The 143,188-nt window shown below is 49.3% G+C and overlaps 1 protein-coding gene across 20 annotated transcripts; it reads right to left on the bottom strand.

The window, feature by feature from the left end:
* Window positions 1-40,971: 40,971 nt before the first annotated feature.
* On the bottom strand, window positions 40,972-109,262 carry LOC133370426 (leucine-rich repeat and fibronectin type III domain-containing protein 1-like protein). Of its 20 annotated transcripts, XM_061596736.1 has the most exons (8): window positions 108,992-109,262; window positions 67,222-67,361; window positions 65,364-65,461; window positions 61,764-61,854; window positions 61,191-61,275; window positions 55,677-55,866; window positions 49,098-50,492; window positions 40,972-41,652 (listed from the first exon to the last, which is right to left on the bottom strand). In XM_061596736.1, exons 6-8 carry the CDS (start codon window positions 55,697-55,699, stop codon window positions 41,148-41,150), a joined length of 1,923 nt encoding a protein of 640 aa, XP_061452720.1. In that variant the 5' UTR covers window positions 55,700-55,866; window positions 61,191-61,275; window positions 61,764-61,854; window positions 65,364-65,461; window positions 67,222-67,361; window positions 108,992-109,262; the 3' UTR covers window positions 40,972-41,147. The 20 variants fall into 20 exon arrangements, with proteins under 20 accessions (XP_061452720.1, XP_061452708.1, XP_061452719.1 ...); XM_061596724.1 differs by lacking the exons at window positions 55,677-55,866; window positions 61,191-61,275 and adding an exon at window positions 61,006-61,159; XM_061596735.1 differs by lacking the exon at window positions 61,191-61,275.
* Window positions 109,263-143,188: the final 33,926 nt, after the last annotated feature.

Below are 143,188 nucleotides of genomic sequence, written 5' to 3'. Positions count from 1 at the left end.
AGAATGTGGTTTTCGGGGGTGGTTGGGGCCTTACGGCGTGCCTCGCGTTCCGTCGTGTGTGTCTGGTGACATTGGTGGGCCTGGCTGGCCGGGAAGTCGCCATTCCGGGCTGTTTTACGTTGAAGAGTATTAGAGCCCGGAACGGGTAGCGGGACGTGGTTTTCCGGGGCGGTTGCGGCCTTACGGCGTACCCCGTATTCCATCGTGTGGTACTGGTGAATTTGGTGGGCCTGGCTCACCGGGAAGTCACCATTCCGGGCTGTTTTATGTTGAAGAGTATTAGAGCCCGGAACGGGTAACGGGACGTGGTCTTCGGGGGTGGTTGGGGCCTTATGGCGTGCCCCACCTTCTGTCATGTGGAACTGGTGAATTTGGTGGGCCTGGCTGGCCGGGAAGTCACCGTTCTGAGTTCTTTTACGTTGAAGAGTATTAGTGCCCGGAACGGGTAGCGGGACGTGGTTTTCGGGGGCGGTTGGGAACTTACGGCGTGTCCCGCGATCCATCATGTGGGACTGGTGAATTTGGTGGACCTGTCTCACTGGGAAGTCGCCGTTCCAGGCTGTTTTACGTTGAAGAGTATTAGAGCCCGGAACGGGTAGCGGGACGTGGTTTTCGGGGGCGGTTGGGGCCTTTCGGCGTGTCTCGCCTACAGTTCTGTGTGACTGGTGAAATTGGTGTGCCTGGTTGGCCGGGAAGTCGCCGTTCCGTGCTGTTTTACATTGAAGAGTATTAGAGCCCGAAACGGATAGCGGGACGTGGTTTTCTGGGGTGCTTGGGGCCTTACGGCGTGCCCCGCGATGTGTCGTGTGGGACTGGTGAATTTGGTGGGCCTTGCTCACCGGGAAGTCGCCATTCCCGGCTGTTTTACCTTGAAGAGTATTAGAGCCCGGAACGTGTAGCGGGATTTGGTTTTCTGGAGCGGTTGGGGCCTTACGGCGTACCCCTTATTCCATCGTGTGGAACTGGTGAATTTGGTGGGCCTGACTCACCGGGAAGTCACCATTCCGGGCTATTTTACGTTGAAAAGTATTAGAGCCCGGAACGGGTAGCGGGACGTGGTCTTCGGGGGCGGTTGGGGCCTTTCGTCGTGCCCCGCATTCTGTCATGTGGATCTGGTGAATTTGGTTGGCCTGGCTGGACGGGAAGTCGCCGTTCCGAGTTGTTTTACGTTGAATTGTATTAGAGCCCAGAACGGATAGCGGGACGTGGATTTTGGGGGCGCTTGGGGCCTTACGGCGTTTACGGCGCTGTGTCATGTGGGACAGGTGAATTTGGTGGGCCTGGCTCATCGGGAAGTCACCGTTCCGGGCTGTTTTAAGTTGAAGAGTATTGGAGCCTGGAACGGATAGCGGTACGTGGTTTTCGGGGGCGGTTGGGGCCTTACGGAGTGCCCGGCATTCCGTCGTGTGAGACTGGTGAATTTGGTGGGACTGGCTGGCCGGGAAGTCACTATTCCGGGCTGTTTTACATTGAAGAGTATTAGAGCCCGGAACGGGTAGCGGGACATGGTCTTCGGGGGCGGTTGGGGCCTTACGGCGTGCCCCGCATTCTGTCGTGTGGACCTGCTGAATTTGGTGGGCCTGGCTGGCCGGGAAGTCGCCGTTCCGAGTTGTTTTACGTTGAATTGTATTAGAGCCCAGAACGGATAGCGGGACGTGGATTTTGGGGGCGCTTGGGGCCTTACGGCGTTTACGGCGCTGTGTCATGTGGGACAGGTGAATTTGGTGGGCCTGGCTCATCGGGAAGTCACCGTTCCGGGCTGTTTTAAGTTGAAGAGTATTGGAGCCTGGAACGGATAGCGGTACGTGGTTTTCGGGGGCAGTTGGGGCCTTACGGAGTGCCCGGCATTCCGTCGTGTGAGACTGGTGAATTTGGTGGGACTGGCTGGCCGGGAAGTCACTATTCCGGGCTGTTTTACATTGAAGAGTATTAGAGCCCGGAACGGGTAGCGGGACATGGTCTTCGGGGGCGCTTGGGGCCTTACGGCGTGCCCCGCATTCTGTCGTGTGGAACTGCTGAATTTGGTGGGCCTGGCTGGCCGGGAAGTCGCCGTTCCAGGCTGTTTTACGTTGAAGAGTATTAGAGCCCGGAATGGGTAGCGGGACGTGGTTTTCGTCGGTGGTTGGGAACTTATGGCGTGTCCCGTGATCCGTCATGTGGGACTGGTGAATTTGGTGGGCCTCTCTCACTGGGAAGTCGCCGTTCCAGGCTGTTTTACATTGAAGAGTATTAGAGCCCGGAACGGGTAGCGGGACGTGGTTTTCGGGGGCGGTTGGGGCCTTTCGGCGTGTCTCGCCTACCGTTCTGTGTGACTGGTGAAATTGGTGGGTCTGGCTGGCCGGGAAGTCGCCGTTCCGTGCTGTTTTACCATGAAGAGTATTAGAGCCCGGAACGGATAGCGGGACGTGATTTTCGGGTTGCGCTTGGGGCCTTACGGCGTGCCCCGCGATGTGTCGTGTGGGACTGGTGAATTTGGTGGGCCTGGCTCACCGGGAAGTCGCCATTCCGGGCTGTTTTACCTTGAAGAGTATTAGAGCCGGAACGTGAAGCGGGATTTGGTTTTCTGGAGCGGTTGGGTCCTTACGGCGTACCCCGTATTCCATCGTGCGGAACTGGTGAATTTGGTGGGCCTGGCTCACCGGGAAGTCACCATTCCCGGCTGTTTTACGTTGAAGAGTATTAGAGCCCGGAACGGGTAGCGGGACGTGGTCTTCGGGGGCGGTTGGGGCCTTTCGTCATGACCCGCATTATGTCATGTGGATCTGGTGAATTTGGTGGGCCTGGCTGGACGGGAAGTCGCCGTTCCAAGTTGTTTTAGGTTGAAGAGTATTAGAGCCCGTAACGGGTAGCGGGACGTGGTCTTCGGGGGCGGTTGGGGCCTTTCGTCATGACCCGCATTATGTCATGTGGATCTGGTGAATTTGGTGGGCCTGGCTGGACGGGAAGTCGCCGTTCCAAGTTGTTTTAGGTTGAAGAGTATTAGAGCCCGGAACGGATAGCGGGACGTGGTTTTCGGGGGCGGTTGGGGCCTTACGGCGTGCCCCGCGTTCCGCCGTGTGGGACTGGTGAAATTGGTGGGCATGGCTGGCCGGGAAGTCGCCATTCCGGGCTGTTTTACCTTGAAGAGTATTAGAGCCCGGAACATGTAGCGGGACGTGGTTTTCGGAAGCGGTTGGGGCCTTACGGCGTGTCTCGCCTACCGTCGTGTGGGACTGGTGAATTTGGTGGGCCTGGCTAGCCGGGAAGTCGCCATTCCGGGCTGTTTTACATTGAAGAGTATTAGAGCCCGGAACGGGTAGCGGGATGTGGTTTTTGGGGGCAGTTGGGGCCTTACGGCGTGCCCCGCGTTCTGTCGTGTGAAACTGATGAATTTGGTGAGCCTGGCTCACCAGGAAGTCGCCGTTCCGAGTTGTTCTACGTTGAAGAGTATTAGAGCCCGGAACGGGTAGCGGGATGTGGTTTTCGGTGGCGGTTGGGGCCTTACGGCATGCCCCGCGATCCGTCATGTGGGACTGGTGAATTTGGTGGGCCTGGCTCACCGGGAAGTCGCCATTCCGGGCTGTTTTACCTTGAAGAGTATTAGAGCCCGGAACATGTAGCGGGACATGGTTTTCGGGGGCGGTTGGGGCCTTACGGCGTACCCCGCATTCCATCGTGTGGAACTGGTGAATTTGGTGGGCCTGGCTCACCGGGAAGTCACAGTTCCGGGTTGTTTTACATTGAAGAGTATTAGAGCCATGAACGGGTAGCGGAACGTGGTTTTCGGGGGCAGTTGGGGCCTTACGGCGTGCCCCGCGTTCTGTCGTGCGAAACTGATGAATTTGGTGGGCCTGCCTGACCAGGAAGTCGCCGTTCCGAGTTGTTTTACGTTAAAGAGTATTAGAGCTCGGAACGGGTAGCGGGACGTGGTCTTCGGGGGCTGTTGGGGCCTTATGGCGTGTCTCGCCTACCGTCGTGTGGGCCTGGTGAATTTGGTGGGCCTGGCTGGCCGGGAAGTCGCTGTTCCGGGCTGTTTTAAATTGAAGAGTATTAGAGCCCGGAACGGGTAGCGGGACGTGGTCTTCGGGGGCTGTGGGGGCCTTATGGCATGTCTCGCCTAATGTCGTGTGGGCCTGGAGAATTTGGTGGGCCTGGCTCACTGGGAAGTCGCCGTTCCGGGCTGTTTTACCTTGAAGAGTATTAGAGCCCGGAACGGGTAGCGGGACGTGGTTTTCGGGGGCGGTTGGGGCCTTACGGCGTACCCCGCATTCCATCGTGTGGGACTGGTGAATTTGGTGGGCCTGGCTCACCGGGAAGTCGCCATTCCATGCTGTTTTACCATGAAGAGTATTAGAGCCCGGAACGTGTAGCGGGACGTGGTTTTCGGGGGCGGTTGGGGCCTTACGGCGTGCCCCATGATGTCGTGTGTGAATGGTGAAATTGGTGGGCCTAGCTGGCCAGGAAGTCACCGTTCCGGGCTGTTTTACGTTGAAGAGTATTAGAGCCCGGAACGGTTAGCGGGACGTGGTTTTCGGGGGCGGTTGGGGCCTTACGGCGTGCCCCGCGATCTGTCGTGTGGGACTGGTGATTTTGGTGGGCCTGGCTCACCGGGAAGTCACTGTTCCGGGCTGTTTTATGTTGAAGAGTATTAGAGCCCGGAACGGGTAGCGGGACGTGGTTTTCGGGGGCGGTTGGGGCCTTTCGGCGTGTCTCGCCTACAGTTCTGTGTGACTGGTGAAATTGGTGTGCCTGGTTGGCCGGGAAGTCGCCGTTCCGTGCTGTTTTACATTGAAGAGTATTAGAGCCCGGAACGGATAGCGGGACGTGGTTTTCTGGGGTGCTTGGGGCCTTACGGCGTGCCCCGCGATGTGTCGTGTGGGACTGGTGAATTTGGTGGGCCTTGCTCACCGGGAAGTCGCCATTCCGGGCTGTTTTACCTTGAAGAGTATTAGAGCCCGGAACGGGTAGCAGAATGTGGTTTTCGGGGGTGGTTGGGGCCTTACGGCGTGCCTCGCGTTCCGTCGTGTGTGTCTGGTGACATTGGTGGGCCTGGCTGGCCGGGAAGTCGCCATTCCGGGCTGTTTTACGTTGAAGAGTATTAGAGCCCGGAACGGGTAGCGGGACGTGGTTTTCCGGGGCGGTTGCGGCCTTACGGCGTACCCCGTATTCCATCGTGTGGTACTGGTGAATTTGGTGGGCCTGGCTCACCGGGAAGTCACCATTCCGGGCTGTTTTATGTTGAAGAGTATTAGAGCCCGGAACGGGTAACGGGACGTGGTCTTCGGGGGTGGTTGGGGCCTTATGGCGTGCCCCACCTTCTGTCATGTGGAACTGGTGAATTTGGTGGGCCTGGCTGGCCGGGAAGTCACCGTTCTGAGTTCTTTTACGTTGAAGAGTATTAGTGCCCGGAACGGGTAGCGGGACGTGGTTTTCGGGGGCGGTTGGGAACTTACGGCGTGTCCCGCGATCCATCATGTGGGACTGGTGAATTTGGTGGACCTGTCTCACTGGGAAGTCGCCGTTCCAGGCTGTTTTACGTTGAAGAGTATTAGAGCCCGGAACGGGTAGCGGGACGTGGTTTTCGGGGGCGGTTGGGGCCTTTCGGCGTGTCTCGCCTACAGTTCTGTGTGACTGGTGAAATTGGTGTGCCTGGTTGGCCGGGAAGTCGCCGTTCCGTGCTGTTTTACATTGAAGAGTATTAGAGCCCGAAACGGATAGCGGGACGTGGTTTTCTGGGGTGCTTGGGGCCTTACGGCGTGCCCCGCGATGTGTCGTGTGGGACTGGTGAATTTGGTGGGCCTTGCTCACCGGGAAGTCGCCATTCCCGGCTGTTTTACCTTGAAGAGTATTAGAGCCCGGAACGTGTAGCGGGATTTGGTTTTCTGGAGCGGTTGGGGCCTTACGGCGTACCCCTTATTCCATCGTGTGGAACTGGTGAATTTGGTGGGCCTGACTCACCGGGAAGTCACCATTCCGGGCTATTTTACGTTGAAAAGTATTAGAGCCCGGAACGGGTAGCGGGACGTGGTCTTCGGGGGCGGTTGGGGCCTTTCGTCGTGCCCCGCATTCTGTCATGTGGATCTGGTGAATTTGGTTGGCCTGGCTGGACGGGAAGTCGCCGTTCCGAGTTGTTTTACGTTGAATTGTATTAGAGCCCAGAACGGATAGCGGGACGTGGATTTTGGGGGCGCTTGGGGCCTTACGGCGTTTACGGCGCTGTGTCATGTGGGACAGGTGAATTTGGTGGGCCTGGCTCATCGGGAAGTCACCGTTCCGGGCTGTTTTAAGTTGAAGAGTATTGGAGCCTGGAACGGATAGCGGTACGTGGTTTTCGGGGGCGGTTGGGGCCTTACGGAGTGCCCGGCATTGCGTCGTGTGAGACTGGTGAATTTGGTGGGACTGGCTGGCCGGGAAGTCACTATTCCGGGCTGTTTTACATTGAAGAGTATTAGAGCCCGGAACGGGTAGCGGGACATGGTCTTCGGGGGCGGTTGGGGCCTTACGGCGTGCCCCGCATTCTGTCGTGTGGAACTGCTGAATTTGGTGGGCCTGGCTGGCCGGGAAGTCGCCGTTCCAGGCTGTTTTACGTTGAAGAGTATTAGAGCCCGGAATGGGTAGCGGGACGTGGTTTTCGTCGGTGGTTGGGAACTTATGGCGTGTCCCGTGATCCGTCATGTGGGACTGGTGAATTTGGTGGGCCTCTCTCACTGGGAAGTCGCCGTTCCAGGCTGTTTTACATTGAAGAGTATTAGAGCCCGGAACGGGTAGCGGGACGTGGTTTTCGGGGGCGGTTGGGGCCTTTCGGCGTGTCTCGCCTACCGTTCTGTGTGACTGGTGAAATTGGTGGGTCTGGCTGGCCGGGAAGTCGCCGTTCCGTGCTGTTTTACCATGAAGAGTATTAGAGCCCGGAACGGATAGCGGGACGTGATTTTCGGGTTGCGCTTGGGGCCTTACGGCGTGCCCCGCGATGTGTCGTGTGGGACTGGTGAATTTGGTGGGCCTGGCTCACCGGGAAGTCGCCATTCCGGGCTGTTTTACCTTGAAGAGTATTAGAGCCGGAACGTGAAGCGGGATTTGGTTTTCTGGAGCGGTTGGGTCCTTACGGCGTACCCCGTATTCCATCGTGCGGAACTGGTGAATTTGGTGGGCCTGGCTCACCGGGAAGTCACCATTCCCGGCTGTTTTACGTTGAAGAGTATTAGAGCCCGGAACGGGTAGCGGGACGTGGTCTTCGGGGGCGGTTGGGGCCTTTCGTCATGACCCGCATTATGTCATGTGGATCTGGTGAATTTGGTGGGCCTGGCTGGATGGGAAGTCGCCGTTCCAAGTTGTTTTAGGTTGAAGAGTATTAGAGCCCGTAACGGGTAGCGGGACGTGGTCTTCGGGGGCGGTTGGGGCCTTTCGTCATGACCCGCATTATGTCATGTGGATCTGGTGAATTTGGTGGGCCTGGCTGGACGGGAAGTCGCCGTTCCAAGTTGTTTTAGGTTGAAGAGTATTAGAGCCCGGAACGGATAGCGGGACGTGGTTTTCGGGGGCGGTTGGGGCCTTACGGCGTGCCCCGCGTTCCGCCGTGTGGGACTGGTGAAATTGGTGGGCATGGCTGGCCGGGAAGTCGCCATTCCGGGCTGTTTTACCTTGAAGAGTATTAGAGCCCGGAACATGTAGCGGGACGTGGTTTTCGGAAGCGGTTGGGGCCTTACGGCGTGTCTCGCCTACCGTCGTGTGGGACTGGTGAATTTGGTGGGCCTGGCTAGCCGGGAAGTCGCCATTCCGGGCTGTTTTACATTGAAGAGTATTAGAGCCCGGAACGGGTAGCGGGATGTGGTTTTTGGGGGCAGTTGGGGCCTTACGGCGTGCCCCGCGTTCTGTCGTGTGAAACTGATGAATTTGGTGAGCCTGGCTCACCAGGAAGTCGCCGTTCCGAGTTGTTCTACGTTGAAGAGTATTAGAGCCCGGAACGGGTAGCGGGATGTGGTTTTCGGTGGCGGTTGGGGCCTTACGGCATGCCCCGCGATCCGTCATGTGGGACTGGTGAATTTGGTGGGCCTGGCTCACCGGGAAGTCGCCATTCCGGGCTGTTTTACCTTGAAGAGTATTAGAGCCCGGAACATGTAGCGGGACATGGTTTTCGGGGGCGGTTGGGGCCTTACGGCGTACCCCGCATTCCATCGTGTGGAACTGGTGAATTTGGTGGGCCTGGCTCACCGGGAAGTCACAGTTCCGGGTTGTTTTACATTGAAGAGTATTAGAGCCATGAACGGGTAGCGGAACGTGGTTTTCGGGGGCAGTTGGGGCCTTACGGCGTGCCCCGCGTTCTGTCGTGCGAAACTGATGAATTTGGTGGGCCTGCCTGACCAGGAAGTCGCCGTTCCGAGTTGTTTTACGTTAAAGAGTATTAGAGCTCGGAACGGGTAGCGGGACGTGGTCTTCGGGGGCTGTTGGGGCCTTATGGCGTGTCTCGCCTACCGTCGTGTGGGCCTGGTGAATTTGGTGGGCCTGGCTGGCCGGGAAGTCGCTGTTCCGGGCTGTTTTAAATTGAAGAGTATTAGAGCCCGGAACGGGTAGCGGGACGTGGTCTTCGGGGGCTGTGGGGGCCTTATGGCATGTCTCGCCTAATGTCGTGTGGGCCTGGAGAATTTGGTGGGCCTGGCTCACTGGGAAGTCGCCGTTCCGGGCTGTTTTACCTTGAAGAGTATTAGAGCCCGGAACGGGTAGCGGGACGTGGTTTTCGGGGGCGGTTGGGGCCTTACGGCGTACCCCGCATTCCATCGTGTGGGACTGGTGAATTTGGTGGGCCTGGCTCACCGGGAAGTCGCCATTCCATGCTGTTTTACCATGAAGAGTATTAGAGCCCGGAACGTGTAGCGGGACGTGGTTTTCGGGGGCGGTTGGGGCCTTACGGCGTGCCCCATGATGTCGTGTGTGAATGGTGAAATTGGTGGGCCTAGCTGGCCAGGAAGTCACCGTTCCGGGCTGTTTTACGTTGAAGAGTATTAGAGCCCGGAACGGTTAGCGGGACGTGGTTTTCGGGGGCGGTTGGGGCCTTACGGCGTGCCCCGCGATCTGTCGTGTGGGACTGGTGATTTTGGTGGGCCTGGCTCACCGGGAAGTCACTGTTCCGGGCTGTTTTATGTTGAAGAGTATTAGAGCCCGGAACGGGTAGCGGGACGTGGTTTTCGGGGGCGGTTGGGGCCTTTCGGCGTGTCTCGCCTACAGTTCTGTGTGACTGGTGAAATTGGTGTGCCTGGTTGGCCGGGAAGTCGCCGTTCCGTGCTGTTTTACATTGAAGAGTATTAGAGCCCGGAACGGATAGCGGGACGTGGTTTTCTGGGGTGCTTGGGGCCTTACGGCGTGCCCCGCGATGTGTCGTGTGGGACTGGTGAATTTGGTGGGCCTTGCTCACCGGGAAGTCGCCATTCCGGGCTGTTTTACCTTGAAGAGTATTAGAGCCCGGAACGGGTAGCAGAATGTGGTTTTCGGGGGTGGTTGGGGCCTTACGGCGTGCCTCGCGTTCCGTCGTGTGTGTCTGGTGACATTGGTGGGCCTGGCTGGCCGGGAAGTCGCCATTCCGGGCTGTTTTACGTTGAAGAGTATTAGAGCCCGGAACGGGTAGCGGGACGTGGTTTTCCGGGGCGGTTGCGGCCTTACGGCGTACCCCGTATTCCATCGTGTGGTACTGGTGAATTTGGTGGGCCTGGCTCACCGGGAAGTCACCATTCCGGGCTGTTTTATGTTGAAGAGTATTAGAGCCCGGAACGGGTAACGGGACGTGGTCTTCGGGGGTGGTTGGGGCCTTATGGCGTGCCCCACCTTCTGTCATGTGGAACTGGTGAATTTGGTGGGCCTGGCTGGCCGGGAAGTCACCGTTCTGAGTTCTTTTACGTTGAAGAGTATTAGTGCCCGGAACGGGTAGCGGGACGTGGTTTTCGGGGGCGGTTGGGAACTTACGGCGTGTCCCGCGATCCATCATGTGGGACTGGTGAATTTGGTGGACCTGTCTCACTGGGAAGTCGCCGTTCCAGGCTGTTTTACGTTGAAGAGTATTAGAGCCCGGAACGGGTAGCGGGACGTGGTTTTCGGGGGCGGTTGGGGCCTTTCGGCGTGTCTCGCCTACAGTTCTGTGTGACTGGTGAAATTGGTGTGCCTGGTTGGCCGGGAAGTCGCCGTTCCGTGCTGTTTTACATTGAAGAGTATTAGAGCCCGAAACGGATAGCGGGACGTGGTTTTCTGGGGTGCTTGGGGCCTTACGGCGTGCCCCGCGATGTGTCGTGTGGGACTGGTGAATTTGGTGGGCCTTGCTCACCGGGAAGTCGCCATTCCCGGCTGTTTTACCTTGAAGAGTATTAGAGCCCGGAACGTGTAGCGGGATTTGGTTTTCTGGAGCGGTTGGGGCCTTACGGCGTACCCCTTATTCCATCGTGTGGAACTGGTGAATTTGGTGGGCCTGACTCACCGGGAAGTCACCATTCCGGGCTATTTTACGTTGAAAAGTATTAGAGCCCGGAACGGGTAGCGGGACGTGGTCTTCGGGGGCGGTTGGGGCCTTTCGTCGTGCCCCGCATTCTGTCATGTGGATCTGGTGAATTTGGTTGGCCTGGCTGGACGGGAAGTCGCCGTTCCGAGTTGTTTTACGTTGAATTGTATTAGAGCCCAGAACGGATAGCGGGACGTGGATTTTGGGGGCGCTTGGGGCCTTACGGCGTTTACGGCGCTGTGTCATGTGGGACAGGTGAATTTGGTGGGCCTGGCTCATCGGGAAGTCACCGTTCCGGGCTGTTTTAAGTTGAAGAGTATTGGAGCCTGGAACGGATAGCGGTACGTGGTTTTCGGGGGCGGTTGGGGCCTTACGGAGTGCCCGGCATTGCGTCGTGTGAGACTGGTGAATTTGGTGGGACTGGCTGGCCGGGAAGTCACTATTCCGGGCTGTTTTACATTGAAGAGTATTAGAGCCCGGAACGGGTAGCGGGACATGGTCTTCGGGGGCGGTTGGGGCCTTACGGCGTGCCCCGCATTCTGTCGTGTGGAACTGCTGAATTTGGTGGGCCTGGCTGGCCGGGAAGTCGCCGTTCCAGGCTGTTTTACGTTGAAGAGTATTAGAGCCCGGAATGGGTAGCGGGACGTGGTTTTCGTCGGTGGTTGGGAACTTATGGCGTGTCCCGTGATCCGTCATGTGGGACTGGTGAATTTGGTGGGCCTGTCTCACTGGGAAGTCGCCGTTCCAGGCTGTTTTACATTGAAGAGTATTAGAGCCCGGAACGGGTAGCGGGACGTGGTTTTCGGGGGCGGTTGGGGCCTTTCGGCGTGTCTCGCCTACCGTTCTGTGTGACTGGTGAAATTGGTGGGTCTGGCTGGCCGGGAAGTCGCCGTTCCGTGCTGTTTTACCATGAAGAGTATTAGAGCCCGGAACGGATAGCGGGACGTGATTTTCGGGTTGCGCTTGGGGCCTTACGGCGTGCCCCGCGATGTGTCGTGTGGGACTGGTGAATTTGGTGGGCCTGGCTCACCGGGAAGTCGCCATTCCGGGCTGTTTTACCTTGAAGAGTATTAGAGCCGGAACGTGAAGCGGGATTTGGTTTTCTGGAGCGGTTGGGTCCTTACGGCGTACCCCGTATTCCATCGTGCGGAACTGGTGAATTTGGTGGGCCTGGCTCACCGGGAAGTCACCATTCCCGGCTGTTTTACGTTGAAGAGTATTAGAGCCCGTAACGGGTAGCGGGACGTGGTCTTCGGGGGCGGTTGGGGCCTTTCGTCATGACCCGCATTATGTCATGTGGATCTGGTGAATTTGGTGGGCCTGGCTGGACGGGAAGTCGCCGTTCCAAGTTGTTTTAGGTTGAAGAGTATTAGAGCCCGTAACGGGTAGCGGGACGTGGTCTTCGGGGGCGGTTGGGGCCTTTCGTCATGACCCGCATTATGTCATGTGGATCTGGTGAATTTGGTGGGCCTGGCTGGACGGGAAGTCGCCGTTCCAAGTTGTTTTAGGTTGAAGAGTATTAGAGCCCGGAACGGATAGCGGGACGTGGTTTTCGGGGGCGGTTGGGGCCTTACGGCGTGCCCCGCGTTCCGCCGTGTGGGACTGGTGAAATTGGTGGGCATGGCTGGCCGGGAAGTCGCCATTCCGGGCTGTTTTACATTGAAGAGTATTAGAGCCCGGATCAGGTAGCAGGACGTGGTTTTCGGGGGCGGTTGGGGACTTACGGCGTGTCTCGCCTACCGTCGTGTGGGACCGGTGAATTTTATGGGCCTGGCTGGCCGGGAAGTTGCCGTTCCGGGCTGTTTTACGTTGAAGAGTATTAGAGCCCGGAACGGGTAGCGGGACGTGGTCTTCGGGGGCGGTTGGTGCCTTACGGCGTTTACCGTGTTGTGTCAAGTGGGACAGGTGAATTTGGTGGGCCTGGCTCATCGGGAAGTCACCGTTCTGGGCTGTTTTATGTTGAAGAGTATTAGAGCCTGGAACGGATAGCGGTACGTGGTTTTCGGGGGCGGTTGGGGCCTTATGGCGTGCCCGGCATTCCGTCGTGTGAGACTGGTGAATTTGGTGGGACTGGCTGGCTGGGAAGTCACTATTCCGGGCTGTTTTACATTGAAGAGTATTAGAGCCCGGAACGGGTAGCGGGACATGGTCTTCGGGGGCGGTTGGGGCCTTACGGCGTGCCCCGCATTCTGTCGTGTGGAACTGCTGAATTTGGTGGGCCTGGCTGGCCGGGAAGTCGCCGTTCCAGGCTGTTTTACGTTGAAGAGTATTAGAGCCCGGAATGGGTAGCGGGACATGGTTTTCGGGGGTGGTTGGGAACTTATGGCGTGTCCCGCGATCCGTCATGTGGGACTGGTGAATTTGGTGGGCCTGTCTCACTGGGAAGTCGCCGTTCCAGGCTGTTTTATGTTGAAGAGTATTTGAGCCCGGAACGGGTAGCGGGACGTGGTTTTCGGGGGCGGTTGGGGCCTTACGGCGTGTCTTGCCTACCGTTGTGTGTGGCTGGTGAATTTGGTGGGCCTGGCTGGCCGGGAAGTCACCGTTCTGTGCTGTTTTATGTTGAAGAGTATTAGAACCCGGAACGGATAGCGGGACGTGGTTTTCGGGGGCGCTTGGGGCCTTACAGCGTGCCCCACGATGTGTCGTGTGGGACTGGTGAATTTGGTGGGCCTGGCTGGCCGGGAAGTCGCCGTTCCATGCTGTTTTACATTGAAGAGTATTAGAGCCCGGAATGGGTAGCGGGACGTGGTTTTCGGGGGTGGTTGGGAACTTATGGCGTGTCCCGCGATCCGTCATGTGGGACTGGTGAATTTGGTGGGCCTGTCTCACTGGGAAGTCGCCGTTCCAGGCTGTTTTATGTTGAAGAGTATTTGAGCCCGGAACGGGTAGCGGGACGTGGTTTTCGGGGGCGGTTGGGGCCTTACGGCGTGTCTTGCCTACCGTTGTGTGTGGCTGGTGAATTTGGTGGGCCTGGCTGGCCGGGAAGTCGCCGTTCTGTGCTGTTTTACGTTGAAGAGTATTAGAACCCGGAATGGATAGCGGGATGTGGTTTTCGGGGGCGCTTGGGGCCTTACAGCGTGCCCCGCGATGTGTCGTGTGGGACTGGTGAATTTGGTGGGCCTGGCTCACCGGGAAGTCACCATTCGGGGCTGTTTTACGTTGAAGAATATTAGAGCCCGGAACGGGTAGCGGGACGTGGTCTTCGGGGGCGGTTGGGGCCTTACGTCATGCCCCGCATTCTGTCATGTGGATCTGGTGAATTTGGTGGGCCTGGCTGGCCGGGAAGTCGCCGTTCCGAGTTGTTTTACGCTGAAGAGTATTAGAGCCCGGAATGGGTTGCGGGACGTGGTTTTCGGGGGCGGTTGGCGCCTTACGGCGTGCCCCGCATTCCGCCGTGTGGGACTGGTGAAATTGGTGGGCATGGCTGGCCGGAAAGTCGCCGTTCCGGGCTGTTTTACATTGAAGAGTATTAGAGCCCGGAACATGTAGCGGAACGTGGTTTTCGGGGGCGGTTGGGGCCTTACGGCGTGTCTCGCCTACCGTCGTGTGGGACTGGTGAATTTGGTGGGCCTGGCTGGCCGGGAAGTCGCTGTTTTAAGTTGAAGAGTATTAGAGCCCGGAACGGGTAGCAGAATGTGGTTTTCGGAGGTGGTTGGGGCCTTACAGCGTGCCCTGCGTTCCATCGTGTGTGACTGGTGACATTGGTTTGCCTGGCTGGCCGGGAAGTCGCCGTTCCGGGCTGTTTTACCTTGAAGAGTATTAGAGCCCGGAACGGGTAGCGGGACGTAGTTTTCGGGGGCGGTTGCGGCCTTACGGCGTACCCCGTATTCCATCGTGTGGTACTGGTGAATTTGGTGGGCCTGGCTCACCGGGAAGTCACCATTCCTGGCTGTTTTATGTTGAAGAGTATTAGAGCCTGGAACGGGTAGCGGGACGTGGTCTTCGGGGGCGGTTGGGGCCTTTCGGCGTGTCTCGCCTACCGTTCTGTGTGACTGGTGAAATTGGTGGGTCTGGCTGGCCGGGAAGTCGCCGTTCCGTGCTGTTTTACCATGAAGAGTATTAGAGCCCGGAACGGATAGCGGGACGTGATTTTCGGGTTGCGCTTGGGGACTTACGGCGTGCCCCGCGATGTGTCGTGTGGGACTGGTGAATTTGGTGGGCCTGGCTCACCGGGAAGTCACCATTCCGGGCTGTTTTACCTTGAAGAGTATTAGAGCCGGAACGTGAAGCAGGATTTGGTTTTCTGGAGCGGTTGGGGCCTTACGGCGTACCCCGTATTCCATCGTGCGGAACTGGTGAATTTGGTGGGCCTGGCTCACCGGGAAGTCACCATTCCGGGCTGTTTTACGTTGAAGAGTATTAGAGCCCGGAACGGGTAGCGGGACGTGGTCTTCGGGGGCGGTTGGGGCCTTTCGTCATGACCCGCATTATGTCATGTGGATCTGGTGAATTTGGTGGGCTTGGCTGGCCGGGAAGTCGCCGTTCCAAGTTGTTTTAGGTTGAAGAGTATTAGAGCCCGGAACGGATAGCGGGACGTGGTTTTTGGGGGCGGTTGGGGCCTTACGGCGTACCCCGCGTTCCGCCGTGTGGGACTGGTGAAATTGGTGGGCATGGCTGGCCGGGAAGTCGCCATTCCGGGCTGTTTTACATTGAAGAGTATTAGAGCCCGGAACAGGTAGCGGGACGTGGTTTTCGGGGGCGGTTGGGGACTTACGGCGTGTCTCGCCTACCGTCGTGTGGGACCGGTGAATTTGATGGGCCTGGCTGGCCGGGAAGTTGCCGTTCCGGGCTGTTTTACGTTGAAGAGTATTAGAGCCCGGAACGGGTAGTGGGACGTGGTTTTCGGGGGCGGTTGGGGCCTTACGGCATGCCCCACGTTCCGTCGTGTGGGACTGGTGAATTTGGTGGGCCTGGCTCACCGTGAACTCGCCGTTCTGGGCTGTTTTACATTGAATAGTATTAGATCCCGGAATGGGTAGCGGGATGTGGTTTTTGGGGGCAGTTGGGGCCTTATGGCGTGCTCCGCATTCCATCGTGTGGGACTTGTGAATTTGGTGGGCCTGGCTCACCGGGAAGTCACCATTCCGGGCTGTTTTATGTTGAAGAGTATTAGAGCCCGGAATAGGTAGCGGGACGTGCTTTTTGGGGGCGGTTTGGGCCTTACGGCATGCCCCGTGTTCCGTTGTGTTGGACTGGTGAATTTGGTGGGCCTGACTCACCGGGAAGTCACCGTTCCGGGCTGTTTTACTTTGAAGAGTATTACAGCCCGGAATGGGTAGTGGGATGTGGTTTTGGGGGCGGTTGGGGCCTTTCAGTGTGCCCCGCATTCTGTCGTGTTGGACTGGAGAATTTGGTGGGCCTGGCTCGCCAGGAAGTCGCCGTTCCGGTCTGTTTTACGTTGAAGTGTATTTGAGCCCGGAACGTGTAGTGGGACGTGGTTTTCGGGGACGGTTAGCTCCTTACGGCGTGCCCCGTATTCCGTCGTGTGGGACTGGTGAATTTGGTGGGCCTGGCTCACCGGGAAGTCGCCGTTCCGGGCTGTTTTACCTTGAAGAGTATTAGAGCCCGGAATGGGTAGCGGGACGTGATTTTCGGGGGCGGTTGGGGCCTTACGGCGTACCCCGCGTTCCGTCGTGTGGGACTGGTGAATTTGGTGGGCTTGGCTCACCGGGAAGTCGCCGTTCCGGGCTGTTTTACATTGAAGAGTATTAGATCCCGGAATGGGTAGCGGGATGTGGTTTTCGCTAGTTGTTGGGGCCTTACGGCTTGCCCCGCGTTCCGTCGTATGGGACTGGTGAATTTGGTGGGCCTGGCTCACCGGGAATTCACCGTTTCGGGCTGTTTTATGTTGAAGAGTATTAGATCCCGGAACGCCTAGCGGGACGTGGTTTTCGGGGGCGGTTGGGGCCTTACGGCGTACCCCGCATTCCATCGTGTGGAACTGGTGAATTTTGTGGGCCTGTCTCACTGGGAAGTCGCAGTTCTGGGCTGTTTTACGTTGAAGAGTATTAGAGCCCGGAACGGATAGCGAGACGTGGTTTTTGGTGGTGGTTGGGGCCTTATGGCGTGCCCCGTGTTCCATCGTGTGGGACTGGTGAATTTGGTGGGCCTGGCTCACCGGGAAGTCACCGTTCCGGGCTGTTTTATGTTGAAGAGTATTAGAGCCCGGAATAGGTAGCGGGACGTGGTTTTCAGGGGCGGTTGGGGCCTTACGGCATGCCCCACGTTCCGTCGTGTGGGACTGGTGAATTTGGTGGGCCTGGCTCACCGGGAACTCGCCGTTCTGGGCTGTTTTACATTGAATAGTATTAGATCCCGGAATGGGTAGCGGGATGTGGTTTTTGGGGGCAGTTGGGGCCTTATGGCGTGCTCCGCATTCCATCGTGTGGGACTTGTGAATTTGGTGGGCCTGGCTCACCGGGAAGTCACCATTCCGGGCTGTTTTATGTTGAAGAGTATTAGAGCCCGGAATAGGTAGCGGGACGTGCTTTTTGGGGGCGGTTTGGGCCTTACGGCATGCCCCGTGTTCCGTTGTGTTGGACTGGTGAATTTGGTGGGCCTGATTCACCGGGAAGTCGCCGTTCCTGGCTGTTTTACTTTGAAGAGTATTACAGCCCGGAATGGGTAGTGGGAGGTGGTTTTGGGGGCGGTTGGGGCCTTTCAGTGTGCCCCGCATTCTGTCGTGTTGGACTGGTGAATTTGGTGGGCCTGGCTCACCAGGAAGTCACCGTTCCGGTCTGTTTTACGTTGAAGTGTATTTGAGCCCGGAACGTGTAGTGGGACGTGGTTTTCGGGGACGGTTAGCTCCTTACGGCGTGCCCCGTATTCCGTCATGTGGGACTGGTGAATTTGGTGGGCCTGGCTCACCGGGAAGTCGCCGTTCTGGGCTGTTTTACCTTGAAGAGTATTAGAGCCCGGAATGGGTAGCGGGACGTGATTTTCGGGGGCGGTTGGGGCCTTACGGCGTACCCCGCGTTCCGTCGTGTGGGACTGGTGAATTTGGTGGGCCTGGCTCTCCGGGAAGTCGCCGTTCCGGGCTGTTTTACATTGAAGAGTATTAGATCCCGGAATGGGTAGCGGGATGTGGTTTTCGGGGGTTGTTGGGGCCTTATGGCTTGCCCCGCGTTCCGTCGTATGGGACTGGTGAATTTGGTGGGCCTGGCTCACCGGGAAGTCACCGTTTCGGGCTGTTTTATGTTGAAGAGTATTAGATCCCGGAACGCCTAGCGGGACGTGGTTTTCGGGGGCGGTTGGGGCCTTACGGCGTACCCCGCATTCCATCGTGTGGAACTGGTGAATTTTGTGGGCCTGTCTCACTGGGAAGTCGCGGTTCTGGGCTGTTTTACGTTGAAGAGTATTAGAGCCCGGAACGGACAGCGAGACGTGGTTTTTGGTGGTGGTTGGGGCCTTATGGCGTGCCCCGTGTTCCATCGTGTGGGACTGGTGAATTTGGTGGGCCTGGCTCACCGGGAAGTCACCGTTCCGGGCTGTTTTATGTTGAAGAGTATTAGAGCCCGGAATAGGTAGCGGGACGTGGTTTTTGGGGGCGGTTTGGGCCTTACGGCATGCCCCGTTTTCCGTTGTGTTGGAATGGTGAATTTGGTGGGCCTGGCTCACCGTGAAGTCACCGTTTCGGGCTGTTTTACGTTGTAGAGTATTAGAGCCAGTAACGGGTAGCGGGACGTGGTTTTCAGGGGTGGTTGGGGCCTTATGGTGTGCCCCGCGTAGCGTAGTGTGGGACTCGTGAATTTGGTGGGACTGGCTGGCCGGGAAATCGCTGTTCCGGGCTGTTTTACGTTGAAGATTATTAGCGTCTGGAACGGGTAGCGGGACATCGTTTTCGGGGGCGGTTGGGGACTTACGGCGTGCCCCGCGTTCCGTCATGTGTGACTGGTGAATTTGGTGGGCCTGGCTCACCAGGAAGTCACCGTTCTGGGCTGTTTTACATTGAAGAGTATTAGAGCCCGGAATGGGTAGCGGGATGTGGTTTTCGGGGGGAGTTGGGGCCTTATGGCGTGCCCCGCGTTCCATCGTGTGGGACTGGTGAATTTGGTGGGCCTGGCTCACCGGGAAGTCACCATTCCGGGCTGTTTTACGTTGAAGAGTATTAGAGCCCGGAATAGGTAGCGGGATGTGGTTTTTGGGGGCTGTTTCGGCCTTACAGCGTGCCCCGTTTTCCGTTGTGTTGGACTGGTGAATTTGGTGGGCCTGACTCACTGGAAAGTCGCCGTTCTGGGCTGTTTTAAATTGAAGAGTATTAGAGCCAGTAACGGGTAGCGGGACTTGGTTTTCGGGGGCGGTTGGGGACTTACAGTGTGTCGCGAGTTCCGTCATGTGGGACTGGTGAATTTGGTGGGCCTGGCTCGCTGGGAAGTCACCGTTCCGTGCTGTTTTACATTGAAGAGTATTAGAGCCCGGAATGGATAACGGGACGTGGTTTTTGGGGGCGGTTGGGGCCTTACGGCGTGCCCCGCATTCCGTCGTGTGGGACTGGTGAATTTGGTGGGCCTGGCTCACCGGGAAGTCGCCGTTCCGGGCTGTTTTACATTGAAGATTATTAGAGCCAGTAACGGGTAGCGGGACGTGGATTTCCGGGGTGGTTGGGGCCTTACGGTGTGCCCCGCGTTGTGTAGTGTGGGACTCGTGAATTTGGTGGGACTGGCTGGCCGGGAAATCACTGTTCCGGGCTGTTTTACGTTGAAGATTATTAGAGTCTGGAACGGGTAGCGGGACATGGTTTTGGGGGTTGCTTGGCGGCTTACGGCATGCTCCGCGTTCCGTCGTGTGGGACTCGTGAATTTGATGGGCCTGGCTCAACGGACAGTCGCCGTTCCGGGCTGTTTTACGTTGAAGAGTATTAGAGCCCGGAACGGGTAGTGAGCCATAGTTTTCGGGGGCGGTTGAGGCCTTACGGTGTGCCCCGCGTTCCGTTGTGTGGGACTGGTGAATTTGGTGGGCCTGGCTCACCGGGAAGTCACCGTTCCGGCCTGTTTTACATTGAAGAGTATTAGATCCCGGAATGGGTAGCGTGATGTGGTTTTTGGGGTGGGGTTGGGCCTTAAGGCGTGCCCCGTGTTCCGTTGTGTTGGTGGGCCTGACTCACCGGGAAGTCGCCGTTCCGGGCTGTTTTACATTGAAGAGTATTAGAGCCCGGAACGGGTAGCGGGAGGTGGTTTGGGGGGGCAGTTGGGCCCTTACAGCGTGCCTCGCGTTCCGTCGTGTTGGACTGGTGAATTTGGTGGGCCTGGCTCGCCAGGAAGTCGCCGTTCCGGTCTGTTTTATGTTGTAGTGTATTTGAGCCCGGAACGTGTAGCGGGACGTGGTTTTCGGGGATGGTTAGCTCCTTACGGCGTACCCCGCATTCCGCCGTGTGGGACTGGTGAATTTGATGGGCCTGGCTCACTGGGCAGTCGCCGTTCTGGGCTGTTTTACGTTGAAGAGTATTAGAGCCCGGAACAGGTAGTGAGACATCGTTTTCGGGGGCGGTTGGGGCCTTACGGCGTGCCCCGCGTTCTGTCGTGTGGGACTGGTGAATTTGGTGGGCCTGGCTCACCGGGAAGTCGCCGTTCCGGGCTGTTTTACATTGAAGAGTATTAGATCCCGGAATGGGTAGCGGGATGTGGTTTCGGGGGGGCGGTTTGGGCCTTACGGCGTGCCCCGTGTTCCGTTGTGTTGGACTGGTGAATTTGGTGGGCCTGACTCACCGGGAAGTCGCCGTTCCGGGCTGTTTTACATTGAAGAGTATTAGAGCCCGGAACGGGTAGCGAGAGGTGGTTTTGGGGGGCAGTTGGTCCCTTACAGAGTGCCCCGCATCCCGTCGTGTTGGACTGGTGAATTTGGTGGGCCTGGCTCGCCAGGAAGTCGCCGTTCCGGTCTGTTTTACGTTGTAGTGTATTTGAGCACGGAACGTGTAGCGGGACGTGGTTTTCGGGGACAGTTAGCTCCTTTCGGTGTGCCCCGCACTCCATCGTGTGGGACTGGTGAATTTGGTGGGCCTGGCTCACCGGGAAGTCGCCGTTCCGGCCTGTTTTACATTGAAGAGTATTAGATCCCGGAACGGGTAGCGGGATGTGGTTTTCGGGGGTGGTTGGGGCCTTTCGGCTTGCCTCGCGTTCCGTCGTATGGAACTGGTGAATTTCCTGGGCCTGGCTCACCGTGAAGTCACCGTTTCGGCCTGTTTTAACGTTGAAGAGTATTAGAGCCAGTAACGGGTAGCGGGACGTGGTTTTCAGGGGTGGTTGGGGCCTTACGGTGTGCCCCGCGTTGCGTAGTGTGGGATTCGTGAATTTGGTGGGCCTGGCTGGCTGGGAAATCGCTGTTCCGGGCTGTTTTACCTTGAAGATTATTAGAGTCTGGAACGGGTAGCGGGACGTGGTTTTCGGGGTTGGTTGGGGGCTTATGGCGTGCTCCGCGTTCCGTCGTGTGGGACTGGTGAATTTGATGGGCCTGGCTCACCAGGAAGTCGCGGTTCTGGGCTGTTTTATGTTGAAGAGTATTAGAGCCCGGAATGGGTAGCGGGATGTGTTTTTCTGGGGCGGTTGGGGCCTTACGGCGTGCAGCGCGTTCAGTCATGTGGGACTGGTGAAATTGGTGGGCCTGGCTGGCCGGGAGGTCGCCGTTCCGGGCTGTTTTATGTTGAAGAGTATTAGAGCCCGGAACGGGTAGCGGGACGTGGTTTTTGGGGGCGGTTGGGGCCTTACGGCGTGTCTCGCCTACCGTCGTGTGGGACTGGTGAATTTTTTGGTCCTGGCTGGCCGGGAAGTCGCCGTTCCGGGCTGTTTTACTTTGAAGAGTATTAGAGCCCGGAACAGGTAGCGGAACGTGGTTTTCGGGGGCGGTTGGGGCCTTATGGCGTGTCTCACCTACCGTCGGGTGGGACTGGTGAATTTGGTGGGCCTGGCTCGCCGGGAAGTCGCCGTTCCGGGCTGTTTTATGTTGAAGAGTATTAGAGCCTGAAACGGGTAGCGGGATGTGGTTTTTGGTGGTGGTTGGGGCCTTATGGCATGCCCCGCGTTCCGTCGTGTGGGACTGGTGAATTTGGTGGGCCTGGCTCACCGGGAAGTCGCCGTTCCGAGTTGTTTTACATTGAAGAGTATTAGATCCCGGAATGGGTAGCGGGATGTGGTTTTGGGGGGCAGTTGGGGCCTTATGGCGTGCTCCGCGTTCCATCATGTGGGACTGGTGAATTTGGTGTGCCTGGCTCACCGGGAAGTCACCATTCCGGGCTGTTTTACATTGAAGAGTATTAGAGCCCGGAACGGGTAGCGGGACGTGGTCTTCGGGGGCGGTTGGGGCCTTTCGTCGTGCCCCTCATTCTGTCATGTGGATCTGGTGAATTTGGTGGGCCTGGCTGGCCGGGAAGTCACCGTTCCGTGTTGTTTTACGTTGAAGAGTATTAGAGCCCGGAACGGATAGCGGGACGTGGTTTTCGGGGGCGGTTGGGGCCTTACGGCGTGTCCCGCATTCCGCCGTGTGGGACTGGTGAAATTGGTGGGCTTGGCTGGCCGGAAAGTCGCCGTTCCGGGCTGTTTTACTTTGAAGAGTATTAGAGCCCGGAACAGGTAGTGGAACGTGGTTTTCGGGGGCGGTTGGGGCCTTACAGCGTGTCTCGCCTACCGTCGTGTGGGACTGGTGAATTTGGTGGGCCTGGCTGGCCGGGAAGTCGCTGTTCCGGGCTGTTTTACATTGAAGAGTATTAGAGCCCAGAACGGGTAGCAGAATGTGGTTTTTGGGGGTGGTTGGGGCCTTACGGTGTACCCCGCGTTCCGTCATATGTGACTGGTGACATTGGTGGGCCTGGCTGGCCGGGAAGTCGCCGTTCCGGGCTGTTTTACGTTGAAGAGTATTAGAGCCCGGAACGGGTAGCGGGACGTGGTTTTCTGGGGCGGTTGCGGCCTTACGGCGTACCCCGTATTCCATCGTGTGGTACTGGTGAATTTGGTGGGCCTGGCTCACCGGGAAGTCACCATTCCGGGCTGTTTTACGTTGAAGAGTATTAGAGCCCGGAACAGGTAGCGGGACGTGGTCTTCGGGGGCGGTTGGGGCCTTACGGCGTGCCCCACATTCCGTCATGTGGAACTGGTGAATTTGGTGGGCCTGGCTGTCCGGGAAGTCGCCGTTCTAATTTGTTTTACGTTGAAGAGTATTAGTGCCCGGAACGGGTAGCGGGACGTGGTTTTCGGGGGCGGTTGGGGACATACGGCGCGTCCCGCGATCCGTCATGTGGGACTGGTGAAATTGGTGGGCATGGCTGGCCGGAAAATCGCCATTCCGGGCTGTTTTACCTTGAAGAGTATTAGAGCCCGGAACGGGTAGCGGGACGTGTTTTTCGGGGGCGGTTGGGGCCTTACAGCATACCCTGCATTCCATCTTGTGGAACTGGTGAATTTGGTGGGCCTGGCTCACCGAGATGTCACTGTTCCGGGTTGTTATACGTTGAAGAGTATTAGAGCCCGGAACGGGTAGCGGAACGTGGTTTTCGGGGGCGGTTGGGGCCTTACGGTGTGCCCCATATTCTGTCGTGTGGAACTGGTGAATTTGGTGGGCCTGCCTGACCGGGAAGTCGCCATTCCGAGTTGTTTTACATTGAAGAGTATTAGAGCCCGGAACGGGTAGTGGAACATGGTTTTCGGGGGCGGTTGGTTCTTACGGCGTACCCCGTATTCCATCGTGTGGTACTGGTGAATTTGGTGGGCCTGGCTCACCGGGAAGTCACCATTCTGGGCTGTTTTACGTTGAAGAGTATTAGAGCCCAGAAAAGGTAGCAGGATGTGGTTTTCGGGGGCGCTTGGGGCCTTACAGTGTGCCCCGTGATCTGTCTTGTGGGACTGGTGAATTTGGTGGGCCTGGCTCACCGGGAAGTCGCCATTGCAGGCTGTTTTACCTTGAAGAGTATTAGAGCCCAGAACGTGTAGCGGGACGTGGTTTTCGGAGGCGGTTGGGGCCTTACAGCGTACCCCGCATTCCATCGTGTGGAACTGGTGAATTTGGTGGGCCTGGCTCACCGGGAAGTCACTGCTCCGGGCTGTTTTACGTTGAAGAGTATTAGAGCCTGGAACGGGTAGTGGGACGTGATCTTCGGGGCGGTTGGGGCCTTACGGCGTGTCTCGCCTACCATCGTGTGTGACTGGTGAAATTGGTGGGCCTGACTGTCCGGGAAGTCGCCGTTCCGGGCTGTTTTACGTTGAAGAGTATTAGAGCCCGGAACGGGTAGCGGGACGTGGTTTTCGGGGGCGGTTGGGAACTTACGGCGTGTCCCGCGATCCGTCATGTGGGACTGGTGAATTTGGTGGGCCTGTCTCACTGGGAAGTCGCCGTTCCAGGCTGTTTTATGTTGAAGAGTATTAGAGCCCGGAACGGGTAGCGGGACATGGTTTTCGGGGGCGGTTGGGGCCTTACGGCGTGTCTTGCCTACCGTTGTGTCTGACTGGTGAATTTGGTGGGCCTGGCTGGCCGGGAAGTCGCCGTTCCGTGCTGTTTTACGCTGAAGAGTATTAGAACCCGGAACGGATAGCGGGATGTGGTTTTCGGGGGCGCTTGGCGCCTTACAGCGTGCCCCGCGATGTGTCCTGTGGGACTGGTGAATTTGGTGGGCCTGGCTCACCGGGAAGTCACCATTCCGGGCTGTTTTACCTTGAAGACTATTAGAGCCCGGAACATGTAGCGGGATTTGGTTTTCTGGAGCGGTTGGGGCCTTACGGCGTACCCCGTATTCCATCGTGTGGAACTGGTGAATTTGGTGGGCCTGGCTCACCGGGAAGTCACCATTCCAGGTTGTTTTACGTTGAAGAGTATTAGAGCCCGGAACGTGTAGCGGGACGTGGTCTTCGGGGGCGGTTGGGGCCTTACGTCGTGCCCCGCATTCTGTCATGTGGATCTGGTGAATTTGGTGGGCCTGGCTGGCCGGGAAGTCGCCGTTCCGAGTTGTTTTACGTTGAAGAGTATTAGAGCCCGGAATGGGTAGCGGGACGTGGTTTTCAGGGGCGGTTGGGGACTTAGGCGTGCCCCGCATTCCGCCGTGTGGGACTGGTGAAATTGGTGGGCATGGCTGGCCGGAAAGTCGCCGTTCCGGGCTGTTTTACATTGATGAGTATTAGAGCCCGGAACAGGTAGCGGGAGGTGGTTTTGGGGGGCAGTTGGGGCCTTACAGCGTGCCCCGCATTCTGTCGTGTGAGACTGGTGAATTTGGTGGGCCTGGCTTGCCAGGAAGTCGCCGTTCCGGTCTGTTTTACGTTGAAGTGTATTTGAGCCCGGAACGTGTAGGAGGACGTGGTTTTCGGGGACGGTTAGCTCCTTATGGCGTGCCCCGTATTCCGTCATGTGGGACTGGTGAATTTGGTGGGACTGGCTCACCGGGAAGTCGCCTTTCCGGGCTGTTTTACCTTGAAGAGTATTAGAGCCCGGAACGGGTAGCAGGACGTGGTTTTCAGGGGCGGTTGGGGCCTTACGGCTTACCCTGCGTTCCATCGTGTTGGACTGGTGAATTTGGTGGGCCTGGCTCACCGGGAAGTCGCAGTTCCGGGCTGTTTTACATTGAAGAGTATTGGAGCCCGGAATAGGTAGCGGGACGTGGTTTTGGGGGGCGGTTTCGGCCTTACAGCGTGCCCCGTTTTCCGTTGTGTTGGACTGGTGAATTTGGTGGGCCTGATTCACCAGAAAGTCGCCGTTCCGGGCTGTTTTACATTGAAGAGTATTAGAGCCCGGAACGGGTAGCGGGACGTGGTTTTCGAGGCGGTTGGGGACTTACAGCGTGTCTCGAGTTCCGTCATGTGGGACTGGTGAATTTGGTGGGCCTGGCTCGCCGGGAAGTCACCGTTCCGGGCTGTTTTACATTGAAGAGTATTAGAGCCCGGAATGGATAGCGGGATGTGGTTTTCAGTGTCGGTTGGGGCCTTACGGCGTGCCCCGCGTTCCATCGTGTGAGACTGGTGAATTTGGTGAGCCTGGCTCGCCGGGAAGTCACAGTTCTGGGCTGTTTTACGTTGAAGAGTATTAGAGCCCGGAACGGATAGCGAGACGTGGTTTTTGGTGGTGGTTGGGGCCTTACGGCGTGCCCAGCGTTCCATCGTGTGAGACTGGTGAATTTGGTGGGACTGACTGGCCGGGAAGTTGATGTTCCGGGCTGTTTTACGTTGAAGAGTATTAGAGCCCGGAACGGGTAGCGGGACGTGGTTTTCGATGGCGGTTGGGGACTTACGGCGTGTCCCGCGTTCCGTCATGTGGGACTGGTGAATTTGGTGGGCCTGGCTCACCGGGAATTCACCATTCCGGGCTGTTTTATGTTGAAGAGTATTAGAACCCGGAATAGGTAGCGGGACGTGGTTTTTGGGGGCGGTTTGGGCCTTACGGCGTGCCCCGTGTTCCGTTGTGTTGGACTGCTGAATTTGGTGGGCCTGACTCACCGGGAAGTCAACGTTCCGGGCTGTTTTACATTGAAGAGTATTAGAGCCCGGAACGGGTAGCGGGAGGTGGTTTTGGGGGGCGGTTGGGGCCTTACGTCGTGCCCCGCATTCTGTCATGTGGATCTGGTGAATTTGGTGGGCCTGGCTGGCCGGGAAGTCGCCGTTCCGAGTTGTTTTACGTTGAAGAGTATTAGAGCCCGGAATGGGTAGCGGGACGTGGTTTTCAGGGGCGGTTGGGGACTTAGGCGTGCCCCGCATTCCGCCGTGTGGGACTGGTGAAATTGGTGGGCATGGCTGGCCGGAAAGTCGCCGTTCCGGGCTGTTTTACATTGATGAGTATTAGAGCCCGGAACAGGTAGCGGGAGGTGGTTTTGGGGGGCAGTTGGGGCCTTACAGCGTGCCCCGCATTCTGTCGTGTGAGACTGGTGAATTTGGTGGGCCTGGCTTGCCAGGAAGTCGCCGTTCCGGTCTGTTTTACGTTGAAGTGTATTTGAGCCCGGAACGTGTAGGAGGACGTGGTTTTCGGGGACGGTTAGCTCCTTATGGCGTGCCCCGTATTCCGTCATGTGGGACTGGTGAATTTGGTGGGACTGGCTCACCGGGAAGTCGCCTTTCCGGGCTGTTTTACCTTGAAGAGTATTAGAGCCCGGAACGGGTAGCAGGACGTGGTTTTCAGGGGCGGTTGGGGCCTTACGGCTTACCCTGCGTTCCATCGTGTTGGACTGGTGAATTTGGTGGGCCTGGCTCACCGGGAAGTCGCAGTTCCGGGCTGTTTTACATTGAAGAGTATTGGAGCCCGGAATAGGTAGCGGGACGTGGTTTTGGGGGGCGGTTTCGGCCTTACAGCGTGCCCCGTTTTCCGTTGTGTTGGACTGGTGAATTTGGTGGGCCTGATTCACCAGAAAGTCGCCGTTCCGGGCTGTTTTACATTGAAGAGTATTAGAGCCCGGAACGGGTAGCGGGACGTGGTTTTCGAGGCGGTTGGGGACTTACAGCGTGTCTCGAGTTCCGTCATGTGGGACTGGTGAATTTGGTGGGCCTGGCTCGCCGGGAAGTCACCGTTCCGGGCTGTTTTACATTGAAGAGTATTAGAGCCCGGAATGGATAGCGGGATGTGGTTTTCAGTGTCGGTTGGGGCCTTACGGCGTGCCCCGCGTTCCATCGTGTGAGACTGGTGAATTTGGTGAGCCTGGCTCGCCGGGAAGTCACAGTTCTGGGCTGTTTTACGTTGAAGAGTATTAGAGCCCGGAACGGATAGCGAGACGTGGTTTTTGGTGGTGGTTGGGGCCTTACGGCGTGCCCAGCGTTCCATCGTGTGAGACTGGTGAATTTGGTGGGACTGACTGGCCGGGAAGTTGATGTTCCGGGCTGTTTTACGTTGAAGAGTATTAGAGCCCGGAACGGGTAGCGGGACGTGGTTTTCGGGGGCGGTTGGGGACTTACGGCGTGTCCCGCGTTCCGTCATGTGGGACTGGTGAATTTGGTGGGCCTGGCTCACCGGGAATTCACCATTCCGGGCTGTTTTATGTTGAAGAGTATTAGAACCCGGAATAGGTAGCGGGACGTGGTTTTTGGGGGCGGTTTGGGCCTTACGGCGTGCCCCGTGTTCCGTTGTGTTGGACTGCTGAATTTGGTGGGCCTGACTCACCGGGAAGTCAACGTTCCGGGCTGTTTTACATTGAAGAGTATTAGAGCCTGGAACGGGTAGCGGGAGGTGGTTTTGGGGGGCGGTTGGGGCCTTACAACGTGCCCCGCATTCCGTCGTGTTGTACTGGTGAATTTGGTGGGCCTGGCTCACCAGGAAGTTGCCGTTCCGGTCTGTTTTACGTTGAAGTGTATTTGAGCCCGGAACGTGTAGCTGGACGTGGTTTTCGGGGACGGTTAGCTCCTTACGGCGTGCCCCACATTCCGTCGTGTGGGACTGGTGAATTTGGTGGGCCTGGCTCACCGGGAAGTCGCCGTTCCGGGCTGTTTTACATTGAAGATTATTAGAGCCAGTAACGGGTAGCGGGACGTGGATTTCCGGGGTGGTTGGGGCCTTACGGTGTGCCCCGCGTTGCGTAGTGTGGGACTCGTGAATTTGGTGTGCCTGGCTGGCCGGGAAATCACTGTTCCGGGCTGTTTTACGTTGAAGATTATTAGAGTCTGGAACGGGTAGCGGGACGTGGTTTTGGGGGTTGGTTGGCGGCTTACGGCATGCTCCGCGTTCCGTCGTGTGGGACTGGTGAATTTGATGGGCCTGGATCAACGGACAGTCGCCGTTCCGGGCTGTTTTACGTTGAAGAGTATTAGAGCCCGGAACGGGTAGTGAGACATCGTTTTCGGGGGCGGTTGGGGCCTTACGGCGTGCCCCGCATTCCGTCGTGTGGGACTGGTGAATTTGGTGGGTCTGGCTCACCGTGAAGTCGCCGTTCCGGGCTGTTTTACATTGAAGAGTATTAGATCCCGGAATGGGTAGCGGGATGTGGTTTTTGGGTCAGTTGGGGCCTTATGGCGTGCCCCGCGTTCCATCGTGTGGAACTGGTGAATTTGGTGGGCCTGGCTCACCGGGAAGTCACCATTCCGGGCTGTTTTATGTTGAAGAGTATTAGAGCCCGGAATATGCAGCGGGATGTGGTTTTTGGGGCCGGTTTGGGCCTTACGGTGTGCCCCGTGTTCCGTTGTGTTGGACTGGTGAATTTGATGGGCCTGTCTCACTGGGAAGTCGCCGTTCCGGGCTGTTTTACGTTGAAGAGTATAAGAGCCCGGAACGGATAGCGAGACGTGGTTTTTGGTGGTGGTTGGGGCCTTATGGCGTGCCCCGCATTCCGTCGTGTGGGACTGGTGAATTTGGTGGGCCTGGCTCACCGGGAAGTCGCCGTTCCGGCCTGTTTTACATTGAAGAGTATTAGATCCCGGAATGGGTAGCGGGATGTGGTTTTTGGGGGCAGTTGGGGCCTTATGGCATGCTCCGCTTTCCATCGTGTGGGACTTGTGAATTTGGTGGGCCTGGCTCACTGGGAAGTCACCATTCCGGGCTGTTTTATGTTGAAGAGTATTAGAGCCCGGACTAGGTAGCGGGACGTGGTTTTCGGGGGCGGTTTGGGCCTTACAGCATGCCCCGTGTTCCGTTATGTTGGACTGGTGAATTTGGTGGGCCTGACTCACCGGGAAGTCGCCGTTCCGGGCTGTTTTACTTTGAAGAGTATTACAGCTTGGAACGGGTAGCGGGAGGTGGTTTTGGGGGGCGGTTGGGGCCTTACAGCGTGCCCCGCATTCTGTCGTGTTGGACTGGTGAATTTGGTGGGCCTGGCTTGCCAGGAAGTCGCCGTTCCGGTCTGTTTTACGTTGAAGTGTATTTGAGCCCGGAACGTGTAGCGGGACGTGGTTTTCGGGGACGGTTAGCTCCTTACGGCGTGCCCCGTATTCCGTCATGTGGGACTGGTGAATTTGGTGGGCCTGGCTCACCGGGAAGTCGCCTTTCCGGGCTGTTTTACCTTGAAGAGTATTAGAGCCCGGAATGGGTAGCGGGACGTGGTTTTCAGGGGCGGTTGGGGCCTTACGGCTTACCCCGCGTTCTGTCGTGTTGGACTGGTGAATTTGGTGGGCCTGGCTCACCGGGAAGTCGCCGTTCCGGGCTGTTTTACATTGAAGAGTATTAGATCCCGGAATGGGTAGCGGGATGTGGTTTTCGGGGGTGATTGGGGCCTTACGGTTTGCCCCGCGTTCCGTCGTATGGGACTGGTGAATTTGGTGGGCCTGGCTCACCGTGAAGTCACCGTTTCGGGCTGTTTTACGTTATAGAGTATTAGAGCCAGTAACGGGTAGCGGTACGTGGTTTTCAGGGGTGGTTGGGGCCTTACAGTGTGCCCCGCGTAGCGTAGTGTGGAATTTGGTGGCACTGGCTGGCCGGGAAATCGCTGTTCCGGGCTGTTTTACGTTGAAGATTATTAGAGTCTGGAACGGGTAGCGGGACATGGTTTTCGGGGTTGGTTGGGGGCTTACGGCGTGCTGCGCGTTCCGTCATGTGGGACTGGTGAATTTGATGGGCCTGGTTCACCGGGCAGTCGCCGTTCCGGGCTGTTTTACGTTGAAGAGTATTAGAGCCCGGAACGGGTAGTGAGACATCGTTTTCGGGGGCGGTTGGGGACTTACGGCGTGCCCCGTTTTCCGTTGTGTTGGACTGGTGAATTTGGTGGGCCTGACTCACCGGAAAGTCGTCTTCCGGGCTGTTTTACATTGAAGAGTATTAGAGCCCGGAATGGGTAGCGGGACGTGGTTTTCGGGGGCGGTTGGGGACTTACAGCGTGTCCCGAGTTCCGTCATGTGGGACTGGTGAATTTGGTGAGCCTGGCTCGCCGGGAAGTCACAGTTCCGGGCTGTTTTACGTTGAAGAGTATTAGATCCCGGAATGGGTAGCGGGATGTGGTTTTGGGGGCAGTTGGGGCCTTATGGCGTGCCCCGCGTTCCATCATGTGGGACTGGTGAATTTGATGGGCCTGGTTCAACGGACAGTCGCCGTTCCGGGCTGTTTTACGTTGAAGAGTATTAGAGCCCGGAACGGGTAGTGAGACATCGTTTTCGGGGGCGGTTGGGGCCTTACGGCGTGCCCCGCGTTCCGTCGTGTGGGACTGGTGAATTTGGTGGGCCTGGCTCACCGGGAAGTCGCCGTTCCGGGCTGTTTTACATTGAAGAGTATTAGATCCCGGAATGGGTAGCGGGATGTGGTTTTGGGGGCAGTTGGGGCCTTATGGCGTGCCCCGCGTTCCATCATGTGGGACTGGTGAATTTGGTGGGCCTGGCTCACCGGGAAGTCACCATTCCGGGTTGTTTTATGTTGAAGAGTATTAGATCCCGGAATATGTAGCGGGACGTGGTTTTTTGGGGGGGGTTGGGCCTTAAGGCGTGCCCCGTGTTCCGTTGTGTTGGTGGGCCTGACTCACCGGGAAGTCGCCATTCCGGGCTGTTTTACATTGAAGAGTATTAGAGCCCGGAACGGGTAGCGGGAGGTGGTTTGGGGGGGCAGTTGGGCCCTTACAGCGTGCCTCGCATTCCGTCGTGTTGGACTGGTGAATTTGTTGGGCCTGGCTCGCCAGGAAGTCGCCGTTCCGGTCTGTTTTATGTTGTAGTGTATTTGAGCCCGGAACGTGTAGCGGGACGTGGTTTTCGGGGACGGTTATCTCCTTACGGCATGCCCCGCATTCCGTCGTGTGGGACTGGTGAATTTGATGGGCCTGGCTCACTGGGCAGTCGCCGTTCTGGGCTGTTTTACGTTGAAGAGTATTAGAGCCCGGAACAGGTAGTGAAACATCGTTTTCGGGGGCGGTTGGGGCCTTACGGCGTGCCCCGCGTTCTGTCGTGTGGGACTGGTGAATTTGGTGGGCCTGGCTCACCGGGAAGTCGCCGTTCCGGGCTGTTTTACATTGAAGAGTATTAGATCCCGGAATGGGTAGCGGGATGTGGTTTTTGGGGGCGGTTTGGGCCTTACGGCGTGCCCCGTGTTCCGTTGTGTTGGACTGGTGAATTTGGTGGGCCTGACTCACCGGGGAGTCGCCGTTCTGGGCTGTTTTACATTGAAGAGTATTAGATCCCGGAACGGGTAGCGAGAGGTGGTTTTGGGGGGCAGTTGGGCCCTTACAGAGTGCCCCGCATTCTGTCGTGTTGGACTGGTGAATTTGGTGGGCCTGGCTAGCCAGGAAGTCGCCATTCCAGTCTGTTTTACGTTGAAGTGTATTTGAGCACGGAACGTGTAGCGGGACGTGGTTTTCGGGGACGGTTAGCTCCTTACGGCGTGCCCCGCATTCCGTCGTGTGGGACTGGTGAATTTGGTGGGCCTGGCTCACCGGGAAGTCGCCGTTCCGGGCTGTTTTACATTGAAGAGTATTAGATCCTGGAATGGGTAGCGGGATGTGGTTTTCGGGGGTGGTTGGGGCCTTTCGGCTTGCCTCGCGTTCCGTCGTATGGGACTGGTGAATTTGGTGGGCCTGGCTCACCGGGAAGTCACTGTTTCGGCCTGTTTTACGTTGTAGAGTATTAGAGCCAGTAACGGGTAGCGGGACGTGGTTTTCAGGGGTGGTTGGGGCCTTACGGTGTGCCCCGCGTTGCGTAGTGTGGGATTCGTGAATTTGGTGGGCCTGGCTGGCCGGGAAATCGCTGTTCCGGGCTGTTTTACCTTGAAGATTATTAGAGTCTGGAACGGGTAGCGGGACGTGGTTTTCGGGGTTGGTTGGGGGCTTATGGCGTGCTCCGCGTTCCGTCGTGTGGGACTGGTGAATTTGATGGGCCTGGCTCACCGGGCAGTTGCCGTTCCAGGCTGTTTTACGTTGAAGTGTATTAGAGCCCGGAACGGGTAGTGAGACATCGTCTTCGGGGGCGGTTGTGGCCTTACGGTGTGCCCTGCATTCCGTTGTGCGGGACTGGTGAATTTGGTGGGCCTGGCTGGCCGGGAAATCGCTGTTCCGGGCTATTTTACGTTGAAGATTATTAGAGCGCGGAACTGGTAGCGGGATGTAGTATTTGATGGCGGTTGGGGCCTTACAACGTGCCCCGCGTTCCGTCGTGTGTGACTGGTGAATTTGGTGGGCCTCGCTCACCGGGAAGTCACCGTTCCGGGCTGATTTACTTTGAAGAGTCTTAGAGCCTGGAACAGGTAGCAGGAGTTGGTTTTCGGGGGCGTTTGAGTCCTTACGGCGTGCCCCGCGTTCTGTCGTGCGGGACTGGTGAATTTGGTGGGCCTGGCTCGCTGGGAAGTCGCCGTTCCGGGCTGTTTTATGTTAAAGAGTATTAGATCCCGGAACGGGTATCGGAACGCGGTTTTCAGGGACTTTGTGTGCCTTATTGCATGCCCTCCGTGCAGTCTTGTGGGACTGGTGAATTTGGTGGGTCTGGCTCGCTGGGAAGTCACCGTTCCGGGCTGTTTTAAGTTAAAATGTATTAGAGCCCGGAACGGGTATCGGAACGTGGTTTTCAGGGACATTGTGTGCCTTATTGCGTGCCTCCCATGCAGTCGTGTGGGACTGGTGAATTTGGTGGGTCTGGCTCGCTGGGAGGTCGCCATTCCGGGCTGTTTTACGCTAAAGAGTATAAGAGCCTGGAACGGGTATCGGAACGTGGTTTTCGGGGACGTTTTGTGCCTTATTGCGTGCCTCCCATTCAGTCGTGTGGGACTGGTGAATTTGGTGGGTCTGGCTTGCTCAGAAATCGCCGTTCCGGGCTGTTTTATGTTAAAGAGTAATAGAGCCCGGAACGGGTATTGGAATGGAGTTTTTGGGCACGTTTGGGGCCTTATTGTGTGCCTCCCTGCAGTCGTCTTGGACTGGTGAATTTGGTGGGTGTGGCTCGCTGGGAAGTCACCATTCCGGGCTGTTTTAAGTTAAAGAGTATTACAGCCCGGACGTATTTCAGAACATGGTTTTTGGGAATGTTTGGGGCCTTATTGCGTGCCTCCCATGCAGTCGTGTGGGACTAGTGAATTTGGTGGGTTTGGCTCACCGGGAAGTCGCCGTTCCGGGCTGTTTTACATTGGAGCATATTAGAGCCCGGAACGGGTATCGAAACCAGGTTTTCGGGGACGTTTTGTGCCTTATTGCATGCCTCTCCTGCAGTCGTGTGGGACTGGTGAATTTGGTGGGTGTGGCTCGCTGGGAAGTCACTGTTCCGGGCTGTTTTACGTTAAAGAGTATTACAGCTCGGACGTATTTTGGAATGTGGTTTTCGGGAATGTTTGGGGCCTTATTGCATACCTCCCATGCAGTCGTGTGGGACTGCTGAATTTGGTGGGTCTGGCTCACTGGGAAGTCGCCGTTCCAGGCTGTTTTACATTAGAGAGTATTAGAGCGCGGAACGGGTATCGGAACGTGGTTTTCGGGGTCATTTTGTGTCTTATTGCATGCCTCTCCTGCAGTCGTGTGGGACTGGTGAATTTGGTGGGTGTGGCTCGCTGGGAAGTCGCAGTTCCGGGCTGTTTTATGTTAAAGAGTATTAGAGCGCGGAACGGGTATCGGAATGTGGTTTTCGGGGACGTTTGGGTCCTTATTGTGTGCCTCCCCTGCAGTCGTGTGGGACTGGTGAATTTGGTGGGTCTGGATCGCTGGGAAGTCGCCATTCCGGACTGTTTTACGTTAAAGAGTATTAGAGCCCAGAACAGGTATCGGAACGTGGTTTTTGGGGACGTTTGGGGCCTTATTGCGTGCCTCCCGTGCAGTCGTGTGGGACTGGTGAATTTGGTGGCTCTGGATCGCTGGGAAGTCACCGTTCTGGCCTCTTTTATGTTAAAGAGTATTACAGCCCGGACGTATTTCAGAACATGGTTTTTGGGAATGTTTGGGGCCTTATTGCGTGCCTCCCATGCAGTCGTGTGGGACTAGTGAATTTGGTGGGTTTGGCTCACCGGGAAGTCGCCGTTCTGGGCTGTTTTACATTGGAGAGTATTAGAGCCCGGAACGGGTATCAGAACCAGGTTTTCGGGGATGTTTTGTGCCTTATTGCATGCCTCTCCTGCAGTCGTGTGGGACTGGTGAATTTGGTGGGTGTGGCTCGCTGGGAAGTCACTGTTCCGGGCTGTTTTACATTAAAGAGTATTACAGCTCGGACGTATTTCGGAACGAGGTTTTTGGGAATGTTTGGGGCCTTAGTGCGTACCTCCCCTGCAGTCGTGTGGGACTGGTGAATTTGGTGGGTCTGGCTCACTGGGAAGTCGCCGTTCCAGGCTGTTTTACGTTAGAGAGTATTACAGTGCGGAACGGGTATCGGAACGTGGTTTTCGGGGACGTTTTGTGTCTTATTGCATGCCTCTCCTGCAGTCGTGTGGGACTGGTGAATTTGGTGGGTGTGGCTCACTGGAAAGTCGCAGTTCCGGGCTGTTTTATGTTAAAGAGTATTAGAGCCCGGAACGTGTATCGGAATGTGGGTTTTGTGGATGTTTGGGTCCTTATTGCGTGCCTCCCCTGCAGTCGTGTGGGACTGGTGAATTTGGTGGGTCTGGATCGCTGGGAAGTCGCCATTCCGGACTGTTTTACGTTAAAGAGTATTAGAGCCCAGAACGGGTATCGGAACGTGGTTTTTGGGGACGTTTGGGGCCTTATTGCGTGCCTCCCGTGCAGTCGTGTGGGACTGGTGAATTTGGTGGGTCTGGATCGCTGGGAAGTCACCGTTCTGGCCTGTTTTATGTTAAAAAGTATTAGAGCCCAGAATGGGTATCGGAACATATTTTTCGGGGACGTTTTGTGCCTTATTGCATGCCTCCCATGCAGTCGTGTGGGACTGGTGAATTTGGTAGGTCTGGTTCGCTGGGAAGTCACCATTCCGGGCTGTTTTACGTTAACGAGTATTAGAGACCGGAACGGGTATCGGAACGTGGTTTTCGGGCACGTTTGGGGCCTTATTGCGTCCCTCCCTGCAGCCGTCTGGGACTGGTAAATTTGGCGGGTGTGGCTTGCTGGGAACTCACCATTCCGGGCTGTTTTAAGTTAAAGAGTATTACAGCCCGGACATATTTCGGAACGTGGTTTTCAGGAATGTTTGGGGCCTTATTGTGTACCTCCCATGCAGTCGTGTGGGACTGGTGAATTTGGTGGGTTTGGCTTGCTAGGAAGTTGCCGTTCCGGGCTCTTTTACGTTGGAGAGTATTAGAGCCCGGAACGGGTATCGGAACCAGGTTTTCGGGGATGTTTGGGGCCTTATTGCGTGCCTCTCCTGCAGTCATGTGGGACTGGTGAATTTGGTGGGTGTGGCTCGCTGGGAAGTCACTGTTCTGGGCTGTTTTACGTTAAAGAGTATTACAGCCCGGACGTATTTCGGAACGTGGTTTTCGGGAATGTTTGGGGCCTTATTGCGTACCTCCCATGCAGTCGTGTGGGACTGGTGAATTTGGTGGGTCTGGCTCGCTGGGAAGTCGCCGTTCCGGGCTGTTTTATGTTAAAGAGTATTAGAGCCCGGAACGGGTATCGGAACGTGGTTTTCGGGGACGTTGTGTGCCTTATTGCGTGCCTCCCCTGCAGTCGTGTGGGACTGGTGAATTTGGTGGGTCTGGCTTGCTGGGAAGTTGCCGTTCCAGGCTGTTTTACCTTAAAGAGTAATAGAGCCCGGAACGGGTATCGGAACGTGGTTTTTGGGGACGTTGTGTGCCTTATTGCGTGCCTCCCATGCAGTCGTGTGGGACTGGTGAATTTGGTGGGTTTGGCTTGCTGGGAAGTCGCCGTTCTGGGCTGTTTTACGTTAAGTACTATTACAGCCCGGAACGGGTATCGGAAGGTGGCTTTCGGGTACGTTGTGTGCCTTATTGCGTGCCTCCCGTGCAGTCGTGTGGGACTGGTGAATTTGGTGGGTCTGGCTCGCTGGGAAGTCGCCGTTCCGGGCTGTTTTACGCTAAAGAGTATAAGAGCCTGGAACGGGTATCGGAACGTGCTTTTCGTGGACGTTTTTTGCCTTATTGCATGCCTCCCATGCAGTCGTGTGGGACTGGTGAATTTGGTGGGTGTGGCTCGCTGGGAAGTCGCCGTTCCAGGCTGTTTTATGTTAGAGAGTATTAGAGCCCGGAACGGGTATCGGAACGTGGTTTTCATTGACATTTTGTGTCTTATTGCGTGCCTCCCATGCAGTCATGTGGGACTGGTGAATTTGGTGGGTGTGGCTCGCTGGGAAATCACCGTTGCGTGCTGTTTTACGTTAAAGAGTATTAGAGCCCGGAACGGGTATGGAACGTGGTTTTCCTGGACGTTTTGTGCCTTTTTGCGTTTCTCCCATGCAGTTGTGTGGGACTGGTGAATTTGGTGGGTCTGGCTCGCTGGGAAGTCGCCGTTCCGGGCTGTTTTATGTTAAAGAGTATTAGAGCCTGGAATGGGTATCGGAACGTGGTTTTCCTGGACGTTTTCTGTCTTATTGCGTGCCTCCCATGCAGTCGTGTGGGACTGGTGAATTTGGTGGGTCTGGCTCGCTGGGAAGTCACCGTTCCGGGCTGTTTTACGTTAAAGAGTATTAGAGCCCGGAACGGGTATCGGAATGTGGTTTGCATGGACGTTTTGTGTCTTATTGCATGCCACCCACGCAGTCATGTGGGACTGTTGAATTTGGTGGGTCTGGCTCGCTGGGAAGTCACCGTTCCGGGCTGTGTTATGTTAAAGAGTATTAGAGCCTGGAACGGGTATTGGAACGTGGTTATCCTGAACGTTTTGTGTCTTATTGCATGCCTCCCATGCAGTCGTGTGGTACTGGTGAATTTGGTGGGTCTGGCTCGCTGGGAAGTCGCCATTCTGCGCTGTTTTACTTAAAAGCGTATTATAGCCTGGAACGGGTATCGGAACGTGGTTTGAATGGACGTTTTGTGTCTTATTGCATGCATCCCATGTAGTCGTGTTGGACTGGTGAATTTGATGGGTCTGGTTCGCTGGGAAGTCGCCGTTCCAGGCTGTTTTACGTAAAAGCATATTATAGCCCGGAACGGGTATCGGTACGTGGTTTGCGTGGAAGTTTTGTGTCTTATTGCATGCATCCCATGTAGTTGTGTTGGACTGGTGAATTTGGTGGGTCTGGCTTGCTGGGAAGTCGCCATTCCGGGCTGTTTTACGTAAAAGTGTATTATAGCCCGGAACGGGTATCGGAATGTGGTTTGCGTGGAAGTTTTGTGTCTTATTGCATGCATCCCATGTAATCTTGTTGGACTGGTGAATTTGGTGGGTCTGGCTCGCTGGGAAGTTGCTGTTTCGGGCTGTTTTACGTAAAAGCATATTATAGCCCAGAACGGGTATCGGAACGTGGTTTGCGCAGAAATTTTGTGTCTTATTGCATGCATCCCATGTAGTCACTAGAATTCACAGACATCCAATGAAGGTGAATGCTGGAAGATTTAGGACAGACAAAAGAAAGAACTCCCAGGCATTTTAAGCGTTTATGTTATAATTTAAATTTTTTATTTTTTATTTTTTATTTTGTTGCTGCTTGTGTTTATTGTTTGTTGTCTGATTTTATTGTTGATATTTTGTATTTTAACCTTTTTGTACACCGCCCAGAGAGCCACTCGCTATGGGCGGTCTATAAATGAAACAAATAAATGAAATAAATAAAAATTCACACAGAGTAGAGTTAAACTGTGGAATTCATTCCCACAAGAGGCATTGATAGCCATCAACTTGGATGGCTTTAACAAGGATTAGACAAATTCATGGAGGAAAAGGCTATCAATGGTTCCAGGAGGGATGAGGTTGCTATCTCATTCCGTTCCGTTTTTCAATTCTTCATATGGGCTGCGAGTTCCTATTCACTATAAATTGTGTTCTACTAGTCATCGCGATTCCCAGTTCTTCCTTTTCCCCCATTATTTTTTCCAAAAAATTACATAACTTTCTCCATTATGCCTTATACTGCTGTATATTTATATGATACAGCAGATTACATAAATAATTACATATATAATTACATAATTCCCACCACAGGGAGGGGGGAGGGGGAAGGAGAGGGGGGGAGGGAGAGAGAGAGAGAGTGCTCAGGTCTTGCTTGTGGGCTTCCCATGGGCACCTGGTTGACCACTGTGAGAATAGGAAGCTGGTCTAGATGGGCCACTGGCCTCATCCAGCAGGCTGTTACATTCTTAACTGGTGTTCAGAAGCACACTGCCTCTGAGCAGAGGCAGAGCATGTATCCCACATGGCAAATGTTTAAATGCCATCCTCATCTGGCTTTGTAGATCCCTACAGTGCATCATTCAGAGCAACTGCACCACACGATAAAACTACAACCGTTGTAAAATTCTCTGATGCATTGCTCATTCTCCAAAGCTATACATTATAGAAGCCTACTCAGCTTGTAGTGCAACCAGATATAGTATGGGAATTGTACTGTATGTCGTGTTAATTTGATACAGTATAGAATGTGTTAACCTGATATAACATAGAACCAGAAAAACAAAATTCCTAAGGTGCCTGTGGTTGCTAAATGTTCATTTCGTGCTTGATGCTTAAATGTCAGCTTACCCATGTAACGGGATATTATTCAAGTAGATAGTGGTTGGAATGCATTGCGTCAACTGGAGAAAGCAGAGACAGGACGGATGAGCGAAAAACACTGATAACCAAAGCCAGGGCGTTGGCTCAATGCAAGGCAATGGAGAAACCTGGAAAGTTACTGACAAGATGGGAGGGGCTGTGTTAGGAGGGCTTCAGAGCATATATAACTTGTAACTGTGTAATCATGCTTTAGACTGGTTCTCAGGCATGAGCCAAATAACCTAGTCTCCTTTTGCAAAAGCTATTGGTAATCAATAAAGGTGTTGACTTATACTTTGGTCTCCCATCTGGTGTGTGTTTTGGAGCTTCCTCCAGATGCAAAGAACCACTTTTGTGTAACAAGCTGACTGCATTTGGGTGTTTACCTCAGATCAGTATATGAATATCATTCTTTTTCAGGTCTGCAGCTCCAGGCCATGTGTTTCTTCTTGTCCCTTTCCTCCTTGTGGCTTCCACCTCCTCCACCACCCATCCTATTCCAACCCCATCTCTGCCCCTGCCCCGATTGGCTATTCAGACTCCTCCCCATTCCTCTTCTCTGCCCCCAAGTTCTTGCAGCCCTCCTTCTCTAGCCTCTCTTCCTGCCCCGTCCCATTCCTGGGCCAAAGGTTGCAGGAAGAGGCTCTCTTGGTGCTCTAGTTACTTTCTGCATAACAACCTAGGGCATGATTTGTTGTAATGTCTAAATAACATATGTTCACATTAAAACTTCTGCAACTTATATGTGTCTAGTAAGTATCTTTCCATACCTTGTGCTTCCATTTCCAACTGGACATTTTTCATCTATGGGTTTTGGTCACAGAAATTGTTTTAAAGAGTATTTATACTTTCCGCATTAAACTGGGATGTTAAAGCCATTGGTCCCATTGAACAAGCTAAGGAATCATCTGTCCGAGTGTGCTCCCAAGTGAAAATGCTTCCTGGGTCAAAGCAACAGGTAAAGAGGGTGTGGATTCCCATACTCGTGCAATTAGTCCTGCACCAATACCTTCTAAATGCAAGTAAAGTTGGATCAAGACAATATTGTCTGTAGCTGGCATTTATTTGGCCATATCCAACTGCCAATACACTCTTGTTCTTTGTAACTCAAGTGATCTTAGAAACATGGAGAAATGGCAATAAAGTGTGATGTAATTATTTCATGTAAACTAAACTAAAAGGGTGTCCTAAAAACTAATGGGGTTGCAGAGATGGTTCATGATGCAATTCTGACAGTGTACTTTCAACCAGCCAGGCTTCACTATAAAATGGATACAGGAAGGCCGTGGAGAGGAAAGGCATCCGGCGGCTTCTCACTCTCCCTCCCTCCCCCCATCGGACTCCATCTTTGGGACCCTCGTAAGGCAAACCGGAGGCTCCAGGGCCAGAACTGCCATCCCGCCACCATCGTAAGCGGGAGCCCCAGCTTCCGCGGGCTGAGAGGGCCATGCCACACCCAGAACTATGGGGATAGGACTATGACTGAGAGAGTGTGGCTAGCCTTGAAAAGTAGCCCAATGCCTATAATAGCTATTTTGCCAAAGTGAGGGGGGAGGTAGTTTGTGTTAACTTTGAAATGTATTTGTTTATTGTTTATTGTTTTATTTATGTATTATTAATGTTTTATTGATATCGTTTTATTGGTGTATTTTTATACTGGTGCTCTTTTGTAAGCTGCCTTGAGGGCCTTTTGGCCGGAAGGCAGGGTAGAAATATTAAAATCAAATCAAATCAAAATCAAATGAGGTGGCAGGTTCCTGGCCTCCAACACAGAAAGTACTTCTTACTAGCAAGAGCATGTTCTCTCCTGGTGAGCTGCAAAGGAGAAGGAAAGAGGCTCCAATTGGTGATGCAAGAGCAGGCTCAATCTCAGATGACACAGGCAGACAGACAACTAAAGATATTTCCCATCACCACTACTCATGACCAGTCACTTACAGTAGGGAAGTCAGACAGTGTCACAATGCCACCTTCAGCTATAGTCCAATACATAGTAGCTTGAGATAAAATCTCACTGAGTTCAAGGGAACTAATATCTGCTCTGAATAGGATCAGGCTCATACTTAATAATGAGTAAATTGCTCCAAAGGCAGTTTTGTCAGCACTGATTCAGACAGAATGCAAACATATTATGTAAGAACAAGAAAGAACCCTTGTAAATAACACACTTTATTTAATATAGTGCAACAAAAATAGTTAAGAATGCAAGAACTTTTACAGATTAAAAAAATAGTTTTTTAAACCATCTGATCTTAAAAATAGACAATAGTAATGAAGCTTAAAATACAACCACATGAGTTATTGTTTTGTGCTATTCACCTGGGGTCAGTGTGGCTACTGAGACAAGCCGTCACTTCTTAAAATGGTCATGTCTGTAGAAGTTGCTCTTTCACACTCTAGATCTACCACAGTTTTGCCCCTGATAGGCAGTCCTGAGCATTCCTGTTGTAGCCCCTCCGCCAATTTGGAACTGGAGCGAGCCACAGAGCCACTTTGGCTGCCATTGGTCTGAGAACAAACATTGTTCACTTTAGCATGTTTATTTTTGTGATGGTTAGTGTAAACTTTGTACTTCATCAGAAGAATGAAGATGAAAACAAGAACAGATGCCACAATGATGCCTCCAATGATTATAATCATTGTTCCACCCAGGAACTGGGCATGGAGGGACTGGCACTGCCTGTACTCTTCGTCCGTGGTGAACTGCACACATCCAACCACAATGGTCGCCGTCAGAAACGTCACACCATCTTCATAAACAGCAAGGACACAAAGATCATAGTCACGCCCAGCAACCAGATCCGTCAGGAAGAAGGACTTGCTGGCAGCAGGGATCATCCTGCAAAGGGAACACAGTTTCAGTCCAAAGCACAAGCACAACAATCAAGGCACCTTTACTTCCAGGAACTTGTGAATGGCTAAACAAATAAGGAAGTTGGCTGGCCAGCTACTCCGGCAGCAAAAACAGTAGATGCTGGTGATTTGGCTAGGGACTGCAGGAGAACATTGAGATACGCTTCAGAACTCTGCCATGGAACAAACTTCTTCAACATGCACAGCAATGTATTTTGACAGCCCTCAAGACCAACAGGCCTATCCCAAGAAGAGCAAGTGTGCGACTCAGCCTTCCTGTGACTAAACTCCAGAGAAGCACCAGCTGATCTTTCCCAAAAATTAGGAAGCTATTATTGCAACCTGTTCACTCAGGTAGCCTTTGCTGGCTACTAATTCTCAGCTTGGATTAATTTTTATTGATGGGTACAGTGGGTGAAAATTTATAATGGTTTTAATGTTTTAATATTTATTTATTTTATTTGTTATTTGATTTATATCCCGCCCTTCCTCCCAGCAGGAGCCCAGGATGACAAATAGAAGCACTAAAACACATTAAAACATCATAAAAACAGACCTTAAAATACATTAAAACAAAACAACTTTAAAAACTTTTTAAAAAAAGCTTTAAAAACATCTTTTTAAAAAGGGTTAAAACATTATTAAAAAAACGTATTAACAAGCAATTCTAACACAGATGCAGACTGGGATAGGTCTCACCTTAAAAGACTTGTTGAAAGAGGAAAATCTTCAAAAGACGCCGAAACAACTTTTAAAACTTTTTTAAAAAAGCTTTAAAAACATCTTTTTAAAAAGGGTTAAAACATTATTAAAAAAACGTATTAACAAGCAATTCTAACACAGATGCAGACTGGGATAGGTCTCACCTTAAAAGACTTGTTGAAAGAGGAAAATCTTCAAAAGACGCCAAAAAGATAGCAGAGATGGCGCCCGCCTAATATTTAAGGGGAGGGAATTCCACAAGGTAGGTGCCGCCACACTAAAGGTCCGTTTCCTATATTGTGCAGAACAAACCTCCTGATAAGATGGTATCTGCAGGAGGCCCTCACCTGCAGAGCGCAGTGATCGACTGGGTATATAAGGGGTAAGTCAGCCTTTCAGGTATCCTGGTCCTGCACTGTATAGGGCTTTGTACACCAAAACTAAAACCTTGAACTTGGCCCGGTAGCAGAAGCTGGTAAAAGGCACTCCTAGCCACGGAGGTCACCTGGGCCTCTAGTGACAAAGATGGATCCAGGAGCACCCCCAGACTACGGACCTGCTCTTTCAGAGGGAGTACGACCCCATCCAAAGCAGGCAACTGACCAATTATCCGAACTCGGGAACCACCAACCCACAGTGCCTCTGTCTTGCTAGGATTCAGACTCAGTTTATTGGCCTTCATCCAGCCCATCACCAAGTCTAGGCAGCGGTCCAGGGCTTGTGTGGCCTCTCCTGATTCAGATGTTACGGAGAAATAGAGCTGGGTATCATCAGTATACTGCTGACACCTCACCCCAAAGCTCCTGATGACCGCTCCCAAGAGCTTCATATAGATGTTAAACAGCATGGGAGACAAGATGGTACCCTGCGGCACCTCACAGCACAACGGCCAGGAGGCCGAAAGACAGTCACCCAATGCTATTATCTGAGAGCGACCCTGGAGATAGGATCAGAACCACTGTAAAACAGTGTATTTTATCTTGTTTTTGTATCTTGTGAACTGCTATGAGATTATATACAGTGTTCTTTTTTGTTGTTAAAAATGAGGTGTTTTTACTAATACATTGATAAAAGTGCTGTGGGTGCCAGGAAAAATAAAACCAGTGACGGTACTCTGTACCCATGAGAACTGTGGCAAAAAACAGGAAATTTCTTACCCATCCTTCATCGTAAGTTTCCAAGGTGAGTTACAATATAATCACACAATTAAAAACAAGTAAAACAATTCCAAACAATAGCAGCATGGCATAGATTAAACAAAGCAAGAGAGGTGGGACCCACAAAATATGTTAACTATCAAAGGGCCAGGGTAAAGAGGTGCATTTGCCACCCTGGGCTCCTGCTGGGAGGAAGGGCGGCATATAAATCAAATAATAAATAAACAAATAAATTTTCAGCAAACAAAGGAAGCTGTACAATGAAGATGTACTTCTGTGGGGAGGGAGTTCAAAAATTTAGGGGCTGCCATTGAGAATGCCCTCGCCCGGGCTTCCACTCCCCATACTTCTGGGGGTGGTGGAACTACCAAGAGACCCCCCTCTGCTGCTCTTAACTCCGGAGATAGTATGTAGGAAAGGAGGTGGCCTCTCAGATGTTTGGGGCCTAAGTCATTTAGGGCTTTAAACATCAATGTGAGCACCTTAAATTGGGCCTGGAAACAACCTATCACCGAGCTCCAGCTGGAACCCTAGCCAGTAAGTAACCTGCCAGCTGCATTTGGGACCAGGTAAAGTTTCCAAATTGTCTTCAAGGCCAACACCACATAGAACACATTGCAATAGTGCAGTCTGGAGGTCACCACAGCATGGAGTACACTGTTCAAATCATATCTATTCAAGAGAGACTATACTAGTCAGAGAACCAGCTGGAGCTGGAAATAGGCACTCTTAGCCACCACGGCTACCTAAGACTTCAGTGACAGCACTGGATGCAGGACAACTTCCAAGCTATGGATTTGTTTCTTCTAGAGGAATACAACCCCATACAGAACACCTTTTTTTAAGGATTCAGCTTCCATTTATTGAGCTGCATCTAGCCCATCACTGATACCTGAAGCTGGGCCATCAACCTCTCCATCTTGCTCACCATCTTGCCATCACCCTCTCCACCTTGCGGCAAAAGAGGATATTTGCTACTGGGCATTAGTTGTTAAACACATCTGGGACCAGACTTTCTGCTCAGATGCCACCCTGACAGGTTGTGACTTTGCTAGCTCCTGGGCCCATTTTATTTTCATCTGAAAACATCCTGCAATGGAAGCTCTTTCTTTTCATCTTTTCCCCCTTGCCCTGCTTAGTTCTTCTTGTGGGGTTTAGTCTGCTAATTTGGGCTCCTTCTGGGAGGAAGGGTGAGGTATAAATTTAATAAACAAACACACAAATAAATAAAAATAATTTTGGATGAGTTTGGTACAGATCTTGGAAGCTAAGCAGGGTTAGGCCTGGTTAGTACTTGGATGAGAGACCGCCTGGGAATACCACGTGCTGTAGGCTTAGAGGAAGGCAATGGTAAACCACCTCTGAATACCTCTTACCATGAAAACCCTATGAAGATATCCAAAAAAAGATTTGTATGGTCACCATAAGTCGTAATCGATTTGAAAGCGTATAACCTCAAAAGGAGAACAAGAAAATGGCAGCGCCTCTGAGGCTTCCGCCTAATCTGCCTGCTCCTTCCCCTGAGACCTCGCAGGAGGATTTGATGACTTTGCAATGAAGACCTCCTTCTCCGCCCTGCAAGCCTCGGTTCATCAAATCCAGCAGCAGATGGCCACTGTAGAGTCCCACATTTGAGATGAAGAGGATTGTGAGGAAGAGGCTGCATCCACTTTCCTCAAGCCCCTGCAAGCGGAAAATGTTTTGCTGAAAGCTACGTTATGTGACCTGGGGGGGGGAGAGATCTCTAAGAAATAATTTGCATCTTGTTGGCATTGTAGAAAATGTTCAAAAGTAGAAAGTTTTAAAGGCTAGATTTTGGCTAGACAGTTTCATGAAATACATAATTTGGGGGGGGGGGATGAAATTGAAGTATTTGTAAAAACCACCAGATTCCTACCATAAAATATTTGACATCCACTAGATTTCCCACTAGCCACTAGACAGGAAAATTTTACTCCAGACAGGTACCTAAAAATGCTTGATTTTAGTGGGAAAATCACTAAATTGGCCACAGGGAGGGGAGGGAAGATGCTCTACAGTGCATCACAATACTGTCCTTCCCGCCTTGCCTTCCTCCAACTGCAAACAGATTTGCCAACTCCCTCCCCACGCATCAAGACTTGTGTTCGCTTCATTCACACCTGCAACTCTTGTATTTGCTGTGTTTGCATTCCCTTGGTAACTTCGCCCTGCCCCTCTCTTCAGATGCCTAAACTGTATTTCTTAAAGCTCAACAAAACTTCAGTTGAGCTTTTAGTTACTGCAATGCTAGAAATGTGGGGACTGAAGGAAAATTTCATTTTTGGGGGGCAGAATTACCATTTGGGGGGCAATGCTCTCATTTGCCCCCCTGTCGCTACACTCCTGAGACGCCCTCTCTCCTCTTTCCTGACTCCAGCATCCTGACACCTGGATATGCTAAGAAAAAAATCTATGCCAGTGCAAAGGCTGAGGTCCAATGAAGAACTAGAGAAGAACGCCTGGTGGACAAAGAAAGCTCAAGAAATCCAGCATTTTGCCAATGCACATGATATACTGGGCTTTTTTAATGCCACAAAGGCCATCTATGGACAACAAATTATGGTACAAATCCCTTATGCTCAATAGATGGTACCAAACTTAAGGATAAAGAGTCAATTACATTGTATTGGAAAGAGCATTACCACGACCTCCTTAATCGTAACTGTATTGTGGCTGGTGAGGTCTTCTAGCAAATTCCACAACAAACTAGAAACGAGCTTGCAGTATCCTCTAATTTGGATGAAGTCAATAAAGCCATTAATCAAATAAAGAAGAACAAAGCTAGTGGACCTGATGGGATTCCTGCTGAAGTCTTTAAAGAAGGTGGGCCTGAACTTACACAACAGCTTCATAAGCTCATTGAAAAGATCTGGATCCTGGAAGACTTTAGGGACACCATAATCACTTTTTTCAAGAAGGGTGATAGAACAGATTGTGGGAACTACCGAGGCATCTCTCTTCTTGCTACCACAGGTAAAATCCTTGCAAGGATCCTCGCAAATCACCTCCTACTGATCTCAGAAGATATCCTCCCCAAATCCCAAAATGGTCTCCGCCCTTCCAGGGGCACAGACGACATGATCTTCACTGCATGACAGCTTCAAGAAAAATCCTGGGAGCAGAATCCACCTTTATATATGGTGTTTATTGATCTGACTAAGGCCTTTGATACTGTGAATCAAACTGCTCTCTGGACCATCCTTCTGAAAACTGGATGCCCTGATACATTTGTGAATATTTTGCAACTCCTTCATGAGAACATGACGGTGACAATTTTGGATAAAAATGGCTTTCAGAGTCGGATCAGGCATAAAACAGGGATGCATCATTGCTCCGACCTTATTTGCTATTCTCATTGCTATGATTCCACACCTTATTGAGGGGAAACTTCCTACTGGTATGGAAAGCTTTTTAATCTCAGTAGGCTGAAAGCAAAAAGTAATGTAATTACAACCTCTGTTGTAAAACTTCAATATGCTGCTGATAACGTAGTCTCTGCACATTCAAAGAAAGATCTTCAAACTATCTTAAATGTCTTTGCACATGGACAGCTTGGGCTCTTGCTTAATATAAAAAAAACCAAAGTGCTTCATCAGCAAGTGCGAACCAGTCCCTCTGTAACACCATCAGTCCAGCTTAATGGTGCGACGCTGGAGAACGTTGATCACTTTTCCTATCTTGGCAACCATCTCTCTGTAAAAGCTGACATCGATGCTGAAATTCAACATCATCTGAGCTCTGCAAGTGCCGCATTCTCCCAAATGATGTGAAGAGTGTTTGAGGATCGGGATATTAGCAGGGAGACCAAAATGCTTATTTACAAAGCCATTGTACTACCCACCTTACTGTACGCCTGTGAAACATGGAACCTTTATAAACGCCACTCCCAACTTCTTGAAAGATTCCACCAATGCTGCCTCTAGAAAATTCTGCCAATTACTTTGGAAGATAGACGGACTAACGTTAGCATTTTGGAAGAAGCAAAGACCACCAGTGTTGAAACAATGATCCTTCAACATCAACTTCGCTGGACCGGCCATGTTGTTCAAATGCCTGATTATCGTCTTCCAAATCAGCTACTTTACTCCCAACTTAAGGATGGAAAACAGAATATTGGTGGACAGCAAAAGAGGCTTAAAGATGTTCTTAAAGATATTCTAAAAAAATGTAACATGAGCATTGAGAACTGGGAAGCTTTGGCACATGAGCATCCCAATTGGAGGTCAGCTATTATCAAAGGTGCTATGGACTTCGAAGAAGCACGAGTACAGGGCGAAAGGGACAAATGAGCTAAGCAGAAGGCACGTCAAGCAAATCCTCATCACAACTGTCTTCCATCTGGAAACCTATGTCTTCACTGTGGGAGGCTGTGATTGACCTCCACAGTAACTTATGGAACCACCGTTAAAGACCTTATCTTGGAAGACAATTTTACTCAGTCACGAGTGATCACCAATGAAAATGAATGGATTATATGCTCAGCCTGCAAAGAGTTGGAGAGTAGTTCTACTTCCATGCTTCCCTTCCCTGGTTCCTGGTTTGGGGGCTGATCAGTGTGCCATGCACATCCAGATGGTCCATCAACTATTATGACATCTCCTCCAGGCAGTTCAGAACCATGCTTCTCACAGTGGGTGAGCCCTGGCCTTGCCAAGGGTCCTTGCCAAGGGTCCTTGCCAAGGGTCCTTGCCAAGGGTCCTTGCCAAGGGTCCTTGCCAAGGGTCCTTGCCTACCTTCCATGTTCTCGGTTCCACTCCTTCCTAGCCACCATGGGTGTATCTCTTTTTCAATCTATATTGTGTCACTCAAAATTGTTAGCTGGAATGTGAGGGGCTTGAGCTCCCCTAACAACCGGCATCTCCTGCACAATCTTAAAGAACTGGAGCAGACGTTGCTTTCCTGCCAGAAATGCACCTGCCTGTGGAGGAGGGAGACTGGGTTGGGGATGTATACAGTGCTGCAATCTGTTATGTGCAAATGTGCACTGTGAAAAAATGACCCCCGTACATTTCAGAGGCTACGTGTACACAGGCCATTTCCTTTTCCCTCTCTTCGGAACTCAAGATGCTTTTAGGCCTAGGATGGACACTCCTGCTGGCATAGAGGAATATGGGGGGGTGCTCTCCATCTACCAATGGCCCTGATCCTGCTCAGGCACCCCACAACAGCTGTTTACATTTTTTAAAAGTGCACATTAATTGCTTTCACCCAATTAAAAGTCATGTCTCATTTGGCCCTCAATTAAGTATCCCATTTTAAACATAACTTTCAGAAAGACAAAGTTTAAGGTTAAGAAAGATGTTTTTGCCTGCACCTGGGGACTGGTGTCTCCCTCCCCCTTTTCTTTTGGATGGGTCACCCGCCTCATTCTTCATACTCCTTGTTTTGCACATGAGGCTTCCTCCCACCCCTTTCTTTGCAGAAACATCAACCCAAACATGAGAGGAGCACTTGGCTCCTACCTTCTCTCCCAACACAGAGACCAGTTTTCTGCTGCCATCCCCAATTATTTTAAATTTGGTATTTGCCAAGGTAAAATGCACATGTTTACCTGTACACCAGAATGTCATCAGCAGAGCTGTTGTACTGGATCTGGAACATCTGGATTCCTGGGATGTGGTGCTGGGAAGGCCACTGGATGAGGACAGAGGAGGAGCTCAGCTCAGCAACCACAACTTTCCTCTCTTGCCGGGATTTGGTTTCATTGGGGAAGCTTGACTTGGAGGAGATAAGAATGTCCGAAGGGCCTGGATCAGCTTCCTTATCACAGTTTGTGCTGTTAGCAAGGTGAGGGTATGGATTAACCAAGAGTTCAACTGGCGCAGTGGACTCCCCTGCAGCATTGGATGCTATACAAGTAAATGTGCCCTTTTCCTCTGCAGAAGTCACCAAGATATCCAAAGTACCATTCTCAAAAGAAATTGTTCGGGAAGAGTTGGAGACTAATTTTCCCCCAGGTGAAATCCAGCGGACATACGGCTCTGGGTCACCCACAGCTTTACACTTCAAAGAAACACCCTGTCCTTCCATAACAACCTGCTTTGGGGTTCTGTGAGTAATCATGGGAGGCTCACAGACAAACTCCTCCTCCCTAATGGACCAGAAATACTTACCCATCAGCTCTGGAGGGGAGGCACATGTCTCTAGGTCATCTTCCCGAGTCAGGCGTCGTAACCACACGAGTTCACAGTTACAGTGCAAGGGATTCCCACCAAAGCTCATCACCAAAGAGGACAAGGGGGATCCCTTTGGCTTGGCATACACAGGGATGCGGGAGAACAGAGGGTCAGGGGGGATCTTTTTCAGTTTGTTGGAGGTCATGTCCAGCCGAGCCAGCTTGTGAAGGTTTGAGAAGACTCCTTCAGGGATAAAATCTATGAGGTTATGGTCCAAGCTGATGGTGTTGACGTTTGACAGCCTCCCAACTGTTTCCCAAGGTATATTAACAAGATTATTATAGGACAGATCCAGATCCTCAATTGTGTCAATGAAATCATCCAAAGATCCAGGAGAAATATAGTTTAACTGATTGTTACTGAGAATTAAGTGACGAAGATTAATTAACCCTTTGAAGTGATCCTCATTGATATAGGTGAGTCTATTACTATCCAGATGTAATGCATGAAGGCCTTTAAGATCAAAAAACGCATAAGGCATAATCTGACTGATTGTGTTTCGGGACAACGTCAAGTGAATCAGGCTTGTCATGTTGGCAAAATCCTTCCGTCTGAGCGTGGTGATGAAGTTATCCATCAGCCGGAGCTCTGCTGTTCGCCGGTCAATGCTCGGAGGAACAAAGAGCAACCCAGTTTTTGTGCAGAGGATGGTGAAGGATGGGGACAAGCTTTGGCACATGCAGCGCGTGGGACACATCATGGTCTTCACTGCAGTGCTCATAATAAGAAGGGACAGGACCAGCCTTTCCATGGTAAGGTAAACAGCACACCTGGAACAGGAAGAAGGAAAGGATCCATGTTAAGGCCATTAGAACATCAGACCAAAAGGTAACAAAAGAAATAATACGACACAGCATTTGCCTGGGCATCTGTTTTCTCCTGCAAAACAGCTACTTCAGCCAACCCTGGGTTTTGTGTGTGTGTGAGAGAGAGAGTGTGGCTTTTGTGCAAGCAGAGAAAAATCCTGGACAAGTGGCGTCGTTTAGCACAGACCTTAAAGTGTGCGTCTTGATGGGAGGGCGGTGGACCATCCCACTTCTCTCTCTCTCTCTCTCTCTTCCTCACTTTGGGCACCAGCTCAGCATTCTGCAGCTAAAGAGGGGGTGGTGAAATTTCTGAAGCCAGAGGTGGGGGGCTCAGGTGTCTTCCCAGAGGGCCCTGCATGGGTCAGGTGGGGATGGGGAGGTGGGCTTTATGCATTGTCCCTTTCCCATGAACTGCAAAAGCAAAAAGCAGAATGCCGCATTACACAATTTATTTAAAATGTGGAATATTGGGTTGCATCTAACATAATGCTATATCAGTGTCCTGTCAGTGCAAGGATTTCTGCCTGTACAACAGGACTTTTCTCCTCTCCTCCCCCAAGCGCCCCTGATTCTGTTTTGAGGTTCCCCCAACCCTCCAGAGCATATTTGGGGAGGGTGTGAGGTGCACATGGAGACAGGAGAGGAGGGAGTTCCATTGTACTAGTGGTAATCCTTGTGTTGATGGGAAATCTTAGTTGAGTGCCACCCTCAGTGAACAGTGGTGTACAATTTGGGTACAGACTTTGGTATGGATGATGAAGATGAGGATGATGGCGATGATGATTTCTTAGTACAAGAGCAGAGGCAGCCCCAGTAAAAACAATAAGCAGCAACAGGGATGAGGAGGCGGCCCATGACGAAAGCCACAGTAACAGGTGCCTGCCCACAAGGAGCCCTTGCAAATGCTTGCCGTGGGGGGAGCTCCATTCCCTCCCTTCCAGCCTGGGAGTCTTTGGGGTGCCCTCCTTTGCTTTCCCTGCCCAAGCTCACTGTTGGGCTTTGCCTTCAGCACCAGCCCTCACCCCCACAAAGTATACCCTACATTGTTTAAGCCTTGGCCCACCACGGCTTCATTCTGGCCCACACACACTGCATTTCCTCATTGCCCCCCATAGTCCTTTTTCCCCACATCTACATCCCCCAAGTCATCCATGCCTGAATGATGTTTTTGCAGTAACCGCACATGCATCTTCTGATCCCGCAACACTTCTTATGGAAGCACAACAGGTGGGTGCATTTTGGGGAGGGTGGTTAATATGGTTAATTCCCTTGCTTCACATTATAAAAATGTACTGATGATACAAAAACCAGTTAGTCTAACTCTATTCAGATATATATATGCATACACTCACAGACAGCTCATAAATGCAGCTATGCTATTTTAATTAAAATAGATTTCCTATCTGTTTAAGAAAAAAGCTGGTTCTGACTGTTTACCAACTCTGTGCAATCACAGAGGTTCATAATCTAATTATATCAATTAGGCTCCCTTATTATTAACCTTGTCACTGGCAGAAACAAATTGCATCTAATTATAATCACTCCTCTGAATTGTGTCTTATAATTACTTCTTTTTAAAAAGCTTTAAAAATGTATATCAGTAGCCTAAATTGTAGCAGTTACACCCCTGCTTCTCCTGGTGGCTCCTTCTACCTTCACCAGAGTAAAAGAATTGCTGGACTTTCAAAAAGTTTTTCACAAAGTCCCTCACCAAAGACGCCTGAGCAGGCTTAGCACTCATGGAACAAGAGGAGAGGCCCTCTTCTAATGGATCAGTAACTGCTAAAAACAGGAAGCAGAAAGTAAGAATAAATGGACAGGTCTCCCCACAGAGGGATGTAGGAAGCAGAGTCCACCAAGGATTGGTATTGGGACCTGTGCTTTTTAACTTGCTCATAAATGATCTGGAGTTAGAGGTGAGCAGTGAGGTGGCCAAATTTGCTAATTTTATCAAATTGTATAATTTGGTTGAAACAAAGAGGGATTGTAAAGGGTTTCAAAAGAATCTCTCCAAACTGAGAGAATGGGTGATACAATGGCAAATGCAGTTCAATGCAAACAAGCAGAAAGTGATACATGTCAGGAGAAAAAAAATCCTAATATCACAAACGTAGTGATTGGCCCTAAGCTGGCAAAGAGATCTTGAGATAATGGATAGCTCAATGAAAACACTGATCTGGCAGCTATGGAAAAAGTGGATTCCATTTAGGGATCATTAAGAAAGGAATTGAAAATAAAACTGCCACATAATGGTGTGACACCCCCACACACACACACACACACTTGGCATACTGTGTTTGGTTGCCATATCTAAAAAAGGTATATTATAGAGCTGGAGAAAGTGCAGAAAAGGAAACCAAAAATTATTAGGGTTAGACTAGAGAAACTAACCTGCAAGGAAGGTTTACGATGTTTGGGGAGTCTTAGTTTGCAAAAAGAGTGAGTAGCGGGGGACATGCATAAAGTTATACATGGTGTGGAAAACAGAGATTTCCCTCCCTCTCCCCCAATAGCCTGAAGAAGAGATGATTAAGGAGTAACACGATGGCCATCTTCACCTATTTGAAGGGCTGTCACATAGATGACGAAGCAAATTTGTTTTCTGCTGCTCCAGATCACACAACCCGGACCAAGTGGTTCAAATTACAACAAAAAAGGTTCAGACTAAATATTAGGAAGAATATCTTGATGGTATGAGCTGCCCAACAGTGGAAGAGACTGCTTTGGAAAGGGGTGGACTCTCCATTGTTAAGAGTTTTTTAAGCAGAGGCTGGATAGTCACCTATTGGGGTACTACATTTGCAGATTTCCTGCACTGGCAGGGGTTTGGACTAGACGACATCTGAGATCTCTTTCAGCTCTGTGATTCTGCAGTACTAGAATCTGGGGCTAGTATTGTGGGAAATTCTTCACACGTCATATAGTTAAACTGTGTAAATCGCTACCACATGCTGTGGTGATGGCCACCAATTTAGCCAGAAAAGGAGATTAGAGGATAAGGCTATAAATGGTTACTAGACATATAGCTATTATGCCACTTCTAGGACCAGAAGCTTCTGCATTGTAACAGCCTGGGGGACAAACGCAGGAGACGACCATTCCACGCATGTCCTGCCTATGGGCTTCCCAGAGGTATCCAGCTGGCTACTGTGGAAGACAGGATGCTTGGTCTGACCCAGCAAGTTCAGTTACATGCAACTGCCTAACAAGCCATGCAGGTGACATTTAGCTTATGCTGAACAGGGCTGCACCACTCCTTGGAATATCACATCTGCAGCTTGGAGGTATAGCATTGCCCATGAGCACTAAAGTGGCATCCCTGGCACAGATTACCTTTCTGCCACTTGGTGTATCAGCTGCCCCCTCTCTTTCAGAAATATAATCTTGCCACACTTATTCATAGCTTGGTAATGCCCAGAATGAACTACTATGGAACATCATGCTTAACATCTACTTTTGAAAAGACCTTTGGAACTTCCAACAAGGCAGAATACAGCAGCCAGATTTTTAATGGGGGCTGCTATAGATCTGAGTATCATGACACCACCACTCCCATTCACTGGACAAGGCTGTGGATGCAGAGGAAAGTCCCAGATGTTTGTACTACCCCAAAAGCACTGGTGCAAGAGGACCCTATTGTGCCAGAATCTTTCTGACCCAAAGATGCTGCAGCCCAAAAACCCCATAAGAACCATGGGGTCCCCTGCTCCACTGCAGCTCTTATGGAAGGCTAAGGTCCTTTAAACAAAGAGGCTCATCTCACCACAGCCATCAAGATGGACCTGCAGTTTTGTTTCAGGCTCAGTCCAAAGTTGCCTGGTGTTGAAGCAACATTCGCTCTTACCAAGTTGACAGCCTGAGGTCCACACAGTGCTTTCTGAATTCTTAATTCGTGCCTTTCGTACATTGCCTTGCTCTGCTTTTCCAGAGCCAGAACTGCTGCCATGAATCCCCGGTTGGACCAGAACCACCATACAGCCAGGGCCATCACCTGGGACAGGATACTGCACAGGCTCATACTTTGTTCAGTTTGTGCTGTTTCAATCTAGATTTTAATATGTATCTTTGTGGAAGAGATTTTGTTAAAAAACTAGACATCAGTGTAAATTGTTATAATTAGCATTTATTGATGTTTTTAATGGGGTCCACCTATGTCATCTATGCTCTCAAATCTCATGGTACCAAAGGGGTGGGTCCACCTTTCTTGCCAGGGGAAACTGAAGTATCTGGGGCGTAGAAAAAAGGCAACTGAAGAAAGGGGGCAGCAGGTATGCAGAGCTTTACACAATGATGCATGGTGTGGAGAAAGTAGAGAGGCAGAGAAGGAATTATCTGAAAGAAGTGAGGGTTGCTCCCGCTCTCCCTCTTCCCATGCGCACACACAGCCCTTGGTGCACATCCTTGCACAGAAATCCCAGTTCAAAGGAAAACAACTCTTTAATTTAAGGATTCTCAGTTTGGAATAAATAAAAGCACAAATCTCTCTGAAGCACAGCAAGGCAAAAGTAACATAGCTATGTAAAACAGATGGCAAAGCAATTGATGCACACAAGTGCCCTAAAATTAATTCTAGCAAAAGAGTTGCAAGGTGGAGAAGATGGCAGAGCAGCTGAAACCCTTTCATGGCCTGACTGAGATCTAGTCCCAGAGACCCTTCCTCCTCAGAGCCATTGTTTCACATGCCGGCCCTACAGAAATGCCAAAGCAAAATGGACCAGTGGAAAACTTCATGGCCAACAGCAGAGCCGCTGAGCGCTTTTATGATGTGCTCAAAATAAGCTTGTTTCAAGAATGCATTTAGTAAGGGCATAAGGAGGCCCCAAGAATAGGATTGCCATATTGCCCAGTAGGCCAGATTTTATGCGGATCCCAGCCATACTACCCTGTGCCTGCTTAGCCCATGAGGTGGCCTGGATTCCCAGCTTTCATTAAAAAAAAAGCTAATCTCTAGCCCTTGTGGATCCAGAGATACAAGGCAAATGTGGAAGCTGTTTTCTGCCCATTTTGTGAGAAACCAGCCTATTCCTGCCTTCCATTGTACTTAGCCAATGAGGGACACCACAGCTATCCTGGGAAAATCAAGAATTTTAGTTTGCCTGTCTGCTGCATATGTAGAATCCAGCAGTTTACAAAACTGCACATGCTCACTTTATCAACAGTTGCAGTTCCATCCCTTATCCATAGACTTTCTGGTTGAGTCAGCAGGGGAAGCAGCCTTCATCTCAATTGCCTCTGTGTCTCAGGGTAGGTCTCTTAAGTGATGAATGCAATGGGAGGGTCTGCCGGCCATCATGGAGGATGGAATAAAGGGGTATGAGTCCACCAAATGCTCCCTCGCCTGAACAAAAACAAGATATAAAAGCAAACTCTCTGTAGAAAAGGCTGCAGTATTAACATTTGCATTTTTCGGCCCTGCCCCCACCCCAACCCTCTGAAATGGTGCTTACTCCCAAATAAAGTTGTGTGGGAATGCACCCTCTGTCACCCTGCTGCCTGGCAGAGCCTCTGTTCAGCAATTCAGAAAAGGCTAAAAAGTATTTTTATACATATCCTTTTTCAAAATGACTGGCAGGCATCTCCCCACTGAAGATCACCCTATTTCATTTCCTCCCTAAGGATGGAGACACAGTCATTAACCAAAAGGGAGACAATAGTCAAGAAATCAGAAGAAGGCTAGGACTGGGGAGGGCAGCTATGAGAGAACTAGAAAAGGTCCTCAAATGCAAAGATATATCACTGAGCACTAAAGTCAGGATCATTCAGACCATGGTATTCCTGATCTCTATGTATGGATGTGAAAGTTGGACAGTGAAAAAGGTGGATAAGAGAAAAATCAACTCATTTGAAATGTGGTGTTGGAGGAGAGCTTTGTGCATACCATGGACTGCGAAAAAGACAAATAATTGGGTGTTAGAACAAATTAAACCAGAACTATCACTAGAAGCTAAGATGACGAAACTGAGGTTATCATAATTTGGACACATAATGAGAAAACAAGATTCACTAGAAAAGACAATAATGCTGGGGAAAATAGGAGTAGAAAAAGAGGAAGGCCAAACAAGAGATGGATTAATTCCATAAAGGAAGCCACAGACCTGAACTTACAAGATCTGAACAGGGTGGTTCACGACAGATGCTCTTGGAGGTCACTGATTCATAGGGTCACCATAAGTCGTAGTCGACTTGAAGGCACACAGCAACAAGGGGTGGAAGAGGGTGTGGGTGTGCGTGTTCATGTGTGTACATATATACATACACACAGACAGACTGTAATATTGCAGTGGGGGTGTAACCTTTCCCCGTCCTTAAGACCAATAGGAATGGAACACCTGCCCTGCCTAATGCTGTCACGGCTTGCCAGGTTTCTAGAATTCACTGCATTTTTTATTTTTTTATTTTTTTAAAGAAATGTCAGCACTTAAGTCTCCATCAAGTTCCAGCCTTTATCCTAGAAGGCTGCGTTTCCCCTCTCCTTGATCTGGTATGTGAGATCAGTGTAAGACAGACACCTCACATGCTCATACACTACTCTCTTTAGATAAGATGACTGACTGAACTGATAATATTGAAATCTTTATTTCCATCTGTGTTACAAGTTGTGAAGTTGTTCATTTCATATTTCCTAATTGTTGGTACAGACAACCTCTTGGTCACGATATTGCTTTTAATTGGTGCTCAGCTGGCTGTTTGTTCTGTGTGTCTGTTATGTGCCTTCAATTGTTTTTAACAGTGGAAGGGCAGAATATAAATCCTCTTAACAAGTAAATATTCCATAGTGTTGGAAACTGCCACCCTGGGCTTCTGCCGGAAGGGTGGGGTATAAATCAAATAATTAGATTGATAGATGATAGATGATAGATGATAGATGATAGATGATAGATGATAGATGATAGATGATAGATGATAGATGATAGATGATAGATGATAGATGATAGATGATAGATGATAGATGATAGATGATAGATGATAGATAGATGATAGATGATAGATGATAGATGATAGATGATAGATGATAGATGAGTCTAGGCTTTTAAGGCTGAAAATTATTCCTCACATCCTCCCTCAGTTTTTGGTGGCAATTACTAGGCACAAAAACAAAGCACCTGGATAATGCAACCATTAACAAGCTTGAGTTGCATAATTAGCAAATAATTTGCATCATATACAAATTGGCCCACCCAAATTTGTGAAACTGGAATATGGCAACCCTACCCCAGAATTGCCTTTTGTCTTATATGTTTCTGAGTTCCTCTGTCCTCTCTCTGCTTTGATCTATAATTCAGATTCTGAGCTGCTCTGTTCAAAACAAACCTCTGTGTTCCCCACTCACTGTAATGGGAAAACTAAAACAGATAGAGCTTCTTCTCCTTTTGGCCAAAGTAGATGAAATTTATCAGCATATGAGCCCCGCAAGAAAGGACTGAGCCTACCAAAGTGCACAGAAATAGGTCAAGGAGTTTTTCTGGGGAAACAGAAGGGATTTCCAAGAACATAAGAAGAGCCTGCTGGATCACACCAATGACCTCCAGTTCTTGCAGTGGTCAACAGAAACAGCAATCACTTTCCTCCATTCTCCCTCATGAGGGTTTGTCTCTTGCTCTTTTAAATCTTAAAATAATTAAGAGGTAGCCAAGTGGTGCATATCCTTGCTTGTATGTTTTCTTATTGTCAAGGATTATCAATACCTTGGCACAGTCATTAACCAAAATGGGGACAAGAAATCAGAAGAAGGCTAGGACTGGGGGGGGCATCTATGAGAGAACTAGAAAAGGTCCTTAAATGCAAAGATGTATCAATGAACACTAAGGTCAGGATCATTCAGACCATGGTACTCCCGATCTCTATGTATGGATGTGAAAGTTGGACAGTGAAAGAGGCGGATAAGAGAAAAATCAACTCATTTGAAATGAGGTGTTGGAGGAGAGCTTTGCGCATACCATGGACTGCAAAAAAGACAAATAATTGGGTGTTAGAACAAATTAAACCAGAACTGTCACTAGAAGCTAAAATTATGAAACTGAGATTATCATACTTTGGACACATCATGAGAAGACATGATTCACTAGAAAAGACAATAATGCTGGGAAAAACAAGGGAGTAGAAAAAGAGGAAGGCCAAACAAGAGATGGATTGATTCCATAAAGGAAGCCACAGACCCGAACTTACAAGATGTGAACAGGGTGGTTCATGACAGATGCTCTTGGAGGTTGCTGATTCATAGGGTCACCATAAGTCATAATCGACTTGAAGGCACATAACAACAAATAATGTTTTCTTAACAAATATTTACCAGCTTCACCGTGCCTCTCCTTTCTGGGGGTGGCTTGTGTCCTCTGACAGGCTTTAGAACTGTTGCCTGTGGGGTTCTGGGAGACACTGCATTTTATGTTTTGTCAAAGCACAGCAATGTGGGTTTTTTAAAAAAAATAGTGAAGCTTTTAACTTTTTCTGAAAAAGCCTCTGCTGCTGTGCTTGAACAATAATCCCAAAATAACCCAGAACTCTTCAATGCTCCACAACAATCTGGGCAGCCTACAAACTCCATTTCATATATGGGGGATATAGGAAAACACAAAGCTATACGATATAGAAAATAGAGAAACCACATAACAACTTGAGGCTTCGTGGGGGCCCTGATCTGATTTCTGGGATGTTTATTAACATCATGTTTCAACTTGGGAGAGGGAAAGAACTGCCAAAATGAGTGGTTTCCCTTTGTTATTCATGCCCCCACAGAGTCAATGCACACCCTTAGTATTTACCAACATCAGCACTTGAAACGAGCATATTTATGGTAAAATAATGATTTCCCCCATATATGAAACTACGTTGTTTGCGGGTTCTTTCTGGTACATTGGGTGGCAGTAGGAACAATGTCTACAAGGGATTTTGAGGCATGCAGGAAGGTTTGCCACTTCACCGCCAGGTGGCATTAATGGCACCAAAGCAGCATCACCAGAAAGCAGCAGAGAAGAGACATCATCTATGCTGGTGGCTGCTTCTGCCTGCGCTTCCTCCATCCCCAGACAGCTTTGTGTTTCTTCCCATCACAACCCCCAGATTCTCAGCTGTCTTTTTTTTTTTAAGGGTAAGTTCCTAGCATTTGCAGAAGCCAAGACAAGAGGCAAAACATGCAGGCACTACTCTCCTCATTGTTTACTGAGAAACTACCCTGCTCCCACCTTTTAGTATTTTTAGAAATGAATGAAGTCACGGTAATGGCTGACATTTAAGGGGGGAAATCTAGTCAATTAGACAAATAGAAGGCCAGCATAAAACACCCATTGCATGCCTATAGGATCCTAGAAAAGGAAATTCTTGGCATTCTTTAAACCTTTCTTACTGGTGGAGAACTAGCAATTGCTGCTGCTGCTGCTGCACAAAAATCAATTTAGGCACCCAGGATTTTAGCATAGCTATGACTGGGCAGTGAGCTGGCACCTTGAGCCCATTATTCCATGTTCTGTGCTCTGGGACTATTGAGAAGAGATCCTGGCCCTCCTCTGTGTGGCAACCTTTCAAGTACTTGAAGAGTGCTATCATATCTCCCCTCAGTCTTCTCTTCTCCAGGCTAAACATGCCCAGTTCTTTCAGTCTCTCCTCAGAGGGCGTTGCTTCCAGTCCTTTGATCATCTTCACTGCCCTCCTCTGAACCCATTCCAGTTTGTCTGCATCCTTCTTAAAGTGCAGTGTCCAAAACGGGATGCAGTACTCAAGATGAGGCCTAACCAGTGCCAAATAGAGAGCAGCTAATTTTGTCCCATTTCAGTCTCAGCTGGCGCATAATTGTAGGTCTCATTTCCATCCCTTCTTGTGAAGTTATTTTTGAAAGAATGCACAAAAAGACCACATTTAAAGTGTACACATTTTGTACACACTTTTTGTGTAAAATATATACTTTTATTGCAAAAAGAAACCAAATGCATAGTTATAAGATGGGGGATACTTGGCTCAACAAAACAACATGTGAGAAGGATCTTGGAATTGTTGCTGAATATGAGCCAACAGTGCAATGTGGCTGTAAAAAAGGCAAATGCTATATTAGGCTGCATTAACAGAAGTATAGTTTCCAAATCACGTGAAGTATTAGTTCCCCTCTATTCAGCACTGGTTAGGCCTCATCTTGAATACTGTGTCCAGTTCTGGTCTCCGCACTTCAAGAAGGATGCAGGCAAACTGGAACAAGTTCAGAGAAGGACAACAAGGATGATCAGGGGACTGGAAACAAAGTCCTATGAGAAGAGACTGAAAGAAATGGGCATGTTTAGCCTGGAGAAAAGAAAACTGAGGGGAAATATGATAGCACTCTTCAAGTACATGAAAGGTGGTCACACAGAGGAGGGCCGGGATCTCTTCTCGATCATCCCAGAGTGCAGGACACAAAATAATGGGCTCAAGTTGCAGGAGGCCAGATTTCGACTGGACATCAGGAAAAACTTCCTAACTGTTAGAGTCATACGACAATGAAACCAATTACCTAGAGAGGTAGTGGGCTCCCAGACACTGGAGGCCTTCAAGAGGCAGCTGGACAGCCATCTGTCAGGAATGCTTTGATTTGGATTCCTGCATTGAGGAGGGGGTTGAACCTGATAGCCTTATAGGCCCCTTCCAACTCTACTATTCTGATTCTTCTGCAAAAAATAAAATCAGAGTTAGGCTTACCCCTCATGCGGTTTTTGCCTTGTGTGCAAAAAAGATCTATTAGGAGCACAAAACAAGAAGCGGGAGAAGAAAAACAACCACAGACCTGCATGGAAAATGACAGAAGAACTTGTCAGCAGGAAGCTGGGAGGTCCTCTCCTGAACACATCAACACTCTCTCAACACTCATCCACTCCTGCGTGGGAAGCCAAAGTATGAAACTATCAATCAGCCTACAGATATTAGTGTTTGTACTGTTTGAAATTGGGATTATTAAAGTGCATAATGTATGCAGGCTGCCAGCAAGCACAGTAGATACTGCAAGAGACGGCACACTCAGAAAAAAAAGAATATTTATGAGAACCAATTACTCTTGTTTTGTAGCTTGTGTTGAGTTGCACAGACAAGAATGGCAGCCTCTTAGCTGCCTTAGAGAGCCAGTGTGGTGTAGTGGTTAAGGTGTTGGACTAGGACCTGGGAGACCAGGGTTCGAATCCCCACACAGCCACGAAGCTCACTGGGTGACCTTGGGCCAGTCACTGCTTCTCAGCCTCAGAGGAAGTCAATGGTAAACCCACTCTGAATACCGCTTACCACGAAAACCCTATTCGTAGGGTTGCCATAGGTCGGGATCAACTTGAAAGCAGTCCATTTCCATTAGCTGCCTTAAGGAGCTGTCTTAAACCTGAACAGCAAGAACAAGCCAGGATAAAGCCAATGAATCACAGGATAAGGCTATCAAGGCTACTAGCCATGATGGCTATGTGCTGTCTCTAGTATCCAAAGCAGGCTGCCTCTGAATAATAGCAGTTGCTGCTGGGAATTGCAGATGGGGAGAATTGCTGCTCCTGCTTTTGACATTCCCTTTGGGTCATCTGGTTGGCTTCCCTGCACCAAAGCAGGGAGTGGGACTAGACTGGTGTGCAAAGCCCTATACAGCTTGGGACCAGGATACCTGAAAGGCCGTCTTATCCCTTATATACCCAGTTGATCCCTGCGCTCTGCAGGTGAGGGCCTCCTGCAGATACCATCTCATCAGGAGGTCCGTTCCGTGCAACATAGGAAGCAGACCTTTAGTGTGGCAGCACCTACCCTGTGGAACTCCCTCCCCTTAAATATTAGACAAGAGCCATCTTTTTGCCACCTATTGAAGACCTTCCTCTTTCAACAAACTTTTAAAGTTGATACATTATACCAGGCTGTGGCTGTGCTGGAATTGCTTTTGAACATGTTTTTAAACCTGTTGTGTGTGATTGTTTTAAAACATTTTATAAATGTTTTAGGTGGCTTTTACTTGTTTTTACATGTTTTAAATAGATTTGATTTGATTTTAAATTGTACTGCTCTTATGTTTCACTGTTTGCCAACCTGGGCTCCTTTGGGAGGAAGGGCGAGAAAGAAAGAAAGAAAGAAAGAAAGAAAGAAAGAAAGAAAGAAAGAAAGAAAGAAAGAAAGAAAGAAAGAAAGAAAGAAAGAAAGAAAGTTCACAATGCAGTTACCATTTATGATGGCCAGAACGAGACTAAGGCTGCAATCCAATACACATTTACTTGGGAGTAAGTCCCATTGAACTCAATGGAGCTTACTTCTGAGTAGACAGATATTAGATTGCAGTCTAAGAGGTCAAAATTACCACTATTAGCAAGCACGTTTTTATGTCCACATTCAGTTTATATTGATTGAAAAGCTCCACACACACACATGCATTGTGTGTTAATTGCCCCAAATTAACCTAAACAGACAAAGTACATGAATGGTGCCTGCTCAGGACAGATCCCAGATTAAGGCACCTGAGCTTATTTTGGGTACCATGTGCACCTGACACAGAACCATATGTTTCTGGTTAACATCTGTGAAGTCCTGTGAAGGTGAGACAAGACCTTGATGTGGCATGTGCTTTCATCTAAAGAAAGGAGTCAGCAGCTCGCATGCACGATCATAAACCACACAAGCCACTCAGCAGCAGCAACACAACCTGACACCTCCCCTGCTTGCCTCCCTCACGGTCCATCTTCACCATCATCTTTGGCTGCCAACAGAGGCCTTCACCACTTGCACCAGCAACCTTCTCCTGGATTATTTAAATTCTCAGTAGCTACTTATAGGCAGTTATGTTGGCATCTCCTGACTCCAGAATAATGATCTATTAGCAGTGTATAAATAGGAGCATCTAACTCAATCTATTCCTTTAAGCATCTGATGCCAATTAATTTAGCCTGGGTATCTGATAGCCATTTAATATTTCAGTGCTAATTGGAGCCTAAAAAATATATAATCCTTCCATTTCACTGCAATCTCATGTCCTGAGTGCTAGAGACTCCCTTTTGCATGAGGAAGGTAGCAGAACTTTCTTACTTAAGGGCTTGAGGATGAGGAAAAAAACATGCTGCTTCTTCTTTCCACCATGAAGAGCAGCACATACCTATCAAAATAAACAGGAAAAGTGCAGCTCTCAGCACTAGATGTGCTCATTTTCCAGACAAAATGGTTACCCCTGTCCAGGTAGGGGTGTGGCTGGGCCACCAACCAGAGTTGGTAGAAGGCACTCTGTGCCACTGAGGCTACCTGAGCCTCAAGTGACAGAAATGGTTCTAGAAGAACCCCCAAGCTATGAACCTGCTCCTTCAGGGGGAGTACAACTCCATCCAGGACAGGTTGGACATCCACCATCCAGTTAGACGAACCACCCACTAACAGCATCTCAGTCTTGTCTGGACTGAGCCTCAGTTTATTAGTTCTCATCCAGTCCACTGTCGCATCCCTCAACATTCCAACACATGTACTCCTCCCTCTCACTCACTTTACCTACCACATTTACCCTACAAAACCGACACTTACCATAATTACTACATTTACATAAGTACAACGTAAGTACTACATAAATACGACATTTGCAGGGGCATCACAGTCCCCCCTCCAAATACATTCTCAGCCCACTGTCCACAGGCATCTCCACTGGCTGCTTGCTCAGTTGCCTGCAACAACACCTCCACACACACACCCAAAGACAGGGTGAAAGTTAGAAGGCTACAGAGCCAAGGAGGCAAGGTAGGCATTATACCCCTTGGCCCCCACAGATATGGAAGTTCAGAGGAATTAAGCTCTAGGTCCACAAAGCCCTCGGAGATTCTACTTCCCATTTGACTCTTGATGACCCTTGAGAGGAATCTCTGGTGCAAACACAAGGCGGCAGCATCAACTGCTGCAATATGAAGTGTGGGAGTCCCTTCAGGCTCAGGGTCCAAATGAGTGAATTTTAACCCTGGTCTAGCAGGGAGCACCATACACTTTAGCACTGTGGCCTGATTACAGCCACCTGCCCGGTATTCTTTAACTTGGATTCCTGCCTTGAGCAGGGGGTTGGATTCGATGGCCTTATAGGCCCCTCCCAACTCTATGATTCTATGACTCTTAGGTTAATATTGTCTCTTCAGTGTGCTCGTAGGTGTGGTGCAGAATACTGCAGTGACATGATATATGCAGTGTGCAAAACTGAGCATGAACACCTTGCAAAATGCCATCTGAAACATAGCTACATTAAATGCAACATTTCCTGTGCCTGTAACTAGGATGTATTTCACAGGATACTTCTCTGGACCCCTTGGTAGCTTCAGCTTGCATGTTTCTTCAACCAGGGCTTAGCATAACATGTGCTGAAGAGTCAGCCTCTCTGGCACAGAGCAAAAGAGGAGCCTCCATGGGTGATGGGCACAGCTGCTGTATGGGGAGCTCTTACTTTTAAACAGCACTTTTGTACAGCACTTAATGACAGGCACTGAATAAATAACCACTATCATCAAACCCATTGGCTTTGCCAGAAGTGCCTCACCAGACATTGACCAGAAGCTGCAAAGTGGCTGAGCAGGAGAGGCTGTGCGCAAAACAGCATATATGGCTGGCCACATTGCACAACAATCTACACTTTTAAGCATGAAGCATGAGGTCCAAGGCCAAGGTATTCCTCAGAGGCTGAAATCCAGAGGCCTCCTAGATTCTATTCTCTTACATGCATACACACACAGAGAGAGAGAGAGAGAGAGAGAGAGAGAGAGAGAGAGGCACAAAGCCATCACATTGTGATGTCCACAATGCTCAAGACTCCACACAAGGCTTGTCTTGGCATTGTTGGTGGCTTGTGTGGCGGGGCAGAGCGGCAGAACCACCCTCCCAATACTGCCATTCATTGCAACCTACCTGCCTGGAGAGGGGGAGGAGAAGGACAGTGGTGAGGTGGGATTGTGCAGGTGAACTGGCAGGAGAGTTATGTTCTTACGTCAGCCATTTGGTGACACCTCAAAGAAGAAACAGAGCAAAGGAGTAAGAACATAAGAAGAGCCTGCTGGATCAGGCCAAAGGGGACCCATCTAGTCCACCCTCCTATTCTCCTAGTGGCCGACCAGTTGCCCATATGGGAAGCCCAAAAGCAGGACCTGAGCACAAGAGCACTCTTCCTTCCTGCGGTTTCTAGCAACTGGTATTCAGAAGCACACTGCCTCCGACTGGGGCAGCGCATAGCCATCAAGGCTAGTAGGTCACTGAAAGCCTTTTCCTCCATGAATTTGTCTGATCCTCTTTCAAAGCCATCCAGTTGGTGGCCATCTCTGCCTGCTCTGGGAGTGAGTTCCATAGCTTAACTATGCGCTGCATGAAGAAGGACTTTCTTTTATCTATGCTGAATCTTCCAACATTCACTTTCACTGAATGTCCACAAGTTCCAGGGTTATGAGAGAGGGAAGAAAACTTTTCTCTATCCATTTTCTCCATGCCACACTTAATCTTATACACCTCTTTAATGTCCCACCCTCCACACCTTTTCTCTAAACTAAAAAGCCCCAAATGCTGCAACCTTTCCTCACAGGGGAGTCGCTCCATCCCCTTGATCATTTTGGTTGCCCTTTTCTGAACCTTTTTCCAGCTCTACAATATCCTTTTTGAGGTGAGGCGACCAGAACTATATTAAAAAGCACTGACTTCTGATGTGCCTGTATGTGGGACAAGAGCATGAGAAGGTGAAAGGAGCACCCCAGGATTTCACTCCTAAGCATGTAGCTGAAACCACAGACCCTTAGTATAATCCAATGGTTATACAGCAGCAGCGGTGACTGCATTTTTACAACATCTGACCACGCCTGCCAACTACCAGGGCTGCAGCCCACAGATGAGCCCTACAATCATTGGCTTCCCAGTTGGTTTCTAGGAACCTTATTAGCTCAGGGTTAGGGGAAGGAAACCAATACCTTCTGGTCCACCTCACAATCGGCCACAGGAAATACCACAAGCCCCTCCCCTCACAGTGTAACACTTTCCATAGCTCCTTTCAAGTAAGCTTCTGTGCCCACCATTTAGGTAGACCTGCTTGCCATTACAAATAATCTAAATTGCAACAGACAAAAACATTAACTTCTCAGGTGCCCACACAGAAGTCAGCTGAAGCCCATCTGGGCTGGACATAAAAGGCATTCTTGCTCTTCCTGCCTCCTGGACAGATACAAAATGCTTTCCGTTCACCTGCTGGAAGAAAACGAGCATTCTTTTCTACAATTTTCTGAATCATAAAATGTGTTAATAGCTTAATTGAAACTCAGAATATAAAACTGAATTGAGCAGTGAGCATGGAGAGTTGTAAGACACAGAATATCCAATCTAATTACTTTTTGGCAAATAAGGAAGGTGCTCTGTTGTGGATTGAGTCATATAAACTTAAAATGCAGATTAACTTGAAAACAAAAAGCAACCAGGATTGGGGTGTGTGTGTTCATCTTAGGTGCATTGACCTTTTTTCCTTGTTTGCATTTGCAGTGTGGTTTGCTGATGCATGGGATCACACCTTAATTCACAAAACAGGTAGCTGTGTGCTACCATCAAACCTAATTCAGCTACAGCTCTTGAAGGAACCTATGTGCTGGCAACCAGCTGCTACACATCTGGCATGTGTGTAGGGGGGGGCTTTTAGCTCCATATCCTGACATTTCTGGCTGCTGCAGATGCGAAGTGACCAAACACAAAGAGCACAGACTGGCAAGCTAAAACAGGCAAGAGATTCTGCTCTTACTTTCAAGCGATCTTCAAGTTCACTGCCTCTTGGATCCTTTCATTAGTAGCTCATTTGCAGCAGGTGTCCTTGAAGTAACACCGTCACGATTCTCCAGTCAGTCCAGCAATTCTGTGTGGGCTCCGAAGCAGCCATCCCTTCTGAAATTAAGGAAACCATATTTTCTTGGCTGAAATCACATTCTATCATAGTCACTTGGAAGCAACATAACGAGGCAGTACGAGAAAGGACTCTGTGAGGTGAGCAACAGAACACTTTTCACAGAAGGAGTTTCTCTTAGGAAATGTCAACTTTCCATTTTATGTCAAACACAGCAGGAATGTACACAGCAAGACCTCTTTTCCCATGAGGGAAATGTAAATATGGCCTACATCTTCCACCATGACCATGTTTGCACGGTGGTCTCCTCAGTGGACATGATCCCCACAGCAGCTTCATCTGCTGAAATGGCAGCCCAACAGCCCTGGAAAATAGGCACTGGAAGCAGCAGCCCTGCTGCAGGTTGGTGCCAATTCACTCTGGAAGCTCTAGACGCCACTGGTGCCTGATTCATCATCTACAGCACACCTACAGCAGCCCAGCTGCTAACTGGGATGAATACACAATTAAAGGCTGCATCCATCATCTCATCATTCCGTTCTGCAACTCAGTTCAAGTGACTCAGCTGGCAGCCAGTTAAGAACTCCAACCTTACAAAATGAACCAGGAACATCCAACCACAGCTGCCAAGTCATAATTCCACAACAGCCTCTCATCCTTGACTAGCATTAGGAAATGGGGGAAGGGCTGTAGCTCCTGGTAAAAAAATGTGTGTGCTGCGTGTCAAAGGTCCCAGGTTCAGTTCCCAGTGTCTCTGGGCAGTGTCCCCTGCCTAAAAGCCTGGAGAGCTGCTGCCACTCAGGGTAGAGAATGCCAAGCTAGATGGACCAATGGTCTGACTTGGCATAAGGCGGCTTGGGTGTGGGGTATGTGGGTGGAGACTCCTTACTGCCCAGGTTCCTGAGCCAAGGCTGGCAGGCAAGAAGTTTTGAAGCTGGCATTCAAAAGGGCTCTGCATGATCTTAGGTTGGCTTAGGGGAGAAGGAGCACTACAAACACACCGCTGACATTATCTGGCCGCCATTATAGTTGTTGTGGTTGTTATGGCTATCATCAACAACAACAACAATTCGTACGCGGCTTTTCCACATAAACATGCCCAGTGGCTCACAACAAAAGAGCAAAAAACGTGTATCAATACATCATTACAGTAAATCTAACACCAATTCATTTCAAAACAGAATACAACAATCCAAATAAAGAAGTTCATATTGTCAGTATGGACACTCTAACTTTTAAAATTAATTATAAAATAAACTATAATAATACAGTCCAGCTTGTAGCCCAGATCTGCCCTCCATTTTACACAAAACACACAGATTTTCATTGGGACAATAGGGTCTTCCAACATTCTAACAGGAGATGAGTCCTCTATTGGATCTTTGATTTACCTTGATGAAGATGATCTCCAATCAAAACCCAGAAGACGTGGAGAGTCCCTGCTGCAACCTTCATTCTCTTGCAGTCCATAATTCCAGCCCTATTTTGCTCTGCTGTGCCCTTGATTGTGACAGAACATGTGACCAGGAGGGAGGATTTTCTGGGAGGCCCACTATACTATCTGTGGATTGGGCCCTCTACTTGCAAAAGAGGGCACACATTTGCACACACTTTGGTTCATATGCAACTTGTGCCCTCTTTTGCTGGTAGGCTGGAGGGTCAAAAGTATTTGGGAGGCTCTACAAGAGGTCAGACAGATTATCAACAGGTGAAACTTTCCTCATAACTGTATTTCCATACTAGAAATGGCCAAACCTGCTGAATTTCTGCCTTTCACACAGCTTTTAAAGGTACAAGAGCATCTGATTATTCCCATCCAAAACATAAATTCACATTTATCTCTTTTGAAATTCATTCTGCTGGTTCTGGTCCAGCTCTCCATACTGGATCCTTCCTCTGTGGGACAGACATTCCAGCCCCTTGTCCTACAAGGCGGCTATGGAGGACAAGCTCAGGGCGCAGAGAGGCAGCGTCAGGCTGTTCCCTACAAGGACAGCTGTGAGCTCTTTCTCTAGGCTTGCAGCAACAGGTTGCTACAGACAGAAGGTGAAATGGGGGGGGGCAGCCTGACGGAGGCTCCAGGCAGGGCTCTTATATCAACTTGCAGTGTTAACCAGTTATTAATAAGGACACTCTCCACTCATTTGACACGTGGACTGAAATTGGAAATGCTACCTAAGCAAGAAGAAAGCTGAAAAGTTTTCTCTCTGTATCTCAAAATGTCAAGATCTTCCAATCTGCTGCTATGCTACTCTGGCCACACAGCCGTCCCAGACACAGAGAGAATCGCTCCTGGCCATTGAAACTTGACAGCTGTGGGTTTCGCTGGAAGCAAATCCAGTGGGAAATCAAGCCCTCTCCTGTTCCTCAATTGGGAAAGGGCCCTTTCACCCCCACCACCACCAGGCAGGAGGAAGGGGCACAATCCCAACAAGTGCCGTTCCACCCCAGAGTATTCAAGTGGCCGACCTGGCACACCTCCTGCTCTCTGGGCAACAGAGACAGATAGCGGGGAGGAAGTATGAGCAGCTCCAGATGTGCTCTGGAACCCACTTCCAAAATGTGGCAGTTCTCCTTGTCCGGGAGACGCACATGCTTCTCTCCCTCCCTCCTTCCTTCCCAGCCCCCTGCCCTGACCAGAGAAATGCAGAAACAGACCAATCTCTCCCGCCCAAGCAAAAGGAGGCAAAGGCTGAAAGGGAGGCTTCCCTGGAGGCAGCAGAGAGAGATGGGGCCTTTCAAGCTGCAAAATCAATCAGGGAGTTGAGGAGCTGCAGGGTGCTGGGAGGCACCCAGGGGGAGAGGTGTAGCAAATGTGTGAGCATACAGGACTCACCACAGCACGCCTCTCAGAGGTCCTGCTTCTATCATGTACAAACATGTACACTACATGCAGCAGCAGGGCCAGACATCCTCTGGCTGCAAAAAATGCTTTCCAAAGGCCTTTAGTGGCATACATTATCACTCTTGCCATCGCTACCCCCCCCCCCGGCATCCTCCTCAACTATTTTGCAGCAAGAACAGTGCGCCCGATAGAGGCTGTCACATTTAGTGAGGTGAGATGGTGCATGCAGTTCATAATGGAAATCTGAAAGATTTTGCCAAATCCAGAAATCCTTTTTTGAAAATGCAGCATTAATTCTGCTGCAACCGAGGGAGTCTGGCTTTCTGGGTTCCAGAATCTTGATGTTTGACTTGCAATAAAACAAGAGCCAATGAAGTACCACTGAAAAGCAGACGTTTTTTGAAGCTAAGTGCATGATTACATTAAAACATAGCGATGAACAGGTGCAGAATCAGACTTAATGACGGGGAAAGGGGGATCATTGTCAGCTAATGAGAGATCACATTCAACTACCGAGTTGCCAGGGACTGAACCCTTCAAGTCCAGTAGTTGACAAACTGCCGGGACGGACAGTGGTCCTGTTAGGGTGGCTAATGTACTCTGTGGGGAAAGGCTGGCCGCAGGCTGCATGGCCTGCATGGTAGAGGCTGCTCAGGGGAGGGGACTGCCCTGACATTTGTGGCTTCACCAGGCCCAGCGAGTCAAAGATGGGGAGACAAAACAGGACAGCAGTGAGTGTGCCAACTATGCCAGCTCCAGTATGCCTTTCCCAGAGAGGCCTGCCTTTCACCCATTTGGTGATGTTTTACAATGCCAAGCAAAGGGCTTTTTATTTCCCAGGCTTCTTTTCTTTTTCTTTTTTTGCATCCATTGATCTGTTTTATTCAGAAGCTGCTTTTATAGAGCTGCTATGTTTCAAGCTTATTTTAGTGTATTAATTATTTGATGATGTTTTTAATGTCTTCTTATTAGCTGCCCTGATAATGTATTTGAAGGACAAGTTGTAAATATGAATAATAATTAAAGAAATCTGTCTGAGCAACAGCAATCATACAATGGCAGCCCATGGACGCCGCCAGCTGTGCCCAGCTCCCAGTCGCCAGCTTCACCCACCTGCTCCCTCCTCTGCTGTGCCTTACCTACCCCCATCCACGACCTCTGGAGCACAATGAGGGGGTCTGCACAGGGCCCCTCCTCCACCTGCATTCCAGAATATTCACACAGCAGTAAGGAGGGGAGGTCCACCAACTCTCTGGCCATTGGCTGGTACTCAGGTATGAGGTCATCCCCTGGTGAGGCTTTGCTCTTCCCACCTTCAGCAGATTGCCACAAATGACCACTCGTGAGATTCAAGGAACATCCTGCTCCCCAGCACAGAAAGCCTCAGCTCATTACGCATGCTGCAAAGATGCCACTCACAGCATTGTCCAATCTGCTTCACTTGTTCAAAAACGAAGTAAAAGAAGAACTCCATTCCAGAGTTCAAGTAAAGGGTCCTCTGGGAAGCACAAGGACTGGAGCCCCAGCTGCCCCCCCTCCATGAATGGGAGGGGAAGAGAGACCAGATTTGGCAAGGGGTGTCTGGATTTATGGGACCACGGAGGACGCATCTCCAACAACAGGGAAGCAGGACTTCCTGCAGGCTTCAGGGGTTCTCTTACAGAGTTTGGTGAAGCATTTTGCAAGACCCTGGCCAGCGAGTGGTGGGAGCGGGAGCAGCAACAGAAGATGCTACGGAAGGAAGCACGCTGCTTTCACATCTGTGTTTTGAAGGTGCCCGTTTCATTACACGAGATCAGCAGCCAACTGAACAGCAGCTTTTCTGCCAAGCTCATTCAGATCACAGCTGCTGCCCCCTGGCAAAGAGAAGGCCATTTCCAGCAGACCAACTTCAGCATGTGAGGGCTGCCACTCTGTACAGGCTGGATTTTTATTCCAATCAGTCCTGGTGAAGTAGTGCATTATGCTTGCTCAACACAGCTTGTTTGGGTGCGACCAACCTCAATATGGCCCGAGACAGAAACATGAGCTGCCTGCTTGGGCAGAAGCTCTGGATCAAGTGGCCTATGCCCATTATGCAAATTGAGCCAACTTTGCATAATTTATTCTAGTCCTCTTAGTTATGGGGAAGGACACTGGCTACATCTGTGTGTGTGTGTGTGTGTCACATACACACACTTACTTTACACACTTAATTCATTTCCCCACTCCTGGCTTCTGAGATTTCAGCAGGAATCCACACTCATGAGGGCTAGAAACTTATTTTTATTTATATATCTATATATATGAAAACAGTTATCAAGATAGGAACACCAGACGGGGCCTTATGCCGTGTCACATTCTTTGTCCATCCGCTTAGAATTGGCTGTTCTGACAGGCAGCATCTCTCAGGCAGGGTTTCAAGGCACAAGTGGTATTGCCCATCACTCCCTCCCTCCCTGGTCCTTTCTCCTTCAACTGGAGATGTTGCTGGGGACTGAACCGGCAATCTTCTGCATACAAAGCATCTGCTCTGCCACTGAGCTCTGGGGGGCCCTCCCCCATGCAGACAACCAGTGCCTGACAGATGGCAAGTAGGCAGACAGGAAGATGGGAAATGGGAACAGCCTGCCCAGGCCAGGATGGGCTGGACCTCAAAGGCAGCAGCTCCTACAGCCCATGAAAACTGCAACTGGAAATGACAGGTGAGCCGAGAGCTTCTCGCAGCATTTAATTTGCAATGGCCTGACAATCTTCCCTTTGCCCAGCAATGCATCCTTGCAGCACTCTTGCCAAGAACGGGAGGAGGCTGTCCTGAGATTTGAACTCACTTCTTCACCCTCTGACTGCAGTTTATTGCTTGGGCCCCCATGAAAAGCTGTTTTGCTCCACTAGGCACAGGTTCTTGTGCTCATCACTGAGGCCAGGAATCTGCCTCACCCAGATGTCACTGGAACTTGCTCATTTAGCCTCTTAGCCGACGGCTGCAATCATAAGCAGACACACCAGGAAGGGAGTCCAATTGAGCTCAGTGGATTTACTTCAGAATAAACCCAAACGGAGCAGCAGGATGGCAAACACAGCCCCTCTAAGCCTAGTACTGCCGGCCTGCATGCAGCAGCAGCAGCCCACGCTTGCACTCTCCTGGGATCCACCAGCCGCTCCTGCAGAGTTAAGGGCTCCTGCTCTGTCTCTGCAGCCTACAAAGCAACTCGGATACAGACTGCCTTGCGAGCAGCACCACTGGGAAGAGAGCTGCTCAGAGCTTGCTGCAGGCAGGCAGAGAGGTCTCCCCCCAACCCCTGGCACAAGGGTGAAAAGTGATTTGATTTGATTCTGATTAAATATTTGTATGCCAAGCTGAGCACAAAGCGGCTCACAACAATACTAAAACATGAACAAATAAAAACAGCACTTCATTACAGAAAGAAAATATCCAGTCAAAATACAGTAAGTACAATACATGAATCAGAACAATAAAAGGGCAATAAATACAATAACTGAATCAAAACAGTGTAAGTAAAAAAAAAGAATCAGTCATATGCCTGGCATGTCAATCAATCCTTATCACTGTGTGGTGGCTCAGGATGGTGTTCCTGGGTTCCAATAAACGTTTCCCCAGCTCTCTACAGCCACCTTGGCTGCCCACACTTCCTGACCCCTCCAAGGGCGCAGCAGCACCCCAGCATCCGGCGCAGTCTTTGTCTGCTGTGGGGCCTCTCAGGCTCAGCCAAACTCATGGCAGGAGTCAGGAGACCCACAGGCTCCACAAGCATGCCTTGGCTCCTCCCTATGTGGACTTCCCACACCTCTAATCCAACCACTAGCTGCAAAGGCTCGACTTGGGGCTTGAAAGGACAGTTCTACTCCAGCTTAGATGTCTCTGCTGCAGCCTGGCACAGAGATCTTCCCTCGCCCTCCCTCTAGGTTGTCTACCTGAATTTTCTGCAGCGGGGGGGGGGGAGGGGTCTGCAGCAACTTGCAGATGAAAGTGCTATTAGAGAGAAATTTTAGTTTTCCCAAAATAACAACTCTTTCTCTTACTTGCTCTCTCACTCTAGCTCTCTTAAAGCAAGTTCCTAGCTCTCATGGCCAAGAAATTATGCCTATGTGAGTAATGCCTGCTGACATCTAGAAAGCCAGGGGAGGGAGGAGGACTGAACAATACTCCTGGCATTTGGGAGCAAGGGGACTTCATCCTGTTGACTACCAGAGCCAGAATAGATTATTTATAAGGGGGGAAAAGTTCAAATGCAGAATTACACAAAACTGGTATCATGCATATCAACTCCATCTGCATAATTTATAAAGGTCACAGAATCCAATCTTTCTTGGCACAGGATCTCGTTTTCTTAGCTGAAGAATGTTAATGTTTTTCACAGCAAGCAAGAGCACACAAGATCCTGGAGCTGAGGCACCGCCTGGTCCCACTCCTGCAGTTCACCTCCTAGCCATCACCAGGCTCACTGACTCAACCATGATAAAAAGGTTCGACCTAAGGCAGTGAGGGTCCATCCTGGGAAAAAACTGCTTTGGCTGCAGCCTTCACAGGACTTGGCAGAAGATTTGATCAGCAATGATGATGGCAACTCTTATTTTTAAGAGTTGGTCTTTTGCATGCATCATTTTTGTAAAGTGTCTTAAGGGCTTCTTTAACCGGAAAGGCAGGGTAGAAAGTTCTTAAATATACAAGAACTGTTGTGAAGATGGATCAAAACAGTTTCTTACTGATTTTATCACATTTATATCCTCCTTTTCCTCCACCACAGAAGCCAAGGTGGCGTTATGTGTGGTGGTTCCCAAGCAGCCACTGACCAGACCCAGCTGCAGCAAGGCAGTGGCCTCATTTGCCTTCAGGTCATATTCTGGGATTGCTGTTTTAAACATGCCTAGCTGCTGAGAGGATTGCCGCGTCTCAAGCCAAACACAACCCTCCCTGCTCAGCTGCCTCAGAGGAACCATTGCCTGGAAGGTTGCAAGCCACATCACACCACTGGCCACTGGAGCAATGTCTGAACTGGGCTGCCTGCCCCCTGGAAGCAGAAAGAAACACTGGACTGACTGCACAAACCTCACAATCTGAGCTCTGGCTGGGGACACGGCTGGCAAGAGCCCCCTGCCAGCTCTCTGCACGTTTCCTTTGAGCTGCCCTCTGGAAAGGTGGGCTTCCCATAATGGGCATCTGGCTGGCCACTGTGAACAGGTTGCTGGCCTCAATGGGCCACTGGCCTGATCCCGCAAGCCAGGCTCTCCTCCTGCTCTTCAGCTCCACTTGTTCACAGAGCCATGACAGGACCCCTCTGCCTGAAGAAAGTCAACTCACTTTCTAAGTCTCTGAACAGAGAACAGACGTCAGGCCAGGAAGCTCCCCCGACTGTTTCTTTCAAGCACTGCTTACATGACTACATACTTAAAATATCATTTGGGTCCTTATTTAAGAAACAGTCAACATATTTAAACTGCAAAACTGCTCCCAGGAAGGGGAGGGGTAGGCATCATGATGTCACAGGAGCCAGCCAATCAGCACTGTGTACTGCCAGTTCCTATTCCAACTAATGGCAGAACCTGATTCCCTTGGGCTTCATGAACTCAGAGCAAAAACAGAGAGACTGCACACACCGAGTGCCAGTGTGGTTCTGCCAACACAGAGCAGATCCTGCACTTTCCCTTACACAGCAATGATGTGCAACTCTGCCTAAATAAGTGGGGGTGCAAACTTGGAAAGAGCTGGCCCTGCCCTCTCTACGTGATTCCTGCTTTGACCAGAGGCTTTAACAGAAGAGGATAACTACACTTGTTACTTTTAGGGGAACAAAAATCAACCCTGCAGGGGTCTCTCCCTGAGCTGATAGAGCAATCAGTACCATAAAGAGTCATTTCTGATACAACAATGGACCCAATGACCTAGGGAGGTGGTGGGCTCTCCAACACCAGAGGCCTTCAAAAGGCAGCTGGACAGCCACCTGTTGGGTATGCTTGGATTTGGATTCCTGCACTGAGCAAGGGGGTGGTCTCAATGGCCTTGTAGGCCCCTTCCAACTCTACTACCACCACCAGCTTGGACGGCTTTAAAAGAAGATTAGACAAATTCATGGAGGACAGGGCTATCAATGGCTACTAGCCGTGATGGCTGTGCTGTGCCACCCTAGTCAGAGGCAGCATGCTTCTGAAAACCAGTTGCCGGAAGCCTCAGGAGGGGAGAGTGTTCTTGCACTCGGGTCCTGCTTGCGGGCTTCCCCCAGGCACCTGGTTGGCCACTGTGAGAACAGGATGCTGGACTAGATGGGCCACTGGCCTGATCCAGCAGGCTCTTCTTATGTTCTTATGTTCTTACTATTCTATGATTCTATGGTTCTATTATTTGAACCCGTTCAAAGTAAATAGCTATTCCTTGACCATTTTTCTATCAATCTCAAGCTGCAATAAGTAACTCACCTTTGCTAGCAAGTTAAATGGGAGATGCCATGTTTGGAATTCACACAAAGAGAGGACATTCCATGTCCAAAAGAAGCCTTGAAACCATCCTTTTTATCATACATTCAGAATTAGTCTGTACTAATCCAAACATCTCCTGTGGCAGTTTCTCCATCTTTACCCCCACAATGTGTGAAATGGCAAGGACAAGAAGGATTCATTTCCCCCTCTCTACACCCCCCCCGCCCGGTGTCACAATAATTGTGACGTTGTGAAGGATCCCTTCAGCAAAGAGGTACGGAACACACAGCCCAGCTGAACTGTGGCTGAGGCAGCCCACCTGGCAAGGTATCACCTGTCACTCAAGCTGCTGTAGTCCCTCAGTCCCATGCCCTGTGCCCTCAGCAGGCCACCTGGGAGGCTTAAGGAATCTGGCACGAGCCACCCTCAGCTCTGGCAAGTCAGTCAGCTTGCAGTACAGTGGCCCTTCCCAGGCCTAGGCGGCATGTTCTTGGAAGTCAGTCCCCTGGATTTCCATTCTGCTGAGGACTAGAGCCCAAAATTGGCAAGTCAAAACAACACCTTCTCTTGTCTGCTCCATTGCATTGTCTGTGCCTGAACCTGAAGCTGCTGCATGAAGTGAGCTCAGCAGCAACAAGAACAGAACTAGAAAGGGAAATTTGACTTTCAAGGGTGATGCGGAGTTTGACAGAACCAGCTCCCTGTTTTCCCTCCCTCTCTTTTATGTAGCTGAAGAGCAACATGAAGTTCCTAATCCCTAGACAATGCCAAGCTGTAACAGCCACACCGAGCAACAACCACACACATGTGGTGAACTCCCAAGGATAGGAACAAAAAGGCGGCTATGAAAAAGCTCTCACGACTGCAGCACAAAGGCCTTGATTGTGATCCTGCCACATTTCTCCAGGCTGCAAGATTATTGAGATGACATAAAGCTTTATAAATAATGCAGCTGCTGCTGCAATCCGTATGCTCAAACCGGGGGCTTTCCACAGCGGCGACTCTCTCCTAACCCACAACAGCAGAAGCACTCAAAGTACTGTCAAATGCAATGAGACCAGAGTGTTGCTACTGTTAAACAAATATTGCATGGTCACTCTAAGGGATATTTGGGAAATATTCCATGTACCTGTTTACCATGATGCCCCTTCTATGATGAGTTTCTGCCAGGCCTTGAAGACCTGGCTCTTCAGGCAGGCTTTTGGGGTGGGCTAGATTTTATCTTCATTATTTTTAGATTTTCAATGTCTAGGTATTATATGCCTATGTTGTACGTCGCCCAGAGTGGCTGGACAGCCAGCCAGATGGGCAAGTAATAAATTCTATAAATAAATAAATAATGATGTAACTTGCTAATGGGTGGGGTTTAGTTACCTGACTTCCTCCTCCTTTGTCCTGGGGGATTTTTGAATAATCTCCATTGCTGATCTTCCTACCTTTGAGAGAGGCTGCATGGCACAGATGCTCTCTCTGAGAGCATCCATTACTAAAGACCAAGATGGACTGAGACTATTTTTCTTTCATCTAAGCTACAGAGCCTATGTTCCTAACATATGAGGTCGTAAGTAAATATTCTTTTCTTTTACCTAAGGATTGTGTCTGTTGTTATTTATATAGAGAAAGGTGGGGCTGGTTTATATTCTCATTCTGCTGCTTTTATTTTTACGAGGGAGCCTGCTCCATGAGCTAGAGGGAGCCCCAGCTGACGAAGCATCAAGGCCCCAGCTGACAAAGCGTCAAGGCGAGTTAAGCAGCAGAGCGAAAAGAGGGTAAGTAGCTCCCATTTATTCCATTATTTAAATTGAAGTAAAACAGCTCAGAGAAATAACTAATAAGGGCAGCCCAAGGTCACCCTAAGCTAGGAGCCAAATCCTGAAAGAACCTATATCTTAGGAGACAGATCCTAGGAGAAGGAAGCGTATAGAAAGCTAGTTTTCAACACCACCCTAGCAGGAAAGCTTCAGGGGACACTGTAAACAAGGCTAAATTCCAGCCGGAGAGAAGGGGGGAAAGGAAACTCCACCGATACATACAGGGAGAGAGTCAGCTCAGTCCTTGCTAAAAAGGGCAGCTTCAGCCTTCCTGAAACACAACCACAAGCTCTGTTTCCCTAGGTTAAAGAAAGGTCAGGCTGTTCTAGGTGGGAAAACAACAAACACAAAAGACTTGCCTGGAAGGCGCAGCCCCTTGCTGAGATTAAAAGCAGCCAAAAGCTTAAACAGCCCCGCCCCTCGCTCAGGAAGGAAGCCTGAGAGAATACTAAAGAGTTAAGCCCCAGCTGATAGCCATCAGCCTCAAGTAACACATCATCGGCTGGCAGCAGTAGCTGGGAGGAACCAGCCACACATATAAAGTCAGAGCACCCTAGCGAGGGAGCCTGCTCCACGAGCTAGAGGGAGCCCCAGCTGACGAAGCGTCAAGGCGAGTTAAGCATCAGAGCGAGTTCGGCAGCAGGGCGAGGAGGCCAGGGCCCCCCACTCTGCCCGTCTGTTCCCTGACCTCAACTAAACCGCAGTCTCCAACCCATTGATGTAATAAACCTTAAACAAAACTATGCAGGTAAGAAGCCAGCGGGGTGTGGGGGCTTTCCAGTGTTTTGCACCGCCTGCAGCATGTACGACTATCTGCCTGTTGGACAGAAGTCGTGGGTGTGCTCTCAGTGCAATGAGCTCCTGGCTCTCCGGGAACGACTTCATTTCCTTGAGGCCAAGGTGGCGGACCTGGAAAAGCTGAGAGAGGCAGAGAGGTGTGTGGAGGAGGCCTTCAGGGACGTTATAGCTGTGTCCCACTCCAACGATGATAGCTCTCCTGCTATCATGGACAACGATGGTCTCGGGGAAGGAGAGCATCCAGCTGAGGAAGAGGGAAACGATCCCTTAGAAGGGACCCATTCCTTGGGGGATGAGCAGCTATCCTCTCGTGCCGAGGATATATCTCCAGGGGGTGGAGGGATCCTTGTAGTGGGTGATTCGATCATTAGGAACATAGACAGTGGGGTGTGTGATGGGCGTGTAGACCGCAAGGTGTTTTGCCTGCCTGGTGCGAAGGTTGCGGATATCGCCCGTCGTTTAGATAGTTTGGTAGACAGTGCTGGGAAGGAGTCAGTGGTCGTGGTGCACGTTGGCACCAACGACATGGGGAAATGCATCCGTGAGGTCCTGGAAGGAAAATTTAGGTTGCTAGGTAGGATGCTGAAAGCCAGGACCTCCAAGGTGGCTTTCTCTGAAATGCTACCGGTTCCACGCGCAGGACCAGCCAGACAGGCCGAGCTTCGCAGTCTCAATGCGTGGATGAGACGATGGTGTCGGGTGGAAGGGTTTGGATTTGTTAGGCACTGGGGAACATTTTGGGACAAGCCGGGCCTGTACAAAAGGGACGGGCTCCACTTGAACCAGAATGGAACCAGACTGCTGGCACTTAAAATTAAAAAGGTAGCAGAGCAGCTTTTAAACTGACTGAGGGGGGAAACCCGACAGGAGCTGAGAAAGGTCCGGTTCGGAATAAACTTCCCCCCTGGGATAAAAACCAAAGAAATGATGAAATTTTAAAAGGGGTAGGCCTAGAAGTAGGCATTGTGAGAGCAGGGGCACAGGATATAAATTCAGAAGAGCAAAATTACCACATCTTCAAAAAGGGATCCAGAGGGGATCCCGGAAATTACAGGCCAGTTAGCTTAACTTCTGTCCCTGGAAAACTGGTAGAAAGTATTATTAAAGCTAGATTAACTAAGCACATAGAAGAACAAGCCTTGCTGAAGCAGAGCCAGCATGGCTTCTGCAAGGGAAAGTCCTGTCTCAGTAACCTATTAGAATTATTTGAGAGTGTCAACAAGCATATAGATAGAGGTGATCCAGTGGACATAGTGTACTTAGACTTTCAAAAGGCGTTTGACAAGGTACCTCACCAAAGGCTTCTGAGGAAGCTTAGCAGTCATGGAATAAGAGGAGAGGTCCTCTTGTGGATAAGAAATTGGTTAAGAAGCAGAAAGCAGAGAGTAGGAATAAACGGACAGTTCTCCCAATGGAGGGCTGTAGAAAGTGGAGTCCCTCAAGGATCGGTATTGGGACCTGTACTTTTCAACTTGTTCATTAGTGACCTAGAATTAGGAGTGAGCAGTGAAGTGGCCAAGTTTGCTGATGACACTAAATTGTTCAGGGTTGTTAAAACAAAAAGGGATTGCGAAGAGCTCCAAAAAGACCTCTCCAAACTGAGTGAATGGGCAGAAAAATGGCAAATGCAATTCAATATAAACAAGAGTAAAATTATGCATATTGGAGCAAAAAATCTTAATTTCACATATACGCTCATGGGGTCTGAACTGGCGGTGACCAACCAGGAGAGAGACCTCAGGGTTGTAGTGGACAGCACGATGAAAATGTCAACCCAGTGTGCGGCAGCTGTGAAAAAGGCAAATTCCATGCTAGCGATAATTAGGAAAGGTATTGAAAATAAAACAGCCAATATCATAATGCCATTGTATAAATCTATGGTGCAGCCGCATTTGGAATACTGTGTACAGTTCTGGTCGCCTCATCTCAAAAAGGATATTATCGAGTTGGAAAAGGTTCAGAAGAGGGCAACCAGAATGATCAAGGGGATGGAGCAACTCCCTTACGAGGAAAGGTTGCAGCATTTGGGGCTTTTTAGTTTAGAGAAAAGGCGGGTCAGAGGAGACATGATAGAAGTGTATAAAATTATGCATGGCATTGAGAAAGTGGAGAGAGAAAAGTTCTTCTCCCTCTCTCATAATACTAGAACTCGTGGACATTCAAAGAAGCTGAATGTTGGAAGATTCAGGACAGACAAAAGGAAGGACTTCTTTACTCAGCGCATAGTTAAACTATGGAATTTGCTCCCACAAGATGCAGTAATGGCCACCAGCTTGGACGGCTTTAAAAGAAGATTAGACAAATTCATGGAGGACGGGGCTATCAATGGCTACTAGCCATGATGGCTGTGCTCTGCCACCCTAGTCAGAGGCAGCATGCTTCTGAAAACCAGTTGCCGGAAGCCTCAGGAGGGGAGAGTGTTCTTGCACTCGGGTCCTGCTTGCGGGCTTCCCCCAGGCACCTGGTTGGCCACTGTGAGAACAGGATGCTGGACTAGATGGGCCACTGGCCTGATCCAGCAGGCTCTTCTTATGTTCTTATGTTCTTAACTCTGCTAAGAAATAGGACCAACCAAGTTAGTTCCTATTTCTATGTGTATTTTTTATAATACCGAACAGCTACAAAGAGACAAAGTGACACTGCTGGAAGTGGCTACCACCAGTGATAATAATGGAGGGAAAATGTGAGATGTTCATTATCACTTGGGCAAAGCAGATCACGTTCTCCCAGGGCATCTGTAGGCCATGTCCCATGGAGAGAGAGGGAGGGCAACTGACACCATCTCCTCCCACAGCAAATATGTCCAAGCAAAGGCCCAGAGGATTTCATAGGCCTCTGGGCTGGCCCACAACAGCTGGATATGCCATTGGCAGCTGAATGCAAGCACCCCAAGTCCCCTAGCATAGCCAGCACCAACAGAGAAGAGCTATTTCCCACCCTCACCTCCTTACGCAGCAGTTCCTACACCACTTTAGCTGAATGAGGAAGGGGGCTTCAGTCCTTGCCAATTTCAGCCACACAAGGATACCCATTCTTTAGTTTTACCCACTGCCTCCTGCAAAGGTCATCAAATGTGTCCCAGGCAGTCATTTCTAAATCCCACTCTGAGGATGCTCATGAGCTAAATCATGGTCATAACCTTTCCTGAGACAACAACAGATTGGCACAAGATAGTTGAAAGAGAAGCACTGACAGAATAAAGGTGTACATAAGAAATTTCCAGCATTTCATGTTGTTCTTAATGAGAAGGTATTTTGCAATGGCAGCAGAAGATTCTGACTGGCACCCTGCTGTGCCCAGCCCTGCAGCAAGGAGGAAGCCCACCCCTTCTGCTCTTACTGACTATCCAGTCTGGCACAGATCTGCTCCAGGACAGTCAGCACTATTCCAATACATGCCAAGGGCATTTAATCTGCCAGGCTTGCTCCACAAGGTGGATGGGAAGGACCATCACCACCTCCACTTTGCGGAAGCTAAAACCCCAAAACTCTTTGCAAAGGATGCAATACATCAGCCAGCGTTTCCTCCAGCCATGGCTCCTAGAAAACTGGTAGCAGGTATTTGCTCACATACATAGCAGGAGACAGCAGTTGGCATCATGTTGCTCAACTCCACAGCTTGTTTGTAAGTCTCCCCATCCGCCTCCATTTCAGTGTAAGATAATAGCCACAGGATGTCTCTCAGCAGCATCCAGAGTGGCACAATCAGCTGATGGGAAACAAAGAGAATTACAGCCCAGCTCCTCACTGGGGAGCCAAAACAAGTCCCAGGCCCTCCCACCGTGGAAGCTCCAGCACCATCCAGGTCCGCATGCAAACCTTTAACCCACTGGATTACCTTGGAAGGGAGGAACCATCCAAGACCCCAGCAGGTAAAAAGTCCAGAAAATCAACAGACAATCAGCAGCATGTATGCAGCAAGCAGACCGTCAGACAGCAGAGGCCTTGGGAGCACAATCCACGCACTACCTGCTCCAGCTCTCCAATGCTGTGGTGCCCTTTGGAACTTCCCAAGCCAGCTCAACTACCAAAGCAGCAGGGGTGAGGCCAGAAGGCCTCTCTCGCGTGGGGAGATTGCAACACACATCTCCTTTCCATTCTGCGATTTCCAGAGATCAGCCAAGTGCCAAGACTCTGCAACCAGGTTTCAGCCACAGGCAATTTTAGCTTGAACAGTGGATGGAAGCATCTTGGTGAATTGACTGTGCATTGCACTTATTATAAACCAATCCAAACTGGAACCTGGCCCAAGAAGAGGAGATAAGGTCAGCAGGGCATCCCAGAACTGCAACCAGTAATACATGAATGTAATTTGTGGATTCACATTAAGCATGTCGGCATTTTCAAACCATGGTAATTCAAGTGTAGAACCTTCACCGTGAAGAAGAAAATGTTACTGGCTGCCTGTTTTTAGCATTAGCAGCCCCCCCTTCATTACATAAAGGCTATAATTAAGGCCCAAATGCCACCATTTCAAGTAATGATGTTGCTACAGTTGGTAATTTTTTGGTCAGATGAAACTCTATGACTTTTAATGTTTGCTTTTATTTAAAGGCGATTATATAACTGAAACTTGGTGGGATGACTCTCATGACTGGAATACAGCAATTGAAGGATATACAGTAACTTGTTCAAAAAGAACAGAAGGAATATAGAAAGGGAGGTGGAGTCGCTCTGTGTCAAAAATATATATCTCTGTGCAGAAATACAGGAGGATGAGCTTGGTAGTTCCACTGAGAGTATCTGGATCACAATAAATGGCGCAAGGAATAAAAGGAACATGATGGTTGGAGTCGGCTACCGACCACCCAATCAAGGAGAAGACGAGGATGAAACTTTTGCAAAGCAAATTGCCAATGTTTCGAAGGGGCATGATGCAGTAGTAATGAGGGACTTCGACTATCTGTTGGGAGACAAAGTCTGCCAAAGACGGCCCCTCCAAGAAATTCCTGAAATGTTGGAAATAACTTTCTCCTACAGAAAGTGGAGGAAGCAACTAGAAGATCAAGCTATCCTTGACCTATAACAGAGATGACTTGGTTAAAGGAAGAAAAAGCTGAGAATAGCCATACGCGTACCCTGGTCTTCAGGAAAGCCAATTTTAATAAATTCAGAACAATGGTAAGTAAGGTTCCGTGCCAAGCAACCCTAACGAGGAAAGGAGTCCAAGATGGGTGGGAGTTTCTAAAAAAGGAAATTCTACAGGCACAACGGCAAAAAATTCCGTCAAGGAAAAAGGGGAAGACAGCAGAAGAAGCTGTCAGAAAACTTAGAGATGACCTGAAAACAAAAAAGGGCACATACAGGAAGTGGAAGGAAGGCCAGGCCACAAAAGAAGAGAACAGACAGGTAGTACAGAATTGCAGGGGTGGCGTCACGTAGACTAAAGCTGAGAATGAGCCGAGGTTAGCGAGAGATGCCAAACACAAAAAAGCTTTCTTCAGGTTATCCATAGTAAAAGACAGAGAAAACAAATGGTGGTTCAGCTACCCAGTGAGGATGGCAAAATGTTAGAGATGACAAAGAAAAGGCAGAAGTGCTCAATTCCTACTTTGGCTCAGTCTTCTCCCAAAAGAGGGTCTATGACCCTCCTGGGGAACATGAAATTGAAGGGGCAGGATTGCACCTTGAGACTGATAGACAAAGAACTGCATCCTAGAGTATTGAAGGAACTGGCTGAAGAACTCTCGAAACCACTGTCTATTATCTTTGCAAAATCATAGAGGATGGGTGAAGTGCCAGATGAATGGAGGAGGGCTAATGTTGTCCCATTCTTCAAAAAGGAGGAACCTGAGAATTATAGACCAGTCAGCCTGACATCAATCCCAGGGGAAATTCTGGAGCAGATTATAAAGTGGTCAACCTGTAAGCACCTTAAAACAATGCAGTGAAGCCGACATGGATTTATCAAGAACAAATCCGGCCAGGCTAATCTTATCTCATTTTTTTATTGGATAACCTCCGTGGTAAACTGTGGGAGTGCTGTGGACATAACATATCTTGACTCAGTTCTTCTTCTGCTGAGATTTCAGTTCAGGCAACAGAAGATATCCTCCCTCTTACTTGCTTGGCTGGCAACCACGGAGCAAGGAGCAAGGCAGGTCTCTGTCCCACGTCCCCTTCTCCTCTGGCAGCATCCCAGGTGTCGGGAGCCCTGGGGAAATGCTCGTTTCCCAAGAAGCCTGGATGCTGTCATGCCAGCATTCTCTCTAAGCAGGAAATGGGGAGGGGGAAGGGAAGGGAGAAGCAGAGGAATCATACACACACACCTGATCATTCTCCAGTATCATTCAAAATTGCTTCCCCTGATCCAAACTGGGCCTGGGGGAGTTTTATGTCCTACGACTTGGGCCACATTTCCCACCACAGTTAATAGAAATCCAAATTTTGTGCATAAAGACTGGGACCCCTCCCCCCCTTGTATCTTGTTGCAAAGATAAACGGGGGAGGGAATGGCAATAGTCATGGCATTCACAAATCAAAAATAAATCTGGGGAGGGGGCCCCACACAAGTAATAAGATGTCTGGCAGACAGAATGTTAACAGGTGAAGCTTTCCCTGTAATTGGATTCCCATAGTAGAAAAGGCTTACTCCATTTAATTTCTACCTGCCATACAGCTGTTAAATGCTCAAGATCTTCTGCAATGCCAACCCTAAACCATGCAAAGAACTCAAGTTAAAAAAAATAACCACAGAATTTCAGCCATTTTTTTTAAAAAAAGAACATCTGTAACTGTATGAAATATGTCATTCTCAGGCAAAAAGAAGTTATGAGACAGTAGACATAAAAACTAGGGTTGCCAGGCTGCCTCCTTGCCCTCCAGCTCCTTCCTCCTCCTCCACTCCATTCTTCTCCACCACCGTCCATTTTTTAACCATTTTTTCAACCATTTTTCTCCACTCCACCCACATCTCGCTCTCCACCTCGTCCCTCGTTGCCTCCTAAACACCCACACAGCACAAGGGAAGAGCAACGCTGTGCAGAAGCACATGGATTTTATCCACGAATCAGAGGAGCAGAATGTTTCCCCTGCTCCCTCCCCCAAGTAACACCCAAAAGTAACACTGGAAACATTACAATTACAGCTCAAAAGTAATGAAATTACTCCTATTACAATCAAAATGTAAAGAAATTACCCACTAATTCCTCAAAAAAGTAATAAATTACAAATAATTTGTTTTTTCCAACAAATTACTTCCAAGCTCTGGGGAAGATGTTGCTTTCTCAGCATCCCAAAGAACAAAAACTCTCTCCTGCTTTTGCCAAAATGCCACGTGAGATTTGGTTTTCGCTCTCCATGTAAGAGCATCCAGCAGATCTTCTTTTTGCACATCCTTGTTTCAAACATCTACATTGAACTACAGAAGGTTTGTTTATCTTTTGAAGGAAACAAAAGGTCATCCAGAGCAATACAGAGTAAAAATAGAACAGACAAAATGCAGGCCCTGATAAGAATGTAAGAATTGGGACGATTAAAGATTAATAGCTGGGCACGCAGCTCTAGTAAATTGGGGTTACTGCTGCAGTCCTAATAGCAGCACCGATGTCCCCTGAACATTATTTGTTCTGGGCTGTTTTTCTTCTTGCAATGCATTCCCAAATCAGCATAAAATAAAATCCCATCCCACAACAGCTCTAGCCCAGCTTCGGAGCCAGTCCTTTGCTCAGTTCCACAAGCCACATAGTGACAAACCTGCGGAGAAGCATCCATGGCATTGCAGCCACCACCTAATTAGAGGCTGGCTCAGCTGGAACGAGGTGAAGCAGTGCGAGGCACACCCCACAAAATAGGCCTTAGTGCAACATCTCAGACCCATTTAAAGGTGTCTGGGAGAGGCAAAGCTTGGCAACTAACTAAGCAAGTTTTACCTTGTGCTATCGGAGAAGACCAAACGGGCCTCTCACAGCAGAAGGTGTGGAGCAGGGGAAGAGAGCAGATGTGATCCCGAAAGGTTTTCACTTTCAAAAAGCTTTCAGCAAGATATTTTATCAAAGACTCCTGAGTAAACTTAGTAGTCATGGAATAAGAGGAGAGGTCCTCTTGTGGATCAGGAATTGGCTAAGTAGCAGAAAGCAGAGAGCTGGAATAAATGGGCAGTTCTCCCAAACAAGGGATGTAGAACGTCCCCAAAGGATCAGTATTGGGATCTCCTGTGCTTTTCAACTTGTTCATAAATGACCTAGAGTTAGGGGTGAGTAGTGAGGTGGCCAAGGTTGCTGATGTTACTAAATTGCTCAGTGTTTGTTAAAACAAAAAGGGATTGTGAAGAGCTCCAAAAGGACCTCTCCAAATTGAGTGAATGGGCAGTAAAGTGGCAAACACAATTAAATTTTTACATGTTATGCATTCTGGACCAAAAAATCTTAATTTCACTGGCAGTGACTGACCAGGCGGTGACTGACCAGGAATGAAACCTTGTGGTTGTGGTGAATAGCTCAATGAAGATGTCAACTCAGTATACAGCAGCTGTGAGAAAAACAAATTCCATTCTAGAGATCATTAACGGTATTGAAAATAAAACTGCCAATATCATAATACTGTTATACAAATTGATGGTGCAGCCACATTTGGAATACTGTGTACAGTTCTAGTCGCCTCACCTTAGAAAGAATATTGCAGAGTTGGAAAAGGTTCAAACAAGAGCAACCAAGATGATCAAGGGAGTGGAACAGTTTAGAGAAAAGGCAAGTAAGAGGCGACATGATAGAAGTGTATAAAATTATGCATGGCATGGAGAAAGTGAACAAGGAAACGTTTTCCTCCCTCTCTCTTAACACTAGAACTCGTGGATATCCAATGAAGCTGAATGTTGGAGGATTCAGAACAGACGAAAGGACTTCTTCATGCAGCACAGAGTGAAACTATGGAATGTGCTCCCACAAGAGGCAGTGATGGCCACCAGCATGGACGGCTTTCAAAGAGGATGAGAGAAATTCATGGAGGAAAGGGCTATCAATGGCTACTAGCCATAATGGCTATGCTCTTCCTTCATAGACAGAAGCAGTATAATTCCAAACACCAATTGCTGGAAACCGCAGGAGGGGAGAGTGCTCACACTCAGGTCCAGCTTGCAGGCGTCCCATATGGCCAACTGGCTGGCCACTGTGAGAACAGGATGCTGGATTAATTGGGCCATTGGGCTGATCCAGCAGGGTCTTCTTATGTTCTTTTGAGATACAACTGTTAAAGGCACAAAACCTGTTTTCCCCAATCCTAAACCAAAACCAAGACTGCCATCTTGTAACCACTCACCTGGGAATAAGCCCTATTAAATACAAAGACACATCAACATTACAATACTTGGCATGAGTGAATTAAAATGGATGGGACAGTACAGGAAGAAATTGATCACACACCAAAACAAGATGTGCTGATAATCATGGGGGACTGGAATGCAAAAGTAGGGAGCAGAGAAGAACTAGGAATTGTGAAGAAATGGGGCTTAGGAGATAGAAATGAAGAAGAAGAGAGACTTATTGAATTCTGTGAAGCCAATAATTTGTTCCTTGCAAACTCATTTTTGAACAACCAAAAAGACAATTGTATATGTGGACATCACCAAATGGTCAATATAGGAATCAAATTGATTATATAATTGGTAGGAGAATATGGAGAAGAAGGGGAAAAGGAAGGCTGGAAGAGAAGGGAAGTGAGATTCTCTCAACCATGAGCTACCCCTGAGCTTCTCAGGGCCACAGGCCGGCCATTGTGTGTTGGAGATAGGGAACTGGGCTAGACAGACCCTTTCAATCTGGTCCAGAAGGCCTGTTCTGGTGTTCAGATGGGACCACAGCCCTCTTACACGCATGATGGCAGGCATTAGAGCTTGCAGCTGAAAAGAAAACTCAGACTATATATTAAGCATAAGGTTTTAAACTGAGTAAGTGATATGTCAGCAAAAACACCCACATCTCATGCTTTGAAGAATATGTGCTCTGCATGTTGACAGTTCCAGATCAGTCTCTGGTTCAGTCTTGGTTGAAGGCTCTGAGATGGCACAGCTGGCAAAGATCTGCCTCGGCCAGAGACCTTGGAGAGCCAACACCATGGATGAGATAGACAGGATCACTAAACAACTGTCTGGTCTGGAAGTAGGGAAGAGAACGGGAAGTGGAGCTACTTGGCTGAATGTCAGGGGGAGGCTGGGTGGGGGAGAAAAAATCAGGAAGCAGCAGGAACCGGCATGCCCCCACACCCACATCCTAACTGCTGAACAAAATCCCAAAAGAAGATTGCCCAGTTCTGCAGCATTCGCAAGATACATGCCATGATGGGAGTCTGGGGAGGGGGAGAAGCAATGACAGAAACAGGCCCCTTCAGGTAATATGTGGAATTAGCTCCACATGGCTGTTGCAAAAAATGACCTTTATGACAAATGGCAACACAGACAGAAGCCAGGATCTTGCCAAGTTCATTACTGATCATTATTTTTTCCATTTGTGCAGAGAATCTCTGGCAGGCAGGGGAACTGGGAGAGTTGACAGGGCCGCCAGCCAAGGGGCCTTTGCCAACCACCCGCCTGTGCCTACCTCACTATCAGAACACTCTCGCTCACGAGGCATCAGTTCCTGCCATCACAAGTGCTAGGATGATTCACTCAGCTGGCAAGGAAAGATGGAAGTCCAGGCAGGCAGTCCACCAGGAACCACCACGTTTGCAAGCAGGGCCCAGCCCCAATGAGCCCCCAAGATTTCCTTCTGTTCCCTTTCCCAGAGAGCAAGTGGAGATGACCCTGGCCTTCCAATTTCTAGCAAAAACCATTTTAAAATTTCCTCAGCCCTTTTAAGTTGGTCTTTTTGACTGAAGTTTATGCTGCTCTGACAGATTTGTTTCTTTTCATATCACAGATGTTGTGACAAGAGAGGTGGCTGAGAAGCCATATAATGCCAACAAGCCCCTGAGACACAAACCCATTTGCAGCTGGAAACCGAAACCATCGCTCAGATTTTACACCAAGGCAGGACAGGAATTGTGCAGGAGCAGGTGAAGGCACCTCACAAGTTGAGCAGTGGAGCAGACTAGGGACATAACATTCTTTACTTACATGACAAAATGTGGCAAGCCAGCCCTGCTGAGCTTGGAGACCCTCCTGGTCATTGTGCCGAATGGGGCCCTGGCTTTTGCCCCAAAGTCCTGCTCTGATGGAACCAGTGAAGTGATGCACATTTCCCAGTGTGGGGGACACTTTTATTTTAACTAGTTTTTAGGGATGTCCAAAAGTCTGAGGCTGCTTACAAGGTCATCTTTATCTGAAGAATTTTGCAACTTTGCATCTCAGAGCCAGCTATTCAGAAGTGCACTTTAGAAGGGCTGCAGCCACCACAGGAGGCATTAGCAGGAAACAAATTCAGGGCTGCACAACATTCTCCCAGTGGTTGATGAAGGACTAGCCACAGCAGAGAAACAACCTAAATCCATTCATTCTATCCAGGACAGCAAACTATCAATAGGCTAATCCTTAATCTTCCAGTGGGGTTTTTAAAACTTCTGTTCTGGACTGTTTGGTGTTGATTGCACTTTTTATATCATTTCACTTAAGTGTACTTACATTGTCCTTAACCTCAAGAATTTGAGTGAATTTAATCTATATTCTAACCTTGCTTTATTTTTACATCTATGCACTTATTTTGCCACTTTAGTTTCAGCTTTATTATTTATTGAAATTATGATATTCTGTTTATTGAAAAAATTGTTACTGAAGTGCTTATTGAATGGTTGATTAAATGTTTTGATATGGACTCCTGTTGCTGTTGGTTTATTTTCGGTGCAATGTCAGCTACTTTGGACAGTGTGCCCCTGAAGACTTGTTATTGGGAGGAATCGCAAGTGAGGAGAAGGTTGCAGCTGCTGGGCTCAGGTCCTGTTTGCAGGCTTCCCATCTGGTTGGCCACCAAGAGGACAGGTGCTGGACTTTGCCTTGATTCAGCAGCCAAGCGCTTATGATGTTCTAAACTTTGCTGTAGAAAAGCAACACACAGTCCTAAATATATTGTGACCCTCACCTAAAGGGGCATCTCCCACACACACATGCACCCACCTGCCACAGTGAACTTCCTTTGAGGCCTTGGTCTCAGTCCCCAAGCCACGTGAAGAACAGTGGGAGTTGGCGTGTTACTCAAGGGAAGGGCCTTCCTTAGGGCAGCCTATGGCACTGAGGCTTTGGCACTCTCTCCTCCCTCCCAGCTGCTAGCCTTTTGGTACCTGGAAAAGGCTGCACTGCTCCCAGCAAGGAAAGGATCTCCTTCCCTGACTGCTATGCTGGGACCTCCTCCTGCTGGTTTTATCTGCCATTACTGCTGCTTAACTGGCTGCTTTGGAGAATACTGTATTTTAAACATTTTAGTACTGTGTATCTAGTTTTACCATTTTTATTGAAGAGCCTTTGGTTCAAAAGGCAGGACACAAACACTCAAATACATTTAGTTGATTAATCAGAGGAGGAGATTTTAATTGGCGAGGCTGCAAATTAACAGCACTCCTGTTTGGTTTTTGAGACTATTGCAGTTCTGGTGTGTTAATGTTCATTCCACTATCTCAAACAGGCACCTATAAAATTTTGGTAATATGCACATTTATTTCAGTTTAGTTTATTAACCGGCAAATGATCAAGCAATTACTGCTCATTGATTGATTGATTGACAGCAGAGCAGAAGCCACACTGAAGTTCCATGTTGCAATCTGTTTGGCGGCGTTTCAATATTGCCTGATTTATATGCCATCTGTCCAGACACTAGAAATGCTCAAAGTAAACTTCTTCATAAAGGGTTTTTTTTTGTAAAGAAATCTAAAACATAAGGTGGTGTTGCTACAACTCAGGGTAATGGACACCAACAGAGAATATGAAGGCGGCTTGTCTGGATGAATCAAACCTGCCAGGGCAGCCACCCACATGGCCAGGTCAAGAGCCAGCAAAAAAGGCCATGGCTATCAAAGCTATTGAGGCACCACCTGGTGACCTGGGAAGGGGGAAAGGGTTTCATTTCGAAGTTACACTTATCTTAGAAATCAATGTAAGGGGTGGAAGGCAAGGTGCTGAATAAGAGCCAGGACAGGAGGTGTGGGGGGGAAGACAGCAGCTGCTCCTGACTGGCTGGCAGAACCCCAGATCCACATCTGGAGACATATATCTGGGAGAGCCCAATGGGTGCCCCCCCCAAAGAAGAAACCACAAGAGCTGCAGGCACAGAATTGCTCTTCCAGCCCACCTTGACACAAGTCTTGCAGAGGCCTGAGAATTGTGCCTGGAGAATTCTGGCACAGCCAGTTCTGTGACATCATACTCCACACTTTTTCATTATGTTTAGTTATTCAAAATGAGTAGATGATTCTATGAATTAATGCACAGGGTGGATTTTTATGTGTGTGTTTATCTGGGTGGCGGGGGAAGACAGGATACAAGTATTAAAATAAATACTAAACGTTTTAGCCTTCCCCAGACCTTGGATATTCCCCAGATGTTGCTGAGCCTCACATTCCATCGTCCTTGACCACCAAGGCTGCATGTCTCCAGTTCCATATCTGCCCAAGGTGGCTGGTTCTTCTGAAACAATGGAAGAAAGCTTATAATTTACTTCAATAAAATAATTTATGATTGGAGGGGCCGGTCATTTTTAAATGTTATTTTATTTACAGATTATCTACGACAAATAAGGGCAATTGTATGGTTGCAGTGGATGCCTTTGATTGATAATTTTTAATTCTATACTGAATTATAATACATCACTTTAGAAGATGCTGCCATAAAATCATTAGATTAGCACAGGAATGAGAATGGGTGGCTAACACTTGATTAGTACTTTCATAGTGTGCTTTTGTAGTTATGATTTTAAGAGTAGCATTTTGAGGCCATAAACACCGATTTTTGGATAATGGAGTGCAGATTACTCTTCTAAAGGACACATCTGAAAATGTGCCTGTGTCTATGGACCAAGGGATTCTTCCATGCCAGCAGCTCTGGGGCTGAGCACCGGTGGTTTCCCCAGCAGTATGCAGGGAAGGGTTGTCATCTAGTCATTGCTGTCTCATTCTTGCCAGCCCATCTTCCTTCATGCTCCTAATTACACCATGTAACACTGCAGGTTCTTGCACTGCAGCCTCTCTTTTACACAGCATGTCTGAGCTGCCAATACATTGGGTGCTTTTAAACACATTTGAAAAATGGGGTATCTATTTCTGAAAACTCGCCAGGTTTGACTCTGAATATCCTTTCACAGAAAAGGAAGCCCATTTCTGCCAACTGTCTGAGCAAACACGGAGGTCCCAGCAAGCAGTAGCCCAAAGTACCACTGAGGATATGGGGGAGGAATTTGCAATTTGCAGTTCCCTGCTTAGCCAAATGCAGGCTGCGGCAGGCATCCCAATCCCATGACAATTCACAGGGGCTGTACAGAAAGCTGCCGCTATCAGGCCACTCACTCTAAGGGTGAAGAAATCTCCTTAAGTGGACTCTACATGTTGTCTTCTCGACATGATTCTTCTTTCTATGACGCGTAATGGGCTAAAGAGATTACTTTTGAAATGTAGTGCCTTTTGCCTAAAAGAAAAGCTACAGATCAACCATGCTAAAACAAAAGTCATGGTTTTTGGTAAAAGGCACCGTAATTTTCTTTGGTCAATGGATGGTCATCCAATTGAACAATGTCGTTCTTTTAAATACCTCGGCGTATTTTTTCAGGATAATCTTTCTTGGAAAAAACACATTGAATACATCAAAGCCATTGCCCTGAAAACATGTGGAGCTATCCTGAGCTTTTATAGATCAACAGGAGGTAACCTCATCCCCCCAGCCCTGAAAATTTATTACAGCAAAGTCATACCGCAGATCTTGTATGGTGCCCCAGTTTGGGGCTGGGAGGGTCCTCTTCTTCATAATCTCGAGGTGGTGCAGAACAGCTTTGCAAAAAAACTCCTGTGCTTGCCGGTAGGCATCCCAGCAGCTTTACTGCGTGCTGAGTTGGGCATTCCACCTGTAAGCGCTCTTATTCATTGTGCTCTACTTAAATTTTGGGATTCAATTAAAAATTCACATGCTAAGATTGTTTTGAAACTATGCGGCAAGCAGGCCTTCAGAGATAGACTCTGGGGCGAAAAGATCTCTGGCATTTACCATCTGTACCGCATCTCCCCAGCCGACTCAGTTGCCCACAACAGAACAAGGCTGAAAGAGTCAATTCTCTTGCACTGTCACTGGCTGGATAGACTGGCGATTACCAATTCCAAATCTTTAGGATGGTTTGGGGTTATAAAAAAAGACCATCAAAGGGCAAATTATCTGGCCCACCCAATGACACCAAATCTCAGACAAGCTTTTACCGCACTCCGGTTCCAGTCAATGCTGAACGCCGTTCTGATGGGACGTTATAATCAGATTCCGTGGAGTCAGCGACTCTGCATATGTGGGGCTAATAAGGTGGAGGACCTCCCGCACTATTTGCTAGAATGCCCCCTATATGCACATCCGCGGACCAATATACTGAGTGAATTGATGGCAAGGGGGAGGTCTTTGCAGGATACCATTGTCTTTCTCTTAGCCGATGAAGACCCTATGGTCACATACAGGGTTGCTCTTTTCGCCTGTGCAGCGCAAAAGATTCGGGCGACACAGGTAGCCCAACTGCTCGAGTAATCTTTCGGGGAGTTTTAAGACAGCCATCTTGTATATCTCATGGAACTTATCGTTGTATGTTTTAAATCATTGTTTTATATAACTTTTGTAATTGTGCAACTTGCAATGGCCTATGGCTAGGCAATAAAGATTGATTGACTGATTTATGTTGTCTTCTCAACCACTAGAAAGCCACTGTGCCCAGCAGGGGAAACATTTGCTGCTGGCTCAGCTGGAGACAGTGGTGGGTCTGCCCAGAACAGCAAACAAAAGCCCCCAAAGAAGCCAAGTGGCTGCAATGGAGCCTTCAAGCTAGTAATGTGGGCCCCCAAATAGTACCGACAGCAGGTGGCAGGGGAGAGAAGCGGGATTCCTCAAAAGGTAAAGATGACACACAACTTCAGAGGATTCCCTCCACTCAGAGGGAATCTATTCTGAGTGAAAAGTAAGAGGCTGCAATTTTCTAACTCAGAAATGGCTCCTAATTATAGCGAGCAAAAGAAACGCTGAAAACACAGAGGAAGAAATGGCTTTTTCCTGAATGTTTATTTACCAAAGAGGTGCTGATTTGCCACAAGAATGCCCAAGTACAGAAAGAGCTCCCTGTCCCCTTCCCTGAAAAGCAAGATGGCAAGGAATAGAGGTGAGGCAAGAGGAGAATGAGATTTGGGGAGGAGCGTCTGAGCCCTTCAGATTTCAGAAGATGATCCATCCCTCCAGAGAAATAATGCCCATTATAAGAATAGAATAGAATGACTACAATTCTCAGCTGGTGCAAATTCAGGGCAGTTGTTCAATGGAAGAGAAAATCCATTTCTTACTATTTAAGAATTGGCTTGAAAGGGCGAGTCAGAGATGACATGATAGAAGTATATAAAATGATGCATGGCATGGAGAAAGTGGTAGAAAAAAGATTGTTTTCCTTCTCTCATAACACTAGAACTCAAGAGGGGACATCCAATGACGCTGAATGCTGGAAGACTGAGGACAGACAAAAGGAAATCCTTCTTCACACAGCGTAGAGTTAAACTGTGGAATACACTCCCACAAGAGGCAGTGATGGCCACCGATTTGGATGGATTAAAGAGAGAATTACACAAATTCAGGGAGGATACGGCTATCATTGGCTACTAGCCATGGTGGGTGTGCTCTGCCAACGCAGTCGGGGGCATATGCTTTTGAAAACCAGTTACAGGGAGCCGCAGGGGTAAGGAGAATGCTCTTGCACTCAGGTCCTGTTTGTGGGTTTCTCATAATGGGCACCTGGTTGGCCACTGTGAGAACAGGATGCTGGACTAGATGGGCCACTGGCCTGTCCCAACAGGCTCTGTTAGCGGTGACCTTCCAGAACCAGGTAGAACGTAATAGTCAGACGTACACAGGAGCGTAGTTAAACAGAACTTTATTTGCTGCTCACAAACAAGTCCTATAAACAGGTATAGACACTTAAGCGGCACAAGCACTTTCAGCAATACACTTCTCATCGACTTCTCTCCTCAAACCCCCCACACATGCTGCATTCTCTAGCCTAGTTTTATGGCCCTCCAGCAATTAGGGTTGAGTTCCTGCAGCTGTGTAATTGCTGCAACCTGAGCCTTGTTTCGGCTCTCTCATGACTCTTTAACTCTATGTTCCCCTGCATCCTTGGGGATCAAAACCTATGCTTCTTACTGCCTGTCAGCAAATGGTAACAGGCTCTTCTGATGTTCTTATGCCTTTGCTCAGAGGAAACCTTGAGCAAAACAGAGGACAGACAGAAGCATCCCCATGCCCTCCCAGTACCCTCCAATGTCAGCTGCAACATCGTAGAGGCCCTTTGAGTCCAGCTGAAACCAGGGCAGCCACTGAAGGGTGGAAGAAACAGCCTTGCAGAGCAACAGAGCAAACGCTTTTGCCTTCCCACCCTCCACAAGGTTCTCACACAAGCATCATCCTTCTCCGGCATTCTACATCTCCATCACCCTTCAGGCATTTCACTCCTGAAATGTCTGAAGCATCAATATTTATTTATTTATTTTATTTATTTATTTATTATTTATTAAAATAAATAAATATTACACTGACGATTGCACAGACCCTCCTTCTCAGGGTGGCCCACAGCACAGCTCAGCAGATCTGTACTTGGTCACTGCCAAAGAGAGCATCATCACTCTCTAAGTAGCAGAGCTTGGAAGTAACTCGTTAGAAATAACGAGTTACTTGTCATTTGTTACAATTTTGCATAACGAGTGGGTAACTTCGTTACATTTTGTATGTAACAGAACGAGTGGTAATTTCATTACTTTTGAGCTGCAAATGTAACTTTTTTGCATTACATTTGGACGTTACTGGGGGGAAAGCAGGGGAAATCATCTGCTGCTGTGATTGGTGGAATGGTGGAGGAAAGATATGTGCCTCAAACTGGGCTTCTGCGCTGTTTAGCTCTTCCCTCGTGCTCTATGGCATGAGGGAGGAAGTGGAGAGTCAGACAGAGCTGGAGGGCAAGGAGGAGTAGAAGGCAGAAGCAGCAGAATGGAAGTGAAGAGCTGTGGAGGTGAGTGTATGTGTTACCCTTTCCAGCCTACTCTCCCTGCCCCCCCACTCGTCCTGCCTCCCTCAGCCTGCTTGCCCGCCCCCTCTGCTCTTCCTGGCACCCCCTGCTTGTCCTGGCATCCCCTCCGCTTGTCCTTGCATCCCCTCCGCTTGTCCTTGCACCCTCTCTGCACCCCCTCCGCTTGTCCTTGCACCCTCTCTGCACCCCCTCCGCTTGTCCTTGCACCCTCTCTGCACCCCCTCCGCTTGTCCTTGCACCCTCTCTGCACCCCCTCCGCTTGTCCTTGCACCCTCTCTGCACCCCCTCCGCTTGTCCTTGCACCCTCTCTGCACCCCCTCCGCTTGTCCTTGCACCCTCTCTGCACCCCCTCCGCTTGTCCTTGCACCCTCTCTGCACCCCCTCCGCTTGTCCTTGCACCCTCTCTGCACCCCCTCCGCTTGTCCTTGCACCCTCTCTGCACCCCCTCCGCTTGTCCTTGCACCCTCTCTGCACCCCCTCCGCTTGTCCTTGCACCCTCTTTGCATCCCCTCCGCTTGTCCTTGCACCCTCTTTGCATCCCCTCCGCTTGTCCTTGCACCCTCTTTGCATCCCCTCCGCTTGTCCTTGCACCCTCTTTGCATCCCCTCCGCTTGTCCTTGCACCCTCTTTGCATCCCCTCCGCTTGTCCTTGCACCCTCTTTGCATCCCCTCCGCTTGTCCTTGCACCCTCTTTGCATCCCCTCCGCTTGTCCTTGCACCCTCTTTGCATCCCCTCCACTTGTCCTTGCACCCCTCCAGAGAGGGTGAAAATTGGGAACTGGCAAGAGACTAGGAGGTAGGTGCAGTCTCATACTGCTGTTTGTGTGTTTTGCTTCAGTTATGTGCCTCTCATAGAGCGACTCTCACTAGGCAGCAAGAGATGACTACCCCAAGCAACTAATTTGGGGCACCATGCAACAAATTATTAGCTATTTTAATTTTTGGTTGTTCTATATTTACTGTCAGGAAGAGGTACTTGTGAGATTTTCTGCCTCAAATGCCAACATAACTTTTCAAGCTATGGTACTATGACCTTGACTTGGGGGCAGGGCACCATTTACTCTTCTGCTTCAAGTAGCAAAATGTCTTGGGCTGCATGTGCTTGCAGTCATTTCACATACTGGACAACTAACATGGCTTTTTGGTGAAGGGCAAGAGAGAATAAGACTGTTATCTCAAAAACAGTTGTGCTTGAGGAAAAGATGGCAAACATATGTAGAACTGAACTTTTCTGCAATAATATAGACATTTGCATAGGGTATTTTTTTCTACTCATGGAATATTAAATCTTTAAGTCCTAAATCCTTTGTCATCCCCTCCCCCTTGCGCACACCCTTTACACTGTCTTTCTCCCTATGCATGTAGGTCAAAATGACAACTGGTGTAGTTTGGGAATTAATAGAACGAGAGCTGAATTACAACTCAAAAAAGAACTTCCCTGCTGGTGTCTGCTACTGATGTGGGGGGCATTTTGTTAGGGAGAAGTGATGAGAGGGGGTAATTTGCTGCTGAAACTTTTTATCTGCAATCCCTTCCCTGGCCACTTTTCCCTAGCTGATGGAGGTCAATAAGGAAAAACATGGGGCATTGCACTGGTAAAGTGGCAAGCATGGAAAACAGCCCCTTCCATCTATCTCCTGCTTCACCTACCCAAATGCACCCCAGCAAATGCTTTGCACATTGACAGCACACATTTAGTTGATTTTCTGGTATTTGCTGCTGAAAGTGTAGTTCCATGCTGGGTGCAGCTGGGACGTTCTGAGTTCATATCTTACCACAGCCATGAACTCGCTGGATGACCTTCTGGCCACACCCACGCCAGACATTTATGCCACTTTAAACAGTCATGACTTCCCCCAAAGAATCCTGGCAAGTGTAGTTTGTGACGGGTGCTGAGTGTTATTAGGAGACTCCTATTCTCCCGACAGAGCTCCAATGTCCAGAGTGGTTTAACAGTCAGCCCCTCTTCTCAGACAATTCTGTGGCTGGAGTTCTGTGGGGGGAATTGGCCTGTCAGGTGTGCTCTAACTTGGATTCCTGCATTGAGCAGGGGTGTGGACTCGATGACCTTAAAGGTTCCTTCCAACTCTACTATTCTATAATTTTCTGTTAGCTGAGACATCTCTCTCTCTCACACACACACTCACTCACTCACACAGCCACTGAGCATTTCATAACAGAGCATGCTCAGTACTCATTTGGGCTGTTCTGGGAGTCATCCCCTTTCTGTTTTCTCTCTCACTTTTTTGTATTCTGCAACACTTGGGGTTCCCTCTTGCCCACTAATACTCCTTATTATGTGTGGTATGGATGGTGATACCATGGCTACATAAGCAACAACACTTCCAGCCTGAGCTTCAGAAATAGAGGGAATGACACTCTGACCAGTTTAAGTGGTTAGTATTTAAATCTGATTGGAAACTGTTCAGTTTGACACAAGGTGGCTATTAAGCATGACCTAAAAGCTGCAATTCCAAGCATACTTACTTGGAAGTAATTCCCATAGCAGTAAATAGGATTTACTTCTGGGAGTATAGAATCAATCCGTAAGAGTCTCCCAGTAGACACCATACATGTAAGCACATGGCTTTGAAATCTGAATTTCACATATACGCTCATGGGGTCTGAACTGGCGGTGACCGACCAGGAGAGAGACCTCGCGGTTGTAGTGGACAGCACGATGAAAATGTCGACCCAGTGTGCGGCAGCTGTGAAAAAGGCAAATTCCATGCTAGCAATAATTAGGAAAGGTATTGAAAATAAAACAGCCGATATCATAATGCCGTTGTATAAATCTATGCTGCGGCCGCATTTGGAATACTGTGTACAGTTCTGGTCGCCTCATCTCAAAAAGGATATTATAGAGTTGGAAAAGGTTCAGAAGAGGGCAACCAGAATGATCAAGGGGATGGAGCGACTCCCTTACGAGGAAAGGTTGCAGCATTTGGGGCTTTTTAGTTTAGAGAAAAGGCGGGTGAGAGGAGACATGATAGAAGTGTATAAAATTATGCATGGCATTGAGAAAGTGGATAGAGAAAAGTTCTTCTCCCTCTCTCATAATACTAGAACTCGTGGACATTCAAAGAAGCTGAATGTTGGAAGATTCAGGACAGACAAAAGGAAGTACTTCTTTACTCAGCGCATAGTTAAACTATGGAATTTGCTCCCACAAGATGCAGTAATGGCCACCAGCTTGGATGGCTTTAAAAGAAGATTAGACAAATTCATGGAGGACAGGGCTATCAATGGCTACTAGCTGTGATGGCTGTGCTGTGCCACCCTAGTCAGAGGCAGCATGCTTCTGAAAACCAGTTGCTGGAAGCCTCAGGAGGGGAGAGTGTTCTTGCACTCGGGTCCTGCTTGCGGGCTTCCCCCAGGCACCTGGTTGGCCACTGTGAGAACAGGATGCTGGACTAGATGGGCCACTGGCCTGATCCAGCAGGCTCTTCTTATGTTCTTATGTTCTTATGCTTTTCCCCAAGAATCTTGGGGACTGTAGTTTACTCCTCACAGAGCTACAATACCCAGCACCCGTAACAAACTACAGTTCCCAGGATTCTTTTTTGGGGTGGTGGTGGAAATGTGCTTTAAATCTGTCATGTGTATGCAACTTTGGTGAGATAATAGCTGAAGGTAATCAGCCCAAAATGATAACAAATAATCAGTAGGCATTCCCAAAAGACATTCAAACAGTGGATAAAAAAAAGTGAGAATTACAGAGGCAAACACAGAATGCAGTTAAGCAATAAAGTAATCCAAGAGAGAGGAGACACCTTTGTCTCTGCTCTCTCCCTCCTGAGCCAGGAGGGCAACTCCCAAACCTGAGTGTTGCACCTCCAAGTTAGTTAGAACTAGGTATGCCTTTCCTATCTACTATGTATTTCTATAAATAAAACAGCTTTTCTTATTTTACTAAGTCTTAAGTCTCAGTGATCTCAGTGCAGGGTAAAAGCCTGCCACTTAGGTAAATGCAAACATTGGTGCACACACATCTCAGACTGTTGACAATCTCTGCTAATATCTATACAAATTTACATAACATGCATCACCTGAACTCACATGATCTAGAGTTACCTTAGATCTTGCAATATTTGCAAATGAGAAGCAATAGGGTTTTATATTAGTTCTGATTGTCTATTGGGCTATCATAGGGTATTTTTTGCCTTTTCTATGGCAAGAACTCCAACTTCAGTGGAATTTATGTGATGTGTTCTAACCATTTGAATGTGGCTAATGAATCCTTTATTCTTTCATCAGAACTTTAGCAGTAGTACTAAAATACTAATAAAAAAGGGAAAGAGAAAAAATACTTTACATACATCATTCAGCTGTATTGTGTCAGCTCTACACTGCATCCGCAGTGTCAGGGGGGCTGGAAATTCCTGGGTCTCTGGCAGGGAAGGAAAGTCCTTAGCCAGCAGTCGGGTTGTAAATCTGCCAGGCCTATCCGAAGCGTACTTGCCGAGTCAGAAGTCCAGAAGCGAGGTCAGTGGAGGTCCGGGATCAATTGCCAAGGAGGTCAGTCAAAGAGATGCTGCGGGGAAACTAGGTCTACACAAAGCCACGCCTGACGTTGCAGTCAGCAACAAGCTGCAGCCAAGGTGTGCCTTATAAAGAGCAGGATGGACAGCAGGTGTGAGCCCTCAGCGTTTGGGCCTTAAGGAGACAGGCCTGCCTCTCTTCTGCCTGACCTTCTGCTGTCTACGTTCTGCAGGTGAGGGGGGAGTATCCTGTTCACTGTCTGTGTCTGGCTGCAGGGCCTCTGCTGTCCCTGGGGTGCTCTGCAGCTGAGGGGCAGAAGGAGCTGGATTCTCAGGAGGCTCCTCCGTGTCTCCTGCTGCTCCTGGGTCTGCTGCTGTTACTCCCGAGTTGTCCTCATCTGAGGAGTCCTCTGATGGGGCCATGACATATTGTTAATTATAGATATAGATATAAAGGATAAATGGCATTTTGTCAAAAGTATTTTTGCCTACATTTTATACCTCCTCCTTGGTTTTCCAAGCTTGGCATGGAATGCTTGTCATACAGAATTAATTTGAAATGCTGCATTATCATAATCATCTTCTTCAAAATAAAAAAAAAATGTACTGCCTTCAAGTTGATTCCGACTTATGGTGACCCTATGAATAGGGTTTTCATGGGAGGCAGTGACTGGCCCAAGGTCACCCAGTGAGCTTCATGGCTATGTGGGGATTCAAACCCTTCTACTACCCCCTGGTGTGTGTGTTTAGTTTTAATATTGTTTTAGGCTACTTAGATGTGAAGCAGCCAAGGCCAGCACCTTGTAGGCATTTTTTTAAAAAAAGTAACTGAAATGTAATTGTAGTGATTACTTTTGAAAAAAAGTAAAGTAATCAGTTACTTTCAGAGCAATTGTAATTGTAACTGTAATTACTGCCTTTTTGGCCAAGTAATTGTAACTGTAATTTATTACTTTTTAAAAGTAATCTTCCAAGCTCTGCTAAGTAGTTCCAAGCCAAAGAACTGGAGGCTGAATGTGCACCCCAAGAGGCAGCACATCAGCCATATGGGACTGCCTTGCCCCACTTCCATGGAGTCTGGCCACGGAGGGCCCTTCAGCAGAGAGTTAGGTTGCCAAGATGCTTTTTCATCTTCCTTTTAAAACTCATTTGGCTTCACCTTGAGGAAAGGCCCAAGCTCAGCAGCAGAGGACCTGCTTGGCATGTAGAAGGTCGCAGGCTCCATCTGCAGCATCTCCAGGTCCCCCGTCTGAAATCCTGCAGATCTGCTGCCAGTCAGTGTTGGCCAAGCTAGCTGGACCAAAGGCCTGACTTGGTATAAAGCAGCTTCCTGCAGCAAGAACATGGATCTTCTTTGCATTTCAGCACCAGGATATGCACCACTCAACCGAGGAGGCACCTTGCAGATTTAATGCTGACGCTGGAGAGAAGGAGCAGGAACTGGACCCAGGTTTTCCATGTGAAGCACCTTCCTGTGCCCTCAACAACAGTTACAAGTGAGAGCCCCAAATGCGCCTTTTCTCAATGAGAAGTCCACATAAACAGGAACATGTTTCACTCTGCACTGACCCTCATCGCTGCAGAGTCAGACACAGCAGGCTCTGACTTGCAAGATTCCTACAGCTTGTCCAGAGAACAGGAGCCGCCTACCAGCTTCCTTCATGAGGGTATTTAATTGGGGAAGGGGTATATGGAAAGACAGAGGGACATCTGCAGGCCTCTTCCATATCTGCACCAAGACGGTGATGCAGCCACTTCTGCACAAGGTTATTCTCTCTGCTCTCCCACGAAGAGGCTGCCCCTAAGCCATCAGCGTGCCCCACCTGTTGAGCTGCCGCCCTGTGCAGCCTTCTTCAGCAGAGGACTGGTGTGGCTGCATTAGCGGTGCCTCGTTGGCTCTATGCCCTCATGCAGCCCCTTGCCCTCAGCACTGTCCACCTCATGCCTGGCATGCCCTCCCCTCCCCACACACACTGCCAATTAACCATGAAAGCATTCGGGGAATAAGAGGCTGGAGGAAATGTGCTACTTGCAGGCAGGGAACAATCAAAATTAGGTATATTTGGAATGTGCAGCCACAAAAAGCCCACACAGGCAGCCAAGCAAGGAAGTGAGGGAGGTGGAAGCAGCCCATTCACCCACATTCAGCTGCAGCACAGCAAGGACCGGCAGAGGGTGGGCAGGGCCCAGAGGGCAGAGCCTGCCAAACCCATCCAGGTCACCAAGGAGGCCCACACACAAGAGGTGTGGGAAGTGCTGGCAGGAACACAAAGGACAATGGTCTTTCAAGGTGGACAGACTGGTGGGAAATGAGAGGCTTCCAACCCTCAGCTCCTTGCTCAGCACATCTATGAAAGGCAAGTCTTCAAAGCCCCAAAACAAGAGAGATAAGGCGGCAACACAAAGATTTGAGGGGGGTTCATGCACTTCCCATCTTCTAAGCAGTTTTTTAAAGACAAACAAAAAGCAAAACGGATGAATGCGAGTTCTGATGTTTCAGTGTGACAAGTCGCAAGTTTAGGAAGACAGCAATCCAAAGCAGCAAGAAAGGCTGGCGATGCTGCAGCAGGCAGAAATGGCTTCACAGGAAAGCACACACACCCTCTTTCCAAAAAGCAGCAAGCCCACAGGCACCCTTGCAGGAAGCTTGGGCAACTCTTCACCTCTCTTCAGAGCAGCCTGCTGCCAGCACATGGGGGACTCTTATCCACTGACCCACATTTGTGGATGAGCACAAAGCAAGACGCTGGGGAGGGCTGTCCTGTACTGCCCAGGTAACACCCTTCTCTGCCCCTCACACAAATCCTCTGGCTCATACAGAGGACCAGGAAAGGGGGGGCAGGTTGGGAACACTCCCCATTTCCAAAGAGCCTACAGTTCAGCACAAGGCTGATGCTTTTCCTCCGCTTACTTCAGGCACTGACACACTGTCAGAGGCAAGTGTCTCCCTGGGAACGTCTGAGCACCCTCCAGCCCAGCAAGAGGGAAGGAATCCACCCATCACTTTGCGCTATCTACAGAGCACCTTGAGCCGGAGTCCCTGCCCCCCATCTTCTGGAAGGCTGGAGTCACTCATCTACCCTGCGCTGAGTTGGGAAAGATTTGTGCCATTTCCAAGTGTATCTGATCTAATGGAGCAACAGCCTCCCCCTCCCAGCCCCGAGAAAAGGGATCCGCCTCTTGCATTGCGCTGTGCAAGCGTCTTACGGGGCAAACATCTACATCACTTCTAAGCATGCCTCAGCCCCTGGTATGCTATGAGAGGCTGACCAGCCCACACATCACCTCCTCTGTGCAGGGCAGCAGACTGGGAAGAGGGGAGAAAAGGTGTCAGTTAGGGGTCACCACGATTTGTGGACAGAAATCCACCCAGCAGAAAGACAAACAGCTGCCCCCTCTGCCATGCAACCAGCAGACAAGTCCGCTTGCATGAGCAAAACACAGACTCCATCATTCTCCCAAGTTGCAAGGAGAATTGCACCACCCACTGGTTACAGACGTGCAATAAAAATGTGGGGTTCTTTGAAGAATATAGGAAAGACAAATCAAAGCCCACAATCAAGACTGTTCCGTCAAAACAGCAACTCCCAAAGGAGCCCTCCAGAAGTGTTATTCGTGTCTAACTATGGCCAACATAATCAGGCAAAAAGGAGGACCAGCTGGAAAAGAGGCACCAACATCTCTCAAAGCAACCAAGTTTCATTTACTAAACCCAGGGAAATATATTCTGCCCAGTTTTTTAAACAGAAAGCCTTCTGAACCATTTATGCAGCCAGTAATGACTTTCTCCATTTTCCTGAAATACCTGTTATGAGGTGCATCAGTAACTGGGTTCTTTCTGCTCCAAGGGATGTGGAAGGCAGAGGCTGCCAGAGGCCAAGAGGCGCTCAAACGCTGCAAGGCCATGCAAGGCTGTGTGGGCCGGGCTCCCCTTGTACACAGGAGCGTGGGGAAGGAGCACAGAGGGCTGCCTCCGGAGCGAGTCCATGGCGCCCCAGGGAGAGGGCTGGAGGCCCCGAGATGTCCTTCTCCAGCATGGGAGCAGCAGCAGCAACAGCTGGTATCTCTCGTGCCTCCCTGCGGCAGGTCGGCAAGAAGGGAGCCCCAAACCCACCTCAGACACCCACCCCGGCCCTTGAGTAAGGGTCTCTTGCTTCCATCATTGCGGCTTCCGCATCTCTTGCACCTGAAACTGACACGCGAAGTCTATCGCTCTGTCTGCCACAGACGCACCAGCGAAGGCCTGCAATAGCTCCCTCTGCCTGCTGCAGCTCAGTGATAGAAAATCCGTTTGCAAGGAGAAGCTTCCGGGCCTCCGCCCCCATCCTCTCCGGGTAGAGCTGGGAAGATACCCCCGGGAAACCCTAGAGGTGCGCTGCCAGTCAGTGCAGACACTACTGAGCCAGGTGGTTGCTGGTCTGACAGTCTCATACCAGCGTCGACTGAATGGCACTGCGCTGAGCCTTCCCGTATCCCCGAGAGGGCCTGGGTTCGGTTCGGCACCGGAGCCGCTCCTAGCCCAGGAGATCCATCTGCAAAGGGCAGCGAGAAAACGGGGCGCGCTACAACCGGTCCCTGCAGGAAGCTGCTCCCCAGGAGAGCCGCCCACGAGCTCGCCAAGGGGCCACTGGGGCTGGGCTGGCACCGGCCAAAGGCCACAGACACAGCAGCTGACAGAGCGCCCGACGGAGAGGGCAGCCGCCCAAGTTGCCTGCAGGCGCCTGTCTCCTCTCGGGGGCTGCTCGCTTCTTGCCCGGGGAAGATGCTGCGGCCCAAGACGCAGCAAGGCCGCGGCGAGGAAAGGCCTCTGGCGGCTTCTCGCTCTCCCTCCCTGTCTCCCTCCCCCCATCGGGCTCCACCTTCGGGACCCTCGCAAGGTGAACCGGCGGTTCTAGGGCCAGAACCGTCATGCCGCCGCCATCGTAAGCGGGAGCCCCGACTTCCGCGGGCTGAGAGGGCCGCGCCACACCCAGAACCCCACCCTGGAGTCAGGCAGCGGCTGCTTCGGCCCCAGAGGAGAAGAGCAGCAGCGCCCCCGCCCCCCTCCGACAAACGGCTGCTCGCTTCTTCCCCCTGCGGCCCTTTCGGGGCCCTCGAGGCTTCGCGAGCAAGAACGGCGGCGAGAAAGGCCTGCCACAGCCGGCAGGGGCGTCTCCCCGGAGCCCGCGGCGCATTTCCAGGCGGCTCTGGCATGTGGGAATCGCCAGACCCGCGAGCGCCGCAGAGAATCTGCGTCCACGAGGGCCGGGGCCAGGGAAGAGGGCGCAGCCTTGGCAGGGGAGCCCTGCGATCCCCCCCCCCCTTAGAGATCTCTCCGGCAACCAAGGGCCGTGATTCCCTCTCCGCCAGGGGCGCGCAGTTCCCGGGCCTTTGGTCGAAACGCCCTGGGACTCGGGGAGGGGTTCGGTGGATTAAGCGCAGCCTGCGGAAGGCTTTGCGACGGGCGGCTGGAAAAAAACGCGGCGGTCCCGTATCCCTCCACCGGGAGGTCCTTAGGGGCGAAAGGCCCGGCCCACACGGCAAACGTCAGTCAGGCGGCGCAGGTGGAGCCCGCCAGAACCCTCAGGTCGGCGCTGCTGGCATCCCACCCCCAGCGGGAGAGGGTCGCTTGTCCCAGGGTGCATGGTCCCAGCGCCAAGGGCCGGAGAGAGCCCCACCAGACCCAAGCCATCAAAATCTGGCCTTAGCCCACCTTTGATACCATTTTTGCTTGATTGTGAAACGATGTTAGGAGGAATTGCTTCATGAGGTTGATAATAATTCTATAGCAACCCCAGATGTGTTGTATTTAAGTTTGGAACCGCAGATATAAATTATGTGTACGTCTTTTAGATCTGAGAGAAGTATGGAGGTTTTGCATTCCTGGTCTTTTTACATTTAAAAAATGCTGCATGTGTGTATTTGGTTGCCTACTCTGAGAACAGGATGCTGGACTACATGGACCTTTCGCCTGATCTAGCAGGCTCTTCCTGCAATTATTATAAGATGTACTGTTTATACAAAGGATACCCATTGTGGAATAATAATAATAAAGTAATAATAATAATAATATTTCCATTTATAGATAACTTACTATCTAAAAGATCTCAAAACAATTTACAATAGAATACAAAAGGCACAATAAAAAACATATCAAATTAATTTACAAGGCAAAATACATAAACAATATCCATATACATAAACACTTACACACAGTATAAAAGTCAGGGTTCACCAAGGGAAGCCCATAAGGCGCCCTCCCCACTCTATGAAAGTGTCAGAAAACTGAAATTATGTTGACCATGGAGGAGGGTGACAAGCAGGTAAAATTGCCTTATTAAATACAGAGAGCCTTTACTGGTGAAGCAGGTGCATTCTGTGCATGCTCAGGCCATTTATCTCCGAGGCTCAGAATTCCTACTCACCACCTCTCCTCTGCTCAAGGCTGTGGGCGCCGGCTATGGTTTGTGAGGAGGAGTTGGGGGTGCTTAGGCTGCATCACAGTTCAGGTATAATACTGCCTGCACATTTTCCTTTTTGGTCAGCCAATTGACAAGAACCTCCTTGTCTTTCTACCTTTAAAAAATAAGCACACCACAAGATCTGGAGACTGAACTATAAATCGTCCTCTCTATTACTGGCTCATTGTGTGGCGCTGGGTACATTACTCTGGTATCCTCTCAATGAAAGGGGTAGCCAACTAGCCATGGCCTTCAGCGGACATGAAACAATAGTCAAGTAGCACTTTAGAGATGGTACATAGGAACAGAACTGCAAGCCACGAAAAATACAAAAAAATGCCCCAACGTAGAAAATGTATTAAAAGGCTGAATTTTGGCTAGACAGTTTCATAAAATACAGAATGGGGGGGGGGACTATGAAATTGAATTATTTGCACAAACCGCCAGATTCCAACCATAAAATATTTGACCACTAGATTTCCCACTAGCCAGGAAAATTTGCTGCCTGAAGCGAGCCTAAAACCACTAAATTTAGTGGGGAAATCACTAAATTGGCCACAGTGGTCGGCGCTTGATCTGGTTCCATTAGCGAGGAGGCTCCAACCCAGCGGCCGTCATGACGGTGCAGATTTAGGCGGGGGAAGAGGGGACCCACCAGCAGCATCCACAACCCAGGCGTGAACCCCACCACGACGGCAAGGCCCCACTCCGACCCTCCCTCTTACCTGGCCAGAGGGCCTGCTCCGCGGCTCTGCCGCCGCTGCCTGCCGCCCCTACGCTCCCGGCGGTGAAGCTGGCCATGCGTCCGGCGGGGACTGAGCCGCCGCCTCCGCCTCCTCCTGCCCGCCTGCCTGCCTACCGTCTGCGCGGCGCGCATCAGCCAGTCAGCAGGGCAGGCGGCTTCCCCACCCGCGCGCAGCGCCTGCCTGCCGCCCGCGCCTCACTCTCCAGCGCCGGAGCCGGAGCGCGCCTCGACTGGCGGCGGCGAAAGTGACGGCGGTGGCTCCGCCCCTGGTTCCCCCCCCCGCCCGGTTCCCCCCCCCCGCCCGATCGCCACAGCGGAGCAGCAGCCCGCGGATAGCCGCTGGGGGGAGCCTGTCCGCCACCCGGAAGGCGGGACTGCCGGGGCGGTGCTTCCCAGACAGGCAGCCAGAGCCGCTGCAGGCCGGGCAGGCGTCAGTCTCCTCGGCCGGTTGCGAAGGCGGCCTAGGCAGCACCTACCGCTTCTGTAATTGGGGACCCTCCTCCGGGAGCGCACCGGCGATAGGGTCTGCGCGGCCGCCGTCCGACCCCGCCCTCGTCCCCCTACCGTCCCCCGCCAGTTCCTTGGGGCTATCTTGGCCCTGACACGCCTCCCTGGGCACAGGCACCTGGCCAGATCCCGAGGGCAGGTCGGTGTGGGCATTTCTGGGCACTTGGGTTGACGCTTTCGACGCTTTGTCGTCGCTGTTTTTAGCTGAAATCGGGGAGCCGAGGATTTTTGAATAAATGAGGGCGGAATCCTACAGAGATCAGCCCCCCTGGGAGGAGGGTCGCCCGAGCGCTCCCCCACCGTTGTGCCTGGGGTCCCACAGACCTCATTTGCCCTGAGCTGAGATCACCTAGCCCGGTGGAAGAGACATTCTCTGGCTTCCCTAATGGCCTACGAGAAGGACCGTTTTCAGGGGTGAAGAGAAACAGCCCCAGACCCCTCCCATGAGAACATAAGAGCTGGATCAGACCATCCTCCCCTCGCTGTGCCAACCAGATGCCCATGGGTAGCCTGCAAGCAGGACGTGAGTGCAAGAGCACTCTCCCCTCCTGCGGCTTCCAGCAGCTGGTTTCCAGAGCATGCTGCCTTAGACTATGGCAGCAGAGTGTAGCCATCACAGCTAGTAGCCACTGATGGCCTTATGCTCCTCCCAGCTCACCCACCCATGTCTCGGTACTGCACACCAAATCGGCACCTTCATCCACAGTCAAATCATTGTTCCTTTAGAATTTCATTTTTTTTAGAAACTTCCACCCATTTTGGGCTCTTTTGTCATTCGGGTGACTTGCTATGGAACCTTACGTCTCATTGCCAACATTTGTTTGATGTTCTGGAAATTTGTGTATGGCAAATACTAATCCTTTTTCTGCTTGAGGCTTACCCAGAACTGTGCTGAAGCATGCTTCTGTCAAGCATGTGCAGATCTGAGGTGCTTGTTATTAGCCTCATAAACTCTGGTTAAACTCTCATTTTCTGTCAAGAATCTGACGGGAGACATGTGGGACACGCTTGGCTGGGCTGAAGGGAATCTGGCAGCTGATTTTGCCACCTGACTGCCTTGATCTGGAGCTGGCTGCCTAGCAACAACCAACCAACAGAGGAGACAAGCTGTCTCCATGGCGTCTTGATGGTTCCTGCAAAGGCAGACATGCTATTGACAGCTGCTTGCAAGGAAGGGATTGGTATGTTAGGAAGAGGTTTGGATGAGGAAGCGATCAAGCCTTTCCTCTTGGCTGTTGCCTTAATTGTGTACAGATATACACTAGTGGGAACTCACAGAAGGAAGTTGCTCCATGTTCATGGAGTGTATGAGGGGCCTCCCCACCTCATCCCACCCGAGCTCCTTTATTTATTTATTTATTTATTTATTTTCATTTCTAGACTGCCCATAGCTAATAGCTCTCTGGGCGGTGTACAAAACGAGATTAAAATACAATATAGAATAAAATCAGTAACAGAAAGGAACACATTAAACTAAAACATAAAACATAAAACATAAAACATTGAACATTAAAATGCCTGGGAGTACAGCCAGGTCTTAACCTGGCGCCTAAAAGAAAGAACCGTAGGCGCCAGGCGTATTTCCTCCGGTAAGCTGTTCCATAATTCAGGGGCCACCACAGAAAAGGCCCTAGTTCTAGTAACAGTCCTCCGGGCATCCTGGTGAGTTGGTACCCGGAGGAGGGCCTTAGATACTGAACGAAGTGAGCAGGTAGGTTCATAGCGGGAGAGGCGTTCCACAAGGTATTGCGGTCCCACACCGTATAAGGCTTTATAGGTCAACACCAGCACCTTGAATCTAGCTCGGAAACAAATGGGTAGCCAATGCAAGCGAGCCAGGACAGGTGTTATATGCGCAGACCGATTGGTCCTTGTCAACAGCCTGGCTGCCGCATTTTGCACTAGCTGAAGTTTCCGAACAGTCTTCAAGGGCAGCCCTACGTAGAGCACATTACAGTAATCCAATCTAGAAGTTACCAGAGCGTGGACAACAGAAGTGAGATCATCACTGTCCAGATAGGGGCATAGTTGGGCGACTAAGCGAAGGTGGTAAAACGCATTCCGTGCCACCGAGGCCACTTGAGCCTCGAGCGACAAGGAAGGGTCAAAAAGGACCCCCAAACTACGAACCTGTTCCTTCAAGGGGAGTGTAACCCCATCTAGAACAGGATAAACATCCACCATCTGAGCAGGGAAAGAGCTCACCAACAGTGTCTCAGTCTTGTCTGGATTGAGTTTCAGTTTATTAGCTCTCATCCAGTCCATTATCGCGGTCAGGCAACGGTTCAGCACATCAACAGCCTCACCTGAAGAAGGTGAAAAGGAGAAGAAGAGCTGCGTGTCATCAGCGTACTGATGGCAACACACTCCAAAACTCCTGATGACCGCACCCAGAGGCTGCATGTAGATGTTAAAGAGCATGGGGGACAAAACCGACCCCTGAGGGACTCCACAATGGAGAGTCCAGGGTGTCGAGCGATGTTCCCCAAGCACTACCTTCTGGCGACAATCCGCTAAGTAGGAGCAGAGCCACTGCCAAGCAGTGCCCCCAACTCCCAACTCCACGAGCCTCCCCAGAAGGATACCATGGTCGATGGTATCAAACGCCGCTGAGAGATCAAGGAGAATCAACAGAGTCACACTCCCCCTGTCCCTCTCCCGACAAAGGTCATCATACAGGGCGACCAAGGCTGTTTCAGTGCCAAAACCGGACCTAAAACCGGATTGAAATGGATCCAGATAATCGGTTTCATCCAAGAATGCCTGGAGCTGGCCAGCGACCACCCGCTCCAAAACCTTGCCCAAAAAAGGGACATTCGCCACCGGTCTATAGTTGTTCAAAACATCTGGGTCCAAAGAAGGTTTCTTTAAAAGAGGTCTTATTACTGCCTCCTTGAGACTGCCAGGGACTACTCCCTCTCTCAAGGAGGCATTTATTACCTCCTTGGCCCAGCCGGCGGTTACAGTCCTGCCAGTCTTCACCAGCCAAGATGGGCAAGGGTCCAGAGCAGAGGTGGTCGCCCGCACCATTCCAAGCACCTTGTCCACTTCCTTGAGCTGCACCAACTGAAATTCATCCAATAATAAAGGACAAGGCCGTGCTCTGGACACTTCAATGGATTCATCTGTCATAACATCAGAGTCTAAGTCCCAACGGATGCAAGCAATCTTGTCCTGGAAGTGCTCCGCAAATTCGTTGCAGCGAGCTTCCGATGTTTCCTTAGTATCATGAGGGCCAGAATGTAAGAGCCCTCGTACCACCCTAAAAAGCTCCGCTGGGCGGCAAAGGGATGATCTAATAGTGGTAGCAAAATAAGACTTTTTCGCCGCCCTAACCGCTTTTATGTACAACTTAGTGGAAGCACTTACCAGGGAATTATTACATCCGTCAGGAGTTCGCCTCCACCTGCACTCTAGCCTCCTTCTCTCTTGCTTCATCACTCTCAGCTCCGGGGTATACCACGGTGCTGTATGAGTTCGGCAGCGAAGGGGGCGCGCAGGACCGATCATGTCGATGGCCCGGGTCATCTCCGGTTCCTTCTAGAACCTCCTGCCAGGGCAGGTTGATGGAGCCATAAGGTGGGCTCCTGCCCTCTTCTTAGGTAGATGGGGCAGCTTAACTGAAGGACTCCCAGGTACAGCGTCTTCCATTGTTTTGGTATAGCTGCCTTTTGGATGGCAAAGTGGTTGCTTCTTGGCTTAACTTGTGGAGGCTTCCAGTTGCCAAGTTGATGAGGCTCAGCTGTGCTCTCTCCAGCCAAAAGGGACCCACGTGCAGCTACTTATTTATGGGTCTGCTCTTACAAGTCTGGGGACAACAGACTCACTCTCCTGTACTCCGCCTCACCCTCCATTTTAAATACAATTTAGTACAATAATGATCTAAGCTTTGGATATGTTGGGTTTCTGCAATGCATTATATTATTATTATTATTATTATTATTATTTATTACATTTGTATACCGCCCCATAGCCGAAGCTCTCTGGGCGGTTTACAACAATTAAAAACAAATATACAAATTTAAAATCACTTTAAAAAACACTTTAAAAATACATCCTACAATACGTAAATAAAGACACAACACTCAATGTGCACTGTGTGTGAATTGGGGAGCTGCCTCTGCATTAAGAAGCTTTCAGTAGTTCAGAATATGGCCAGGAGGCAATTAATGGCATCTTGCTTGTACTGAACCATATCTGCACCGGCTTCCAGTATGTTCTAACAGGACAGATGATTCAAAGTGCCTTTTTCAACAGAATTTCCCGAGCAGTAGCAACAGTCAGGTTTGCCTGTTGCAGCAAAAAGAGCAACTAGGCTAACAAATTTGCTACAGTATAATAAATGCCATAATACATTTGTTAGTCTTTAAGGTGCCGCAAGACTCTTGGCTTTGTTTTGCCATATAAATTCCTCTGCAGGTGGGGATCGGTGGCCTGTTGCCACCCAAGGGGCAGCAGCCTTCCTGGAGGAACCTCTCCTTTTGCTGAGGTCATCGTATGGATGTTTAAAAATTTAAATTGTAATTATATATGTTGTAAACAACCCTGAATGATGTATTTACACTAGAAGGATGGGCTATAAATGCAATAATGATGAAATCCTGCTCTAGGTGCCTTCTAGATTAGGCAGTGGGCTGGTAGCAGCTTGGATACGAGCCTTTCTCTGTTGTGTTATTTCTGGTTGTAGAATGCCCTCCTCAAAATCTCTGGCACAGTGTCTGCCGGCTTTCAAGCACCAAGTCAAAACTAGTTTGTTCTTTTGAACCTTTGGGGAGTAATTTTACTTTTAGATTGTAACCCTGTAGGCAGTGCCGGTGTTATTTAATTATAGGCACTTTTTATTAGTAGTAGTTTTTATTTATAAGCACTCCCACACACACACACACACCAAATTTGATCCTTTGACTGCCATGTGTATTTTTTAGAAATATTATTTTGGATTGCAAACTGTCTGAGGGTACAACCCTATCCTCAGAATCCACCAGCTGAGGGACCATGCAGAGAAGAATGCAAGATGGGCCAGTGGAATGAATAGCCTACAGTAGGGCAAAGTGGTGGACAAGATGTGGGTGGCAAAGGGGAGACAGAGCTTGGAAAAGTTACTTTTTTGAACTACAACTCCCATCAGCCCAATGCAGTGGCCATGCTGGCTGGGGCTGATGGGAGTTGTAGTTCAAAAAAGTAACTTTTCCAAGCTCTGGGGGAGGAATGCATTTTTATGGCGCACACGCACACACACAGAGGCAGAATGTTACACCTGTCCCAGACCTGCCACAAGATGTTTTCCCTTTGTGGGGATGGAGAAGAATTTGACTGCCTCACCAATATCACCATGACAGAGCACAGGGTGTAGGGTAAGACAATTCCCAGTCGCAGCGCTCCATCACCAGTATACAAGTCCCGCACAAGAAGGCCAGAAGTTGCGTGACTGAGTCTGGCAGCAGCATGGAGGCAAACCTCTCTGGCCGCACATCATCATGCACTCAGAGCTCATAAGGGGAGCTTTGCAATGGGAAACCAAACAAACCTGGGAACTAGTTTACCCCTCACAGAGTTAAAATCCCCAGCATCATTAACAAATTACAGTTCCCAGGATTCTTTGGGGGAAGTCACATGCTTTAAAATGTGTGGTGTGTAAGCAGCCTTGGAAAACGGGCACTCTGCCCAAAAGGGTCCAGGACTTGAGCACCCTGCTAACACCTGAGGTCTTCTCAGAACCTTGACAGGGTGCCTACTACAGGATTCCAGGTGCAAAAAGCTTGAACAGCAAAACAGGCTTGTGCAACTGGGGTGACAGAATAGAGAACCCTGCAGAGCTGTCAAGTCTCCCATCTCCCGCCGCCATTTTGCTGTATGTGAATACTGTTGTCTTATCTGACCAGTGTACCTAATACTCCTCTGCTGCCACACAACCCCAAATCATATGGAGAAGGGTCCCTCAAATACAGGTGAGGCTCTCATCCACACATGCACTTCCCCCTCCTAAGCTGGTGGCACCCAATGCACTGAGCAAGCAACTAGAGGAGACCCCGATGGGAGTGCCGGGCTGTGGCTGCCCTTCATACATCTCCTGTCCCCTCCCACTGGCTGTGTGCCTTTTCCTCCCTGCCTGGGCCTTGAACCCTTGCCCCAGAGTGGATCTATACTTTTTGTAGGCCTGTTGCCTGTCAGAAGCATGACAAGAGCAACTCCCGGTTTGGTCCTCTTTGCATGGGGAGAGACAGAGAGGGAGACAGTCCTCCAAGCTGGCCAGGCTGCCACTGACCTGCGCTCATCTTTTCTGTCTGCCAGCTTCCGTGTAAACTGGCATGGCTCAGGGAGCGATCCACACCTCTGGCCCACTTTCTTCTCTACTGACCACCGGAGCAGAAGGAGCCACATTCTCTCTCTCCTCTCCTCTAGCACGAGGGCAATGTCCAGGCACGGTCACTGCAGCCTCCAACTTAGTTACCTAGACCAAAGTAGCACCTTTCCTGTCCAGTGTGTGTTTCTATAAATAGTCGTCTTTCCTTATTTGAAAGCAAGTCTAAGGGCTTATCCAAACAGAGTGGGATAATCCACAGTTTCCATATTCGGTTTGTCATCTGATAGTCCTCACTTTGCCTTTTAGTTCGCTCTTTCCCAATTAAAAAAACACTTTTTTGCACCCGCACACGCAGCGGTAAGACCCCTACATTCTTTTCACTTTTTCCAAGCTCCGCCTCTAAAACCTCCCCCTATCAACCAATTGGTCAGCAAAAAAATTACGTATGCTCCTCTCCCCCTTTGCCACGAAGCACAATATGGCTGTAAAGGAGTTCTCACCTGGGAAGGAAAGGCTGCTGGTCGGTTTCATGCCTGCCTTCCCACAGAGAATGAAATTGACAAAGCTTTCTGAGCAGGCTTGAAACCTACCAGAAACACTTTTCTTGTTTGCATTTGCCATATTACACTTAAACGAATGTATGCTTTTCTGCCTTTATTGATATTTAAGGAGATACACATGCTGGCAATTGCACTTATTTCTCCAAAAAAGCAAGAAACATGTTTCCCCCCCCTTCTCCCTTTCCTTCCCACGAGAATGAAATTGACAAAGCTTTCTGAGCAGGCTTGAAACCGACCAGAAGCCCTTTTCTAAGTTTGCATTTGTGATATTACACTTAATAAACTAATGTATGCTTTTCTGATTTGAAGCAAAACCCCCGCAAGTACAATGAAATTGACAAAGCTTTCCGGAGGCAGGCTGAAACCGACCACCTCCCCTTTCTCCCTTGCTGTGCATTGCAGATCTCTCTCAGAGCCACCGCCCAGTTTGCAGGCTGGCAAAAAATAAAATGCATCTGCACAGTAGTTGCAGACCCCCCCAACACCCCACCATTGCAATGATTGGTTCAATTTTCCCGGGCTTATTCTCGCACATGCGCAAAAGTGCAGATACGTGATTTCCTGGAATGAGGAGAAGGGGCAAGGGGAAACGCCCAAGAACCGCCCATCAGCTGTAAAGTCCATGGTATTGCATCCTAACTCCTGAAGGCACAGCAGATGATTCCCGATTTTAAAGAGCAAACCGCATTTTTGCCGGTATTGCAAGGAGCGGGTTTAATCCGCGAAAATGTGTAACAGCGCGAGACATCATTTGAAAGACCAAAAAATAATGAACACACATAGCGGGCGTGTCACACATTTTGCAGTCGTCTGGATGAGCCCTAAGTATGGGTGATTCAAAGCAAGGTAAAAGCTCACTTTCTCTCAGCAAAATCACACAGCCCAGAGCGCTGCGCAAGCTGCCCTAAGCTAAACTCTGCTAATTTACTAAAACTCCAGTTGGTCTACCAGCCTTTGGAGAACCCAACATTGCCTATGAGGGTGCTGGGTTGTGAGGGTCTTCTCCCCCCTCCCCTTTATGTGTGCAGTGCTCCAAAACAGTGGTTATGAGGAGGCAAAAGCTGATGTGAACTCCTGTCTGTTGGGAAGTGGGGGGGGTGGCAGGAGTGGGGGGGTTGCTAGCTGTGCCACTGGAAATGATGGATTGTGGGTGCTGTGTGATGTCTTGCTTGTTGTGATACAGGGATGTGATGACTTGGGGGCATGTCGTTGTGAGGTCATTGGCTTCATCTAAGAGGGTCTCATCATCATCACATAGTCCCTGATTGGTTGTCACCAGCAGTGTTTCAAGGTGTGCTGGGAGCGCATGTATCTTGCTTTTCCACCATTTTTGTATCTTCTAGTTCTGTTTTGCTCTTCTCCCCTCCTGTACTGAGCACATACAAGGTACGAGATTCACCATTGTAGGAGCGGTGGGTTTCTGCAAATGGTGCTTTATTTTTCTTTCCCTCCTAACTTGTGCAAAAGAAGTTAACACCATTCAAACAAATATTTGTATTTCAGCTGGATTGTAGTAGTGAAAATACAAATAATCGCATTTCAGGGTTCGTTTGTTTTTTATAAAACTTACTCTGGAGCAAACTGAGCAAGCTCAGTTGCCAAGGTAACCAGAGGAAGTGGTATTTTGACCTTAAGAGGGTGTGTCATTAGGAAGCTGCGTGATTGATCCTTTCCCTTCAGTGTGAATGGAAAACAGTGATAGGAAGGTGGGAAGTGTGAACCTTGCAAATCTAACTTGATGGCAAAAGCGTCATCTTTAACACAAAGTCCAGCTCCCATGTGAATCAGGCCCAAGTCTCACCTACACAGGCTTTCCCCATCATCCTCTTGAGTCTTGCATGACTTCCCAAGAGAAGATTTTTCTGCTTTCCTCCTTGAGAATAGGTTAACATTTCCAGCACATCAGGTTGCACAGCTGGCTTGCTGCTGCTAAGGGTCATCCTTGCGCCCAGCAGAGTTTGCCATAAAATTTGGATGGGTGGGGAGATGCTCAAAAGAGGCCTCTGCTTATCTCTAAAAGCATCTGGGAGCCGAGGGGCAGAGATGGAGTTTACTCTCAGGAAGCAGCTTCTTCTCACAAGGATACGCTTGATGCAGGGAATTATCCAGAACGGCTAACCTCAAGGCCAGTCTTCATCAGTGCTGTGTGTTGGATGTGAGTGCAGTAAGATGCCTGCTTTAAGACCACAGTTGGTTCAGATATCAATGCTGCACTTTTTGCTTGTTCCTTCAGAGGCAAAGGATGGCCTCCAGTAACTCAAGTTCACTGCCATTCCCCAATGCCAGCCTGGCACATAGAAATGGTGCTGCATGTTTATTTTTCCCCAGAGTACCTCTGGCCTCAGCCCATGCCCCCTTCCCATGCACTGCTGTTAAAAGGCCTCGGAGCAGGAGCAGGAGCAGCATCGCTGGTGTCTGTCAGGCAAAAACTGTTGATGCAGATTCTGTACCTCCCTCCAGCTGTTTAGCACTATTTGGCCCTGACTGGTAGCTGATGACAGGTCCTCAGTTCTAAATGGCCCCCACTTGCTAGTTTCTCCCTTTCTCTTCCCCCTCTTATGTATAAAGGGTGTTGGTAGGATGTGGCTGTAATCCTTGAGGGGCATCAGACTCTCCCCCCCCCCATTTCCTTGTGTCCCCCAACACCAAACTGGCCGTGAACTTTTCCCTACTTCAGCAGGGGTTACAGCAACCCAAGCTCTGATATCAGATACCAGCTAAGTTTTCCTAGCACCTGTAACAAGCACAGGCCTGGGTTGCTAGGAGGGAGTGTCAAGAGATGCTTTGCAAACATGCAGATGTCAGAGGGAATCCCCAGGGGCAATTGCATGGGTGCACTGAACACTCAGTTAGCAGAAGATCTGGGGGTGAGGGGCACAGCTAATTGGAGGAGGAAAAGGGATGTGACCCTCCAGCCGCTGAGGGTTCATCGCCACGATTTCTCTGAAATGCAGAGGCTCCTTGAAGCAACTCTTTGGGGAGGTACATGTAAGGGAGCGACAGCACTACTGATACAAAGCAGCCATGCACCACTAAAACAGGAGAGATTTTTGTACAAAAATACAACCACCAGCAAAAATAATTTAGCAACAGCAACTTCAAAAAGGGAGACCATTTATGGCCCAGAAGCCTTCCTAAGAATTCATATTCATATAGATGTCTATCAACAACATAACAAGGATCCCTCAAGGATCAGTATTGGGACCTGTACTTTTCAACTTGTTCATTAATGACCTAGAATTAGGAGTGAGCAGTGAAGTGGCCAAGTTTGCTGACAACACTAAATTGTTCAGGGTTGTTAAAACAAAAAGGGATTGCGAAGAGCTCCAAAAAGACCTCTCCAAACTGAGTGAATGGGCGGGAAAATGGCAAATGCAATTCAATATAAACAAGTGTAAAATTATGCATATTAACATAAGAACATAAGAACATAAGAAGAGCCTGCTGGATCAGGCCAGTGGCCCATCTAGTCCAGCATCCTGTTCTCACAGTGGCCAACCAGCTGCCTGGGGGAAGCCCGCAAGCAGGACCTGAGTGCAAGAACACTCTCCCCTCCTGAGGCTTCCGGCAACTGGTTTTCAGAAGCATGCTGCCTCTGACTAGGGTGGCAGAGCACAGCCATCACGGCTAGTAGCCATTGATAGCCCTGTCCTCCATGAATTTGTCTAATCTTCTTTTAAAGCCATCCAAGCTGGTGGCCATTACTGCATCTTGTGGGAGCAAATTCCATAGTTTAACTATGCGCTGAGTAAAGAAGTACTTCCTTTTGTCTGTCCTGAATCTTCCAACATTCAGCTTCTTTGAATGTCCACGAGTTCTAGTATTATGAGAGAGGGTGAACAACTTTTCTCTATCCACTTTCTCAATGCCATGCATAATTTTATACACTTCTATCATGTCTCCTCTGACCCGCCTTTTCTCTAAACTAAAAAGCCCCAAATGCTGCAACCTTTCCTCGTAATATCTATAATATCCTTTTTGAGATGAGGCGACCAGAACTGTACACAGTATTCCAAATGTGGCTGCACCATAGATTTATACAATGGCATTATGATATCGGCTGTTTTATTTTCAATACCTTTCCTAATTATCGCTAGCATGGAATTTGCCTTTTTCACAGCTGCCGCACACTGGGTCAACATTTTCATTGTGCTGTCCACTACAACCCCGAGGTCTCTCTCCTGGTCGGTCACCGCCAGTTCAGACCCCATGAGCGTATATGTGAAATTAAGATTTTTTGCTCCAATATGTATAATTTTACACTTGTTTATATTGAATTGCATTTGCCATTTTTCCGCCCATTCACTCAGTTTGGAGAGGTCTTTTTGGAGCTCTTCACAATCCCTTTTTGTTTTAACAACCCTGAACAATTTAGTGTCGTCAGCAAACTTGGCCACTTCACTGCTCACTCCTAATTCTAGGTCATTAATGAACAAGTTGAAAAGTACAGGTCCCAATACCGATCCTTGAGGGACTCCACTTTCTACAGCCCTCCATTGGGAGAACTGTCCATTTATTCCTACTCTCTGCTTTCTGCTTCTTAACCAATTCCTTATCCACAAGAGGACCTCTCCTCTTATTCCATGACTGCTAAGCTTCCTCAGAAGTCTTTGGTGAGGTACCTTGTCAAACGCTTTTTGAAAGTCTAAGTACACTATGTCCACTGGATCACCTCTATCTATATGCTTGTTGACACTCTCAAAGAATTCTAATAGGTTACTGAGACAGGACTTTCCCTTGCAGAAGCCATGCTGGCTCTGCTTCAGCAAGGCTTGTTCTTCTATGTGCTTAGTTAATCTAGCTTTAATAATACTTTCTACCAGTTTTCCAGGGACAGAAGTTAAGCTAACTGGCCTGTAATTTCCAGGATCCCCTCTGGATCACTTTTTGAAGATCGGCGTTACATTTGCCACTTTCCAGTCCTCAGGCACGGAGGAGGACCTGAGGGACAAGTTACATATTTTAGTTAGCAGATCAGCAATTTCACATTTGAGTTCTTTGAGAACTCTCGGGTGGATGCCATCTGGGCCCGGTGATTTGTCAGTTTTTATATTGTCCATTAAGCCTAGAACTTCCTCTCTCGTTACCACTATTTGTCTCAGTTCCTCAGAATCCCTTCCTGCAAATGTTAGTTCAGGTTCAGGGATCTGCCCTATATCTTCCACTGTGAAGACAGATGCAAAGAATTCATTTAGCTTCTCTGCAATCTCCTTATCGTTCTTCAGTACACCTTTGACTCCCTTATCATCCAAGGGTCCAATCGCCTCCCTAGATGGTCTCCTGCTTTGAATGTATTTATAGAATTTTTTGTTGTTGGTTTTTATGTTCTTAGCAATGTGCTCCTCAAATTCTTTTTTAGCATCCCTTATTGTCTTCTTGCATTTCTTTTGCCAGAGTTTGTGTTCTTTTTTATTTTCTTCATTCGGACAAGACTTCCATTTTCTGAAGGAAGACTTTTTGCCTCTAAGAGCTTCCTTGACTTTGCTCGTTAACCATGCTGGCATCTTCTTGGCCCTGGCGGTACCTTTTCTGATCTGCGGTATGCACTCCAGTTGAGCTTCTAATATAGTGTTTTTAAACAACTTCCAAGCATTTTCGAGAGATGTGACCCTCTGGACTTTGTTTTTCAGCTTTCTTTTTACCAATCCCCTCATTTTTGTGAAGTTTCCTCTTTTGAAGTCAAATGTGACTGTGTTGGATTTTCTTGGCAATTGGCCAGTTACATGTATGTTTAATTTAATAGCACTGTGGTCACTGCTCCCAATCGGTTCGACAACACTTACATCTCGCACCAGGTCCCGGTCCCCACTGAGGATTAAGTCCAGGGTTGCCATCCCTCTGGTTGGTTCCATGACCAACTGGTCTAGGGAATAGTCATTTAGAATATCTAGAAACTTTGCTTCTTTGTCATGACTGGAACACATATGTGGCCAGTCTATGTCCGGGTAGTTGAAGTCACCCATTACTATCACATTTCCTAGTATGGATGCTTCCTCAATTTCATATCTCATCTCAAGGTCTCCCTGAGCATTTTGATCAGGGGGACGATAGATCGTTCCCAGTATTAAGTCCCTTCTGGGGCATGGTATCACCACCCACAACGATTCTGTGGAGGAGTCTGCCTCTTTTGGGGTTTCGAGCTTGCTGGATTCAATGCCTTCTTTCATGTATAGAGCGACTCCGCCACCAATACGTCCTTCCCTGTCTTTCCAATATAGTTTATATCCAGGGATAACCGTATCCCACTGGTTTTCTCCATTCCACCAGGTCTCCATTATGCTCACTATATCAATGCTCTCCTCTAAGACCAAGCACTCCAGTTCTCCCATCTTGGTTCGGAGGCTCCTAGCATTAGCGTACAGGCACTTGTAAGCAGTGTCTCTCTTCAAGTGTCTTTGGCACTTGTGGTTTGGCCTGTGGTAATTTTGCTCTTCTGAATTTATATCCTGTGCCCCTGCTCTCACAATGCCTACTTCTAGGCCTACCCCTTTTAAAATTTCATCATTTCTTTGGTTTTTATTCCAGGGGGGAGGTTTATTCCGAACCAGACCTTTCTCAGCTCCTGTCGGGTTTCCCCCCTCAGTCAGCTTAAAAGCTGCTCTGCTACCTTTTTAATTTTAAGTGCCAGCAGTCTGGTTCCATTCTGGTTCAAGTGGAGCCCGTCCCTTTTGTACAGGCCCGGCTTGTCCCAAAATGTTCCCCAGTGCCTAACAAATCCAAACCCTTCCACCCGACACCATCGTCTCATCCACGCATTGAGACTGCAAAGCTGGGCCTGGCTGGCTGGTCCTGCGCGTGGAACCGGTAGCGTTTCAGAGAAAGCCACCTTGGAGGTCCTGGCTTTCAGCATCCTACCTAGCAACCTAAATTTTGCTTCCAGGACCTCACGGCTGCATTTCCCCATGTCGTTGGTGCCAACGTGCACCACAACCACTGACTCCTCCCCAGCACTGTCTACCAAACTATCTAAACGACAGGCGATATGCGCAACCTTCGCACCAGGCAGGCAAAACACCTTGCGGTCTACACGCCCATCACACACCCCACTGTCTATGTTCCTAATGATCGAATCACCCACTACAAGGATCCCTCCACCCCCTGGAGATATATCCTCGACACGAGAGGATAGCTGCTCATCCCCCAAGGAATGGGTCCCTTCTAAGGGATCATTTCCCTCTTCCTCAGCTGGATGCTCTCCTTCCCCGAGACCATCGTTCTCCATGATAGCAGGAGAGCTATCATCGTTGGAGTGGGACACAGCTATAACGTCCCTGAAGGCCTCCTCCACACACCTCTCTGCCTCTCTCAGCTTTTCCAGGTCCACCACCTTGGCCTCAAGGAAATGAAGTCGTTCCCGGAGAGCCAGGAGCTCATTGCACCGAGAGCACACCCACGACTTCTGTCCAACAGGCAGATAGTCGTACATGCTGCAGGTGGTGCAAAACACTGGAAAGCCCCCACACCCCTGCTGGCTTCTTACCTGCATAGTTTTGTTTAAAGTTTATTACGTCAATGGGTTGGAGACTGCGGTTTAGTTGAGGTCAGGGAACAGAAGGGCAGAGTGGGGGGCCCTGGCCTCCTCGCCCTGCTGCCGAACTCGCTCTGCTGCTTAACTCGCCTTGACGCTTGGTCAGCTGGGGCTCCCTCTAGCTCGTGGAGCAGGCTCCCTCGCTAGGTGCTCTGACTTTATATGTGTGGCTGGTTCCTCCCAGCTACTGCTGCCAGCCGATGATGTGTTACTTGAGGCTGATGGCTCAACTATCAGCTGGGGCTTAACTCTTTAGTATTATCTCAGGCTTCCTTCCTTTGAAGGCAAAAAATCTTAATTTCACATATACGCTCATGGGGTCTGAACTGGCGGTGACCGACCAGGAGAGAGACCTCGGGGTTGTAGTGGACAGCATGATGAAAATGTCGACCCAGTGTGCGGCAGCTGTGAAAAAGGCAAATTCCAGGCTAGGGATAATTAGGAAAGGTATTGAAAATAAAACAGCCGATATCATAATGCCATTGTATAAATCTATGGTGCGGCCGCATTTGGAATACTGTGTACAGTTCTGGTTGCCTCATCTCAAAAAGGATATTCTAGAGTTGGAAAAGGTTCAGAAGAGGGCAACCAGAATGATCAAGGGGATGGAGCGACTCCCTTACGAGGAAAGGTTGCAGCATTTGGGGCTTTTTAGTTTAGAGAAAAGGCGGGTCAGAGGAGACATGATAGAAGTGTATAAAATTATGCATGGCATTGAGAAAGTGGAGAGAGAAAAGTTCTTCTCCCTCTCTCATAATACTAGAACTCGTGGACATTCAAAGAAGCTGAATGTTGGAAGATTCAGGACAGACAAAAGGAAGTACTTCTTTACTCAGCGCATAGTCAAACTATGGAATTTGCTCCCACAAGATGCAGTAATGGCCACCAGTTTAGATGGCTTTAAAAGAAGATTAGACAAATACATGGAGGACAGGACTATCAATGGCTACTAGCTATTATGGCTGTGCTCTGCCACCCTAGTCAGAGGCAGCATGCTTCTGAAAACCAGTTGCCGGAAGCCTCAGGAGGGGAGAGTGTTCTTGCACTCGGGTCCTGCTTGCGGGCTTCCCCCAGGCACCTGGCTGGCCACTGTGAGAACAGGATGCTGGACTAGATGGGCCACTGGCCTGATCCAGCAGGCTCTTCTTATGTTCTTATGTTATGTCAAGTTTTAATCTGTTTTCCCTGATGTATTCCACACACGAATGCCACGTAGCAAAATAATCTGTTACTTTTGCCATGTATTCAGTGTTTTGTCTGTCTGACAGAAGGTCACTAGAGAGGGGGGTAGGGCCAGCCTCCCTCATGAAACAGCTCCAGAGCCACTGAAAAGGCACCCCTTCCCCTCATCCCAAGGAGGCATATATCTCTGCCTGGAAATCTGGTGATGAATAATCTATAAGGGAGACTATGTTGTTAAGCAATCTTGAAACAAGCTCCCCCTGAATGTTTCGTGAAGGTCACGGAAAACACGAGCCTTGCTGAGCACAGCCCCATCCTGCTGTGGCTGGGGGTTGTTGGGCCTGCCGCTTTCCCTGTGCAGTCCCCTTCACCACAGGGCTGTCCCTGAGCTGAAATTTCCAGTGTGCGTTTGGGGATGGATCTGATGCAGTTGGGTGGTCCCATCTTCAGGACAGGGTAGATTGGCTGTCCTTGGGGCCCACAGATGGTGGCCACAAGGCATATTGGGAGGGCTGCGCACAGCCCTAGTGCTTTACGCCCAACAGCAGAGCACCAAAGCAAAAAATGAGACCTTTACAAGACAGCTCACAAAATGCCTCAGGCTTGAGGGGACCTAGGAAGGGGACGCTGCTATTCCTCTCTTAATTGCGCCACAGGGAACGCCCATCAGAGGTGGTGCAAGTGACATTCCAGATGGCAATTCAAGAGCAGTAGGCCTGCTTTCTTGGGGAAAGCATGTCTTGCATTTTCCAGGCTCAATATACAGCCTTTTGAGAGCTGGAGAGATGCCCACCACAGGAGCAAAGCTTTGAAAAAAGAGGTGTGGAGTGTGCAACAAGTGAATACAGAGCCACACTTCTGATTGTGTAGCAAAGCCTTTTGGCTTCTTGGTGGAGTGAAGGGAGCTGCTTCATCCCACAGTCACAGTTGCTGGTGTGGATAAAAGAAAGAGGAAATAGCCCGCCAGGATGCAAACCACTCAACAGAGCCCACATTAGCGACCCACCTGGGTTGAAGGCTTCCTCCAGAGTTCCCAGGTGCATCTGAGTAGGTCTGCATCTGGTCGGAACCTAGATGGGTCATCACCTGGGAATCATATGTACATCACTAGGGTCCCATTGGGGAGAAAGGTGGGGGCATATATGTAAGAAAATAAATGGAAAGCCAGCAGTTTGTCTGCTCCCCATTTTGCCCTCTGTTGCTCCCAAGTTCTCTCAGCTCCTAGTGAGATTGTGGTGGTGATTTCTGTTGCACCAAGGAGATAATCACTGGCATCTTGTCATCAGTTTTGGCAAAGGTCCAGGGTAGAGAAAAGAGGGTTTTCTTCAGCTGCAAACTTCCAGCAATAACAAGAACAGAATGGGAAGCTGATTCTGGCTCCTGGCTCCCCTCCTGCTTGCTCTCCAGAGGATTTTGCAGAGCATCCTGCTGCCACACAAAACTCTCACTCAGAATCATAGAATCATAGAATCATAGAATCATAGAGTTGGAAGGGGCCTTGTAGGCCATCGAGTCCAACCCCCTGCTCACAGCAGGAAATCCACAGCTAGAGCATCTCCCGCAGACAGCCGTCCAGCCTCTGCTTGAAGACATCCAGCGAAGGGGATCCCACCACCTCCCTAGGCAGTCGGTTTCATTGCCGAACCGCCCTCACTGCGCTCGACGTCCAAGGCCCTTCTCCGGGTCCCAACTCATAGGGAAGCCCGGAGAATAGCAACTAGATCTAGGGCCTTCTCCATGGTGACCCCCGAATTATGGAATGCCCTCCCAGATGAGATACGCCTGGCGCCTTCCTTGTTATCCTTTCGGCGCCAGGTAAAAACCTACCTCTTTGCCCAGGCATTTTAAGCTTAATTTTTAATTTTAATTTTAAACTTAAACTGTAATTGCAATTTTTATTTTAATTTGTATTCTAATTTTGTTTTTAAATATGTTTTTATAATTGTATACTGTAATCCACACTTGTTCGTATTTTAAATGTGGTTTTATCTTGTTGTACACCGCCCTGAGAGCTTGTTGCTATAGGGCGGTTTAAAAGTGCAATTAAATAAATAAATAAAAATAAAATCTTACCCCATTAAACACCAGGTCTATATCTCCTAGCCTTCTCTTGTCTCCCACGAGCAGCACCTCGGTCTTGTCAGGGTTCAGCTTCAGCCTATTACCTCCCATCCATTCACTTACGGACCTCAGGCACTTGGAAATGGTATCCACAGCCACCTCTGGTAAGGACTTAAATGAGAGATAGAGTGTCATCCGCATATTGGTGACACTGCAACCCAAATCTCCTGATGATGGCTCCCAGCGGCTTTACATAGATGTTAAATAGCATGGGGGAGAGGATAGAACCCTGTGGCACACCACAATTGAGAGGCCAAGGGTCTGAAACCTCATCTCCCAATGCTACCCGTTGATGCCTGTCTGAGAGATAGGAACGGAACCACCATAAAACAGTGCCCCCTATTCCCATTCCCTCCAGGTGATCTAAAAGGATACCATGGTCGACGGTATCGAAAGCTGCTGAGAGATCCAGGAGGACGAGGAATGCGTGTTCTTCCCTATCCAACGCCCTCCTCAAATCATCCACCAGAGCAACCAAGGCTGTTTCAGCTCCATGTCCAGTCCTGAAGCCCGACTGGAATGGATCTAAATAATCTACTTCATCCAAGTGTGTCTGTAACTGTTTGGCCACCACTCGCTCAATCACCTTGCCCAAGAATGGAAGATTAGAGACTGGGCGAAAGTTGTTCAACTCTTGGGGATCCAAGGAGGCCTTTTTTAGAATGGGCTTTATTACCGCCTCCTTGAGGGCTGATGGCATTGTACCTTCTTCCAAGGAAGCATTCACCACTACCTTGATCCCTTCGCTCAGTCTCTCTTTACAGCCCATAATGAGCCATGTAGGGCAAGGATCAAGCAGACAGGTGGACAACAAAGAAAAAAACAGTAATGAAGACCTCCCTTCCCCAGGAACACGAACTGACCGATCTAGAGCTATTGAGCAGGAAGCAACTCGTAATCTCCTTTCAAAGAAAGGGGCACCGAGGAACCAGCCAACTCAGATAGCAGCAGAAGAACCTTCGCTGAATGGGAGCTTCTTCTCCGTCAACATATAAAGGGGAGTCTTGGCCATGGGATGGGCACTGCTGGACTTGGGAAAATAGAAAGGGCAGTGTGGGACCATAGTTATAAATCCACTTCCAGCTGATTGTGGGAAAGAATTGCCCCAGAAGGGCAAAGGCATTCCTGTGGGTAGGAAGGAAAGAAGGAGCAGGGCTCATCTTGCTAAGGCAAGCCTTTTTGAGCAATGCAGCCATCACACCTGCCCAGGTCTCAGTCCAGTACCCCTTCATAAAAACAGCATTTGCTTTTATCCAAAGGCAGAATTAACCACAGCGTTTCTGATCACTGCACTTCTCTTAACAGAAGAAGACCCCTGTGGCTGGAGCGAGCCAAAGGGAGCCCATCTCGTCCTGCATCTTGTTCTCACCTATTTTGCAAGGGAGTGCAATATTTCATGTTGAACACACACAAAAAGCCGCCTCTGCCTCCCCCCCCCCCGCCAGCCAGCAGGTTCTCTATGTGATAAACAACAGAGGATACTTTGGAAATTGTGACATTTGGTGAAAGGGAAAATTCCAGAGTCTCTGGCTTATTTATACAATGAAGGCATCTCATTTTCTTCAAGGCTGCTGAGTGGGTGTAAGTGGCAGCCATTCCCCCCAGCATCTTGTGTTGGTCTGACCTTCAGCAATGCAATTCACGAGCAGCATAATGGAGAGTACATACACAGCACACGAACACACGCCTGCTTTAATCCCAGGGCTGCCGGATGCACCACGCAGGTGCAGCTGACTGCAGCTTTAAGTGCCACGGCTCTGTTGTCCCAAGAAAAAAGCCAAGCAAGCAGGAAGTCAGTGTTCCAGCCATGAACTCCCCTCCCTGGCAGCGTCCCCTTCCCAACACCTGCCCCAGAGGCTTCGCAGGGTCATCCTTGACCAGTGGCAAATTAAATGAGCTTAACCACCATCCCCTGCCCTACCTCAAGCAAGCCACTCACATTACCTGGCCCAGTAACCAGCAGTGAGTAGTTCCTCTCTTGCTCCGTGGTTTTCCTCCCTTTGTCACAATATGCTTTTGAGAATGCTGTTCATCCCCCCTGCTGCCATCACAAACCACCCGCTTCTGTTCCTTTCTGAATGAACGATGCTTCTCTAGGGTAGGGTGGGAGGGCTGGCGTGTCCAATGGCCTGTTGAGGTGGCTGCATGCCAGAGCTTGCTCTGAACAATTAAAGTTTCCTATATATTACTTTAGATGGCTTACCTGCCCTTCCACATGAGGTCCCAGGGCAGGTTTTATTCTGATACTGATTTAACAGTTTTAAGATTTTATACTTCATGGTTTTAACTACTACGGGGGAACTGCCCAGATAACTTTTTGTTGGGTGATATAGAAAAGGCTGCGCATGCCTACATGCCCAAGACACCTCTGTCTCTGCAAGTCTCTCGCTGCTGCTGGGCCTTCATCTTTCTGCAGGGATTCTCCCCTGCCTGGCCTCTGCTGCTGCTGCTGCTTTCTCATTTTGGCTCTTTATTACTTTTCCATCTCTTGAGTTTCCCATCTGTCATAAATCACCAAATTTGCCCCTATGCAGAGCTCTGCACCCCAGGTTTTGGGTGTGAACTCTCCATTCTTCCTCACATGTTGACACTTTGTAATAAAGTCAGATATTAGTTTTAGGCATGTTAAAAATAAATAAAGCCAAGTGCCACAGCATTGTAAAGTGTGTTTTCTTCCTCTCCAGGTCTGGCTGCAGCCTGCCCGGTCCACAGAGGGAGTTCCCCACCCCTCTCCTCAAGTGCCATTCAGGCTGCATCGTCCCAGAGTTGGCTGGCATGGTTGCAGCCTGTGTGTTTTATTTTATTTAGATTATTTATATACCTCCCTGTGCACAAGTCACAAGGTGGTTGACAACAAAATCAAATAGATGCAACATACATAAAATCCATAAAATAACAGAGTCCTTAAAACCAGTGGCGTCACTAGGGTTGGTGTCACCCGGTGCGGAAACTCATGGTGTCACCCCCATGGACCTCCTCCCGTACCAGACCACACAGAATCCTTAGTAAAGTTTTTTGTACTAATGTTACTCGTAAATCGTAATTCCCGTATATCACTGAATGTAACAGCACACACACACAGAGCCAGCTGTGGGATCATCACACAAACAACCTAGAACATTTTTTTCCTTTCACAAGGACATGCAAAAGATTGAACCCAGGACCTTCTGTATGCAAAGCACATGCTCAGCCTACCAGTGAGATATAGGGTAGAAAAGCACTCACTGTTCTGCTGGCCTGGGGATAATTCTGAGGGCCAGTGGGAACCACAGATGTGATGGGAGGCAGGGAAAAGTGAGTGGGCAAAGAGTGCAGGTGCAATGCCGAGGTGCCGTCTCAGCAAAACTGACGCCAGCTGTCCATGGAGGCTCAGATTTCGGCAGTGAGCCGGGCAGCTTGGTATCAACTACACCTCATACGGAGGCTGCAACCCTACCTCCCGATTCATCAGCTCCCACTGGTTGTACATGCCCTGGTCACCTCTCGATTAGACTACTGCAATGCGCTCTACGTGGGGCTACCCTTGAAGACAGTCCGGAAACTACAACTGGTGCAGAATGCGGTGGCTCGTTTGCTTACAAACAGCTGTCACCGTGATCATATCACGCCAATGTTATTTCATCTACATTGGCTTCCAGTTGTTTTCCGGGCCCAATTCAAGGTATTGGTGTTAACCTTTAAATCCCTATACGGTCTCGGCCCAGTTTACCTGAAGGAGCACCTCCAGTACCACCAATTAAGCCGCCCGACTAGATCAGCCACACAGGGCCTTCTCTCAGTCCCACCAACGAAAACAGCTAGGTTGGTGGGGACTAGAGAGAGGGCATTCTCAGTGGCGGCCCCCACTCTCTGGAACTCCCTCCCGTTCGATCTCCGCCATGCCCCTTCCCTAGATACATTTCGCCGAGCCTTAAAAACTTGGCTCTTTGGACAGGCCTTCGGGATCTCCGGGGTGGGCTAATTTTTCTATGATTGTTTTAAATTGTTTATTGATTGTCCTACATTGTTTTATACTGCTGCTATTTAAAATGGTTATGGTTGACTGCATTGTATTTTATTCTGTATTTATATTGTATTTTATTAATTTTAATATGCACGTCGCCTAGAGTGGCTTCGGCCAGATAGGCGACACAAAAATTAAATTTTACTTTACTTACTTTACTTTACAGTCCTAGTGGGTAAGCCCCATTCAACAGGGTGGGATTTACTTCTGAGTAAACATGCACAGGATTGCAAGGTGGTGGGGAGCAGCAAATCCCCCCTCCCTCAACCCCAGCTTAGCCCTTCCCTACTTTAAAGTTGACAATGAGGACACTGAACTTGTCAAGGATTATCAATACCTTGGCACAGTCATTAACCAAAAGGGAGACACTAGTCAAGAAATTAGGCTAGGACTGGGGAGGGTAACTATTGGGGAACTCACATGCAAATATGTATCACTGAACATTTAGTCAGGATCATTCAGACCATGGTATTCCCCATCTCTATGTATGGATGTGAAAGTTGAACAGTGAAAAAAGCGGATAAGAGAAAAATCAACTCATTTGAAATGTGGTGTTGGAGGAGAGCTTTGTACATACCATGGACTGCGAAAAAGACAAATAATTGGGTGTTAAACAAATTAAACCAGAACTATCACTAGAAGCTAAAATGATGAAACTGAGGTTATCATACTTTGGACACATAATGAGAAGACATGATTCATTAGAAAAGATAATAATGCTTGGAAAAACAGAAGGAAGTAGAAAAAGAGGAAGGCCAAACAAGAGATAGATTGATTCCCCTGAACTTACAACATCTGAACAGGGTGGTTCACGACCGATGCTATTGGAGGTCACTGGGAGTCACAGGGTCACCATAAGTCGTAATCGAAGGCACATAGCAACAACATCAACAATAATTATGTACAAATGGCAAAGACAGAGGTATTAAAATTTGCTTTGTAATGTCTTTTTATTTGTTATTACATTTATACCCCACCTTTCCTCCAAGGAGCTCAAGATGCACAATAACCCTATGAGGTATGGTAGGCTGAGATGTGATGACTGGCCCCAGCTTCATGCTAAATGTAGATTTGAACCAAGGTCTCCCATGTTCTTGTTCAACACTCTAACTGGCTCCCAGTGTCCTTTTCTGTGACACTATACATTTGTGCTTGCATCAACTGTGAGAAAGGAAATTGAAGTAAAGGAAAGAGTTCAGATTTAAACCACATCTTAGAGTCCGAGTCAGATCTATGAAGAATGCAAAATATGCACTCCCTAAATAATATCGAAGGATAGTAAGAAGTCCTGTTTCCAATGTGATGCTGATCAGGCTTACATTTTGGCATTAGCCACAGACCTGGACTTACAAAATCTGAACAGGTGGTTTACAACAGATGCTACTGGAGGTCGCTGATTTAGAGGGTCACCATAAGTCGTAACAGACTTGAAGGTACATAACACAGAGACACCAAAGGCAGAGAAGGACCTATGAGAATAATCTTAATGAATCGGCAGGCTTATGTGGAAAGCAGGTGGTCCTATAGATATCTGGTTCTTAGCTAGAGGAACACAGAACAAAATAATTAATCTCACAACATCACACTCACCCAGAATTCTGCAGGCAGGCAGGCAGGCAGGCAGGCCTTGGATGCCCTCCACCCGCTCTGCCGCCTACAGCCCTGCGTTCCCGCTCCTCCTCACCCATCTCTCCCTTGGCTCAGCAGTGGCGGCAGCCGCCGCGGCATCTCTGCCTGGGGGGCCCCATCGCGGCCACTAGGAGACGGCGCCCGAGCGGCCTGGCAGCCTCAGCAGGCGCCGTGAAGAGGCGGTGGCAGTGGAGGCCAGGGCAGGCCAGGCCGGCTCCTTCTTAGCCCTGGAGCCGGTTCCCCTGCTCCAGAAAGGATGCCTACTTCACCCCTCATGCTGTGGGCACCGCTGGGTGGGAGCAGCCACAATGGGGCTCAGCAGTGGCGGCAGCATCTCTGCCTGGGGGGCCCCATCAGCTCTGGGGCTAAGAAGGAGCCGGCCCGGCCTGGCCTGCCCTGGCCTCCACTGCCACCGCCTCTTCACGGCTCCTGCTGAGGCTGCCAGGCGCTCGGGCGCCGTCTCCTAGCAACCGCGCCTGGCCCCGCCCGCTCCCAAGCCTCAGCAGGAGCCGTGAAGAAGTGGTGGTGGTGGACGCCAGCCCAGGCCAGGCCAGGCCAGGCCGGGCCGGCTCCTCCTTAGCCCCAGACTTCCCCCGGGGCCCTGGAGCTGGAGCGCTGATGAGCTAAGTGGCTGGGTTGGGGAGGAATCGGCCACTCGGCTGACTCGCTTCCCAGTGCCTAGGGGCGGGACGGCTCTGGGTGTCACTGTGATGTTCCTGTAAGTTAGCATCTGTAAATACGGTAAGTGCGGGTCTATTGGGTGATGTATGGTAATTGACTGTTAGGATGTACAGTTGGGATTCTGATGTTTCTGAGAATGAGCAAAGGGAGGGGGGCAGTTGGGCTGAGCTGTCTGGAGGGGAGGAGGAGATCTCCCAGACCGAGAGGGAAAACCTTGAACAGGCAACAGACCCGTTTCCCACGCACTCCCCCCTTAGGAATGTGGAGCAGTTACAGAAAGAGGGGGAGGAGGAGGGAATCCAAGTCCCATCGGCTGCAGAGAAGGATAGAGAGAAATCGCCTGAAGTGCCAGGCCAGCCCCCCCACTCTCTACCATCCTCTCCGAGTCAGAAGGGGAGGAGGTAGCAGCCCCCCCTTCGCCCCGCACCCGAAGACAGTTAAAAAGGCGCCAAAGAAAAGAGGAGGGAAGGGGTGTAGATGTGGGCAGTTTGAGGCAGAGCGAGAGAATTCGCACCCGAAAACCCCCTTGATGAGGGACAGGGAATGTTTGATACTCTGTTCTATCAACTCTCTTCCATGCCACAGATTTTGGTTCATGTTAAGAGTTCATGAGGCGGAGGAGCCTATGTCTGGAAATTACCCTAATAAAAACTGATTTGCTTTCATCAAGTGATTCTGTTCTTGAGTCCCAACCCGGGCACGACATTGACTGAGAGAGAAAGGGGAAGTACATGGGTGAGAAGCTGAAGTGTGCTGGATGATGATTGGCTGAGTGGCTGGCTGGCTGAAGGTATAAATGGAGGTTTGTGAGTGATGAAGGGGGGTCGGTTGGAAGGTGGGAGACAGAGTCAGTTAGAGAGAGGTTGTTGAGTTGGTTGGCAGAGTTCTGAGGGAAGTTTGGATTGGATTTGGCTGATATTTAAAGAGGATATATATGAACAGAAACATAAAGAGTAACCATATATGAAACCATATGCTTGTGAAACATTCTTAAAGTAATCTTGTTATTTCCTATTATTAGTAAATAAATACTTCTTTGGTTTAACAAAGGCCTGATCCTTGGCTGGGGAATATACAGACCAGAAGGGAGGGCAAGGTAATTACCAAGGCTGAACAGAAGCAGTATCTAATGGTGGCAGCGGTGAAGGGAGGAATTGTAACAAGTCAAGTATCCAGAGCAACCCAGAGCTGTATGCTTTTTATATAAAGATACAAGGGGGTTGGGAACAGCATAAGCACTCAGTTGCAAAAGTAACCAGCTAGAGAGAGACTCAGGCAAAGTCTCTGGGAGTACTGGTTACAGGACGTGACTGGTGGTGCTGCCTAGCAGTGGGATCTAGTGAGATCTGTGCTAGAGCAGAGTGAGAAACCATATAAAGGACGGTCCGGACTGGTGGTGTCCCTGGTGGTGCCTAGTGAAAGGCAGTAGCCACAAGCAGGTGGGAACCTGACAGGGAGAGCCAAGGAAGGGCGTCACAGTCACCCCTCTCATGGTGTCACCTGGGTGCGGCCTGCACCTGCCGCACCCCCGTAGTGACGCCCCTGCTTAGAACACACAACAGCACATCATTAAATGACAATTAATAGCAGCTGCCTCAGCTGCCAAATCTCTCCTCCTCCAAACGCCCACTGAAAAAGATGTGTGAGTGAAGGATCAGGGCACACTCCTTCTCATCCACAGGTCATGTGGCACCCCAGCCTCTGCTGATCCAGGCCATCTACCTACGGAACTCCCTGAAAACGTTGAGGAACACTGGGTTAAACTGAAGACTTCCATTATTGCAGCATGTGAACAAACTATTGGATATCAAACTAAGAAACATCAGGACTGGTTTGATGAGAATGATAGTGAGATCGAACATATCATTGACAAGAAAAGGAAAGCCTTCCAGATATGGCAAAAAGACATTAACTGTGCTGCTAAGAAAAAAATCTATGCCACAGCAAAGGCTGAGGTCCAAAGAAGAACTAGAGAACTTAAGAACGCCTGGTGGATAAAGAAAGCTCAAGAAATCCAGCATTTTTTTAAAGCCACAAAGGCCATCTACGGACCAGCAAATTATGGTACAAGTCCCTTATGTTCAATAGATGGTACCAAACTTCTAAAGGACAAAGAGTCTATTTCACTGCGTTGGAAAGAGCATTACCACAACCTCCTTAATTGTAACTCTATTGTGGCTGATGAGGTCTTCTCACAAATCCCACAACAATAAATTAGAGATGAGCTTGCAGTATCCCCTAATTTGGATGCAGTCAGTAAAGCCATTAATCAAATGAAGAATAACAAAGCTAGTGGACCTGATGGGATTCCTGCTGAAGTCTTTAAAGAAGGTGGGCCTGAACTTACACAACAGCTTCATAAGCTCATCAAAAAGATCTGGATCCTGGAAGACTTTAGGGACACCATAATTATCACTTTTTTCAAGAAGGGTGATAGAACAGATTGTGGGAACTACTGAGGCATCTCTCTTCTTGCTACCACAGGTAAAATCCTTGCAAGGATCCTCGCAAATCGCCTCCTACCTATCTCAGAAGACATCCTCCCTGAATCCCAAAATGGTTTCCATCCTTCCAGGGGGACAGTGGACATGATCTTCACTGCACAACAGTTTCAAGAAAAATGCAGGGAGCAAAACTGACCCCTGTATATGGTGTTTATTGATCTAAGGCCTTTGATACTGTAAATCAAACTGCTTTCTGGACCATCCCCCTGATAAATTTGTGAATATTTTGTGACTCCTCCATGACAACATGACAGCAACAATTTTGAATAACAATGGCTCTCAAAGTGATCCATTCAAAGTGGGATCAGGCATCAAACAGGGATGTGTCATTGCTCCGACCTTATTTGCTATTTTTATCGCCATGATTCTACACCTTGTTGAGGGGAAACTTCCCACTGGTGTGGAAATCACATATCGAACAGATGGAAAGCTTTTTAATCTCAGTAGGCTGAAAGCAAAAAGTAAGGTAATTACAACCTCTGTCGTAGAACTTCAATATGCTGATAATGTAGTCTCCGCACATTCAGAGGAAGATCCTCAAATTATCCTAAATGTCTTTGCAGAAGCATATGAAAAGCTTGGCCTCTCGCTTAACATCAAAAAAACCGAAGTGCTTCATCAGCAAGTGCGAACCAATCCCTCTGTAGCACCATCAATCCAGCTTAATCCACCTTATCTTGGCAGCCATCTCTCTATAAAAGCTGACATCAACGCTGAAATTCAGCATCGTCTGAGCTCTGCGAGTGCCGCATTCTCCTGAATGAAGCATAGAGTGTTCGAGGATTGGGATATTCGCAGGGAAACCAAATTGCTTATTTACAAAGCCATTGTACTACCGACTTCACTGTATGCCTGTGAAACACAGACCATCTATAAACGCCACTCCCAACTTCTTGAAAGATTCCACCAACGCTGCCTCCAGAAAATTCTGCAAATTACTTGGGAAGATAGGCGGACTAATGTTAGCGTATTGGAAGAAGCAAAGACCACCAGTGTTGAAACAATGATCCTCCAACATCAACTTCGCTGGACCGGCCATGTTGTTCGAATGCCTGATCACCATCTTCCAAAGCAGCTACTTTACTCCCAATTTAAGGATGGAAAACGGAATATCGGTGGACAGCAAAAGAGGTTTAAAGATGTTCTCAAAGCTAATCTAAAAAAATGTAACATGAGCATCGAGAACTGGGGAGCCTTGGCCCATGAGCGTCCCAATTGGAGGTTGGCCATTATCAAAGGTGCTATGGACTTTGAAGAAGCACAAGTACAGGGCGAAAGGGGCAAACAAGCTAAGCGGAAGGCATGTCAAGCAAATCCTCATCGTGACCATCTTCCATCTGGAAACCTATGTCCTCACTGTGAGAGGCTGCGTGGATCCAGAACTGGCCTCCACAGTCACTTACGGACCCACTGTTAAAGACCTTATCCTGGAAGACAATCTTACTTGGCCACGAGTGATCACCAGTGATGAATGACTGCTTCAAACTACAACCCAACACACACTTGGTCAAGTCCACAAGGTTCGTCTTCTCTCACAGAAGCTGAAAGTGGCCACTAAGCAGCTTAGTAAGAATGTCTGCTATCATATCTTTCATTGGGCAATACTGTATCTCAGTAAGTCCTTCCTTGTACATGTCTCTTATAATGTGATGTTTCACATCAATTTACTTGGCCCGTGCACTGTTTTTCTCTGAGAAATCTTTATGCAGCTTTGTTTGCCTTCCAGGATCTGCATTGGCTCAGGTTCATCTGTTCCAAAGTCCTTTAGTAAGCCAAATACCCACTTTAGTTCTTGGCATGCTAGGGCAGCTGAAATGTACTCTGCTTCAGGCGATGAGTCTGCCACTGTTGGTTGCTTGTTACTAATCAAGCCAATTGCTGCATCTCCGTAGAAGAATAAATTGCCACTAGAAGATTTGTGACTTACAGAGTACCCAGCCCAGTCTGCATCACTATAAGCTTAGTTTCAGATGCGAAGTCCCTTTTAGATATCTGACCACAGCACTCCAGTCTCTGTTTGTAGGCGAGTTAGTATTCGTACGCAGAATCCCTACACCTGTGGCTATGTGTGGTCTGGCTGCAGCCCTGGATTAACCATTAAGAAAATAAGCACGTGCTTAGGGCACCACAGAGTTTTTTTCCCTAGCTATCATGCTCTCAACTCTTTCACTGCCACACTCGACTTTAGTCGAATTTTTTGTAATTCTCCTTATCTGCCGTGTTCAACTTTAATCTGAATTGTTAAAAAAATGTTTTCTTTGGTATGGTGACTGACTAAAGTTTAAACGTTTGAAGTTGTCAGACATAGACCTGAAATGCATAAAATAGTGTTGAAAATTTGCATTTTTTCTGTTGCCCTAGTTATAAGTAAATAATTTGCTTATATTGCTTACTGCTATTTAGTGTTTGGGAGTGCATGGGAAAGATGGGGGACCCCCCTCCCTTCTTTCCATACTTTCTATACTGCCTCCCTTGTTATTTGACCTGAATTGGACACTAGCTACCGGCATGTCCCAGAGACTTTACCTACATCAGGCTGCCGCCGCCGCCGCCGCCGCCGCCGCCTCTCACAGTGGAGAGCGCCGAGCTGGGCTGGACGCAGAGGCAGGCGGGAGCCGGAGACTGGTGGGACTGGTTGCGGCCTGACCTTGGAAGACGACATTGCTGTGATAATCTTTCGGCTTCTGAGGAGTGGGAGGTGCCCCTGCGGCAGCTGTCGTTTTGCCATGCGGCCTCTGTTTGTTTTGCCTGCTATCAGTCGCGTTTACACCCTGGCTCCTCTACCTTGGCTTCCTTGAGAACTGCCCTATTGGTTTTGATTTTGAGGGGCCTGTTGTCCCGCCCCTCTCTTTCTTGGAGTTGCTGGATGTTAAGATCGGGGAGGATGTTGCTTTACATCTTGCAAATGAACTATTGCCACACTGGTTCGATGCTTACACCAGGAACCTCCATCGGTAGTTACACCTCCAGACTATACAGGAGAGAAGCCCTATTATTTTTGGAACTTGTTGCTTTTACGTTATTGTTAGTTTTTATTGTTAGTCGCTTAATGTTTTGATGTTTACATGTTCTGCTTTGTACATCACTTAGAGTGGCTGACAATTCAGCCAGATAAGCGACTAATAAGTCGAATAAATAAATAAATAAAATAATTTTTTTTTTAAAGTTTTTATTTAATATAGTTGTGGGGTCTGGCCTGGAAGAAAACTGAATTTTCAGTCTCTTATTTCACCTTCAGCACTTATTGAATCAAAGGGCTCATCCAAATGGAGCGGGATAATCCACGTTTTCCATATCTGGTTTGTCATCTGACAGTCCTCACTTTGCCTGTTTGTTCGCCCTTTCCCAATAAAAAAAACCCGCTTTTTTTGCACCCACACACGCAGCGAGAGGACCCGTACTTCTACTTGCTTTTTCCCAGCTCCGCCCATAACACTCCCCCCTATCAGCCAATTGGTCCGCAAAAATATGACGTATGCTCCTCTCCCCCTTTGCAACAAAGCACAACAAGGCGCATGCGCTTGAATGTACAAGCGCAAAAGTTTGAATTTCCTGATGGTTTGGTAGTAGTGGCTGTAATGGAGTTCCTTGTCACTCACCACTCTGGAGCAGCGCTGGCCGAGGGGGTGTCTGCAGGTGCCCCTGACCATCCAGGGGGATTGTGGGCAGTGCAAGGGATCAGCGCTTGTAATCGCCAGGTGAATCCCCCTGTAATCCTTGGGCTCATTCACTGCAGGGTTCAGCCCCAGACCATTATGCGGCTCGGCGGCAGGAATGCTGCCCCTGAGGGAAGCAAACAGCCCCCCCCCCACGGGTGGCCGCTCTTGGCTCAGGCAGGGAATGAGGGCAAACAGTCCCGCGTGCTGCTGTGTCAATCTGTGCTGAAGCGACCAGCACGGGCTTTGCGGTGTTCCCTCTGATAAAAGAAACATGCAAACCGCTTATATCTCTATAATTCCTGTATTTTTGTTTATTTGTATTTGCGATATTTCACAAATCCGACTGTATGCTTTTCTACCTTTAACGTTTCTGGAGATACACATGATTGCAATTCCACTTATTTCTCCAGAACAGCAAGTAACGATGTGTTATGTCTAGGAAGGTAGACCACCAGTCTATGGTTGCGGGTGGCTGAGACTCTCTAGCAAACCACTTATATGCCAATAATTCCTGTGGGTTTTTTGCTTGTATTTGCGATATTTCGCAAAAGCGACCATATGCTTTTCAGCTCAGCTGGGCTGCGGAGAACCTGCAGGCTGTGGTTGAAATTGACAAGATCTCACCCTGAGCAGCTGCCCAGTTTGCAGGCTGGCTAAAAATTAACCGCTGTTGCTGCTTCTGTGCAAATGTGCTTTTTTGCATCTGTGCAGTAGAAGTTGCAGGAAACCCCCCCCCCCAACACCACACCATTGCTCTGATAGGTTCCTTTTTCCCGGGCTTTCCTCGGACATTCACGCACAACAGTGGAAATACGTGATTGGCTGAGAATGAGGGAAGGGATATGGGGAACCGCCTAAGAACCGCCCATCAAACGCCCACAGCTGTAAAGTCCGCGGTATTGCATCCAAGCGCCTGAAGGTACAGCAGATGATTCCTGGTTTAAAAAAGCAAATCACATGATTTGCAGTATTGCAGGAGCGGATTTAACCATGCGAAAATGCGCAAAAGCGCACAGTGTCATGGATGACAGAAAAATAATGAAAACACAAAGTGATCATGTCACACATTTTACAGTCATCTGAATGAGCCCTTAATGTCTTGTCAGTTAAGCAATGAAAGGGCTGAGGGGGGCACCATTGTTGGGCTGTGCTTAGGGCATCAGTTGGCCTTAATCCGGCCCTGTCTGGTTGTAGTGGCCAGGTAAAACAGCTTTCCTATAGCTGTCCTGTGCTCTTCATCCTGTGGAAGGAGTTCACTGTCTCGTTCCCCTTTCAGGTAGTTTGTGTCCATGGGTGTTGCTGTTATATAAGCTTCTAGGTACTCAAGAGTTTCTTTTGTTTTTGGTTGAGGAGATAGCTCCCTTTTCCCTCTCTTTCTACCTGGATCCCAAGATAGTGGGTGACTTCTCCCAGTCCTTTTATCTCTATCTCTTGGCTTAAATGGTGTACAATGTCCTCACAGTCAGTTCTGTTCTCACCGCCCAAGAGTAGATCATCAACAGAAATTACTAAATAGGTCCAAAGACCATTTCTGTATAATGTGTAGAGACAGGGATCAAACTCAAAATTAGGAGGTAATACCTTGGAAGACAAAAACAAAATTCAAAGGGATCTTGATAGGCTGGAGCATTGGGCTGAAAACAACAGAATGAAATTTAACAGGGATAAGTGTAAAATGTAAAGGTCTACACATAGGAAAAAGAAACCAAATGCACAGTTTTAAGATGGGGGATACTTGGCTCAGCAAAACTACATGCAACAAGGACCATGGGATTGTTGTTGATCACAAGCTGAATATGAGCCAACAGTGTGGTGTGGCTGCAAAAAAGGCAAATGCTATTTTAGTCTGCATTAGCAGAAGTATAGTTTCCAAATCGTGTGAAGTATTGGCTTCCCTCTATTCAGCACTGGTTAGGCTCCACCTTGAGTACTGCATTCAGTTCTGGACACCACACTTTAAGAAGGATGCGGAAAAACTGGAATGGGTTCAGAAGAGGGCAACAAGGATGATCAAGGGACAAGAAACAAAGCCCTATGAGGAGCAAATGATCAGATGTGCCCTTTCCCTCTCCTCCCCTCTTTTTTCTTCCTCCTCCCCTGCCCGCTCCAGCCCTCCCTCCCCCCTCCCAGTCAGTTTCACCTATCCTAAGCATGATTGCAGGGGAGAAAATCCCACTGAACTCAATAAGCATGCAAATGATCAGTCCCTTCTCAGCAAACTTGCACAGGATCCCATTTCTTACTTCCCAGATTAAAAAGCAGAGAAATTAACTAATAGGCAAAAAAAACCCTTGTGGTTTAAGAACCTATCGCCAAGAACCTATACCTTGTGGTTTAAGAACCTATACATTTTCTAAAGTGTTGCTGTACTTCTCATATTCACAGAAACAGAAGGAAAATAAAATGATTTACTATAGGAAACTTCACTAAAATTGCAAATAAATCAAACATATTTAAATTGACTTATCTGAACTATATCAACTTTCTTAATATTGTTGCTTCCTCCCTGTTAAAATAAGATCAGCACAGCACGTCTTGTTTCTGTTATTTGGGCTGATTGCAGGTGCTGCCACCACTTACCATATGCTCAGAGGCACATGTTACCAAGTTCTTCCAAGCTAGACAGGAAGTGGATTGGACTGTGAAAGACCAACCCAAATTGTGTTTGCATTTTGATTAATTCATAGGACAGTACAATATCTCAGAGAGGAGTCCAGGTCTCCTGTTCCCCTGGTGCATTCACTATAGCTGCCCAGCTTCCCTGCTTTTTAAAGTTTGATAGAAATATCTGTGGGCTATAGGTACGTTCTTAAACCACAAGGTTTTTTTTTGCCTATTAGTGAATATACCACTTGAATGTAAAGACCTCTAAATGGTTTACAAAAAATCCAATTCGAGCGCATGAAAAGGACCCATCCAGTCATCATCAAACCACCAAATGGGTGCGGGACAAGCAACTGGATCCAAATCTCACCTGGGGTAGCATCAGGTGAGGCAATAGATATGTTTAATAAATAAATTAAAATCTGTTACTTGTCTAGACTGGCTCCCTGCTCTCTTGGGCAAGTTGAGAATCCATCTTGCCTCCTCCCCCCCCCACCACCACCACTCTGTTTACCAGGGAAGGGCTGTAACTCAGCAACAGGGCACCTACTGTCCACGCAGACGGTCCCAGTTCAATCCCCAACGGCATCTCCAGGTAGGGCTGGGGGGGAGACTTTCTGTCTGAAGCCCTGGAGAGCCTTCGCTGCCCATCAAGACGAGGCAATGCTGAGCTGGGCAGACCAATGGTCTGACTCGTGATATAAAGCAGGTTCTGATGTTCCAAGATGCAGAACCAGTTTGGGTCACACACTCATTTGTGTTGATTAAGACGTCACCTGTCCCTTCCATTGTCTTTCTGCAGGGACTGAGCGTTGCTCCCAGAGACAGAGGAGAGGCTCTTCCCACCTTCGGCCTTTGTCAACAAAACTGTGTGCTTGGGCGGTTGGGAGTTCTT

The sequence above is a fragment of the Rhineura floridana genome, chromosome 15 (assembly GCF_030035675.1).
Source record: "Rhineura floridana isolate rRhiFlo1 chromosome 15, rRhiFlo1.hap2, whole genome shotgun sequence".
In the NCBI taxonomy this organism is placed as follows: domain Eukaryota; kingdom Metazoa; phylum Chordata; class Lepidosauria; order Squamata; family Rhineuridae; genus Rhineura; species Rhineura floridana.
The sequence above is the reverse complement of the archived record's forward strand: the minus strand, read 5'-3'. Positions and strand labels throughout refer to the sequence as shown.

Bases quoted from the DNA above. Each gene is read 5' to 3' on its own strand.
- LOC133370426 (XM_061596724.1), bottom strand. From the start codon at position 61,064: ATGGCTGTCCAGCTGCCTCTTGAAGGCCTCCAGTGTCTGGGAGCCCAC. The intron at 50,493-61,005 runs GTAATTGGTTTC...TTCCTGTTCCAG, and splicing joins GGAGCCCACTACCTCTCTAG to GTGTGCTGTTTACCTTACCA. The intron at 41,653-49,097 runs GTAAACATGTGC...TTCCCTTTGCAG, and splicing joins GATGACATTCTGGTGTACAG to GATGATCCCTGCTGCCAGCA.